The following is a 144,179-nucleotide window of genomic DNA, read 5'->3' on the forward strand; positions in this document are numbered from 1 at the left end:
TTTAAAGAGAATATATATTTTAAGAATCATATATATTCTTAAACTATTAATATAATATAATATAATATAATATAATATAATATAATATAATATAATATAATATAATATAATATAATATAATATAATATAAATTTCAAATATATATTCTCTTCTAAGAGAATATACATTTTAAGAGAATTTAAGAGAATATCTCCTCAAATTTTGTCTCACCCAGACAGCTGCTCTTTTGCTATTTGACAGCAGCATTGGCTCCAAATTCTGCCCCCACTGCCTGGGCCCTGCTCCGAGCCCTCCCTGCAGCCAGGGACACCCAGGGCTGAGGGCCCCTCTCAGTCTCCTCATCTGGTGTCACCCACGCAGCTCTTTGAAACAGAGGACAAAATAAATCATAATTTTCAGAGAGACAAAATAAAAAATGCATGTGCAAACCCTCCAAAACTGAGTTTTCTACCTGGCCCACAATGATTGGAAGGTGCTGCCCCATTCCATGGCTGAAAACCTGCCTTTGAGGCAAGCCAGGAGCATAAAGGTGGCACATTTAAAATCCAGATTCCCTTTGTCAGAGGGCACATCCCCCAGGAACCTGTGTTTGCTCTCGTTCAGGGCAAACAAACTGAGGGTGCCAGGGGAGGGAGGAGAGCAGGTTCCACACTGAATCCTCATGGGATTTGGGAGGATTTGGGAACAATTTCCCAGTTTGTTTCTGAGTTGGCTTTGAATCCTTTCTACACAAAACACAACTATACTGAATCTGGCACTCAGGAGATGACGTTTGGAAGAATCTCCACAACTTCAGCTTATTTTTAATATAATACAAAAGCTGGTTTAAAATGAGCTCAGCACAGTACCTGCAGGGAAAAGGCACCACAAAACAAAGCCAGGAACTGGCACCACTTCAGCTCTGCCTTGGCGCTGCACAGCGAGGGAGCAGCAGGAGCAGCTGCCAGCTCTCAGCAGAGAATAACTGATGAAAAACTCCCAACTCCTCCTCATTACAGGCAGACTTTTGTCACCACAGCAAAGTTCCAAGCTGCAAATCAAGTGTCACAGTGGCAGACACAAAAACCCGGGGACAATAGCTGCTAAAATCTGTGTCATTTGTCCCTCCCTCAGTCAAGATGCTTTTTGGCAAGTGGCTGCTGTTTACTACTGACTCCTGTTTCCTGAAGCAGATGAGCAGCCCAAGGCAGGAATTACAGTTTTAGAAGCCTCAGGGAAGCAGGTGGAATATTTATAGCTTGTACCATCATTTCCAAGTGTCCCTGGCCCCTCTGATGTTAGCAGGGCTGCAGAGCAGGTCACAAAGGCTGGATGCCCTGTTTCCCTGGCATTCAGCTCCTCTGGATGTTCTCCTTTGTAACAGGAATCTTTTCTTCAATTTGCTCCTTAAGACTTAATGCCTAAAGAGGAGTATGAGTGCCTCATGGTACAGGTGTTTTATTAAAACTTCTACCAAAACTCCCATCTGAAGGCAGAACAATTTAATGCCTCTCTTTGTTATTCTGTTTCATCTGACAGAATCCTGGCTGTCACCTGGATGTCACTGCCATGACCCTACACTCACTGCTGCATTTGGGATGGGGTATTTTTGGTATGAGTCCATCATTTGAAAAAACTGACCTTTGGCTTGAGGTGCTGCTTTTGGGAAGGGTCTCCTTTGCTTTTCCTTGCTGTAGGGCTGCAATAAGATGGGGCTGGCACCACTGGTCCCTGCACTGCAGCTCCTGATGTCCCAGTTTGAATGCAGCCATGTTTATCCAGAAAAACCCACTGCAAGGCCACGATCCAGGAATGAGTTGTCCCTGGTGCTGCAGCACTGTCAGCAGCTGCCAGGCCCCGCTGCTCTGCCTGGTGCTGGTTTCTGCCATCAGAGGGGCAGACAGACTGACAGACACGGTGGTGCTGAATGCTCAGCCCCTGTGGGAACCCAGAACATCCCTCTGGCTGTCCAGGATGGCCAGGACCCTGCCAGGGGGCTCAGAAGCCCTGGCACAGAGCCCAAAACACCTGTGGAGCAAATTACCAACCTTAGATGAAGATCAGCAAGCCACAACAGTTTAGGTAGAATAATGGTGAAGTTATCACAGGGTGGAAAAGTCGATTTTGGGGTTTTTGGTATGGGGGTTCAGGAGGCAAGATGGAGGGAACTGGGTGTATCCCGTCTTTCTCCTTCTTCTTCTTCTTCCTCTTCTCCTTGGCCTCCATCTTCTGCTGTGATGTTGGCACTTACAGATTGGTCTAGAGTAGAAGCTCACTGTGTAACATAGGTGATAGGAGCAATCCCTGAGGTATTGGGAAGTTATTGTAAATAATGTATAAGTAGTTTTTAGTATAAACACATAACACTGCCCTGGGGGCAGGCAGAGTGCCTGGAACTGTCCTGCTGGATGGACCTTGGCAGGGCAGGAGAAAATTTTTTATAGATAAGGAACAACAAACAACCTTGAGACTGAGAACTGAAGAGCCCTGACTGCTTCTTCAAGCACCGGGCTGGGAAAAGAGACTTTCCAACACATCTCAGGGTCACTCTGAGCAGCCAGAGACCCCAACAAGAGGTGCCCCCTGTCTGGGCAGCCCTCAGGGCCGTGCCAGCTGGGCAGTCAGCAACAGCTGGGCACATCTGGTGCCTCACCCCCTGGCAGCTGTGAGTCTGCTCCCTGCCTGAGAACCGGCAACTTCCTGCAGGAGGATTCTCCCAGGCAGGCTGGATTCCCCTCCCTCCCAGCACTCCCTGCCTCTGCACTGAGGGGCTGCATTGCAATTCCTCCAGGCCCTTCCCTTCCCACTAAGCTGCCTGGCGTGCAGGAGAGCAGGGCTGTCATTTTTTATGCTCTTGACATTCTCTGATAGGCTGCTATCAAGGCAGGCCATACATTTCTAAAGATACAGAGCTGGTTTGATCTCCTTCCAGTGTTTATCATTAGGAAAGTGAGGTTAGGAAGAAACTTCCACAATTCTGACACATACCAAAAAATTAATCAAAACCAAAGCACACAACAATTACACCCAAAACCAAAACATAGGAAATATAAGACCCCAGAAAACTACGTTGAGGAAATGTCTGGATAAACATCTGCAAATGAGCATGGACAGGATGATGCTTTCATTTGAAACAGCTCAATCAGAATCAATGAAAACATTTCCATTGATTTCAGTGAGAAATTAATTAGAATTCCAGCAGCTTTGGACAGGACTCTACAGCTAACTGAGGCCAAGAAGTTGTGGTTGTGTGCTGACCTGTGTACAATTGTGTGTAACAAATATATAATAATTATTATTGTATGCATGTGAAATACAGATTATTATATATATAATGATATAATTAGTATTGGGGTGCAGACCAGAACATGAAACCTACTTCTACCTCAGAAAATCTGTTTATTCTGTTCTGTTCACTCCTTCACAGTGGACAGGAGAGTGTGTGGCTGTTTCACTTCACAAATCTCAACTGTAAAAACAAATCCCAGGCTCTTGGTTCCAAAGCTCTGCTCTAAGAGCAGGGAGGTAAGAGGCATGGAAGGTTAATAATTTATAAGGAATGCTTCAGTGCATGAGCAGTGTTTGTGCACATTGTACCTGAAGGAAGGAGACACCCAGGATCTTCTCACAGCTCTGGGTTTATGTGACAAGTCCAGACATGGACTTGGAAATGTCATGTTATGGAAATGTCAGTGATTAACTACAATAAAATTAAAATGTGAAGGGACTTTTCTGTCCCAGGCCAGGCTGGGCAGGGCTTGGGGCACCTTGGGGCAGTGGGAGGTGTCCCTGCCATGGCAGGGCTGGCACTGGGTGAGCTTTGGGTCCCTCCCAGCACAAACCAGTCTGGGATTCTGTGACTGAGGGGGCTCCACTCAACAAAACCCAGCTCTTTTAAGGCTCTGCCTGAGCTGTGTGGGCACAGGGGTAGGACAGGAGCAGAGGGACAAAGCTCAGGGATTGGCAGTTCCAATCTTGATTGCTGAGGAATTCCCTCACTGATTCCCAAAATCAGTATGTTCTGTCTGAGAAACACCTTGATTTCTGGTCACCTACCCTCATCACTTTCCTTTCTAGCTCTTTTCACTGACATACTAATGAGAAAACTACATTTTCCTTCATGCATTATAGATGCTTTAATGTTACTAAAATAAAACTCTAAACAAAAAAAAAATGCAAATGGGAAATACCAAATTATGAGTAAGTGTTCACAGAACACTGCAGGGAAAAATAGATCTGGAGTTTCTGGCAGCTCAGAGTAAAGCATCTGATGGCAGACTGTGTTGAGAGGAGTTCCATACACATGAAATAGGAGGCAATTATTCCATGTTTACTTGGTGGAGGAAGGGCCTTGTTTGGACTGCTCCATCTGGGGTTTGGCTGTGGCAGAAATCATCACTGCTTAAACATGCACTGCTTAAAACATGCACTGGGAATCCTAACCAAGGAAAGGGCCTGGGCTGTGCTGGAAGAGCCAAGATCACCAAAGCCAGGTTTTCCAAGCACTTCAGTAAATGCAGTATTGATTGCTCTACATGACAGTTTTGTATCATTCAAGAAAATACAAGGTGGATTCAAGGCCAACCCCTCCCAAACCAGAAATCTCACCTCCCTTCCCCTCCTGTCTATCCATGAGCTGAGCAGAGCCAGGGACCCTTCAAGGTTCCAGGACCTCTGGGACACCCATCAGACCTGCTGCTGCCTGGGAGTGCTCCAGTGAGGGTAACCCACACTCCTTGTCACAGCCTGCAAGAGTGAGCTTAAATAAAGCATCCTAAATAAAGCACCTCTAAAGAGCAGTCTAGCTTTACCTTATCCTCCTCTGCATGGCAAGCAGAGCTAAATGATCATTCATGGTCTCTACAGCCCTAATGTTTATAGAATCACAGAAGCACTAAGGCTGGAAAAGCTCTCTAAGATGATCAACTCCAACCTTTAGCCCAGAACTTCCAGCTCCAGATAGAGTCCAACCTAGATGAACCAAAATTATGATTATGGAACCCCCAGCAGAAATTTGTCATTGATGAAAAGGTAGATAAATGCAAATTAAAGAGGAATACTAATGAAGGTAATATTACATTAATCCTAAATAAGTGGAGAAAATGCCATTCACAGCAGAGCTTGATGTAGCAGCCCTGTGGAGATCAGAGAGTGCTGACACATCCTCTGGTTTAACATCCTGAAGAGGACACAGGTCCTTCCTCCCCTGGCAGGAACAGCCTGCATACAAACAGAGCCCTGATGCCATGAGCACCACCTGGCTGTGCTGCAGCCCCAGCCCTGGAGCTCCCAGCTGAGGGCTCAGGGGCTCACTGGGGCTGCTGGGGATGGGCATTGGCACTCCAGGAGCATCTGCACAGCCTCAACTTTCTCTAACCTTAAAAAAGATTCAATGCACTTATTAGCAGAATAATTCTAAAGTTCAAAGAACAACAAATACCAATTCATCCTACTGGCTTAGTAAATAGCTTGTAATTAAGATTATTTGTTCCTTGCATGCTTACAGAGCAGCTCTGAGCAGGGATATTTCCCCTGAAAGGCTCAGGGCTGGTAGCACAGCACCAGGATGTGCTGGCACAGGGACAGCACAGCCATAATGAGCATTCCTGACAGTGGGACTGGCACTGTGGGCTGGAGTGGCACGCAGGGAAATGTCCCCAGTGCAAATCACCCACCAGGAAGCTGCAGCAAGTTGTCCCCAAGGGCTTGTACCTTTGCCAGCAGAGCAAATCAAAAGAACCCCAAAGCTAAACTGGAGTTCAACACCCTGCAGGTGATTGTGTTTGCAAACCAGGCACTTGTGTCTTGTCTTGCTGAGCCCAGCTGGATGGGGGGCACCAAAGGAGAAATTCCTCTGGATCTCACAAGGCTGAGCCTCCTGAACAAAAGTTCTCTCCAGACATTCAGGTGCTGCCTGTGAATAAATTTGGGTAACACCAGCCCTTCCCTCTTTCCAAGGAGGATCCCAGCTGCCTTCTCTCCATAAGGGGAACAGGACAGGCTCATCAGCTTCCTCTGCATCACTGCCAGAGACTGGGAAGCAATCCCTACATCCACATGGATTCGGCTCTTTGCTTGCTGGGATGGCATTTTGCACCTCCCCAGTTTGCCAATTCAATATACAGATATGCCATGCCTCCTAGACCAGAGGACATGCCCAATATCCCTGCAGCCTCACACTGACCCCAAGAGTATATCTGGAAATGGGATATTTAACTATTTTGTGTCTCAAGGTCACAGCATTTAGTTTGAAACACTTTTCCTCAACTGCTCCAGAATTTCATTTCCTTTTTAAAAATTGTTTTCTCTTCATATTATCATTTCTATGCAGGGCTCTAAACTTATTTTGTGAGATTCCAACCTGGAGGTTTTATCACTGACTTACAATGAGCCAGACTTTTACCCTTCATTTAAGGTTACTTTATCTGTGCCTGAGTATTTACAACATCCATGTGGGAAGCAAATATTTTCTGTCAGGGTCCTTTTCAGCAGCTCTCCCCAGTGCTGGAATTATGTCCAAGGTTAGCAGAGATAACAACTCCTAGTCTAACAATACCAAGGCAGGCTGGAGCTGCTGGCAGTGTCTGCAGGGCACAGCCAGGCTCTGGAGCTCTGTGTTTGCAGCTTGTCCCTGTGCCTGTGCCTGCTCTGTGTGACACAGATTTGTGTGAGGCTGATGGTGTCACACTGTCTGCACACCAGACACCCACACTGCTGCTGGCATTTGTCAGCAGGAGTTCCAAGGGTGGGATTTTGTGTCACATTGGGTCAGAACCAGGTGTCCCACACAGACCCAGGTGTTGGGAAGGATGAAAGTTTGACAAGAAAGTCTCACAGGTATGTGTGCTTAGCAGAAAGATTTTTAAATGTGGAGTCTGATGAAGGAATAGAGATGGAAGCAAGTTTTGATATAGAAGGAAAGAATTGCTGAGCCAGTCTCACTGGATAACCAAGGAGGCAAAGGGTGTGTTAGTTAGAAGGGGTTTTTATGGCTTAGAGCAAAGGATAAACCCACCCCAAACAAGAAGATGTTTTTACCAAGCAGGAAGAGAGCACAGGAAAACAAGGCAGCAAATGTGGCAAGTAGAAAAAAGGTCTCAGAATTTTCCACTGCAAGAAAACTGAAAAACAACTTCTAGCTTAAACTGTAATGTACTGACTGTTAGTGACTGGAGAACAGTGACATGAATATGGTAATTACAGTAGTTATGATGGGCTATAGATAATAGTTAAGGTATAGATTGGTTCTGATGTATGAAGATGCTCAGCAAAGAAAAGTCTATAATGCACTGTAACCAAAACCAAAGGGTCTCCAGGCCTGCCTGCAGCTGGAGCTGACAGCTGTGGGCACAGCTCTGTCACCCACCAGCCTGGGCTGCTGGAACTCTTGGATGGAATAAACTGCATTTTGGATACAATAAACTGCATTTTGGATACAATAAACTGCATTTTGGATACATTAAACTGCATTTTGGATACCATAAACTGCATTTTGGATACAATAAACTGCATTTTGGAGAGCCCCTGGAGTCCCACATCCCTCATTTCAGCTCTTACACCCCGGTACCTGAGCTGGCAGCCAAGCTGAGGGGTTCCCATGGCCCAGCACAGAATCCCCCAGCAGCACAGCCATGGGAGCAGCACTGGTGACACTGACAGGGACAGCAGCTCTCACCTCCCTTCTGGCAGGAGGTTCAGGTGGGACATCAGAAACCAACCCTGAATAATGCAAATTCTGGACAGAATTCTGCATTCCCAGTCAGATTAACCTCCACAAGAATTTTACCAAAGCACAGCTGATGTGGGGTTGTTATCAGCTGGAAACAGATCATTCAAGGTCGTTCTCAGCAGTGAAATCAGAGCCCAACTTCCTCCTCCTCATCACTGTCACCCTGGCTCTGTGGGGAGAGCTGGCACCTCCAGCACCAGCCTGTGCACCCAGCCTGTGGCACAGGCTGGAAATACAGAGATCCTGGGCACCAAACCCTGAACAGCAGAAAGAGTTTACCTGGATCTCCTTAACATACACCAAACTGGGGAAAACCACCAAATACATCCTCAATGAATTTATTGCTAACATTAACCCTACTACACCACACACTGGGGATCCTTTTCAATTCCTTCTCTTCCCTCTGGGCAGACACTTTGTTCTGCAAACAAGGCTGCTGGAATCTGCACATTGCTATTATAACCAATTATTAACTCTAATAATATAATATAAACTCTAATAATATAATATTGCATATAATAATATTATTATAGATAATAAAGTTATTATTATTATTATTATTATTATTATTATTATTATTACTACCATTCCAAGATTTATCTATGTTTTTTTTGTTGTCCCCTCATCCAAATGGGGACAAAGAGTGCAGAGCCAAGGCACCACCACGCCCTGTCCTCCCTGCTGGCTGACTGCAGCAGTGAAGCGCTGCTGGCTCGGAGCTGTTATGCAGGACCTGCCTGCTGGGGTGTCTGGGCTGTGCCCGGGCCTGCAGGGCCCTCCAGGGCTGTGCCTGCCCCCGAGCCCCGGGTGTGAGCAGGGACCCCCTGCCTTTGTCCCTGCTGCAGGAGCAGCCGGGCCGGAGCTCAGGGCAGGGAATCGCCTCTGCCTGCGCTGCAGGGCCCTGGGCTCAGCTCCCATCCCACCTCCACTGCCCAGAATTGATTCCTGCAGAGCCCTGCAGTCAGTGCCAGCCTGAAGAACCTGCCCACCACCCCACAGCCAGGCAATGCCTCTTCTCACTGCTTAAATCATAAAAAAATGCCATTTCAATAAATTATTTTACAGGCAACAGGAGAAAAGCTCCGTTTTCAATGATGACTTCAGTACTAGCTACACACTGAGCTTTGTGTAGCTCTGCTTCTCTCATTATTTAACTATATTGCTTTATTCTTGCCTAATTATAATTGCCTACATTTTTAAAAAATAATAATAACAAAATTTTGTCCTGCTTTTTCCCTGTAGTCCACCAGATAGCAATTTTCTGCTGGATTAAACATCTCAATATTCTTCAGGAATATGTACATATCAACTAATTATTAGAAAAAAAAGATTTGTTGTTTGGGCTTTAAACATAGCAGGAAGCTTTTGAATTATAGACTAAAACTTTACGCAATTAAAAAATTTTTCATGGATTTCCTTCTCTTCCCAAAGCCCTGATCTAGTACATAACAGCAGCATGCTGAAAAGCTTATGCATTTGAGCAGAAAAAACTTTAAATGGAACTAATTAACCAGGCATAATTTTAGATATATATTTAAGTTCTTGGATGAATCAGGCACAACAGTTTTGGTTTCTAAATCTAAATAAATGGGGAAGAAGCCAGCAGAAAGTAAACACATCTACCAGTTTATCCCAGATAAGAAGTTTTGATGCTTAAATGGCTCAATACTTAAATAGCATTGTGAAAAGCTGTCAAACATCAGATTTAGAAACATATTTTCATTTGAAAAGCACAATGCTGCTGCTGCTGCTGCTGCAGTGCACCCAGTGGAATCAGACTCCCACTTCCCAGGGTAATGCGCTGCCCTGGATGGACAGGGACACCTTGTGCCTGTGGTGCAGCAGGATCAGATCAACACCAACTCCCCCGAGCTGCTGCAGGAGCAGGAGCAGCCCCGGGCCCGGGCAGTGCCAGGCTGGGCTGCGGGGGAGGCGCCCCTGGGTGCCAGGGCCGGGCTGGCCCCGGGCAGGGCACTGAAAAACCTCCTGCTCCTGCCGGGGCCGGCTGGGCTCCTCTCTGCACAGCTCACAGGAGCAAAGGGACAGTCTGCTGGCTCCTGGAGGTGTCTTCAAATGCTCAGATGGGCTAGAAAATAAAAATAAAAATTTTAAAAAATTGGGTATTATTATTATCATCATCATCATCATCACCATCATTATTATTATTATGTAGCCAAGCACAGCTCTGGCAGTGCCAGAGCTCCAGTGCTGCTCCTGGAGCTGAACTTTGGCAGTTTCATGTGGAAGTTGGTGTTTTATCTGTAATAATAATAATTTTATTTTATTTTATTTTATTTTAATGTTTGAAAGTGGTTGATTGACCACTGACAGGTCAGGAGTTTCCTCAGTGGCTCTGGCCATATTTCAGCCCTGCAGGTGAATTCTTTGCCATGGGCAGGGCAGAGCTGCTCAGAGCTGTGTCCCTGTGTGACACCCCCCTCTGCCAGCGTTCCCATTTGCACTCCTGCTCCTCGCTGTGATGGTGTCACTGAGCTCTGCTCTAACACAGGTTCTATTTTCAGCCCTGCCTCTGCCCTGCCAGGGGCCTTGGACAAATCATCTCTGTGTGCTGCAACCTTCCCAGAGATGAGATAAGGATAATAATTCTGATTTACATCACACGTGGATTCTCAACAAGAGAGTTCAAAACATTTTACTGTTCTATATCAAGCACTGAAATAGTGCTGTGGGCTCCAAAACAGCCCCTCCTTCCCTCCTTTCTGCTCCACGTGATATTTCATAAAATGTAACTTACAGAATATGCAAATGTTAATGTTTACTTTGTGGGGAGGGCAAATAATAATATAAAACATAGTGAAAAAGGAGGGAGAAAGAACCAGGAGGGATCATGAGTTAAATCTAATTGTTCTTCTTGGGGATACATTTCTGCAAAATTCACCTAATACAGTAGTGCAAGATAAACTGTGTTTCAAGCTTGGTAAACCAAGTGAAAGGATATCAGGAGCAAACAAAACCTGCTTAATGCCTGAGACAAGGTTCCAAGCTCTCTTTGGACACTACTGAAATGAATTCTCATGGTTTCATGTTTAAATTCCCATTAAATTAAAAATGAGAAGCTATTTATGAACTTTGAATAAATGCTTCTGCATTTTTACCAGTGACCAAGATCCAAGGGACAATGCAAATTCCACAGCTGCAGGCAATCAAAGCACCAGCAGCAAACTTGTCTCCTTGCACATGTAAATCCATGTAATGGCACTGAGTCACCAAGTGTACCCACAGATTTACACAGTCACACTAATCAAGATAGGCTGAAAAAAGAAAAAAAAAAACCCAACAAAAACCAAAACCAGACTAAAACTTTATTCAGGAGAATTTGTAGATGAGCAGTTGCAGAGTTGCAGACTCCAGGCTGCAGGCTCTGAGGGAGGGCACCTTTCTCCTTCTCCTTCTCCTTCTCCTTCTCCTTCTCCTTCTCCTTCTCCTTCTCCTTCTCCTCCTTCTCCTTCTCCAAGTCTGCAGCTGCTCTAGAGATGCAGCTCCCCATAAATCCATCCCTGGAAAGCAAGAACAGCTTTCCACAAGGGCTTTGCTACCTTGGGAGGGTAACCCTTGAATTCCTGCTGCAGACCATGGAACCTCAGAGGCCCAGAATGGCTTGGGTTGGAGATGTTGGATTAAGGTATTTTCTGACTCAGAGATGGGGTAACTGAGAGGTTTAAAAAATTTTATTTTATTTTTAGTCTTATCTGAAGAGTGAGGTAATACAGATGTTATAATTCATGCTGTTACAATTAGAAGCTAACTATTCTTTAATTGTAATTCATTATTTTTTGGCTTATTAGTTTTTGCTACACTATGTTGTCAGTGCCTCAAAGTAAATTATTTTAAATCACTTTGTAGGTCTTGCTACAATGTATCTTTCACAGTTCTATTTCTCCAAAGCATCGACTCTGGTTTGTGAGGCCATCTCTTGAGACTTGTTTCTAGCTCCATTTCTCAACAATGTCATAGGAGGAGACCCCAGAGCTCATCCTGGGCACCTTCCCCCAGCCCAGGTGGCTCCAAGCCCTGTCCAGGCTGTGGACAGCAGCAGGGCCTGAGCAAAAAGGAGATTATCTGAGAGTGCAGACAGAAACCAATGGAAAGGCTGCTCAGTTAGGAGCCTGAACAACGGGCTAATCAAGATGATAAATTCCTGTGAATGGATCATTCAGTCACTCCCAAGAGGTACAAGTACACCAATGTATCTGTGGATCTGAAGCATTGAAAGAACAGTGACTTAGCAGTTACCTGCTCTCACAGACAACGTTCCTAACACTCACTGGCACTGCAAGTATTTTAAGTTAGTAGTATTTATTGCCTGAATTCAGCTGCATAATGTGCTGGGGGTTTGAGCAGCTGCAGGTGCTGGGAAAAATATTCACTTTAAATATTTTATTTATCTGCAATGAAACAACCTAAAAAATTAATAACAGACTTAGCACAGCCCTATCTATTCAGGCAGATGGAATGAGAGACATTTATAATGATAAGAGAACTCCTGAAGCACAACTGAACACACAGTACTGGAGACCTGGTGTCTAAGAACTTTATGGTCAGATTCCAGCAGCAAAACAAACTGGCTCACACAAAGACTCACCATTCAACCTGAAAGATGATGCAGAATTTAAGACAACTTCCAATTTTTAAGTTAGATTACTCACAGGAAACCTTCCTCTCCCTCCTTGCTGTTTTCTCCCAGAGCTTTATTCCACACATGCAGGCTCTCATAAAACTGGGAAATGAAGACATAATTCCCTTTGCCAGTCTCACTGTGCTATGCAAACATACTGATGCACTGAAAGTTGTCTCCTACTTCTCTGTGTCTCATTTTCATGCATTGCCCAACACCTTCAGAGCTGTGCTTCTGAGGCTTCTTCTCAGAAGCCCTGAATTTATTTCACTTTCAGAGATTTTTGCCTTCTCATGTACTTTTACCTAAATGAGAATTCTTTAGGAACTTGCTTTAGGAGACTCCTTCTTTCCTCTCTCATCAAAGGTTAGCTCCAGCTATTTCTAAATTTTGGCTTGTTAGTCGTAACTGGAACTATTCCAATCCTCCACAAGCCTAAAAGTCTTCATCTACTGAGCCTAAGAGGCAAAAAGCTTTGCTTTCTCTTGCAGAATTTAATGTGGAAAGATGTGAGCTGTACAACCAGATTATTCATATTTTACAGAATCATAGGACCAGAGAAGAGTTTGGGTTGGAAAGGACCTTTAAAGGTCATCTAATCCAGATTCCTGTCATATAGCTTATAATATAATATAATATTGTATCATGTAATGGCTGTCCAAATCATATGAAGAAACATTTTTGTGAGTGCTCTACCAATTCAAAAATCTCAAAGTTGATATGAATAATTTTAAAAGTGGCAAGAGTGAAAGTTCTGTGGAAGCACAGCAGGTGACACAAGGCACTTCCCATGGGGTTACCAATCACCTGGAGCAGGAGGTGCTGCTGGTGGACACCTGGACACCACAAAGCTCATCCCAGTAAAACACAATTGCCTAATTCCAAGCTCACAGGGTTCCAAGGATGTCTCATTTGGACATTAAGAGCTCGCTTTCTGCTGCTGCCTGCCCTTTCTAGAACCATGGCAGCCTCAAGTCCTGGTTTTACTGCTGACATTGTTTCATTTGACAAGAGGCTTCACCTTGAAGATTGTTTAGCAATAAGAATGGGAAAATAAATATTTAGGGTCCTATTCAACAGTGGGTTCTATATATAAAGTGGTTTATTTTGTTGCTGAAACCAAAGAGATTTTATCCACAATAGCAATCACTAATCATAACAGCAGGATGCTATTTGAAGATAAGCCCACATGCAAAAGCCAGAATGAGCTGTGACACATTTACAATAGCATTCACAAAGGCTTTCTGCTCTGTAATTCTGCCTGCTTTGTTGTAGAGCACACTCAATGACTTTTAAAATGACATTTGACAGATTTCATGAAAATATATGTTCATCCCAGTACACAGTCCAGCTCTGTCAGAATAGCTGCACTTCCACCTCCTGGGCAAATCAACCAAAGCCCAGAGAAAACTTCCTTTAGCAAAATGTTAAAGTCCTCTCTTGGGGTCTGAATGACAAGGTGTAATCATTGAACAAGGCTGCAGAGATATTTGAATACGTCTGGAGGACACAAAGCCATCACTGCTGGGCTGTCAGAGTGTTACTACCTACATGAAGTGCTATTTGCCAGAAAGCCCTGGATTTACAGGGTTGGGAACCAGGTGCTCCTGTATCATTAGATCAGCTCACCTGCTAAGGCAGAGGGAAGAGTGCTGCTGGCAGGTGCACGAGGAGCAATGCCCAGAGGATGAGCATTTGTGTACACAGAGATGCTGAGTTTGGGCAGGAGGCCAGAACCAGGCAGAGCAGAGACCAAAATCCTGCTCATTTTGGAAGGAAAACAGCTCACTCCAAGGGCTTCCTGAAATACCAGGCTGGGGCAAGCACTGATCTCTGCTCTCTGGCCAGGGACAGCACCCAGGGAAGGGCTGGAGCTGTGCCAGGGGAGGCTCAGGCTGGAGATCAGGAAAAATCCTTCCCTTCTTCCCCAGAGGGTGCTGGCAGTGCCCAGGCTGCCCAGGGAATGGGAACAGCCCCGAGGCTGCCAGGGGTGCCCAGGGTGGGATTGTTGGGGGGTCTGTGCAGGGCCAGGGTTGGCCTGGGTGATCCTTGGGGGTCCCTTCAGCTCAGGATATTCTGGGATTCTGTGAATATCATTTTTATCTAACTCACATATCTACAGTTCACCAATATCAAACATTTCACAGCTAAACTCTAAACTGGGGCCTAGGGTAATTTCCAAATGCACAAATAGGCTGCCTTTCCCTGCCCTCCTCTGTTTAGGAGGGAAACTTCACTGTCCAGGGCTTTCTACACCATCTACTCCTGTGATTCACTGCTGGAGCAGGATTCCCCTTGGGAAATAGTACTTTGAAAACACCTGATGTATTTCCACCCTGCTTTTACTGTGTTTCATGGAACAATTGCTTCTCTTATGTCAACCCTACTGCTTGATCAGTCACTGCATTGAAGGTGTATTTACACTTGTACCCAGCTCTCCCAGCCCTGCAGGCTGGGCAGTCACCTGGGTCAAGGACACAAAGCACTTCAGACCTTTCCTAAACAGCAACTGAAAGAGTCAGGATAAAAGGAGAGAATGTTATGAAGCAGAGGGAGTGATTTCTGCCATGACTGCTGAGAATATGAAGCTGGGATTTGCTAAGTCAGAGCATGGAGTGAGCACTAACAGGGACCTGTGACCTTACAACTCAGCACTGCTTTTTAACTTACTCATAATTCTGACATTTTGCACTGTCACTACATCTAAAAATCAGACAGAAGTGTGATCTGTACCTTTGTGCTTTCAGAAGCACATTCAGTAAAGCTGGAATTAAAATGAAATTTCTGTATCATGTTTTATGCCTAAACTACATTCTGCTCTCCCAGCACCCCCAAGACAGCATTGAGCAAATTGTTAATTATTTGATGAAATCATTTGAGAGTGGTAGCAACTGCTGTCTACTTCTTCAATTATCTCAATTCATCAATCTCTTCCTGCTGAAGGAGGTGGAATCTCATACAGAGCCACAAAAAAAAATCACACAGAAATCACATTTTTTGTAGTAGGGGAGGAATATGGAAACTGTAGCAATGGTTGTGATAATCTGTGTAACAGATTCTTAGAGCCCAGCGTGTCAGTGATGCCTGATGAAAACAACATGCCCCGATCTAAGGAGTCAGGCACCAAAAAACCTCAGTAACAGCAACAAAACCCCCACAAAACACTCCAGCTGACCTTTAAACATCTCCAGTAGACCAATATTTCTACAACACTATCAAAATAATCCTTCAGTTCAGCTGCTTATTTGGAATTCACTTTTGGCATTGCAAGGAGGATGTTTAGCCTTCAATGTTTGTGGACTTGCTGAAAATACTTCTTTGTTTGGCAATTTTATTAATTTTCCTTCCATGCAAGAACCAGCTGGCAGAGAGAATGCACCAGCTGGGGTCAGATGCTCAAGACAACAGAGTTCTTTTTTCTTCACAAGAGATCCTTAATTGTGCTAGAATCAAAGGCTATTTATTTCTATTGGCCAGTCTCAACCCAGCATGAAATGAAATATTAATCCAGCAAATGAAGAAACCCCCAAATATACACCAGGACATGGCCACAGCTTCAGATCTAAAAATGACCAGTGAGGCATGGGGAAAGAAAGTTTGGAAAGATAAAAGTGCACAGGAGCAATGACAAAGCACTGAGCCCAAATCAGCTTTATTGGTTGTGTTTGGTGACTTGACCAAACTCTGTGGGGCAGGAGAGCTCAGGAGCTGGGAAAGGCTGGATCACAATACTGAAACTCCAGGATTCTTAATATTCTTCTAAGGAGAGCTTTGACTCAGCTTCCACTAAAGACAGGCTGATTGGCTTTTATAGAAAAAGAAAATGGAAAGCAGCCCCTTCAATTATTTTTACAAAAAAAAATTTAAAAAGCACTTTTGGTGAGTTAGTACTTCAAATAAGCTTAGCCTGTTCAATGGTCTGGTGCCTTCTTAGCAACATTTTGGGAGATGTAGTTCCTTTGTTATCTTTGTACATTTTGAAAAATAATTCTTTCGGTGCCTCTTCTATTCATGACTCACTCATAATAACACAAGTGACTCATGCTGTCAAATTACAAGCTATTACTTTGGAAAATTATTTTTTCACCTTCCTTTTGGATAAAATATGACAATTTTCACTATTTTGCTACTAAGGGCAGCTTCCTACTACTTAAGAGAGTCTCAGAACTTGATTTCCTAAGTAAAGCAAATGCCACAAAGACAAAAGCATCTCCCACCTCTTGTCTCTCTCACAGATGAATACATGTGAAATAGAACAATTATTTAAAACTAGTTCCAGAACTTCCGAGCTTGTTGATCAGTAAACTGAATTTCAATCACCAGATTTTATCTAGACAATCCTGCTTTTGTTTGATTTAAAGATGGTCCCTGTAAGCCATTAGCACATGCTGGCCTAAAATTATTTGCTAGGGCTGCCCTTGGCACAGGGAGCCTCAGGTTCTCCATTGCAGGGATTCTGGTCTGACTCTCCAGGGAAGTTTTGTGGTGCTTTCCCACCCAAAGTGTGAAAAAGGATGTCCTAGGTGGGAATTGGCTTGCTTGGAAATGAAATTAAAAAATGAACAAAAATGTCACAAAAGAGAGCTTGGCACATCCATAAGCACAAACAGCTTGAAATAAATTTATTTATGCAAAATGCAAAAGTAAGGCCTGGGATAAAGCTTTGAACTGAGCAGAATGGGAACAGCACTTTAAAACACAACATGGCAAGTAAGAAGTGAGAAGGGAAGAATGAATGACTGGGTGAATTGCAAACATGTACACAAAGTCTGCTCCATGGAAAACAGCAACTGCAGCTCCCAATCTGTCTGGGGATTATGGCAAAGCACTGAGAGGGAGGCAGCACCCAGAGCACAGCACCACAGGCTGTGCTGAGGGCTGAAGGTGGTGGAAATGGCAGGAAATAATTTATTAATACAGAGCTCTGGAGCAGGGCACCTGCAGAGGTGAACACAGCACCTGGGATAAAAACTGCTCTGGAGATGGAGAGGACAAGAGGTGTGAGAGAAGATGTGGAAAGCAGCCACTGCTGCTACAGCTACAGCTCAGTGCCATGGTGAGAAATGTGAATCAAGGAGAAAAATTAGTTTCCCATCCTTGTTTTAATTTTGCAAGCTTCAGGAGAAGGTCCTGGGAAACTGTGTGCCAAATTTACAGAGAGAAGTTGTCTCATTGAATTTAACAGAGGAAAAGTGAACCCAGCTTTATTCAAACTGAAAATAAAACAGAGGTCTTTGAGTTTTGCCAGTAAAATAAATAAAAATTAAGAGTATTTACTATCACCCAAAGACCTAATGTCAGATAGTCATCACTTGCTGAATGCCTCTTTTCCCAGCTCAGAAATGGATGCATTTCCTATGAGAGCACAGGGGCTGTGCTGTGGAGAACACAGGCTGGAGTTTAAGGCCAGCTATAACCTTAAACCTGAAACTGATACAAGGAAGAAACAGCTGAAAAGGAATGGTTTTAACCAAATCACCAACACTACACAGAGTTAACACAGAATCATAAAGCTCAATACACAAACAGTACCTCTAGTTGCCTTACCAGAGAAAAAACATTTTAAAAAAGAGGAATTAACTGCAGAGCACACACCTTGCCTGTTAACCAAACACCATCTGTCTCCAGGGCTGCTCCAAGGAGAGTTCCTACATTGTGGAGGATTGCTGCAATCCCTGGGACACAACGAGACACAGCTGGGTCTCTAACTGGAGAAACTGGGATGGGGAAAGTCCCCAAGCTGCCTGGGGAGCCCTGTGCTAAGAAATGGTCAGAGATGTTCATGAATGACTGACATGTGCTCATGAATGCCAGAATCAACAACCAAACAGAAAGGTAAGAGTGCCTTTATCTGCAGGGGTGAGCCAAGAGTGCACTGACACCTGGAGAACTTAAATCCTTCATCTAAACTACAAAAAGCAGCTAACGTGCTGCCAGGAAAACCTTCCCTGAAGCAGCACACCATAATCCTGGCTGCCCATCGGGAAGAGCAAAGCTGAAAAGGTGTGTGCAATGTGCAATTCATCATCTGCCTTGCCTTTTGAAGGGGGTACATGGAGAAATAAAGATTAACCTGTGTTTGGGATGTTGTGTTAGGGAGCACATTGGCTTGAAGAGCAATATTGACTTAGTCTTGCTGACCTTAATCTAATTGAGTAATTCCTTGGGACACACCTGTTGATCAGCTGTTGGCAGGCAGGGATTTTCTGGGTAGCCTGGCACAGCTCAGACATTTCAACTCACATAACACCTGGACCTTGGAACAGACACATTCCCAGCAGCCCTTCTCCCTCTCAGGGGAGAAAACAGTCAGGAACAAGCAGTAAGTGAACAGGGGGGGAAATATCAACATTAAATGCTGATTAAATAAAAAAATAATAAATCTTTACATTGGCAGCAACCTGCTCAGAAAAATTTATATCCCCACGTGCCAGGAATGGCCCTGCAGGTCAGGTGAGCTCCTCGAGGCCAAAGCCTGGTCGTTGCTTGCAGGAGGTTGGCTCCTGAGACATTCCAGCTCCCCACTTAATTTTTTTTTTTTCATTGCCAGGAGACAGCAACTACTTGCCTAAAGAAAGGAAATAAACAGCAAGCATTTGCTGAAGTACTCCCACCACTTGGAGCAGTTTGTTTTTCAGAACATTCAGTGCCAGATTGCTGAATGGGAAAGAGAAACAACAGGAGAGCAAAATCTCTCCTTTAATCATTTCTGAAGAGCTTATCACAGTAGCACTGAGACATTCACAGCCCATTGGCTTCTTGCTGAATACAAGTGGAAAAAAGATCACATTTGCCTTTAAAACCCAAATGAGCAAAATGGGAAGTTTGAACAAACCTGGAAAATTGAGAGCTGCTTCTACAGTCATCACTGATTTCAGCAGGAATTGAAGATGCTTAATGAAAACTGGGAGAAATCCCTGACAACAAATACTAGTTGAAAAACTGTCAAAATATTTAAAAACATTACATTGTCAACAGAAGAGAAAATTAAGATCGGAGAATCGTGATTGCAAACACTGAGGGGCTGCAGGAAGTGAAGTTCAAACAACAGCCCAGGGCTAAATTCTAAACAGCCAAACCACAGAAAATTCCATCAAGAGCAAAATAAAGGAATCTTTAAGAGCTTTATTAAATAATAGAGATTTAAATAATATAGTCCAGTGCTAGACTCTGAACAGTCTAGCATGCTGTTCATACTGTACCATACCACAAGAAAATTCAAAACAAAGGAGTCTTAAAAAGCTTTAATACAGATTCAAATGATTATCTACATCCAAACTGACCTTTTTAAGTAGTACTAGCACTTAAGGCACAATTTCTCCAAAACTAGCCAGTAAGTTGAACAAGACTCAGTACAATTACATGTAACAATCCTTTTAACACTGTGAGAAACCAAAACTCTATGCCATGCACTGGGTTTGCATTCCATTCATCTATTTGCCTGCATAGTTCTGCACACAAAGTATTTTGCATGAAGTATTTTGTTATTTCACTTTCCTTATGGTCCTTAGGAAAGTTCAGACAGCCAGAATATTATTCACAGTTAAAACTGGGATGCTTGTTGCATGTAAACAAAACCCTTATCTGATAGCTGCAAAACCCTGCTTACAAATAAAAGTGACTGGGATGTGATTCTATCCTCAAAATAAAGGATTCCTAGCAGAAGAAAGGTGCACTTGGAAGGCACATGCTTTCACACTCCCAGCTCAGAAAAGTGCTTACAGTACCAAGGAATACTGCATTGTACCCAAAGGAACTCACACTAAGTTCTGGGTTTCTTTTTTTTTTTTTCCTTTTCTAATCGTTGCTGTAAAAAAACTTCTAAATTATTCACAGTTGTTCCAGCATTCCTCATGCTAAACCAGCATGCTGTGCTGGTGAATCCCAGTGTAAGGCTAAACATAAGAACATTGTCAGTGCAATACATTTCCGAGTTTTTGGAACGCAAAATAAAAACCAGTTCTTTGAAATATACAATCCTTCCAATTTTTGGCTCATATTTCACTTGTTTTTCTAATTTCCCTTTTCTTAAAAAGTTAATTGGAAAGAAATCTAATTTTTACAAAAAGTAAATAAAAAATTGCTATCACTCTAATTAAGATATAACTTCTAGTTGCTTGAAGAGTGCAAGAAAGCCAGACTAGCATAAACACTGCTTTTTGTGCAGGCAGCAAAAAACAACAGATAAAACAAGGTTTTGAGAATTGAAGCACTGACATAAAAACATAAACTCAAAGAGCCCTAAATAGTAAAAAAAATAAATAAATTAAGGACCTAGTTCTATTCCAGAGCAAACCTGGAACTGAATTACATCCCGACTGCTAAAGCTCGCTAAGGCACTGAGTTGATCATTTCTTTTCTCTGCATGAGGAGGAGCCTCAGGTGCTGCCCCTAGCGAGAGGCGTAGCCCGTGCTCCAGAGCGGTGCCGCGGGGCTGCTCTGCTTGCTGGAGGCCTGGGAGCTGAAGGAATGTGCAGGTGACACGATGGAACCTGAAACACGGGAAGGAGAACGACAATCAGGCTCGGGAATGGTGGGAGAAGGAACCAACAACTGCTCTTGATCATCTGCTGAACACTGGCAATGAACCTGATGGTTCATCCCGAGTGAAATCATCCCTGTAGCTCAGTGCCTCTTGAAAAGGTATCCTGCAAGTATCAAAAGTTTGTGGGTCTTCCTGTTCAGAACTTAAGTCTGAGGGGAGCACAATACATTTCCCCTCAGCAAGTGACACTCACTTGAATTTGCCTTATTTTATCTGAATCACCAGGCAGATTCAGATAAACTTGTAAACTTGTGTTTACAACCAGGCCTGCAGATCACTGTAACTTTAACACATCTCTAAGTATGTGAATTATTCTTCATTGCCACTCCTGATTACAGACCTTCCCACATTCAATTCCAGTGCAATTGCCAGACTAATCAATGAATTCACTTCTAACTGGGTGACAGCTGCTTACTGTTAGGGGTGTGCTGAAGACTTGTCCTTGGGTGGAACACCGGCTGATTGTGCTGCTCATTCGAGAAAAATGCATGGTAGGCTGCAAGACAGTTGAAAAACAAACCAAAATAATTTCACATGGCAATTATTCCTTTTTAACTCACAGTTAACACACTGTAAGAAGCTATGGAAAAAAAAATTCTTGTGCAATCTTTCCTTCTCTTACCTATGATCATAACAGCTGTCCCTGCTAAGAGTGCAAAAAGTGTGAAGATCATCACCTGGTAAGACTCAACAAACTGCTGGAAGAGAGTGGCTTCATCTGCAGAATTGATCAAGAGGAGGCAATATTGAGTTAAAAGGAGCATCTTCTCCAATCTGCTTTAAGAGTTAACCTCATAAACATCAGAGAAGCTAAAGGTTTCTTTGGCATGCAGAGTGCAGAGCTAAACTTACATCTTATGGGTGCAGTGGTTCTGTCAGCCAGGTAGATCACTGTCACTGGGATGGTGAGGGACTGGTCTGTCATGGGACTGGAGACAGTCAGAGTGGTGGACAGGGAGCCCTGGCTGGGAACTCTGGGATCAGCCAGGCTCACAGTGTACACCACATAACTGGGCAGCCCATAGGACTTCTCCTTCTCCAGCACCTTCACTGCTGGGGACTCGCATTTCACCTGCACAGGAACATCCAACCTGGATCAGACTGCTGGGACAGCACAGCACAGCACAGCTCCCTCCTCCAGGCCAGCTGCCAGCAATGGGGGATTCCACAGAAACACTGAGCAATTCACCCCTCCAGAGGAGTCAGGTGCACCCTTACAGTGACACCTGCAGCATTTCCCCCTGCCTATTGCCAGGGGTGCCCCTTCCACAGGCCTGGGCCAAGCCCACACAGCCAAACCCCACAGACCCTCAATGGGCTGTGTGAGCTATGGGCAGTCAGTCACACACATACTTGGGCCAGACTCCCCCTGCACAGGGGTCAAGCAGGTTTTTGCTTCCTGACCCATGAGCTGTCTCTCACGTGCCAGGCTGCAGGCCCAGGTGAGCCTGATACACCTGTACAACCCCAAAAACCAGGGCCAGGCTGGATGGGCCCCTGAGCAACCCAGTGAGTGAGTGGCATCCCACAGCAATGCATTGGAACAGGATGAGCTTTAGGGTCCCTGCCAACCCAAACCATTCTGGGATCCTGGAAAAGTGAAAACTGAGGAAGAATCATCATTCCAAGATGAGCATTCCCAAATCATCTCAGGAACAAATCTTGACACAGCAAAGATGGCAGGGAGCGCCTTGCCTGTGAGAGCTCAGAATGCTTTCAGCTGGGAACACACTCACCTCCAGGCTATCCAGGATCTCACTGGCACCAAAGACTTTGAGCACGGAGCTCATGTCCTGGTTGCTGAGCAGCATCTCAGCCTGGTCAGCGTAGAACCAGCGGCTGAAGGGCAGCTCGGTGCCCAGCTGCTGCCCGGGCCCCGCGCGGCCCCGCAGCGCCGCCGTCACCCGCAGAGAGGCCCTGCCCCTGCTCAGGTGCTTCAGCTGCTTGTCAGTGAGGCTGTGCATCCTGATGGAGCATGTGTAGTGTCCTGCAGGAACAAGACAGCTGGGGCTGCTAGCTGCTCACCTTTGAGGGTTTTTCTCCATGCACAGCGAGATTGCTGGGACATCTTCAGAGAAAAGCCAGGAAAGGTGGTAAAGCTCAACCAGCAGTGATGAGGAGAGCACAGATGGATTGGGACAGTGGGGCTGTGGAGTCCAACATCACAATCCCAGCGCTACAACTACAGAATTGTTCCTTGTCCCAAACTGAACATCATGAAAACAACCACTATGCTATAGTAACTTCCAGTCACATTTTATTCTAATATGTCACTGAGACTCTGTCACAGACATCTTTTATGAAAAATCCTTTCCTTAGGATTTTTCCTCCTGAGAAGCTGAGAGGCCTCAGGAACAAAATGTAACCAATGGTTATCTGCTGCTGTGGAATGCAACAGGTGCATCTGGGATTGGGCTCATGTGGTTGTTTCTAATTAATGGCCAATCACAGTCAGCTGGCTCAGACTCTCTGTCCAAGCCACAAACCTTTGTTTTCATTCCTTCTTTTTCTATTCTTAGCCAGCCTTCTGATGAAATCCTTTCTTCTATTCTTTTAGTATAGTTTTAATATAATATATATCATAAAATAATAAATCAAGCCTTCTGAAACATGGAGTCAGATCCTCGTCTCTTCCCTCATCCTCAGACCCCTGTGAACACTGTCACAAGACTCAGTTCCACTTTGAACATAACACACTAACACTGAAAAGCTTTACTGAAAACAAGATTGAAATTCCTATTCCATATTCTTTTCAACTAGTGTTAAAATTTTAGCCACCTACCATCACCAAGTCTGTGAAGATGTAGTTTATTCATAAAAGCTCCTTTAAAATGTATATATCCACCATGTTTCTAGTCTCACATGGGGCCAATTAATCTGTTATTAGCAGTAAAGGTAGTAAAAACTTCCCAGAGAATGGAAGATAAAAAGCATCAGTAACAAGGAGAACTTGCCAGGTGCATGTTTTCCCCTTATTTTCTTCCCCTAGCTGAGTAACAGAGGCATATGCAGGGCAGAATAGGGGTTTACACAACGGGTGCAGGGATGAATCTAACAGATAATTAATGTTCTTTACTTAAAGCCCATGGTGGTTTGGTGCTCTTCTAAATCAAGTTACACTTTCAAAACATGAACACATTTTGTAGACCTGACAATTTTCTTTCCACCTCCACAGTGTCTGGCAATTTCCCCCCTTTTTAAGACCCAGTTCATGATGTTTTGGGAGTACATTCCACTTTTGGAATACTTGTCACCTGACTGTTCCTTTGCTTCTTCCTACAAAAACTCTGCAAAACATGAAGTGGGCTGCCAGTCACTTCTGGATTTCTCTGAAAACCAACACAAGATTTTGTCATAGGCAGAAACTGAAACAAGAAGTGTCCATGTGAGCAACTCACTGAGGCCTGAGCTCCTACACAGCAAAGCCCAGAGGCTTCAGAAGGAAAGAGAGGAGGTTTATATTGGATGTCAAGAAGAAATCCTTCCCTGGGAGGCTGGGGAGGCCCTGGCACAGGTGCCCAGAGCAGCTGTGGCTGCCCCTGGATCCCTGGCAGTGCCCAAGGCCAGGCTGGACAGGGCTTGGAGCAGCCTGGGACAGTGGGAGGTGTCCCTGCCATGGCAGGGGTGGCACTGGATGGGCTTTGAGGTCCTTCCAACCCAAGCCATGATGCTGGGATTCTGTGGAATCTGCTGGACCAAAGAGTTTGTGTTTGTCTGCAGTGGCATCTTGTCACATCTTACCTGAAACTGCATCAAACCCAGGTTCTGCCCCAAAAATATCCTGTGCTGGGAAGTCAAAGGCATCACTGCTGAAATCGAGATGACAACTGATAATGGACTGGGGTTGTAACTCAGCAATGGCTTCAGTCTGAGCAGGTGAACACTCCCCTAGGAGGAAGGAAACAATTCATCTCTGATTAATTACAAAATAAAATTGTAACTAATTAAGTTGAATTAATTAAAAGCAAAATCATGACTTGCAGCACTGGGTTATTCTGCCACCTTCTGAAATAGTTTCACAAAGTTAAGAGGATCTTAAAATCATTGGAAATCACAGACAGCTGCCCTTGCTCAGGGTTTAATCCCAAAGAGACAGCAATGAAAATTTTATATGTTGTGGGGTTTTCTTGACAAGAATAATTTATTTACAGGAAAGAATTAGCTGCCAAAAATTTTCTGCTCAGATGTCTCTTGAATAATTTATATGATTCTAGCAGCTTTAAGTTAGATTTTAGTATCTGGTGAGATGATTTTTCTGGTAGGCTAAGAATTCACACATGGCAAAATAAAATACTATTGGAAGAAGTGCTAATTGTTAAACTAGAAGCCAAAAGGATCTATAATCACACAAAATACAATACATTAAATAGAGGACACAATATGATGATTAATCCTTGTATTGATTCTAACTGGTGGTAAGTTCTGTATAGATTTAAGGATGGTAACTAAGTAAGAAAATGTAAGAACTCCAAGAAGGCAATTGCAATTAAACATATAAGCAATTAGCTGATTGCCCATTAACTGTTGTTCATATGACCAGAAATGGTACCTCTATTGAAATCTACTGGTTTTGTTAGTTGTGAAATATTAATAGTGCTCCAGAACACCTTCCAAATTCTGTCCCATGGCTCCTAGAGCTCCTGGGACTCCAAAAAGGCATTTGAGGTTCCTGGGGACCTTGTTACCCTTAAACAACAAACAAAACCCCCCTAACATAAACCAAAGCATCATGAATCCATAAACACACAATAAACCATCAGCATAAGTATTTTTTAATCATACCTTTCAAATTTTTGTTTGTTTCCCCAATTAAAACTATGACTTTTGAGGCTGCTGCTCCCTGCAAGCTTGTCTGCATGCCACTGACATGCATTGCTGTGGTCCTCTGAGGTGCATTTATCAAGATCTGAAAAAAGGATGAAGCACATGGTTACCAAAAACTGCTTCAACAAATAAAAATTAAGGCAAAACCAGACTGGATTGGTTGTGAAAGACTCCACCAGGTGATGTTTTTCTTTGAAATCCCACATTTCTCTAATATTAGAAACTGCCTTTCCAAGCAATTTAAACTAGCAAAAACATTTTGTCTTCCTACCCAACCCCCAGAAGTTAATATGCATAAAGCTCTATGTCTAAATTTAATTTAAAAAGAATGTCTAGTGCTTATGCTGGCTGATGTAGTGGATTATGTCAACAGTACGATTGCATAGCAGATAAACAAAATAATTTAATGGAGTACTTCTGATCAGTGATGCATGGCACATCACTTGAGCAAGTTCTTGCTGGCAACTCATCCTGCAGTGAAGCTTCATTCATAACAGCAGCCATACTCAAAAACTGGTTAGCACCTGGAAACAACTTAGCCAACAACGGAATCAAAATGTTCAATATAAGAACAGTAGAGGTGAAAAATCAAAATGGCTATGCTACATTTTCCTCCTTAGCACAGATGTTTTAAAAAAAACATGATGTTTTTGGACACATACCAAATACTTCCCAACCATCTGCATTTCTAAAAGAACATTTCTAAATATTTATAACAAAATAAAATTCCACAGAATACAGTTTGGTGAGGTCCACCCCAAACAAACCAATCTCAGCAGGAACAGAACAGTGCCTCACCTCTCTGTAGGTTTTCAGTAACCCAGGGATCTCATAGTAGACAGTGACCACCCCAGAGTCCCTCGCCAGGGCCACGCCAGTCTTGGGGTCCATGAGAAGAAGAGCACTTGAGGAGGAGCTCCACACACCTGGCAGGCCTGGAAAACACCACAGGGGCACTGCTCACACCCTGCTGCCAACTGCAGCATTTCCTGGGCACTGGTGTCTGAGAGTGCCACTGCCAGGCAGGGCACACCCCTCCCAGTGCCCAGGAACCACTCTGGTGTCTGAGAGTGACAGTGCCCAGCAGTTATTCTGACACAAGCCCAGTAATAGCAACAATCAGAGTGAGTGAAGGCAGGCCTGACTCTGCAGGAGTCCCACAGAACCAAGCCTTTCCAGCCAATGGAATAGAAATGCCTGAAGCGTGATGATGCTCAGGAATTCAAAACAAGAGATGTACTGCACGGTGCAATTAAAATTAGAGGAGTTGATCAAACCTATTTTTATCATTAACAAGAACAGTGACATTTGATTCTGAACAAACATGGTAAATTACGCATGTAGTTTTGCTGAGCCTGGTGTCCCATGGAATGGCTGCTAACCCACAGAGCTGGAGGCCACTCACCTTCCTGGGCTGTCAGCAAGGTCCTGAGGCACAGGACATCCCCCACCACCACGTCTGGGAGCTCTGGGAAGATGGCATGCTGCACAGGCAGTGGGATATAGTCTGCAGTGCCACTGTGCTCTGCATCCCACACCCTGAGCAGGGTCAGCCCCACATTCACAGTCCTGACCACAAAGGTGTTGTTGGCAGCTCCCTTGGTGATCTGCACGAAGTCGTCTCTGCACACAAACACAAGTGCTGCTGCATCAGGGAAGGCTTGGCAATGGCAATGGCACTGTCTCTCCAACAGGAGAGCTATCAAACCCTTCAGCTGCCTGACTTGTTTTCAGGAACAATCATCTGATGAAGTCCAGCAAAGTAAGGAAATTATAAAAATTATTTAGGTGCCACTGAGGCAAATTACAGTTCTCAGTTCACCACGATGCTGAGGAAATACCGAGATCATAATTATGCATGAAAACTACTTCTTAATTGTGAGAATTGTAGAGCTTTAGAATGACATCATCTGTCTCTTTTCCCTTTTCTCAAGGGAGTTAGAAGCCAAGAAATTTGAACACCAATATGCAACTTCCCAGACATAATGCCATTGGACAGCCAGTTCTGGTATTTACCCAAATTCAGCAAGGTGCTCTGCAGAAAACAAACCGTGTTTCAGTACAGCATTACTGGTACTTTACTGAAGACTACAGGAGGCTGCTTCACAACATTTCTTCTGTGAGGCAGAGACCAAAGGCCTTTTGAGGCTTGTCCCTGCTGTGGGAAGGCTGCACAAGCCTATCTGAGGAGACAGCCCCTGACCCAGAACGTTCCTCACCTTACATAAGCCCTCAGTGAGTCAGTGGAACACAGCACTGGGAGAGGCAGATGCTGATGGATCAGTTGTTTCTCTGGGCCACTGCTGCATGCAGGGGGATGATTCAGAGTCACTCAGAGCAGAGCACAGCTCCTGCAGGCCCCACTGGGACCATGCTTATGATCTGGGCAGCTTTCCATGGCTAGGGAATATCGATTGCTAACTGCAACTCTCCTTCCTGCCACTGCCTCTGAAGGCTGCAAAGACACAACCCTTGCTTTGCTAATCCCAGCCCAAGCTGCATGTTCACTTGGTATCTCTGGAACCATCCTTGTTCTATGTGTGTCTTTCTTTGCTCTCTGTAATTACCCTCCATGACAGACACCCACCTGTTGGTGGCAAAGTTGAGCACAGCATTGTGTGCATGGAAAGTATCTCCAGAGTTATCATGGAAATGGACTGTAAATGTCAGTGTCACACCCAGGGGCAGGGCCTGCAGTGCTTCTCTGTTCTGGGTCAGCAGAATGGGCCTCATGGAGATCCTGAGGTAGGAGATGGGGCAGACCTGGAAAAACATCAGCAGTGAGAAGGAAAGTTAAATTGCTTTTTATGATTCCCCTATAAAAATAATCTAAAAGAGTTCTTTTTATGTAAATATCCAGAGCTGCCTTTATGAGCTATTTGTATTTAGCCACATGCCAGGACTGACATGTGCAGCTGTTGTTATCAGCATCTCCATTTCACAGCTGAAAGGGGCCTCAGACTCTGTCTAGTCCAGCCCCCCACTCCAGCTGGGTTACCCAGGGCCAGGACCATGTGCAGACTGAGACTCCACAGCCTCCAGCACTCTGTGCTCAACAGCCACCCCAGTAAAAAGTGCTGCCCCATCTTCAGACTGTGTTTCCTGTGTGTTCCCCTTGCCCTGTCATGGCTGAGAAAAGCCTGGCTCTCTCTGCTTTGTACCCTCACAGCTGGTATTTCTTAGCCCTTTTTTTCTAGTACCACTGGGAACTGAAACAAGCAATAATCATGTAGAAACATACATCACACACACACTTCAGAGAACAATTACTATTCTATCAATTCAAACTGTTAAGAAGTGGCCCCATGTCCTCTCTCCTAATAACTCCTGAAATAAAAGGTGCAATTCATTTCCCAGGTATTAGAAGGGCAACTCACAATGTATGAATGAGGGGATGGAATAGTCACTGTTGCCCAGCTCCCCTGCAGCAGGTGAGAAAGCCAAGCTGTTCCAGGCAGAGCTGGCAGCTGGCAAACCCTGGGGGCTCAGCAGGCTGAGCTGCTTCCTCAGTGCCTCTCCTCAGCCAAGACACAAGTTGGGAACTGCTCTGAACTCCTCAGGAGAGTCTGCTCCATTAACCATATGTGCACACCCCCACATTTCTGCAGTAACACTCCAGTCAAAAAAGGCTTTCTGAAGACAAAGACTTGACAACCTAGTATTTTGGCTTTTAAATAGCATATTACTACTCTTGATTAACTTACCTAGGTTAACGAGCAAAATTACCCAACAAAAGTAATTATATCTGCTCTTTTTGTTACAGTTGTTGGAAAATAAAGAATAGAAGGGCAGAGGAAGCAAAATCCCTCAAATATATTGAAAAAACTATTTTAAAAGAAGGCCTCAAGCTTATCTTGTAGAAAAATCCCTTTATTTTCCTGACCTAAGAGGCTCAGCTAAAACGTAAAACTCTGCAATCTGAAAATGTACATGTCAGAACTTAAAAAGGAAAGGACAAATTTGGCCTCAAGCAAAATACATCTTTGGTGAATCCAAAAAAGAAAAAAAAAGAAAAAAAAAGGGGCTATAACATCAGCATATCCCTCTGTCTGCTCCACGGGCTGGTTTCATCAGTTAAAATCTCTGTGCACACAGATCTCTGTCCAACAAGCTGTGGTTACAAGCCAACAAAACCCCATTTCCCTGACAGATTATCAAGCTTGCTTTACTTTAAAATCTCAGCAACTATCCCACAAGGGACAGCTGCTAAATTTAATATTGATGAAAACAGCCTTTTACTGTTAAAGCATCTCAGGTTTTGATGTATTTTTTTTTAATTCAAGAAAAAATAAAATAAAATAAAATAAAAATGAGTGCAGCAGGTCCAGGCAAGTGCTGAGCTTGGTCCCAGGCTAAGCTCACTATCACTCCTTCTTCCCCCACTCTCCCTGGCTTATGTAAGAGCCCTTCTTTGAGCCAAGTTCAAGGGCTCAGTGTTAAGTGATGCTGCTGCAGCAGTTTGGTTTTTAATTGTGTACACTTGTACACAGACAACACCAGATCTTATGAAAGAAGGACAAAGTGAAGGAGAGAGCTTTGCCTTAGAATGACACAACAGATTCAAGCTCATCTTCAGCTCTGTCACAAGTTCTCTGACACGACCTTTGGCAAAACCTCTCAAGCTCTCTCAGCTCTTCAGCCATAAAATGAACTGTGTTACCTCACGAGGTCAAAAATATCATTTCCATAAAGGCACTACAGTTGCAGTAAGTACAGGAAAAATAAGCTGTTCAAGGTGCTGAACTGAGATGGGTTCTACTACAGAGAGCTCTGTACCACCATCCTGTGTACAGGACAAACTCACACAGGGGGATCTGACTTCAGTCCCACTGGGTGCTGACTAAATGGCATTTGAGCCACCCCAAACTCATCAGACATCTTTCACTTGCCAAAGGGAAGAAACAGGGTCACCAGTAACAGAGCTGGAGAATTCAATGCCACCACCTCACAGCAGGGGTGGCTTTAGTGACACTGGGCCCCCATTTCTTGTTTCATTCCCCACCCAGGAGGAAGATCCACGCCCTGTCCTACAGGCAAAGCTGAACACCATGGGAAATACCAAAATTCAAAATAAAAAAATCCACCAAGCCCCTTCACAGTGATTACAGGAGTTAAACTTAGAAATAACTTAAAGCACTCAATTGGACATTTTTCTCCTTTAGCTGGGACAGAGGGAAGATGCTGACAGTAAAAAGGGATAGGAGGAAGGGGAGCAGTGGGTACCACAAGGCTCATGCTGCTAGATGCAGGAAGTTCTTGGCTCAAGGATTTTTTGAACAGAGATGATGGGCTTACATTCCCTGGTGTCCCACGGTTCAAAGCTCAGAACTGTTAATTCCTACACTGCTCATTTTTCAGAAGTAACGTTCAGGAAGTGCAGCCAACAATCCCTGTTGCAGTAGTGAAGAGGTACTAGAGGAAACTGCAAAGGAAGGGAGCTGACAGTACCTTAACAGCAGCTATGATGGTCTGGTTGATGCCAAACAACTCTTGTGAAACCACTTCAATGGTTGAGGATCCGATGGCAGGGCCAGAGACAAGGAATCCTCTCTCATCAATTTTCACTACAGGGACTTTGTCTGGCCCATCCAGGACACGGTAACTCAGGGAGGCCACTCGGTCCCTGAAGCAAAACACAAAGTAAGGAACCCCTTAAATGTGTAAAACCATATTTAGGGTCTCTTCCAATACAAACCATTCTGTGATTCCATGAAACTATGGGTTCCCTCTCCCTAAAATGTAAATGTCTCTAAAGCTTTGCCCTCAGTGTGTGTCCTGCTGTCTCTATCTGACCATTATTATGCTGGGAAAACTACATTTTAAGCCTGGTATGAGTCGAAAATGTCAGTCTTTGAAAACAGATTATGTAAAAAGAATTTCTCATTTGGAAATGACATTTTAATCTGAAAATCCAGCCATAACCTCTGTGTGCAAAACACACAGAATTATATTCCACAAAGCCTCAATCTCCCATCAAAACCTCTACAGGAAGCAGGCAGCGGGATACTGCTTTAACTGGCTCAGCTGCTTTTAAAAAAAGGATCTGAAAGTTCCCAATATTGAATGAATTTTCCAGCTACAATCTAATACAAGATTTGACAAAGCCCAAGAGAACAGTAAGATACCATGAGCCAGCAGGGAAGTTGTGCATTAAATGGATGAACAGTGTTACTGAGAGACAGAAACAGCTCCCTTAAACCCAACTGCCCTCCAGTTTGGATAAAGGGATGACACAAGCCACAGTATGGAAAGTGAGCACTGACCTGTTGGTCAGAAGTTTTATAAAGGAATTTGGCGACATGAGGATCTGCTCTGCTTCTGCCTCTGGAGTGATTAGCTGAAGTTTTTCAAACACCTGGAAAATAAGAGGCATTTTGGCCCACTGTTGTGTGCAGACAGTAATTTACTTTATTTATTTAATCTTCAAAACAAAAAAACAAACACGAACAGAGCTGTAACATTCTTTCTTCTCTTGTATAATATAGATGGTAAAACAAGACAACTGAACATGAATATTTGAGAATAGGAGAGACAGTATCTTTTACAAGTTATTCTGAGAGTATTTATTTCCAGGGCTATGGCTAAACTGGACTGTAGTAAGTTCAGGAGTTTTCTTAGGATGAAAACAGAAGATTTCTCAAGGGAAAAGGTGTTGGGAACCCCATATTCACCTGAGTTACTTCAGACTCCCCTGCCCCCATGAACTGAATGAGCCCCAATGAGGAACATTATACAAACAAGAGTAAGGACTCATAAAGATAAACTAAAGCTGGAGCTACTCCTGCATTTCAAATTCCTGATTTCAAAGACAGATACTTCAGTCCAGCTCTGAAGGAGATACTTCAACATGAACCATGTAGAAAATCATCCTACCTGAATCTGGATTTCATCAGACAGTTCTCTTGCCATGTTGTGGAACTGGTTGGCTGCAGCATCGAGGACCTTCACTACAACTTTCAGGCCCGTTCTTCCCTTTACTCTGCCATAAACATCCACTGCAAAGTTGCAGTTTGCAGGAAGCTGAAAAGCAGCCTTGGACAGGAGAAAGGGATTCAAGTTGGACTCATGGAAAGCCCAGACATTGGCACCGAGGTGCTGACAACTGATCTGGGTTTTGAGGCAGTGGAGGCAGCAATATTCCCTGCATTGCCCTGATGTGGCCGTTTCCTTTGCCCAAGCTGCACACACATGCACTGCACACACACCCACACTTTACCTCACTGTGCCTTGTCCTGACATCCAGAGTGTCCCTCTTGGTGACAGACCAGTGGAACGTTAACCCTGGCACAGCATTGCCAAAGGAGAAAGGAGTCTGAGTGCTGGTGATGCCCATGACATAAACTGGCATCTGGAAAGAGAGAAACCAGCCTGCTTAGGTAGTGCCAGCATGCAAACCAAACACCTGCCCACAGCAGAGAGAATTAAAACTTAAAATTCACTGATCAAGGGATGGGGTCTCTCATGAAGAACATGGCTCCTCCCAGAGCTGCAGTGCTGTCAGCAGACAATGTGACAGCAAGGAGCACAAGCTGCAGTTCCAACACATGAAGGGACAAAAGCCAATCCCAAACCAGCTCACCTGAGTCCCAGCTTTCATTCGTGTGATGGGTGCCCGAATTCTCACAGCTGTCAGCTGCACCACCTCAACTTCCACCTTGTCCTGGGAAGGAGGAAGGGAAGACACTGTAAACACTTGTCAAACAGAAACCAGATTTCACTTTCAGGCTCTATAGCCACTATTTTGCCATTATCGAATCACTGTTGCCGTGTGATTATCATGACTTGTCAGAGGAAATACAGATGAACAAATTCAGTAGGACTGTAAAAAACTAAAAAGGATTAAATTTTGATTGAAAAGCATTTAAAAATGCCCCCTATATTGAAAAAGAAATCTGCTCAAAATTACTGATGACATGAATGAGGGAGCTGAGAGGTGAGAGACAGCAGCAGACAAGATCACAGGGAGAGGAAGAAGAAGAGGGATGAAGAAACCCAGGGGTAAAGGAAGACATGGAGAGGAGTTAGAATGAAATGAGGATTGTAGAGGACTAAATGGGACAACTGAGAATAAAAGAATGATGTTTGACTCTGATATCTCCTCTTCATATAACCAGGCATTCCTTATAGATTTTATTCCTGCTATATACTGGGGAGGAAAGGTCAGACCTGGACCTCACTGGGCAGCAGATTGACCTTTCAAGTTCACTTTGCCTCCTGTCACACCATTAAGGCAGACTGCTGTTCAGACACTAAAAAGCGGAGATTTCTTGATACTTTATTTTTTAAAAAACTCACTTTGTGTCTTCCTGGACTGTGCTGACACCTTTCAAGCAGCAGAGCTTTGTGGTTCACAGCAGCTGTGCTGCCCTGAGCTCAAAGGAAGAAGTCATAAGATCTGGCCCAAGTTCTGTTGCTCTGAGTCTCATGTGAGTCCCAGGGACTTGTGCTCCCTTGCAGGCCTGCCCACCTCCCACACTCAGCTGCAGGAAAATCTAAGGACACAGATTCTGAGGGAATATCAGGGATTCACTGCTTGCACCTCACAGATGGGTTCAGACCACAACAAGGGGTGACAGTGTTCTATACAGGCTGCTGCAGCTTAGGAGACAATGTGTGTTTTTTACAGTAACAGCTGCCTTCTGGATCCTCCTGATCTAAGAGGGAACATGCAGACAAGGACAACCTTCTGTTGTGCTGGAAAGGCTTCTCTAGATGGGCTTTTCTAGATGCACCAATCCTGAAGATACCAGACTGGTCAAAAAGCCCCCCAGGTAACCTGTGAGACTCTGGTTTAAGGGACAGCAAGATTTACCTACCTGTTCAAAGTACCACTGTGCCAATACCTGTGTAGTTCACAGGCCACGGAGAAGGAATTCGGAGTATTCATCTTCAGGAAACCAGAGAAGTGCATGAGGTAGCACTGCTAATGCAGAAACATTGGCTCTGTGCCCCCTTGCAGAGCCAAAGCCACAAGTCAGAGAGCCCCTGTCAGCCCCCTGCCAAGAGCACCACCACCATTACCTGGGACACGGCCACAAGCTTCTCTGTCTCTGCATCAACAGCCTGCAGCACTCCTGTCACCACCCCAGTGCCAATGGCCACTGCTCTGACCAGCCCAGAGCTGTTCACTGCTGCAATGTGCTCGCTGTCAATGGAGAAAATGATGTTGGAGAGAGGCTGGGGGCCTCCCTCAGCAGTGATCTGTCAGAAGAGCACACAGAACAGCACATGAACCCTTCAGATAGTTCTTCTGGTCGCCACTACAGGGCCCACCCTCCCTGCTCAGCACCACAGTGACTTCAGTGCTGCCTGCACCTTCCCAGGACAGCTCCAGGACTACTCCCCCTGGTCCCAGCAGGATGTCAGCCTGGGAAATGTGTGAGCTGAGCACACAGGTGAACCCTGTGCCTCACAGAGTGTCACAGGCTGATGCCACCTCCCCTCCAGACAGTGTCAGTAAGCTTTACCTCCCCTTCTCCTCAGCACCCTGGTGCAGAGCTCTGCTCTGTGTTTCAGTGTGTACAACAATCCCACAATGCCTAACTTCATGGAGCTGGCAGATTTACTCATGCTGTGCTGGTATTTAACACCAGAAAAGCTGACACTCAATTGACAAAAGCAAATACAAATCCTTTGATCCAGCAATAGAGCAAAACAGAAGCTGGCTCAAGAATGACACTGTTCTTGTTCAGTGGAGCATTCATCACAGAAACACAATGGGTTGGGTTGGGAGGGACCTCAAAATTCATCTTGTTCCATGGGCAGGGACACCTCCCACTGTCCCAGGCTGCTCCCAGCCCTGTCCAGCCTGGCCTTGGGCACTGCCAGGGATCCAGGGGCAGCCACAGCTGCTCTGGGCACCTGTGCCAGGGCCTGCCCACCCTCACAGACATCAATGGCTTCCCAATATCCCATGTGACCCTGCCCTGCATAGGGGTTGAAGCTACTCCCTGTGTCTTGTCACTCCAGGCCCTTCCCAAAGTCCCTCTCCACCAATCCTGTCATTTTACAACAGAAAATGAATCTTCATAACCAGGTATGAAGATTTGTTTTACAACAGAAATTACAAAGTAAAGAAAATATGTAAGAAGATGCCTCACCTGAATCATAGCCCCAATAATTAGGGTCACTTTCCTTGGCAGTAGTCTAAATGGGGCAAAGACCTAAAAACAGAAAGATGAATGAATACCTGTGTTCAGGATCCTTCAGTCAGATAAATTATGCCACAAAACAGTACAAGTGTACAAGTGTACAACTGAGTCTTTAGTTGCTTAATCAAGGTAAATTGAGCATGCAGAAATTTAACTCATCATCTGCAGTTAAACAACACTGAAATCTGACTGGCATTAGGTCAGCTTCCAGACAGAATGGATTTTATGGCAAATTGATTACCATACTGTAACCACAATTTATGCATTCCTCTTCCATTGTAGCACAGACTTTCTTTATGCATGTATCTTATCTGAAATGATTTACTTCAATCTGCTGTGGAGCAGAGTTGATTCTCTGGCCTCTTCTGTCAGCCACAGCTGCCATCAGGCTCGTCTGCCCAATGGTCATCCCACGCACCAGGAAAGCAGCAGTGTGCTCATCCAGAGCCTCCCTCAGGGGGCTGCAAAGAAATCCAGTAAAGACATAATAAATTACTGAGTAAATTACAAATAGCAAAGCAAAGGACTCATTTAGTGCCCAGCAGTTCTACCACAAGGCTAAGTGACTCTGTCTGAAGCAAAGTTAAGGAAATTATCCCATTTCTACACATTTGCAACCTGTGCTTTATTGTAACATTAAATACCTGAAATGAAAATGAAACAAGTAACAGAAACAGTGAGTTTGATAACATCAGATGTGCCTGTGACACAGCACTCTTCCCTTCACCTGACACAATTTGCCAAGTCACTGCTTCCAAGATGCACAAAGCTTCATCAGTCATCACACTGGAGGAATGCAGTCTCTATCATCAGCCAGCAACATTCAGGCTGTTAGTTCAGGCAACTTCCCCCAAAAATAATAATCTTTAACCTTTTCCCAGGCAATTAAGACTTCACAAATACAACATAAATAGAATCTCAGTCATTGGGTATTACTGTGTCTTTAACCTAATACCTTTATTCATTTTTTGCCAATTCTTATTTGCAGATTAATTTAAAAAATCCATTAACTTACACAAGTGAGACAAGCTGAGATGCTGCTCTGAGACTGAGATCCATGACTGGGAAGTATTTTGCTGGAAAAGGTTTCTTTGAATCATCCAGAACTCTGACATAAGCCTTAACTGTTTTTCCAATCTCCACCTGAAACAGACACATCCAGTCATTCTGCATTCAAACCACTCTTATTTATTAGCATAAACAGTTTCATTTTATTTTGTATTACACACATAGTAGGGTAGTGGAGATAGAGCCCCAAGGTTAGACTAGCACTAATTTTAAAGACTAATCCCTGCCAGCTAGAGTTAGTGTCAGATGAAATGAATGAACTCAGGTCCTTCAGCTGGCAAGGGCATAATTAAAACATCCAGAAATATCAACACTTCTTTTCTTTAAGGCACACCCAAACTGGCAAGAGCAATGAGCTGGACTTTTTCCTGTTCAGTTTTAAAACCTGACATATGGAAAATGACCTTGGGGCAAAACCTACTCCTAAAAGAATTGCTCACATGCACTTTAAACAGGAGGAAATGTAAATGAGCATGTCCATATAAATTATGGAATAATATTGCTGTGTAAATGCAAAAGTTGAGATTGCTGCCACAAAGAACATGAACAGGTACCTGATACTGTGAGACACTTATAACCTAAAGGGATAAATTTGGGATGGAGGAACAGAGACACAGGGAGGTTGTAGTTGTTTCTCTGTGCTAGCATCTTGTCCATGTCTGATCTCTGTGTTCAGGACCAGCCCAGGGAGTCAGGGCAGGCTGGATCAGCTCCTAATGCTGTTGCCAAGGCACTGACCTTGTCAACAACTCGCACGTACAATTCCTGGATATCAGATACATGAATTTCAGCTTCAGCTGGGGCAGGGAAAGCCAGACACAGGTCATGAATCATTACAGTCACTGATCCCGGGAGCAGAGGCTGCACCTGCAATGCCAAAAGAAAACTGCATTATAGCACTTCTTTTCTGTTGTTCAGAGGATAAAATTTGTCTCACTTTCAGGGCAGAAGCAGCTGAATGCAGAAATCTCCAAGCTTAGACACAGAGAATTCTTCCACCAAAATAAAAATCAAGCTGTAAAACGGATGTAAAAAGTATCATGGTACTGAGCTAGTGCAAACAGCCCCCAGTCACCAAGTGAATTAACAGCTCTTTATCTGGAACAGTCTGGCATCCTGTTACTCTCCTGCCATCAGGAGAAAAAACACACGAATCATTTAGAACAACAAAACTTTTCTTAGTAGAGTGAAAACCAAAGTGATATGGGAAAAAAAAATCGAGGACAATTACGGCCTGTAAAGCATTGGCATTGCTTCCTGTACTCTACTGTCACTGCTTTTTATCTGAGCAGCCCAAACCTGGTGGTAGATCCTGGTAAGTAAGAGGACAACTGACAGATGAGATGTTTCTTTAATAAAACATTATTCCATTAGTTTTAAAGAAAGAGAATGTTACACTTCTTAGGAGATAAAAAGAGTAAAACAATGAAGAAAGAGACCTCTGGTCACAAACACAAACCCTCAGAACTAAGCACCCATCCTAAAGTCCCCTCTCCCAAGGCCATGCACCCACACCTTGCTCACATCAGCTCTGCAGTTCTCCTGCAACTCCCTGACCTTGTCACACACCTCAGAACAATCCCAGCTGTTCTCCTCCCTTTGGCCAGGGACAGCAGTGAGGTTGGGTGTCCTGTTGTGTGCTCTGAACAAGGGGAGATGGCCAGACCCCCCCAGTGCAAAGGAGTTCAGTGAACTCTCAGCACTGCCCAGCAGCACCACAGGAGTCAGCAGCAGAGCAGTGGGGAAAGCTGACATTTTGTTCTGTGAGGGCACTACTCCTGTTCCTGCTTCAAAATAAAAAGGGATGTGAAGTTTTAATAAAGGTCAGCTTCCAGAACAGCAGCAGTTCCCAGAGAGGATGGCTGACACAGGGGCTGGGCAGCAGGGCAGGGGATGTGGAGCTGGAATGGAGCTCAGCTGGGCTGGGAGACCAGAGAAAGCAAACAGGGAAAAGGGCAAGCAGGGCTACTGCAACTTTTAAAATGCTTCCTGTCTCAGCCACCTCTGCTGCTCTCCTCTCCCATTAGGTGTCCAGTGGCTCCCAGTATCCAGGGATATTGCACTGGTGACCACTCTTCACTCCTCCCCTGCTACCACCCACCCATGCCCAGAGAAGCTGTTGTGTCAAAACCAGAGGGAGAGGAACAGAATTCCTCCTTGGCAGCCCCACCGAAAAGTCTGGCAATCACTGCTCCAGATCACTTGAATTTAGTTTCTCAGAAGAGTTTACTGCCAACTCATCCTCTGCCAACTTGGCTGCACTGGTACCTGCCATGGCAGCAGCCTGACAGAGCCTGCTGATTTCCCAGGCCATTCTGCTGCCTCCATGGAAAACCAGGGCTGGTACTGGGATTTAACCCAAGCACAGCACACAGGGCTAACAAACCTGCCAAACCTGTGTGGGGCTGCATTTTTTTAAAAATGTGTTTAAAGTGGACTTTTGTCTCCTTTAATCTGACAGGCAGTTAAATATCTTTGTACACTTCACAAAGCCTATCTTGCTGTCACTCCTCCACTCCTGGATTCCAGACAAGAGCACTGAACCTATCTCATGTACATCAGTTAAACTCATCAGGGAGACCTGACTAAAAAACTATTAAGAGTTTGAACAATGTACTATGTACAAAAAACTCCTCATATCTTCTGATTTTTTCTCACCTCTGTGCCTAGTTGGAAAAAATATTCCCACCTCACTCTTATAACAGTTAGAGACAATCAAAATGTTTCACAAATTCTTCTGATATTCTCATTTACACCTTAGTTACCATTATTTCACTAACTTTATCAGCATTACTTCTTAAAAGGCAAATCTGTAAATTATACATTTATAAAAACCACTCTTTAGAGCAACTTGCTTTGTTTCAAGTTCTTGCCTAATGAAAGCAGCAATGCAAACACACAGCTTTACTGGTGTTCACTGCAGAATGCATTTCATATCCTGGGCTTGATGAAGTCAAGCACACCTGCACTTCAGTGGCATCTTCTAGTGGAAAAGTGCATTAGAAACTTCACATGGAGATGAGAATAAACTCTTGAATAGATATTCATTCACAAAATCAGGATGGAATACTGTGATTAAAAAATACCCTGAAAGAGCACTACAGGATTAAAGAATTTGAAACTTTCAGAAGAACTGGCCCACAGCAAATACTCCAGTATTACTTTGGAAACCAATTCATGTGTAGCTTCTGAATAATTCTGTCATGTTATTCTCCGTGGTGTGTTTGAGAAATCAGGAACATTTTACTGCAAAGTTGTAATGGGTGAAGTACTTGGAACTGGCTTTTATCTTATACAGAGAACACAAGTGCATCACAGCTGTAATGAAACAATTTCCTGTACCTGAGACTATACCTGAAGAAAGTGCCAGTGCAAAGATCCCCCTGCCCAACTGTGACAGGCAAACATATCCAAAATGCAGCTGCTGCCTCTCTATCCACACCTGCTGCAAAATGCCCAGGAGTGCTGAAGCTGCAGAACAATAACCTGGTTGCCAAAAAGGTGTAAAACCCCAAAACACTGCACTCACCAAAGCAATGCCTTGAGTCTCCTCATGGGTCACTCTTACAATATTTGGCACACTGGTATTAATGAAAAAATACCCAGAACCTTGTTGGATGTGAAGTTCTGCCTGCAAAACCAGAAAAGCATCCAGAATTAAGATTGTATCTTTCTAGTAAAGCTGTCTCCTCCCACACCTTCTGTAATGTGTGATGTCTTCCTCCCTGCAGGTGGAAAGCAGCAGAGAACTCCTCACCTGGACGTCAGGGTGGTTGTAGATGGAGAGCCCAGTGGGGCTCACCTTCACATCTTCCACGAGCATCAGTTCAATGGTGGCAGGCCCTGGGAGCACAGCTTCGTGCTGCAAGAACAATGGCAGCAGTTACAGCAGAGGCACAGCCCTGCCAGAGTCCAGTGTGTGCAGGCAGGAGGTTTAAAGCAGGCAGCCAAAGCTCAGAGCACAGGCTGAGGGATGAGATGCCCACAAGATCCAGAGGGCTCAGTCAGTGATCCTGCACAGGGAAGGGCATCCTCAGGGCTGGTCTGATCTGCACCCCTGGCCAAAGCAGAGGACGAGGGCCCAGGACTGCAGGATCAGTAAGGCATGTCTGACAAGCACAGACAGGATTTTAACTCTGAGCCATGGCCTAAGCTCATACAGAATGATAAGGCAAACACACAAAGTTTTCTAGCTCTAAACTCATCGTTTCATGATTCTTCTTAGCAGGCCACCAAGAGAAATTCCTCCTTAAATGTAAGTACATGAACACTGGACCAAATGTAGGTTTAATCACTCACTCATAACAACATTAGCTCAGAAAAGGAAAAAGGTTTCTAGAGGAAGTCACTACTCTGTACCCATTTCACCTCATTAGTAGAATTATTTCCTTGATGTAGAAAGGATGTCATCTTTCCCTAATGACATAATAGGGTGTTCCACTTAAACATGGAACAACAGTCAAGACATCTTAATATCCCATCTACTAGATTTTTGGTTTTGGCTGCAAGAAAGGAGAATGGGCAGGTTTGAAAGCAGAACAGAGCAGCCCATTGCTGATGGACTTGAAAAACACAGCCAGGTCACCTCACTTAAATAAAACAACTCATGAGACCCCAAAGTGCAGCAGGACTGGCACTGACAGCTACCAGAGTCCTCCCAAATTTAAACACAGAGAATAGAACTTAAGAGAACTCCAGTGTTCTCTGAATTCAAGGCAAAGTTTAGAGCATTCACTTTACTAATTATTTCTAAAAGTAAGAAAGAATATGTAATATTGGTTTAACAAGGCAGAGCACAGTGAACTACAAAATGATTGTAGAACATCAAGTATCCATATTACAGCTCAATTTTTAAGAGGAAAAAAAGAAACACAACTAAATATCTCAAATAACTTCAGCAGCACAGTAACTGTGTCTCTGCAGTAATTCTCACTGAGCTGTAGTCAAATTCTTCAGGGGAAATGCATCTACACCATGCTTCCCAACAGGAGAAGAGTGGAAACCTCACAGAAAAGTCAAGAACCAAGTGGCAAAAAAGATCACCTCTCAAAGAATTTACTAAGCAGATGCCACACCTGGGCCATGCTGAGAAGAACCTGGCTCACAGGGTATTACACATTACTGGTGCCCATCTGCTACCTGCTTTGAGTTAAACCCTGTAACCTCTCATTGCATATTTTACTTTTTGCCTCAAGCCTGTTTTCAAGGTACTGCATATAGTTCAAACCCACTTAAATCTTGTTTAACAAGATTAAATAAAAATTCCAGTTAGGAAGCAGAATATTTTAAGAGAAATTATTGCACATGTCAGGTTATTCCACAAGCTGAAACCTGCCCTTATATTCAGCTTACAAAAATGATATTACCAGAAAATTGCCATCTGTTTACACCTGCCCTCTCTGTTCATCATCACTATCTTTTGCTGTTTTTCTTCCCTAGGTTGAGTACCTACACACAAAGTATTTCAGGGAGTGGCTAATGACTTGTAAAATGAGAGCTTGGGCTTATGGCTGGCATTGTACAACAGAGGAGTCTCTCAGGAAAAAGAAAAAAAGAGCATTAGTCAGAGCCCAGACTAACATATGGTCCATATGAGGAATCAGTCAGCTTTTGCTTTGCTCATGCAGAACTTTCCCACCCAGCTTTGCAGGGGCAAAAATCCATTTGCTTTCCCCAGTGACAGCTGCACAAAGCACATGGCTGCTTTAGTGAAGGACAAGCAGCAAAGATTCACCAATTCATTAAAAAACCCTAAACTGAAACAAAACCAACTGAAGCACTTCTCACTAATGCCCTTGCTCACATGGTTAAAAAATTCCCAAGGACTTGGACAGATTTGATGTGGATAGCAGCACCTAGTGCAGAGGAAAGCAGGAAAACCATGAACCAGTATCAAACCTCTGCAGAATGAACCAGACTCCACCAGGGAGCTGCCTCATTTGTACAGGGCTGTGTGTGGAGGAAATAAAGCCACCAGAACACTGGGCATTGACCACAGGGAAATGGCAAACCCCCCAGGGGCTGTTACCGGCGTTTTGGCTCTGGCTGCCTTCAGGTGGGGCTGCTGGAACCCAGTGGCAGTGGCAGAGATGGCAGCAGTTCCAAACTCACGGTCAACTACCACAGTTTGCAAGCCTAGAATGCAACAAAGATGAAAAATACACTCAGTTCCTCTAGGATCGTTGTCATCAGACAAGAACTTTCTCTCTCAAGACAGGTTCTAGGCATTGGACTTGGCTCCTTTTTTTCCTCTCTTTAAGAGCACACACTAAAAATGCACATTGATGTTAAGCTGAAGTATGACTGCAGATTACAGTAACTTCTTTAATCAAGATGAGACATTGCCAAACAGATTTAATCCTAACCTTCAAACAATGAAATGCTCACTTCAACCCACTCATACCATGCATTTTCTTCTGACCATTGTCCTCTTCCTTCAGAGTCAGCTCCATTGGCAGCTCCAGCTCAATACGAGCAATGGCCTTATTTGTGGATTCCCACACAACACTAAGAGAGCTGAAGTTATCAAATTTCCTGCCTTGCTGGTCATAGGCAGCCAAATCCAGTATTGGATTACGGTAATTGGAAACAGGGACCTGAAAAAGAAGGAATATTTTGAACTGAACAGATACAACACGATTCTTTAATCATTAAAGGAAACGTATGCTGAGTTCCATGAGGTTTGTTACAACATCAATACATGAGGAATGTTCATTAAAAGGAGCCATCAGTGCAAGGCATTAAGCTGTGCTCCAACAGCCCTGAGATTATCTCAGCTGGTCAGAGCAGGGTGCTGCTAACCCCAGGTGGGTTCAAGTCCTCTATGGGCCATTGAGAGTTGGACTCCATGACCCTTGTGGGTCCCTTCCAACTCAGAGCATTCTGTGAATCTCTGAACTCTAAGGGGGTTTTACTGGAGCATGGGTTTGGGGTTTTTTTAGCCAATGAATTACCTTAAAACAAACAAACAAAAACCCCAAAACAACAACAAAATTGAACCACAGCTCAACAAAATTGTTTTTAGACTTCAAACAAATTACGACAAACACTGCTGTTTGTTAAAGCTCAAAATTCTGGTGTTGCTCTGGTGAAATGCATTAGCAACAGCAGTGCACCAAGGTAGGCTGACACATAATGGAGCCAGAAAAGCAGGTGAGCTCTGAGGTGGCTAACAATACACAAAAGTCTCCTTCTCCCCTTGTTATTACATAGAAGCTCTTTAAAATTATTCGTTTTAGGGAACGAGGATGACTTTTACATTTGCCTGGGAATATTAACATGACAAAACGTGGTTTACTCAGCAGCCAACATGTGACAACACCAGTTAGGAAGAAAAACAGAACAGCAAAGTTCTTTATGCCTGATAATCTACACATATCCATTGTCCATTTACTGCAGGACCCCCCCAGCCTGCCCTGTGCAGGAGCTCCCAAGGGCATCAGTGTGGCCACAGCTCCAGTTACTGCTCCTCTTGCAGCAGCTCAGATGCTTTATTTCACACATGGAGCTCCAAACACTGATTTTTTCAGCTGTAAGATCACCTCCTTCTCCTGCCACTTCCCAGGCTTACCACTTGCTTGTTCTGCTGGAGCAAAGGGCAGGAGAGATCCAGCTGAGGGCTGCCATAAACAGGAATCAAAGTCAGCCGGGAAGGGACAGCACAGACAAACTTCACCACAGCAGGGTCAACCACTGGGAAAGGGTTGGTGACTGTGGGCCTGTTCCCAACTGTTAAGGTAATAACCTGAAAATAGCAAATGAGGAAAGAGTTGAGTTCGGGCATGCTGTATTTCTGCAGGTCTCAGTTACACTGTGATACCAGAATGAAAAGCAAAAATAAAATTCTTGGGGATTTACAGCACTATTAAGACAAAGGAAGATGTAAAAGGGGCAGCATATTTCAAGAACAGGTCTTTATGAAAATACTGTTCCTGGGAACTCTTCCTAGGTATTCGTGTTCATTACTATCAAATTTGATTCAAACAACAAATCTCTTGTAACTGAAAAAGGAAACAGCAGGTGCTCTTGCAGAGTGAGAACAGAACAGCCCAAAGGCAACATTTATAGTCACTTCAGTGTGTTTAAAAACACCTCATCTTTTATTTTCCACTCCTTTCTTAGCCTTCAGCAAAGTGAAAGTGGATGCAAAACCAGAGAAGGCTGAGGCAGCTCTGGGCACTTGCCCCATCCCCCCAGGCACTGGCAGAGTCACACAGGTGTGACATGCTGGGGACAACCAGCCTTGCACAGACCTGCACACCAACACCAAGGCCTGTTCCTTGTGAATCTGCACTTACAGAAACAGCTCCACTTGGCTAAGTGTCCACTGAGGAAATCAATGAACCTGGCAGCCCAACCAAAATGCTTAGGCCTTGCAGAATTGCAGGAGGAAAACATTACATTGAAGCTAAAAGCTTCATGGGCTGAGGAGGGTGAGTACAGCAGGAGAAATCACTTCTGTATGTTGGTGAGTTGGACACCAGTTGGACAATGAGCATGGCCACGCTCACCAAGGCTGCACAGAGAGCACAGCAGTCAATTCTGTGGCTGCCATTTGCTAGAATAAGCAGAATTACACTGGGAGGTAACACAGTTAAGAGGAGCATGTCAGACAGAGGAGTCAGCCTGCTCAGTAACCTTCTGCTCTGATCCTGCTCATGCAAACTGAACCTGCATTCATCAGGATGTTTAATGCATCCTACAACATAAGGCTTCCACAACTTGGGTTTATACTGCAATAAACCCATCATAAACCACTTTTTAACATAATGTTGTGAAATGCTTGCTCTAAAATCTGCATCATAATGCATAAACAGTGTACTTACCCAAGTTCTTTACTGGTTCATTATAAAAGCATCTAGCTACCTAACAGACATATGGCACCATAAAGCTGTCTGGAGCCAGTTCTCAGTGCCTGATGGAGGGCAACAGCGAGCCCTTCTGGCACTCACCTGCTCTCCCAGGCTCCTGCACAGCACCCTAAGCCAGTGCTGGTTGTTGTTTCGAGGTGTGGGAGGTTCAAGTAAAGACAGGGCAATGCTTTCTGCATCCTCAGCAGCAACATTCCTGAAGAACTTGGAAGGCTCTTGGACCCACGGCCTCGGTCCTCCTTCAAACAACATATCCTTAGAGGAACCCAGAGTCACTAAAGTGACAGATGGTGGATCGATAGCCTGTAATCAATTAATTAATTAATTAAAAATCAATCATCTATTTACACCGTTTGGTTGGGCTCTGCAAAATAAACCTCCTTCTGAATGGAACAGCTGTACTTGGATAAGGCTGTGATTTCTCCCATGCAGTGGTTTGTCAGCACACTTAGTGAAAAACAGAGCTGCACCAAAATCCACAAGGATTCTGTCCAGCTGGATTAGATTCAAAGGAAGCCACGGATCCAAAGACAAGTTTTAGCTGCATTCTAATCACATCTCTCTCGTGGAGAATTACAGCAAAAGGGAGACCCTTAATATATTCTTCTGAGCACAGAGAGATAGTATTCTGCTACACTTTTAAATAAGTATTTAAAATGAATGAAATTATGTCAAATTGTACTTTCACTTGACAGTGCTCTCTCCAGAACAATTCTGTGTATGTAGCTATTCTCCTACACAAGTTTTACTTCAAACCTATCTAACAAATTCTGCACTGATGTGTATCCCTGGGACAGCCTGGGCTGCTCACCACCACAGCAATTAATCTGACATTTAGTACACAAAAACCATTTCCAGTTTGTGTTTCACAACATCATATTACATCATTATAACCACAAATCTGAAGGATTTGCACTAACATTTTTTCCATATTGAGGGAAAGCTATGGTGCAATACTCAGACTTCAGCCTGCAGTCAGTGCTAGGCCTCTGCAGATGAGGTAACAAAGCAGCCTCTTCTGTATTTCCATCTATTGACCCCAGACTCAGCTTCTTTCATATTTTCTTCACTGAACCAGCCAGTGGTGGAATGTAAACCCACCCACCTCAGTTTTTCAAACCTATTCCTTACACAACCAGTTCCCTGCCATGCAAAGGTGTTCCCGTGCTGGACCCTGGATCTCTCCAGGAGCAGAGGAAGCAGACTCACTCTCAGTGGGAGATAGGCGGCGATGGTGATGCTGGCACTGAGGCGCACGTGCCCGTGGGTGTACACAACCACCAGCCTGGTGTACCCCTGAAATTCAGCCTTCACCCTCACTCCACTGCAAAAATCAGCAGTTGGCTTAAGTCTTCCTGTCAGATAAATTAAAAATATACAAGAGCTTATTTGGAAAGAAATGCCCAGGCATGTTCATCAAATTCAACATGGCTGTTTGAAGGAAGCCTACTAGAAAGATGGAGAGAACTTTTTACAAGGACACGTAGGGACAGGACAAGGGAGAATGGCATCAAGCTGAAATATAGAAGGTCTAGATGGGATACTGGGAAAGAATTCTCGGCTGAAAGGGTGGTAGGGCTCTGGCACAGGGTGCCCAGAGAAACTGTGGCTGCCCCTGGATCCCTGGAAGTGCCCAAGGCCAGGCTGGACAGGGCTTGGAGCAGCCTGGGACAGGTGAAAGGTGTCCTTGCCCATTGCAGGGGGTGGGACTGGATGAGCTTTTTAAGCCCTCTCCAACTCAAACCATTCTGCATAAAAAAGCATAAAAAAGCAAACACATCTTCAAAATAAAACTACTTGGACCCCCTCCCCTCTGAGGTTTGGCACTTCTGTGGGGATACTGTACAGAGCTATGAATCAGTGAACAAAGGGAGAAGTGTGACTTGGTGACTTGGGAGAGGTGTGACCTGACACCAGTTTAGCTTCCATCCCAGGGAGGGAGTTAAAGCACCTTCCAGTGGGCTGAACACGCTGGGGTTCTCCAGCTCCACCAGCAGCTCCAGCTGTGAGCAGTCGCTCAGGGGGAGCAGCTCCCCCCTGTCCACGCTGGTCCGGCCACTGATCCTCAGGGGCAGCTCCAGCACCTGCCCCACGTGTGCCTCCACGGGGCAGGGAGTGAACTCCATGGCGCTGGGCTCGCTCACGTACACCTGCAAGGACAGGGCTGGGTCAGTGCTCTGCTCCCACAGCAGCCTGGGGAGCCTCCCCTCTACTGCTGCTCCTGAAACTCTTCTGCTTTACAGACTTTGTAGTGTGGACTAAGCTGTGTGCTATCTCCAGGAGGTTCCATCACCAGCTGGGAGAGGTTTAGCATCCATTAAAGAATCCACAGATTTCACAGCAATCACTGTGATCAAAGCTTTTATTTGCAGTATCTTTAACTACTTAATCTTCTGCAACTGGCTTCAGGATACCAAACCATATGGGACAGAGTTAAAGCTGTAATCTGTGTGGATTAACTACTCCTAAAACTACTACTACTAAAAACTTGTTCACTGAGGTCAGTAAACAGAACTCTGAAGAGCTGTTCCACAAAGCAAGCAGCTCCTAACACAGGAAAAAAGGCATTCAAAAATAACCTATTCAGATTGTGCAATACACTGCTCTGAAAGCTCACATGGACAGAAGGTTTCTTTCTATCTTCAGGCTTTGACTTATGTTTGAGGATAAGAAGTTTTAGCTGAAAAAAAATCATTCCTGTGTGTCCAGCTGGTAACTGCTGCACTGGTAAAAAGCAGCATCCTGGGTTGTTCAGAGAATTATTTCAGAGCAAGTGTGTAAGCTAAGTTCTGAACAGATTTTAATTAATGTCACACCCTTCTCTTTGAGGCCACCATATGTACTGTTCCTGCATTCTCCTCACTCCACACCACTCACTGACCATCATGACCTAAGAACAGGGGATGGTCTGCAGAAACACCACAATATTCCTCTTGGGAGCTATATTTTTCATTGCCATTTTCTCCTAATTTTTGTAAAATATTGTTTTCTCTTGGTCAGCTCAGGTATCTGCAGTCAGTCTGCAGCACTGTGCTCACTTCAATTACTTCTCGAGACAGAAATTTCCTTGCACATCCTGATAACAACTGTCACCCTTTGGTATCAAGGGAGAACACCCACCTATCACCCTACAGAATGAATTTTTAGTCTGGCTTGTCTGCTTAGATGGCCAGGCCTGGAGTCAATTACCATTTCCTTCTTGCACTTAAAACTTCCAACAGGGAAAAAGACTTGCCAAGGAAATAAGGAAGAGGCAAAAATGGCAGTAAAGTTAATGCACTGGACAGTGCTGGATTCCCTGAAGCACAAACTGAAATTAACCCCTCAACCTGCCACAGGGCAGGAAGTAGAAGGGGAATGCCTATGGCATTCTCAGTGCCTTTGCTGTTCCCAAAAGCCATATTCAAAACCAGTCACTGAACAATGAATCTCTTACCTTCATTTCTCCATAATGCAGTGGATTCCGCACGTCAAGTGCCTGAATAATGCTGAGCCCAGGCTCACTCCCCGTGGTCATCACTCCTTTGACTGTCACTGTGCCTACTGCAGGGTTAGAAGAGGACCAGCTGAAGTTGCCACTTCCACCCTGAGCCTGAAATACAGAGGGGAAAATCTTTCAAACATTTAATCAAGTACCTGGCTCTCAGATTCCACAGCTTTGGATATTTTGCATGAAAACCAGGAATGCACTGAGAACAGGACATACAAATAAAAAAAAAACATCTCAGAACTTAATAAGCAAGAGATACGTAAGATTTGTACCCTTCATTCCTTTTCATTTCAGCTTTTCACATGCCAAAACAAATGTCAAAAGTTCCATCAGAGTAAAACACAGGTGAACACTGGAGCTATTTTTTAATGTATATTGTTTTAATTTCTTTAACTTCCTTTAACCTATTTCATAATTAAAATTTAACAAGGTGATAAATCTCGTCTAGAGGGACAGTGTGGAAAACAAACAAATCTCAATTATGCAGGAACTTAGCTAGTAATTTTTACCAGGGAAAGAGAACAAAAAGAAAATTAAGAGGAGGGTAATTTCCCCTCTTCCTTCCTCTGAGCACGTGCACAACCTGATTACAGAAGGACACAGACAAATTAATAAATAGGTAGTGGTGGGTTACAGGAGATGCATGGGATGTGGTGAGAAAAGCTCAAAGAATCCAAGAGCTCAGCATATTTGTAAAGGTATTTTAGTTGAAACAGGGAGATGAGCAGAAAACATAAAACAGAAATACCCAATTCTTAATAACTGTATGAAGCTTCATGAGGGTCCCTGCCATAAACCCCAGACACCTCACTACATTTTCTCTCTCTGGCAGTCAGTCTGCACTGAGGAGAGGAAGGGTAAAGCTGCTTCCCCTGCAGCCTCATCATTACCCAGAGCCTGGCAGGAGCTCCACAGTGCTACTGAGAGCAATGCCCTCCCCAGGAACCTCCATGTGCTCAGCCTCACACAGCTGGCACTGCACCTCTCGTGCGTGCACCGAAGGAAGGCAACAGAAACCACCTCATTAGCACAAATATGAACAAAGCAACCCCCAACAAAGCAGACAGCTGCCAAAGGAAAGCCTGCCAGGCATTCTGATACCATCTGGAGGGAGTTACTTCAGCTATAAACAGAATTTGGCTAGAATCAAAAATCCCTTTCCATTTATTTTCAGAAAAACTTTATTCACCCATTTGAAATAGCCTGACTGAAGCTATGGAGTGGGAGGCAAACTCTGATGGAGAGGCAGGAACAGCTGAGCTTGTGAATGTTGTTGACCAGTGGTGTTGTGGGATGGAGAGACCAGAAGAAAGGTCGCAGTTTCAGCAAAATTTCAATCTTGGGAGAAAAAAGTTTCTATGTTTTTACAGAAAAAGATCAGAGTAAAGTAAGAACAGTGACACAATTATTGCAGTACCATGAAGGAATGTTCTCTAGTGAAACACTTCATTATATATGCAAGATAAGGTGAGAATAGAACTGTGAGAGAGGTAGGAAACAAAACCACATTACCTTTCCCTTACTGGGAAAACTCCAGTGGAATTATGAAGTACTGAAAATGCAGATTTAGTACTAAGCATTTTTACCACACTCTGCTGGTGTGGTCAGGAATAGCATGAAGTAAAGCAAACTAATCCCACAGAACACACAAGTAGAAATGCAGGGCTTAACTCAGTGGAGCTGGCTTTAGATTTCCACTGGAGAATGCAGTTTAGTCCTGTGAGACTGATTCTCTCCATGGAGTCACTGCATCAGTAAGGCTGGAAAAGACCTCTGAGATTATCAAATCCACCACTGAACCACATCCTCAGGTGCCACAGCCCACGATTTTTGAGCCCTTCCAAGGATGGTGACTCCACCACAGCCCTGGGCAGCCTGTGTCAGTGTTAGACAGCTTTTCCTGTGAAAAATTTTGTCTAACATCCAATCTAAACATGAGGCTGTTTCCTCTCATCTTGTCCCTTGTTACCTGGGAGAAGAGCCTGGCACCAAGTGTTCTGCTGCCTATTTGGATATGGTTTACTTAACACAGATCCAAAACTGAGCACCACCTTATGCTAAAAGGGAGAGGAAGGAGTTGTGCATTCAACACCTGAGTGCAGGGTCTGGGTATCACTGGCTTGGGATAAGAGGCTGGGCTGAGAAAGCACAACTTTCTTTTCCCTACTTAGACTGGAGATACTGGATACTGCAACAAAAACCATTTGTTTCATGAAGCATAAGGAATAACTGACAGCTTGGGAGCACAGACACACCTAGTAAACATGGAAATCATCCCTTCTGTACATGAGCTGTGGCCTTTGCCTCCCTGGAACTTTGTATTAGGAGCACGAGGTATGTGGCCAGTGAGGAATACTGATGTCCAAAGCTGGCAGAGTGCTGCTAATTAATCTTGCCATGCCCTTTTTGCAGTCACTTCACACTCCCATTCATATTTCCCATCCTTGCCAACAAAGGGCAGCCTCTAATGATTGCTGTGGATCTTTGGATATAGGATGCTCCTGGAATTCCAAACCATTCCAGGCATATGTGTGTGGTGCATGCATGAGGGAGAGAGAAAGGGAAGACAAGATGTGGAAGTCAGTGGAGTTTTTTATGTTTGTTGGTTTCTTGGTGCTTTTTCTGAACTGAATATTAATTCCTAGGGTATTCACATTTTTTAAACATGATTCTTTTGCTTGGAGGTTCTTTCTTGAAAAACTGAAAGGCAGCAAGAGGCTTCAGAGAAAAGAAAAACAATCCTTATTTTATTTGTTTCTTCCTGTGTTCATGTAGAATGTGCTTAGAGATTGCTTACTCCAGGTGATTGCTTGATTAAACTCCAGTGTGAGTTGTTTTAACTCATTGGCCAATCAGGGCCAAGCTGTGTCAGGACTCTAGAAAGAGTCACAAGTTTTCATTATTATCTTTTTAACATTCAATAAGTATCTTTTCTGTATTCTTTAGTATAGCATAGTATTCTTTAATATAATATAATACAGTAAAGTAATAAATTAACTTTCTAGTAAGATAGAGTCCTCCTCATCATTCCTTCTTTCATCGGTAGCCCTGTACTTACAATAAATTCCTGTAACCAATGTCCCATGAAGTTCCTCCAAGTTACATTTTGGATGCCACCATGCCTAAAGTATCCAAAGTCGACCCTGGCTCAGTGGTGTCATGCCCCAGTGTGCCTGCCTGAGACACACTCCCTGTAGCTGGGTGCTTCTTTGGCATACCTGGATGGTGTACTGGTAGACTCCTGCTTTTGGCTGCCAAGGAAACATCAGAATGCTGGGGACAAGAGATATTGGAACATAGATCTCCACATCCTGCTGGTTTTGCACTGGAACTGGTAAGGTATGAACACCTCCATCCTGCAAAGTGCAAAAGCACAGTGTTATAAATGGCACCACAGAGCTTCCCAGAGTTAATGTTTAGTCCTTAGGTACAGACAAGTCCTTGAAAACACCTCAGAGAGGAAGGAAAACTATTTAGGACCACTTATGAACAGGAGTTCCTAGTGAGCAAACAGCTCCTGGCAGCAAGGTGTGCCACTGCATTAAATGAGTACTATTGCTATAAAGATCCAGGTGCCCACATTAATTTAAAAGGCAAGAAGAAATACACTCTTTCACAGCTCCTATTTTGAGACCTCATTTGGAGAGAGCCAATCTGGAGGCTCAGTATTTCCTCTTTGCTCATCCCACTGTGTACAAAATTCAGCCTGAAAGTGCCATTGCTCAGCCCCCCAAACACTGGCCTTCACAGCTCTGCTGTCACTGCAGTGCCACAACCCTCTGGCACAACACACTGTTACTGCAGCTCTGAGGCAAAAACAGCTCTCAGGGGATGCCTTTCCACTGAAGAGAACATCTCTGACACAGAAAATGACCGTGGCTTATCACACTGAAGGAGCTACTAAATCCTGCTCAAGGAATCACTAAAATGATTTCACAGCAAATGGGTTGAAGTGTTGAATTTTCAAGCAAAAGCAAGTCACTTCCACACCACGTGCCCTAGTTAGCCATACATTCAGCAGCCTGCCCAACCAGCAGAAAGTTAATGAATATTAATTTGGAGAAATGTGCAGGCTGATACATTTGGCAGATTGTCATTCCAGAGTTTAAGGTCACTTACCAATTGATAGCAAACTTCCCCAATGTAACTGACTGCAGAACAGGGCCAGGGTATGAGTGATGATCCTACCACAATAAAGTGTAAAATTCCCTCAGCCTGTGAGAGGCCCCTTGCCCAGCACAAGGATCTGCCACGAGAAAAGAAATCAGTGCTGTGCACCACTGCCTTAACAGGAGTTTGCCACATGCTCGGGAGCAAAATCCCACAGTCTTTAATTTAAGCAAATCCTCTGTTGACTCAATTGACAGTTTCCATGAAGAAAGGATTTTAGAATTTGGTTCTTAATCTGTTCAAACAAAGACAGCTCAGCCCCATGTAATTCTTAGGTTTCCTTTTGCTAGGAAGTCACTACTGCACAGCTCAATTATTTTTAGGCCTACCAGTGAAGCAGAGTTTTCACAAAGACACACCTGATCAACTACTGATGTCAGTGCAGCATCAATCGTGGTCTGCCCTGCCTTCACAGCCATCACATAATGATAGGACCCATTCAGGGAGGACTGCAGCACCTCAAAGTGTTCTTTGGACAGCTCTGTAGTAATTCGGATATTCTAAAACCAAAACATGAAACAGAAATTGCCACAGGTAACTGACATCAACGGAGGACAGAAAACCCTGAACACACAACAGGTCAGTGAGCAAACCACTGTTTAATAACACAGTTCAAGACATGCTGCTGGAACTGATCAGAACTCTCCCTAGGGAAGTTTCAGTCTTTCAATAAGATTTTACCTTTAGACATAACATTAACTCTACAGAAAGTTTTTTCTTAAACTATCAGCAACACGTAATTTAACATGAAAGTACCCATATTTATACCACTAAATAATTCATATTTTACAGTATTCTTCTAATTTTTTCCTTCTTCAACACAAAAGAACACATTCATTTATTGCCTCAACAGTACACTGCTGAGCTCTAACTCAAACTCAGATCTGTATCCAAAAAAGCAATTGTGGCAAATAAAATAATATTCTCCTAGTTTCAATACTCTGAAAAGCAACAATTTAATAATTTTTTTCTTGTCTCAACTGAACTATTTAAATTTCATTACTTTTGCAGTTTTTTAAGAACTGTGTATACTTGCTACCTGGTATATAGAATTTAGGAAGTAGCTCTTCCCTATGAGGGTGGGCAGGCCCTGGCACAGGTGCCCAGAGCAGCTGTGGCTGCCCCTGGATCCCTGGCAGTGCCCAAGGCCAGGCTGGACAGGGCTTGGAGCAGCCTGGGACAGTGGGAGGTGTCCCTGCCATGGCAGGGGTGGCACTGGATGATTTAAGGTTGCTCCAAGCCCCATCCAACCTGAAAGACTTTGTCCAACTTCCATTTTTTTTCTGTATCACTTAAGACTCCAATAATTTCACATTAATCACCCAGAGTGCTTTATTCTTAAAAAGTAACAACAACAAAACAAATTGAAAAATAGAAAAGGCAAGGAACAACAAGCTTTGCACTGTCCTGTCTTGATGCAAATAAGAAACCACTCAAATAATTTCAAAGCAAGTTGGGATTTAGGAGACAGTCACTGAAAAGTATCTAAACATTTCAACTTACATCAGATAAATACACCTTATTGCTTGATTTATCATACACGTCAACAGTAATTTCATAAAGTCTGCCTGTTTCCAGGACCCATCTGTCACCTGGATGAACTGTAAATCCTGCAAAAGAGGAAATATTGAACAGCACAAACCAACAGCCTCTTTATCTAATGGAGAAAAGCATTTTGCTTCTGGTGCCCACACACTGCAGATGAACATTCATTATTTTAAACTGCTGACTACAGAGATAAAAGAAAGTACATAAAACCTATTTCACATTGAGCTACTTTTATGAATAAAATTACTTTTCTGTGAAAACTAACACTGAACGGAAGCGTGGAGCTACAGCAAGAAAATCAGCAACAAGGCCAGAAACTGCATTAAGCAATCAGGAAGAGTGCAGCAATACCAACCCAAATATGCAGGAGGCACCACGTAGACAGTGCTGTTGGGCAGCCTGGACACGCCCTGCATGCGGATACCTGAGGCTCAGTCAAGGAACACACAGCCTCTGCACAGGACCAGCATCCTCCTGGGACTCCTCGTGCCTCTCTGGCTATTGTACAGCTGAGTGTACACTAAAAATAAACATTATCCCTGCTCCACTGCAAGGCAGTGAGCTCTTTGGAGAGATCTCACTAGAGAATATAATGATTGAAATATAAAAATTAAATAAAGCCCCAGACATTTCTACAGTGACTGAGGGGAACAGACACGATTTAAGTGATCTTTTGCCAACCTAATTTGTTAAAACATTCCAAGGCATCAGACAGCTCTGCTGAGACTGAATTCACAGCAGTGCTGCTTTCCATGGCTCCTGATTTCCAGACTCTCGATACAAATGAGGATAACTTGATCTTCCTGTGTTGCCAAGGATGGAAAGCTTGTGTCCTGCCACAGAGTGGTGGCTGGAGAAGCATTCCCAAGGAAGGATACTCTTGTGCACCAGGATGATGTTGGTTTGGCCCTGCTGCAACGCAGTCACAGTGGATGTTGCCTGGTCCAGCTTGGCAACTGGCCAGGAGGGATCTCCCTTGGGATGGAGGATGTTGTTCTGGAGCTGCAGCTCGTACTGCTCTGATGGCATTGCTATTTCTGGAGGTGAAACAAAACATAGGAAACAATAAAAGTAGGTGTGGCAGTGTTTAGCTGCTGCTAATTATTGATGATTATTTTTTATTGATGCCTAATGCACATACTAAATCAATATTTTCAGTGTCTTGTAAAAATAGCACTTCTGTCATCACATCAACACACACACAAAAAATGAGCTTCTTGGCAAATTTAATATCTGTGAAACTGCAATTCTCAGCTAATATCATCTCACTATTTAGACCTAACATTTAACTGATTTTCAGCTTCAAAAGAAAAAAAAAAGACAAGGGAAAAAAGGAGAGAGGAGAGAAAACTCAAGGCACTGTATTTTGAAATGGGCATAAAGCCAGCTAACCCACATTTACAAAGGCTTCACTTTGTGGAGCAAATCCATTTGCCAATAAAATATTTCCTGTTAGAAAAGTTACTAATCTAAATTTGATTTAAGTAAGAAAGTCAGTCAGTTCCTTAGTGACTGTCAACATCTAAAATGACAGTGTTAGTTCCTATTTTAAGTTAACCTTGTCTCTACATCCTTGAAAAATCTGCAAGAGTATATTCTTAACAGTCACAATTTTTTTTTGACTGAAAGAACTAAGCAGCTGTATCACTGTGTGCCTTAGGAAAACAGTATTAAACATTAACAAAGAAGTTTAAACACAATTAAAAATTTCTCAGCAGTTAAAAATTCACACAAAGCATTAAAAAATAAAAATATATGAGAACAGAACAAACCTGTGATCTTCCCTTGCCTCAGTTTCTGCACCCTGTACTGAATTGATGTTCCTACCAGAAGATAAATGTCATATGCTGGATTTAAAAGGATATTTTCCAAAATAAGCAATCTGACTTCTGCAGGCTGCACATCCTGTTGATGGAGGGGGAAAGAAAAGTAACCACATTAAAAGCAGCTCATTTGTTTGAAGCAGACCATGCAGCAGGAACTTAGAATCTGGAAGTGAAAAACATTATTTGCTGCAATTGGCTCTTTAGTTTTATCTCGACTTTTGTCACAACAGGACAATGCACAGGACAGTGACTGGTACAGAGATCTGCTCTGTGCACACAGTGCAAGAATCAAGAAAAAAATCATGTCTCTATGAAGATCATTTTGGAGAATACAGAAAAACTTGAGACAGATGCTCATTCAGACATTCAGAAATCCATCTTCCCTCCTGACATTCAGAAATCTTACCTTATAGATGCTTTCCTGAAGTCTTGCCTTTAATTTAGAACTCCCTGTTTTCATTCCAGACACCAGAATGGTATCTCCTTGCTTGGCAACTTTTTCCATTTCCAATATATAGGAAGGTGGGATGTAAGTGGATTCTAAGAACTTGAGTATACTGAAAGGTGAATAACAAAGTGAACAGAAAATTGTTAAACAACCTTTGTAAACCCACAGAGAAACACCACCAGCATCTACTCACAGTCAATTTTAAGCCAATTTAAGATGTTTGCCTGGGACCAGATATCCAAATTTTACTCATTCTTTGAGGTATCTGCAGCTAATTTCTGTGACAGATAAGTTTGTCTGAAGCTTGCTTGTGAGCTATCAGAAGACTGCATATGTTGTCTACAATGACCCCTCCAGTTTGTTCAGTAGGTGAGACTGCAAAAACTCTCTATGTTGTAGAAGAATTGATGTGCAAGACCCAAAGCTCATGTTTATAAAAGCAAACCCAGAACATAACTCTGACCTCCCTCAAGAAGCCAGGATGTATTTAATAAATGAATATGAAAATCATCTACAAGCAGAAAACTTGTAGTAACTGTTAGAAATTTCAGTGAAAAGGGACAGAAGAGAGGGAAGGAATTTGCCATGAATGGGCAAATGAGAGGAAATTTTGGAAAAAGGAGCATGTTTTACAAGGTGTCACCTTCTGTATGCACATGATCTGCTTGGCTTCATGTGCATTTTCAGAGTAAAACCAGTAGAGCCATATGGAGAACAGCTATGGATATTAACATTTTCATGACAATTTATGATTTATTTTGCAAAGCTCCACCACCTGTAGAACATTTTAATGCTATCATAATTATGCTAACAGTAGAGCATGTATCAATATTAATTTGGTTAAAATCGCATCAGCAAATTCTTATACTGAAAGAAAAAGCTCCATATGTACCAGGACTTGGGATATCCAGTCCCACTAAGCAATTCATTCTGGCTCTCACTTGCAGCTTCAGGTGTATTATGGGCTTAGCAGGCTTTCCCCAGCCAATGCTGCTTCTCTAAGGCTGCAAAATCAGTTTGTGTTTGCCCAGGGGCAAAGTCTTGCTGGCTCCCCCCCACTCCATCTGCAGTGTATTTGGAGACTGAGGATGGAAATTGGCTGTTAACCATTGTGCTCTGTAGGAGAACTGGTTTCCCCCAAGGAATCCTATTTCAACACCAGAACTAAGTGTCCACTGACACCTGAAACTCTTAACATTTGGAGAGCTCCTTTCTGAAATGGAAGGGGATTTTTATTCCTTAAAAAGCTAAAAATAAAACTCTGCTGAAATCCTGAGATAACAATCTTACTGATAAATCTTCCTTTTGCATGAGATGTTCCAGCAAGATCAACAACCGCATCTGTTTATTTCTAACCATTGCATCAGAGCTACCAGAGCTGCTCACCAACACTATCAGGTAAACTGAACAGAGAACAAAGTGCCCAGGCTGTTAAGTTAAAAAACTCAACCTGAAACAACTGACCCTTAACATTATAATTTTAGGCATCAGTTCAATAAACTGCCTAGATGTTGGGAAGTATTTTTTACACATCAGACTGAACAAACCTTTGAGACCAAAGGAAATTACTTTACCGCAGAGCGTTGTGGGAGTCTGAGAAGCCATCGGCCTCTGGGTCCTTCACCACTGTCCAGTCAAACACCAACCCTGCCAGAGTGCTGAAAGTGTTTCCTACAAATCAAACAACCAGATTAAAACAAAAACAGAGGATAAGCATAGAGTCTTCCTGGAACATAAACCATGACTTATTTCCCTGGGAAATTTCTCTATTTTATCCCTACAAGAAGAACCATGAAGCACCCTCGAGTTTGCACAACACCAAGCCACAAATCCAGCACTACACATAGGATAAAAACAAATTTACTTTTCATTATTAACGTATCACCATATTTCACCGGGCATTCATAGTTTACAAACACAGGTGGGATGGTCACAGTAACCAAAACAATTAATTCCACCTTTTATAGCAGCTTGACACATTATTTCCCTTCAGTAGTTGTCCTAAAAATCCCTTGCTTGGAGTCCTATGTGTGCACAAAACTTGATTGTCAAAAGCATGCAATTCTTAACAGACCATGGCTCTTTTTCTGATGCTACAGACTACAAAAAGCAGAAGTTTTCTGCTCCTATTAAATAACAATGCATTCACAAATGCACTGACTCTTACGAGCCTAAATGGTGTGTCCCAAAAGTAACTGTTTGTGTAGTAATTAAACAGATTGAGCGATAGGTGATTGTTCTCAAACATCACCTCTGAACCTCCTGTCAGATACCTGACTGTTCACAAAAACATCCTTTTGCAAAATTCTTTAGACTACCTCAGTTCAAAAGAATAAAAAGAAAAAAGGACAATTTCACAATGTATTATCCAGAGAAACTCCTTAAAATTCTCCACTTGGCTTCAAACAATCAACAATGTGAGAAATAGAGCTAGTGCATCTATCAGACAGCTAGAAGTTTTAATATATATTTAATTTCCTACAAGCAGATCTCTTACCTTCTGAATCCAAAGCATGAATTTTGAGCTCCAGTGGTGAATCCTCAAGGTAGAGCTCTCTTGTTGTGGACACAACTTGAATGCCATGAATTAAATCAATGATGGCATCACAGCGAATCACTTGTCCAGTCACTTGAAGAGACATCAGAAAGAGCACAAGAAAGCACAACACTGCATGTGCTCATCAAGAACAACAAGAAGTCAAGATGCACCTCAAATTTAGCCAGTGACACAAGACACTGACACTGAAGGAACTGAAACTTGGTCATGACCTCCATGAAGAAACTCGTGGTCAAACGGTGGCTCAGAAAGCAAGAGAAACAGTTCCCTTCCTCACTGGACTGCAGAAACTCTGATTTCCATCTACACTGACAGGTACAGTGGGAGTTGTCTGGGAGTGCTTATGCAGACTTGCTACAGTGCTCTCATGTCCCACAGAAATTAAAGGCTCTTACCCACAGCCAATAAACACCCACAGACTCCTCCAGTTAGTGACTGCACAGCATTGAACTGGCCATCTGGTTGTGCCTCTCTCTCACTATAAAAGCTAACCAGGTATATTGCATGACAGACACAAAAGCAACTTCCACCTCTTTCAAACGTGAAGTATCGAAATTTGTGTTAGTCATTTTTATTAAAAACTTTTTTATATTTCAGTCACCCCCTCGATTTGTGGATATGGGGGGTCAGGGGTTTTAAGAATTACCTTTTTCCTGGGTGCATCATTAAAATCATTACCACTTCTCTGAGGCAAGCAGAAGTTAAAACCCACGCCCACGGGAAGTCAAAAATGACTGTGCATAGGAACTGAAACGTGCCTGTGCACCCCTAGATGTCACCTTTGTTCCCTGCGGACGGCGGGATGCCCGAGAGGCAGCGGTTGCTCAGACTCACGTGTGTCCTCGGCAGAGATGATGGTGGTGAGGCGCGTGGGCTGCGAGGAGCGCGCCTGGACCAGCGCTCTCTGCGAGCAGCGGACGCCGGCCGGCCCCAGCGGCTCGATGCTCGCCACCTCCGGCCGCGTGGAGGACCTGCGGGGGGGGACTGTCAGCACTCCAGCACGGCTCTGCCCTCCGCCCGCCCCAGCAATTCACCTGGACGCGCTGCGTGCTCAGCAGCCGCCTTTGGGAAGAGCTGGATGGCAGCAGCTCCTCGAGGACCCCCGCCACGGCAAGCACAGGCAGCTGAGCACAGGGAAAGCCCAGGCCAGAGGCAGGGCAGGCAAGCTCAGCATTCTCTCCACCAAGCACAGAATCAACCAACCTTCCCCTAAGCCCATGGAGCAGGCCAGGGCATTACTTAGTGGAGCCCAGCTCTCCCTTCCAGTGTGCCAAAACCGTCAAGATAAAACAACAACAAGAGTTGGAAAGTTATTAAAAACCAAGCCTCTTCAAAGAAAATCTGAGCAGGCAGCAATACACATCTGAGGGGTAACTGCAGTGAAAAGTTCCAGCAGCCAAAGCCCTTGCAAATCCCTCCGGACCTTCAGCCCTGTGCCCGGGCAGGGAGGGAACAGCCCCCGCTGTGTGCCCGGGATCCGCTCACAAGGGCCCTTTGAAGGATTAAAACAATGAAAGCAAGCACTGATGGGTGACAAAGCTGCTCGGGAATTGCTTCTCCGGATGATGACAGCAGCTCTGATGAAAACGCTATCTGGTAAATGCAATCTAAAGTGGGCACTGGATCCCTCCAGTAAAGATGGGGAAGCTGGATGGGTTTGGAGTTTTTTTCTATAAGATGTACAAAAATGCCTGCCTGGGATGTGTGGGGAAAATTCTCTAACCAACAAGGAGCAGGATGGGAGCTCCAAACAAACAGCAATGTCATGTATGCCCAAATCCCCACATATAGATTTCACCTCCTTCTCTTGCCAGCACAACCAACAAATCCACACCAGCAAAAAACTGAATTTCTCCTTAACTAAAATCCTATCTATTGAAAACAACACATCACACCACACTCAATTATCTGAGAGTTAACAGCTGCAGCCCAGGTGAGCACGGACCTCTGCTGTAGTCACTGCAATAAAACTGCAAATCCTGTTTCAACTCTTAAGCTCCCAACAGTATTTTGCTTGCATAAGGAGTAGTTTTAGAGGATTTTGAAACGACAATACCAACTGCTGACCCAGAATTTCAAAGTACTTTATCTGATCAAGGAAAAAACAGCCCACAGCAGTATGCAATGGGCAATTTAAACACCAATTAAAAGCTTAAACCTGAAAATTGTTTGTTTATATCTAGTCTATATACCTAAACAATGGACCCAAATATGTGCATATTTTTTATAGTAGGTTTTACACTGTTCCTAAAATAGCACGATTTTCTGTATTAGTAGCACACAGCTTTATTCTAAAAAATTAAAATACATTTTAGAGTTTAAAAGTGAGCAATTAGTTATTTTCCTGTTCTGTTGTTCTCAGGCAACCATGAAAGAGTTTTCCAACACTGACAAGTTTCTTTAAACAATATTAGCATTCACAAGCAGTAAGGCTTTTCCTGTACTTGCCTGGTTGGCTTTTGAAGCTGAGCATGTGCATTTGACTTAGTCTGCATGCAGGTATTTTTAATTAAGTATTATATGTAGGAAATTGACTTTTATTTAGCTCTTTACACTGCTTAATACTTTCTACCATTAGATTTTTTGTTATTAATTTGAGGATTGTGCATTCTTGCAGTCTAGTATTGATTGTGTTTACAACACAACAGGGGTTTCACTGTGGTTTGTATTTGTTCTTTTAATATCTGGCTATGAATTGTAATACAAAACCACTGCAGTTTGCACTAATAGCAGTGTTGTAAAACGGAATCTAATTACAGGATACTTTTCAGACTAGAAAAAGGGAGGAACAAAGATCAACAAAAATTAAATTTTAACTGTAAACATACATGCACTCCCCAGTTTTAAAGGAACTTTCAAGCTTTTACAGCTAAAAGCCAGTCACTGCAGTAGAGAAACAGATTAGACACTATTTGGCTTCTAGCAGTAGTTTAAGAGGCAGAATATTAGCTGAATGTCTTTTTTCTAATACAAATTTTACTCAAGTGGGCCTTTCTGAAGCTTGGTTTCGTATTGATTCATATTTAAAAACAATCTGCACAAGTAATATTTTCTCCAGCAGGACATAGGAAGTATCTGATGATCCCTCTATCATTCAGCAATATCAGAAGCACATTCTGTTTACAGCTACCTGGATGCAGGGCCAAGAACAGAGAGGCAAAGGCATTAATCAGCCAGGCTGGGGATTACAGCAGCACTACACTGGGATCACTACTGGGTCCTAGATGGGCAAGAAAAAGAAACTTCAGCTTTAAGTGACAAAAAATGCAATTTATATCCCCTGCCAACTACAGCAGCTCTTCAGCAGCGTGTCAGTGTGTGACATTGAGAGCTGGGCTTGTCAGAAGGCAAAATTAGATCCTGAGAAGCCAGCAATGGGAAGCATTTCTGGCACTTGCTCTGGATCCCATGCCAGCGCCTGTAAGAAACAGCAAGGCAGGGAGGAAGCACTTGAAAGAAGAGTGAGGAGGGAAGGGAAAAAAAGCTCACAAAAGTCCCCAATTTGTATTTCCCTCAGAGTAAAATCCTACTTGCTGAGGAATGAATGGCACCGGCAAAGAGGCTGCCAGTCCTCGTGCCAATTTCTGCTTCGTTCACCATTTCCATCCCCCTCCAGGGCCCCAGACACAGAGCCAAGATTGTATCCACACATCTACCCAAGCCCATGCCTGTGTTCTTCATTGACTGGTCTGTAACACCACATGTCAATACCTCAGCAGATTATACTTCATTTATTTATCAGTTGGTTCAAAGATCAGGCACCTATTCCTGTTCCTCTCCCTGGCAAGTCTCTGTTGATTCTCAAGGCCCCAGTGTTTTATACTGTTGTGCCAGCTCTTCAGACCAAACTCAGCTGACTGAGTCAGCAAAAATCCACCTCTGTGGAGCTGCACCACGACTGTCAGTTGATCTGATCATTTAGAATTTTATCAGGCATTTGGGCCAGTATGCAGTCAGAGGGAAACTGGGTAATAAAAGTTTCCAAGAGTTTGGGAAGATTGGACTGATCAATACACCAGGGACATTATATAGTCACTCTTGGGACTAAAAAATGACCAGAAGTCTAAACCATTTATTTCATGGGTGTTCAGCAATGAAATGTTGGCCAAAATGAGTAAGTCCCTAATCCTTCTGTCTGCCTTAACAGACAGGTGATGCTCAGTCTGAGAAAAAGCTTTTTCCAACAGTAAATTTGCACTGATATTCACACATCAGCTAAGGGAAAACAACATTATTTCTTGTGCCTCCTGGGCTCTGTCAGAACACTTCTACTACAGACTCACACCCCCTGCTCTGGTTCTGAGCCAACACTCTCAGGTAACACACACACCTGAGCCACAGCAGCACAGCCCCTCTCACTTTACCACCGAGCACACCTCAAACCAACTCTGAGCTCCTGCTGGCACTTCCAAGAGCCTGAAGCCCTGCTGGGAAAGCACAGCCAGGTGACTCAGGGAGAGGGAGAACATCCTGCAAGGCCTTACAAGAGGGAAATGCAGAGTAGGTGAGAAATAACAAACGCTTAAGATGTCACTTCACAGTATGGAAGTTAACAGTATCTCAGTGAGATACTGTTAACACAAAGCATTTTTCAGTGAGAGTCAGTCAGGTTTTTTTAGACCCGTGGTAAAACAGGTGATCCAGGAAACAACACAACTCCCAGATAGCCAGGGATGAGACTACTGGTCTTAGAGCAAAGCAACAGATCTCAGTGAACAACATTACTGATACAGGGCTTTAAAAGCACACAAGCCAGCACATGGACAGTAAGATCAATTTACAACAAAAACATGACAAGTTAAGGAGCTAGAAAATGAGCTTTGCCAGCCAACTACTGCAGCAGCACACTGTGCAGTGGGTTTGGGCTCTCTGGGATACCTGTGCATCCCACAGCTCCAACACCACTCGGCCACAGCATCTCTCCCTTCACCACTGTGCCACCAGCTCCTCTCCCATGGCAATTACCTCAACACAAACCCCTCAGTGAGGGCTTCAGGAGCACACACAAACCTTTCATTAAGGTGGCAATAAACTCCTCTTCAACTCCACCAGCCCTCACCATGTATCTCAATTCTACACTCCATGGAATAATGAAATATGTAAACATATTTGTACACTGCAGATAATTTCTGCTACAAACACCCAGCCATGGAGAGTATCTCGGGGGGAAATGGTTTTTTTGTGGATGTGTTCCCCTCCTCCTCTTGACAATGTTATTATGGTTTGACAGGTTTCAAGGAGAAAATTCTGCTTCTGAATTTCAGGCGTAATTTATGGATTAAGGTAGTTAAAAGACAAATACAGATGCAATATAAATGCTAAATATATCTGCACAGACTGTATTTTATGCCTGAAAATAAGACCATGTACAATATTTACAGATGGAAATACCGTGTGCTTTGAAAACAAAGCTTTTCCCAAAAAATAATTTTAACATAAAGGCAACCCAAACTCCAGAAGGCATGAGCATCTTGAAAATCAGAAAATACTTTAGAGCCATGCTTGTAACTTTACCACTCCTCCCAGTCTGCTGGGATGATGATAGAATTTGACCTTTTCCCTCTCAATCAGTGGAATTCTCAGACACCACTACAATCACTTTGAAAATATCCTACTTTCAGAGGTAAACTTGAAGGCTGAAAGGGAAACTGGGGAAAAAAAAGGTCACAGCATGCTATAGACTGATCTTTCAGGAAATTGGACACTTGCCTTTGAATTCTGAACGCTTGAGATGAGTAATGCAGACCTTCAAAAGGTGTCACTTGCTATCAGATGCTGCTGAACAACCAGAACAGCCCTCATAGGCCACCTCTAACCCCACAATCTCCCATATTACAAACCCCCAGTCCCCCCTCCAGACACAGAGGGTCTGAATCTGACCACTTCCATTCAAATCCTTGCTTTCATGCACACAAACACACCCATCATTTCTCAAATGTGAGGAAGAGTCACTCCTTCCCAAGCCATTGCATTTGGTACTTCTTAAATTGCTCAGTTCAACAGCCCCTGTCCAGTAGCAGCTCCTTGAGACAGGAAGCACAGGAACCCTGCCAGCAAGGGGCTGTGCTGCTGCTCCTCCAGACACATTTCTTCCTAACCCCCCCAGTTCCAGGCCTGTGGGAAAGGATGCAGAGGGAGAGAGCCCCAGATGCAACTGCAGCCTCTGCTCAGGCACACACACACAGCTCCTGCTTCCTCCAGAGGGTTTGCTGAGCACACCTCGAGTTTCACAACCCACATCCTGCCAGGCCTTGCAAAGCAGAAGTGAATAAATGCCCATTTACAAGCCACAGAAAATAACAGCACACACAAGGTGAACCAGGTGTAATTTCCTTAATTCTCAACCAAAATTCTTCTCTGAAGGGCAGAGGGAGAGGATGGAAAAGGATGTTGAGGTTTGTCTGCATGAGGGATATGAGTCATTGCTGCAAACAGCACCAATAGCACATGCTCTGAAGTGCACAAAAATCACCTCCATTAGAGATACGAATGTGAGTCAAATCTGGCATTTCTCTGGAGAACAATCTTACATCTTTTCATCTGCAGACTTCAGTGAGATTAGCAAAGATCTCCATGCTTCTGACAGCAGGATAGCACCTGGCATGTGCAGGAATGGCTGCAGCCAACCCAGCATTACCTCACAGCTCACTGGCAAACAGGAAAGGGCATCTGTACTTCCAGATTTTACTAGTGCTTTGATGAGTTTTGGGGTTTAGCTTTATACAATGTACTTTACCTCACAAACCAAACCCTTTTAAGGCTCAACAACCTTCAAAAATTCGAGTAAGAGAAAAAACCCGCAGTTGTGAGATTTTCACTAAAGCAGTCCATTAAAAATTAAATTACATGACCACAGGCAGCTCATCTAGTAACTTTCATTTTGTTGACTTCTGGATAGAATTAATTACTGCTCTTCGGCATAAGCACCCTCAAATACATAAATTGTAACAGACCAAAGGTTTGTACCCAGCCCAGAGACAAGAAGTATACAACAACCAAGCAAAGAAATGAAGAGAATAAAAATACAGCCCTTTAAGATGCATTTCAGCAATTGCCAAACACAAAACTGAAAACTGCTACACGCATCCATCTGGCACACATGGAAGTATCATCCTAAACATACCTCGACTGCTGCTTCTTTTTCAGGTGGGTACCTCCTGCTCATTACTGATTAAGTTGCTATTCTGGAGCTCGACAGAAAGGACAAGGAGTTGGCAACATTCGTTTAACATGAAGACTACTGTGAGCTTTCTAAATTTGCACATGCTGAGGGACTTGCCTTCAGCCTCTGTGCTCAACCCTGCCCAGTCCTGCCCCCTGTGCGAGGCAGGAAGGGGGATCCCAGCCAGAAGTTCCTGGAGTACATCCCACGTGCTCAACACTGAGAAAACCGGAAAAGCTTTCACTTTGAAAACTCGACTTCACTGTCCCAGGTGAAGTCTTTAGGGTGCTGTTACCCACACTTAGAGCAGCACTGAGAGGCTCCCGACTTAGCTACGACTCATTTATGTGCACACCCTGAGCTCAAGGCTGCCAGGACCTTCATTACCGACTACAGCAAAAGAAAGGGCATTTCCACACCAGAGGCAGAGTTCTGGGTGCTGTCCCCGCACACGTGGGACTGTGGCCATGTGGGCAGGATGGCACTGTGGCCGTGTGTGTCTGTGTGTCTGTGTGTGTGGGGTGGCACTGAGGCCATGTGTGTGTGTGGAGTAGCACTGTGGCCATGTGTGTGTGTGGAGTAGCACTGTAGCCATGTGTGTGTGGGGTGGCACTGTGGCCATGTGTGTGTGTGGAGTAGCACTGTAGCCATGTGTGTGTGGGGTGGCACTGTGGCCATGTGTGTGTGTGTAGTGGCACTGAGGCCGTGTGTGTGTGGAGTAGCACTGTAGCCATGTGTGTGTGTGTAGTGGCACTGTGGCCATGTGTGTGTGTGTGGAGTAGCACTGTAGCCATGTGTGTGTGTGGAGTAGCACTGTAGCCATGTGTGTGTGGGGTGGCACTGTAGCCATGTGTGTGTGGGGTGGCACTGTAGCCATGTGTGTGTGTGGGGTGGCACTGTGGCCGTGTGTGTGTGTGTGTGGAGTGGCACTGCAGGAGTGCAGAGCAGCAGGGTGAGCACATGGGGAGTGTGGAAGCAGAGTGGGCACGGTACGTGGAGAAGCAGCTGGAGTGTTTGGGGGGTGTGGGGTACAAGGAGAAGCAGGTGGACACGTGTGGGGTGTGTGTGTGGGTGCACACGGGGTGTGAGGCACATGTCAGGCACGGAGCCATGGCGGGAAGCTTCCTTTACAAGCAGGGACCTTCTGCTCAGGGCCCAGCCTGCAGACACTGCCCCCCTCCAGCGGGTTTAACCCCCACTGCACAAAATAAACAACCTTTCCCCTCAGGGATTATCTCCATGTCTGCTCCCGCACTGCTGGGCCGCCCAAACCCACCCGCAGCGAGGTAAAAGCGGTGAGAGAGGGCCCGGCTGCCCCGGGAGCCGTCAGGCCCCGCCGCGGGCGGAGGAGCCGCCGCAGGTGCCGGCGGGGGGAGAAGCGGACAAAGGGCGGCGGCACCTGCACTCACCATCGGTAGCAACCCTCGCTGGCCTCTAGCGTGAAGTTGACGCGGGTGCCGCGGGTGAAAGGGAGCAGCACCTTGGGGGTGTTGAGCTTGGAGGAGGCGGCGAGGTGCAGCAGGAGGAGCAGAGGCAGCGCCCCGGGCGCGGGGAGAGCCATGCTGCGCGCCGGCGGGACCGTGCGGGGCGCGAAAGTGCGGCGGGAGCGGCGCGGCGGGGCCGGGCCGGGCAGGGCAGGGCAGGGCGGCCCGGGGGCAGGGCCTCCCCCCGCCCTCCGCCCCCCGGGGCCGCACCGCCCTCCCTCGGGGGAACTCCAGCGGCGCCAACAGCGAGGCGCTGGTGGTTTGAAAAACCTCCTTTCCTCCGGGCCTAACCCCAAGTATCTCGTAGGAGTCGTGCTCCAGACTCTTCCCCGGACAGGCTCCAGCACCTCAATGTCTGTTATGTCGTGGGGTACCAAAGCTGAATGCAGGATTCGAAGCGTGGCTTCACCCGAGCCCAGCGCAGGGGGACGGTCGCGGCCCTGGTCCTGCTGCCACACCAGTGCTGGAGCAAGCCAGGTGCCATTGGCCTCCTTGGCCCCGTTCATGCTCCCCAGGCACACTGGTGCTAACAGCTATGCTAAGCTACAGTTCATTCCTTGTCGTAGCATCTCAGAATGGTTTGGGTTGGAAGGGACCTTAAATCACCGACTCCCACCCCTGCCATGGGCAGGAACACCTCCCACTGTCCCAGGTTGCTCCAAGTGTCCATCCTGGCCTTGGGCATTGCCAGGCATCCAGGGGCAGCCTCAGCTGCTCTGGGGCACCCTGTGCCAGGGCCTGCCCACCCTCACAGCAAGGAATTTCTTCTTAACATCTAAGTTCAAAACATCTCTCTTTCAGTTTGAAGGCATTCACCCTTTTCCTGTCACTCCAGGTCCTTGCAAATAGCCTCCCTCTATCTTTTTTGTCAGTCCCTTAAGGTACTCGAAGGCCACAGTTAAGTCACCCCAAAGCTTCTCCAGGCTAAACAAACCCAATTGTCCCAGCCTTTCCTTGTATGAGTGATGCTCCACGTGTGGAGGATCTGCCTGTCCTTACCTATGAGAGAGGGATGGTACATGTATGCATCAGGAAAATGGATTTCAGGAAGAGCGTAAGCTTCTTGGAGTAAAGATCATGAAATCCTGCCCAGAAGATCAGCCTGCTGCCCAGGGACACCAGCTAAGAGTTTACCCAGCTCTAATTTAGGTGGTATTACCGAAGTTAACCAGTTCTCATTTATTCTAAGCAAGTAAACTTTTCAGGATGTTCTCTTTACATATGAGCACTTTTTGCACTATTTATTCAGCTTGTGTTTTATTTATCAGTACCTCAGCAATGCTGTTCCACTTTCTATCCCAGAGGAATGTGTACTCCTGGACGGTTCACTTCTCCCTGCAGCTTCTGTGTGTGTATTACTCATTTTCTGATTGCACATCATGATATTGTGTGGTCTGATTTAGAGAAGAGCTGAACTTTGCAGCTGCAATTTAAGTCAATAGGAGCTGGGCCTAGAAGATGTGCGATGTTAAAGGTGTCGGCAAATCAAGCCCTTGCACTTTAAATTGCTCCCCAGCTAACATACTGAGGGTTATTTATTTTCTTTACTTTTTCTCTCAATGAAGTTGGAACCTTTCTTTGTAGGCATGTTAGGAAGATAAGTTCAGTAAAGACTGGGATATTAGGGAGGAATGTGATAAAATCGCCCATGACTAAACAGTACAATGTGTTTACAGTTAGTACAATTACAACTGAGTAAATAAGAGGTAGATAGTGAGTACCTTGCATCCTGTGTTGTGAATGAGGTGAGGAAATGTCTGTATCCCAGTACTTCCTAGCTTAAAAAGCAGGGTGTGCAGTCTCAGAACTTATTTCCTTTCTCTCATCAGCAGTGGTGGTGATGAGTGTTCAATGTAAGAACAATAATTTTCCAGTAACAAATACTTCTTAGAGTTATTTTCATAAGGACCAGCAAGGTGCAGTTAGGACCTTAAAGCTTATTGATGAATCATGACAGTGAAGTACTGCAAGTAAACATCCAACACATCTTTCAGAGCATACCAAGCAATTTTAAGAGCCGAGTAAGGCCGGAGACATTGATGAGCAAATCTGCAGTTTCCATTATATGGTAAAATTACCAAGTGAATTTTGTGCTCACTTGAATTGGAAGTCATGCATTGCAGCACTGTGTTAGCATTTCTTTTGGCCAGAGGAGGGTGAGCTGGGAGGCAGCTAGTGCAGTGTCTACTCTGTGAGGAGTCCCTGCCTCAGGGGCAGGAGTCACTAAAACACCAGGGACTGACTTAGCAGCGTTGGTGCACTGCTCTGCTTTCCCTTTCCACGCTGCTGTGGGACGCACAGGAGTCAGCACATCCCTCCTGCCAGGACAAACACCTCCTCTCAGGGTTACCTGGTGTGCTGCAGACTGGGAACAGGATACACACGCCAGGAATCTGAGGTAATTTTACAGACATACCAATGTACACCCGAGTAAGTCTGATAAAGAACACAAATGGAAATGTCTTGGCCACAAAGAATGCGATTACAGAGCGATAAGAGGGAGTGTTTTAATGAGCTGCTGAAGGAGGGAGATAGGCAAACAATAAATGGTTGTTCCTGAAGAAGCTGAGCCTCTTGTGGAAGAATTTCAAGAGATTTTAGAGGCAATCAAAATACATGCAATAAATAACAAAGCACCAGGTGCTGACCATGTTTCTACTGGAATATGAAACTAAAAGGGAGAGAATTACTGGAAGATTTTACATACTTGATTGGTTGGTCTGATGATCTGAAAACACTGCCAAGGAACCAGAGAGACTGTATTCTGATCAAATCTTTTAAATCTATCAATTTCTGAGGAAAATATATTTTTCATAAAGCTAGAAAAAATGTGTATCAATATATTATTAGGTGATCTGTTGGCAGTGAAACACTTTTAAATCCTTGTTCAAGAAAAGGAAGTATCTGAATGGCACAGTGATAAAGCACCATCTGGACAAGAAACACCTGGCTTAATTTTCAGGCATTTCATATTTTTAAATATCTGAGTAATTTAAAATATTTTAAACACTCATCTTCAAAACAAAAGAACCCCCCCAAGAGAACCTAAACCCAAACCACAAAACCAACTCTGAATAAATGCAACTTAAAAGGTGAAACTTCTGCAAAATGGTAAGGCAATGAGGTGTGCAGGGTTATTTTAAAGTGTACTGGGTGAGGCTGACTCAAACCAGCTCCAATCCTAACCCCTGCAGGTATGTCTGTACTTGTGTGTTCACAGTGTAGGGCCAGCTCTGTGAAGCTTCAGCAGCTGAATGCATTAGGTACAATTTACTTATAAGAGCAGTTTCATTAAGCTGAAAGAATCAGGGCTCACCCAGCAGAATGATGAAAAACATTCTCCATTATCACGATCCTGAACCTCTTAAATAAAATCATATTTGATTTAAAGGCTGAAGAATGACTGACAAGCACTAGTAATACATTTAATGAAATGCCTGTTCCTGTAGGGATGCAGCTCTGGTTGGGAAGAGAATGGGGAGTTGCCTACACCATGCTGAGGAGGAGATGAAAAGGGCAGGTCAATAGACTTGACAAAGAAGATGTTCTGGGAATAGTAACTTTAGAGCAGAATAACAGTGATGGGCCTCTTTTTTTGATTGATGCTGTCTGTGTTTACACTGCAGAGCTGAACAGTATCCTGCAAAAATCACGGCGAAGGATGGTCAGCTTCCTTCCTCCCTGGCAGGCTGCTGCTCCCCTTGTCTGCCTTACCCATCACTGAGTTCCAAGTATTTCCCGACTGACCAGCTCAATGGCTGTCACTGCTGGGCTTTTTTCTGCTTAAGTCGCTTCCTGGTTCCACCCCCATAGCTGCAGAGCCTTGAAAAGTATCTCCACCAAAGGAACTTCAGTCAAAGTAGTAAGTAAAGCATCCAATATATTAAAAGGTACCTAAAAACCAACACCAGAGGAACAGCACTTCAGCTGGTGCCCCTTAGCGCTAGCAGAAGACTCAGGGAATCCCCAAATGGTTTGGACTGGGAGGGACCTTCAAGCCCATCCCATCCCACCCCGCCATGGGCTGGGACACCTCCCTCTATCCCAGGCTGCCCCAAGCCCCATCCAGCCCAGTGTGGATCCAGGTCTCGGCTCAGCTGCTCCTGCTGCCTGCAGAAATTGAGCTGTAAGAGGAGGCAGGACCCTGCATTACCTGTAATGGGTATTGGAGACTTAGAGAGTACACAAAGTGTCCTTTTCCAGGTGTTTCTTTGTAGCTGTCTCCACCAGTAATCATGTTCAATTTACTGTATTAGACTTTTGTATCTTCATAATCCTTCATACGGAAGGTTTTATGAGAACATCCTCTCAGCCTTACTGCTGCTTTCTACAGGGATAAGACTGACAGCAATATAAAACTGAACATTTTGGTTATCCTGCCAGAATTTTCCTTCCTTCCAAGGTGTTAGGCCAAAGGAAGGCATAAATTCAGAAACTGTCCAAAATTAAGGCAAGCAGTTACTGATGTCAAGGAAGGAATATTTAAAATTGATCGAGGTTGAGTTAGTTCAGGTTATTGAGACAAGAGCGCTTGTGTTTAGAAAATGGGTAAAATAAGAGCCAAGCCTGCCTTTCTTTGCACAGCCTCATCTGCCAGGGATGCTGCTGAGAGTTTTCCAATGTGTACCAGGTACAACTGAGTCCCCACAGAGAAATGCAGCTCTTTAGATCCCTGTTCCTTTCCAATAAATCCATTCGATATGCAAGACTTTCCCAGATGGTATAAAACCCCAAGACCTCACTAATTTATGCAGGATGAGTCTGATAACATTGAGATTATGAAATAGCAGCATCAGATAAAAATAAACAGTTTTCACTTCAGAGTTTATCTACCTTTCTAATGTAAATTTATGGTTATTAAAGGAGGTTATTTATAGGTGTCTTTTCAAGCTGTTACATAACAGTGCTTCTGCCCTGTGCCTTTGTACACAGATAGAAATCACATTAATGAGCTATTCACCCAACAACTCAATGAATGCAGGAGTGAGGAGAATTCACAAGATGAGACAAGTAACAAACAAAAACCCCAACCTTTGTTTGTGCTTTAAATACATCAGGGAAATTTAGCAGGACACAGAAGTCTTAAATCTTGAAAACAATGAATACAATTTATGAGCGGGCATGTGAATATGTTTAATGACTTAGTTAATAGTACTAACAAAAGTGAATTTGGTTTTTTCAAGGTTACTTGGTTGCAAATTATGCTATGTACACCTCACAAATCTTAAGTAGGCACTCCAGTACAATAATTCTAAATCTGTTTTAAACATTAACACTCTTCTTGGTTTGCTATTTTTTATGCATTAAACATCAACATGGGACAATATATAAAATCCCATCATCTTTTCTATTTTTCCCATTCTCTTCATGTAGAAGTTTTCTGACCTCATTTATCTCAGCACGGGCAGTGATCTGGAGGGTTCTGATCCTGAATAAGGATCTCAGACTTCTCCATTTACAGAGACACTAGAAAGTGTGCATTTCAACTGTAAAATTCCATTTCTTTGAATAATTTTTTTTTCATTCTAATATATACATAAGTACTCAAAATTCAACTCCTTCTGCCAGCCTTGAAGAAACCTAAATTCTGTTACATGCACAGTGAGTCCTTCAAAGGAGGCATCACTTCCTGTAGTAGAATGTCAGTGGAAAAGCAGGAGGTGCTGCAATACACCACAGAATATAACAGACCATGTGCACATTGCACTCAGGTGCCCAGTTTTCTATTTTGTCTCCTAAAATCCTTTCAGGGTCACTTTTTCAGGTAAGCCACCTACCAATCAAGTTACTGTGGGGAATGAAATGTTCAACATTGAAAAATTGGATTAATTTATGGAGCAAAAAAGTTGTCTTTGATGTGAATTTGCAACTGCAGATTTGTAACAAATAAAAAGGTTAAATAGAATGTCCCTGAGACAAATTCATTGCAGATAGTGAGGCACAGGACAGTGATTTTAGAGGTCAGGCATTTTGTAAGCTCTTCTAACCTGAGTAAAGGAATCTGCTTTGATAGAACTTATTGAAACCTTTGATAAAACATGGCAAATTTCCCAAAGAACTTTATGGTTTCCCATGGAAAGGCCTATTAGTTTAGTAACACAGGTTTCATTTAATACATTTTTAATTAAATGCATTATTACACCTGCACACTTTCTGTGAAGTAGCACACTTCTAAGAAAAACTGGTTCCTCAAAATGTTCATGCATGAAGGAGGTTCGCTTCAAAAGCATGTGAATATTCATTAACATTTTTTGCATTCTTCTACCTCTTCTTTGGGACAAAATTCAAACAAGACCATTTGTACTTAGAAGACACTAATTAGAGTTTTTAAAGCTGCTGTATAAATTACATACTTTTTAGATGCTGAAGTATTGTAGTTCCAGGAATAACTCTAGACTTTCTGCTGAAGTTTATAACACATCTAAGTTTTAATATATTAATTTTTATAACAGTAGCAGAACACTAAGAAACTGCCCTTTTTTACGTGGCTTGGTGATGTTTGTTCCAAATATATTTTTTGCTCTCAGAAATATCCAATACAGATACTATACAAAAGTGTCAGAGAAATGCAGGAATTTTTCTGATATCCAGAAAAATCTAAATGACTTTGACAAGGCAGCATGTCCTGCCAGCATGATTAAAGCTACAGTAGTCATCAGTTTGGTTCATCTTGTTCATCTTTGACTTCAGGCTTGATTAGCTATAAATGCTTACCTTGTACCTTGTCCCTTCTGGATCAAATACCTAAACAAGCTTTGATGTTCCAAGGATATTCTAGCCAAAGCACTTTTAGCAGTTTCATGGGGGGAAATGCTTAGGGTACTGTTTTATAGTTCAGTGATTCCATAAACAGCAAAGGAAACAGGAATACAGAGGTGGTTTCCCCCCCCTTTTTTAATTAGATTTGGTTTTTCCTCACGGAGCCTGTTTTTTTTTTTCCCAAGACCCATCATTAAATTCAGTGAAAATCTCAGGTACTTGCACTTGCAAATTTTTGGGAGGGGTTTTGGTTTGGTTTTTTCTTCAGCTTAGGAGTAAAACACAAGTCATCCTGATTTTCCCTATGTCAACACTCTTGTTCTCATGCAAAGAGTTTTAATTCATTAGGCTGTCAGTTTTCAATTCAGTAGGAGGTTAATATTAGTATATCCCAAGGAGCTGGACTGTAGTTAGCATTTAATACACTCATTCATTATCCAGAAAGGCAGAAATGAAGTGTAGAACAGAAAAATGAGGTCAGCAGGATTTGCAGATAACAAAATTATTTATCTTCCTAAGAGAAGGCTGTGATGAACTTCATGGGAACAGAAGCAGGCAAATTGGCAGCATAATAGTTGGTGAAACTCAGTCACTGACAAATGCAGGGGAGAGCTCGGGAGATTGGCAAATCTGAACTGCCTGTACCCAGGGCCCTGTTCTAACTTCTCACTAACTGCTAAGGGAGAAAGAACACCCAGCACAATTATAGACTCTTCTCAATGCCCTACAGCACTCCAAAGCTAAATAAGGTGGTGGAATGCAAAAAGAAATAGCCTAGAAAAGACCCAAAATACAGTGGGAAAACATTTGTTCCTGTTTGCCTTTGAACTTCACAATAAGCCGAGGTGATTCCCACTCACCTGGGATCTATCATAGGAGAGGGCCCTGTCTCCAACAGTTCCTAAATCCATTGCCAGGTTCTGTATTCTGTTGCTGAGGCAGGAAACTGGAAGCCCATTGTCAGAATCATGCTGGCTTGTGTGGAACCTGTGAAGGTCGTTTGCCTCCCTTTGCTTTCCATTCTGGAGATCAGTGCATGCAGTGAAATTGGGGTGACTGTTCTCACCCAGAGAAGAGCTGCTCCCCCCACAAGGTGTCATCAGTCTGCTTTTACTCCTGTGTGATCTCCCTGAGCACATCGACATCCATCTGCCTGTTTATTTCTCCTCTCCAGCCAACAGCTTGGCGCCACCAGGTCTTGTGTTATTTAGAAATGTTTCCTCTTGGGATCCTGGGAACATATTTGTGTTCTCCTTTCTCTCCCACGGGCCTTTCTCGTTGGTTGTGGGTCCTTTTGAGTAAGTTGTCACTCTCTTAGATCAGTTCTCTGCATAGCACTGCTAAGGAGGTGATGAAGAGACAGGAGGATCCCCTTAGAAGGTCATGAGCATCCCCCATGCTGCACCTGGAGCCAGGCTCAGTTACACTGGAAGCACAGAAATCCTACAGGACTAAAGATTTTTGTCAGATGAACTCTGCTCCAGCAGAAAACTGCAATTTGAACTTTTCCTCCAGTGGAAGTGCTAAACAGTTCTTTACAGTTCTAATCATGACCCAGCCCCAAAATGGCAGAACAGTGTTTGTCAACAGATTTTCATACAATTGGTAAATTTTTTTCCTCATTTCAGTTTAATTTTAGTTTAGAATGTTAGTTTTTTTTCTCATGTTAGAGGTTTGTGAAAAGCTGTGTGAAACACAGGAAAAAATATAGAAGATTCTCCATATAGCCCAATATTAACTAATTTTACAATCACTGAGTTCTACTTAAAATCTGTAAATCTTTTAATCACCTCAGACTGTAAGAACCCCCAAAGTACCATTCTGATTTATGTAACTACATATCTGATATAATTCATAGAAAGAGGAAAAAGGCTTTAAAGCAACTGCACCATGCAGTTTCTCTCTGTGAATTATTCTCCCCATGTTTTTATGCAATAGTGTAAATTAATTACAAGGATGCCAATTTTAGCTCTGTGTTTATCAAATGAAATTACAAAGAGATTCCCAGGAGTACAGTGTATGAAAGCTTACATTTTTAGAAATATTTAAGTTGATGAGAAATTAATTTTTTCTTTATGAGTTCTCATTTCACAAACAGAATTTTCTTTGTTCCTAACTAGCTGCTATAACAGCTTTGAGTCTTTAATTATTACTAATTATTGACTAAAGATTTGTTATTATTTGAAAGTTGCAGCCTTTTGGCTCTAACTAATGAATAGGATGGGGTGAAGAAAAAAGGTACTGAATTATTCACCAACATTTGGTTTAATTACAGTCAAGTGACCCTTTCTAAATTGGAAAGCATTGGTGAAAAGCAGAAGACAAATGGGATTTTTCTGTATAAATAATGAATAGCCCTGTTTTTTAAATTTAATCACCAAATTAAAAACCAAACAAGCAAGGAAACAAACAAGGAAAAAAACCCATCCTACACTATCCATTCTAGAGCTTTGCAATAAGATGCAGTAGTTTTTTGTGGACTCAGAACACATTCTCACATTCTGTTTGACCTTTCTGGAGTTCTCTTTCAGACCAGATGTTGCACCTGCTTGGCTTTAGGTACTGTAATTCTATTCCACTAAAAAAATTATGCTGAAAACTCCATAAAGAGTTTTTCCTTCCAGCTTATGCCTGATTTTCTTCATGCAGTGAACAAAACAGATGAGTTATACTGCAGGAGTGTGTGCAAGAACAATATTTGCAAGAAACTATATTTGCTTCAGAATTCAAATGTGAAGCAGTATCTCAGTCATTTAACTATGCTCTTTTTTAAATCCTAGCTCTTCTTATAAAGGACATATTTTAAATACCAGTCTGGTGGAGCATAAGATACTCCTTCAGTGCAAAAAGCATCTGTAAGGATCTGAAAATTTTATTAACTTTCTAAATTATTTTCAAAATGCATCTTTCCAATTACAGGTGCTCTGCTCCTCAGTACATTTGTGCATGTCCTTATCCTTGGACACTGCATGCCCTCTAAATCCTCATAGTTAAATTGCATCTTTTGCTGTAAATTCATCCAGATTTGTAAGATGAGTGTATCTGAAGTAAATGCATGGCCTGGCGTTCACATCAGCCTGCCTAAGCTTGCATTTTAAACAGTAAAGGGTTGGCATTTTGCAAATAGTGTCCTGAATGAATCCTGCCTTTGGAGAGGTAAAATCAGTGTGTGTGCTGCCAGGGCCAAACAGTCCCTATCCCTGCATCCCTGCAGTCAGCTCTGCCCAAGCACTCCAGGAAGAGGCAAAGAGCAAGGACAGTGAAACCCAAAGCACTGCCAGGAGACAGCATCAATCCCTGTCAATGTTACCTGCAGCTGCTTTCAAACCCAGCCAGGGTAACTCACAATCCTCCATTTCTGGAGCAAGGTATTTGCTAGGGAGTTTGTTCCTAATGATCTGTAACCTCAGGTATCTGTTAGTTCATCTCAAATCCAAAGCATGCAGGGAGGTTTTGTGGAACTCTCTGGAGGATGCTGGCATCACACCAAATGAATGGAGCGCTTAGAGTGGAATAAAAGTAATCTGTGATGACTGATGTCGTGCCTCTGGCCTTCAGCTGAAATGCACTTGAAACTGTGAAGAAGGTGCCTCCCCAAAGGCTTGGTTGTCTTGGCAATTTAAACAAATTAAGTTTACTGTTCAGATGGGATTATGTGAAGGTGGCTTCCAATTTGGGTTAATTTGGCGCTGTGAAGAGGGAAATACTGGATTTTATCTTCCTATAAATCTGTTCAGAACAAAAAACCCAGAACACTATTTTAATTGTTTTCTTTTTCACCAAATGTGACTGTTCAGTCATGCAAATATTCAAACCAGTAACAGCTTGCCAGAAGATAGGCTGCTAGAAAACACAGTTTGTCTTCTCCTCATTATTCAAGGTTGTGCCCTGAAACATTATCTACTGCATGTAATTCAAACCATGGTCTGTTGAAGAATAATTAACTTCTGTCACATCCACCCATCCAAGACCTCCCACTAGTGAACAGATCTCAACATTTCTGCAAGCCAGAAAAGTTGTAGTGTGATGGTGGACAAAAGACTGACACTGAAGATGGCAGCAAGCATCAGCATTTATTATCCCACAGTACAACTTTTTATACTTTTTCTCTATATCGCACACATAACACACGCGTGTTTTTGCATTATAACTGGCTAACAAACGACATGCACGCGCCTTCTACTCTTTTGTAATTGGTCATAAATTTCTGTTTCTTGGTGTAAATGTCAACACACTTTGGCATTCCATGCTTCTTCTCCCTCAAAGCTGTTTACGTCTTGTTCAAGGACACAGCTGTAACTCATCAAGGCCAAGGCTGCCTACAGCCCTATTCCTGTTCCCCTACAGTTCCCCTTTTTTGCTTTTCAACCACAAATGCTGTTTACCATCTTCTGCAGGGCCCTCTGCAGACAAGAGAGCAAACAGTACAAGCATCTCCTATATAGTTTCCATTAATTCCTGAATGTGTTTGTGACTCGATTTTGATTCATCTTTTCAATTCATACAGCACATACCATCAAAATCTTCGCACATGCCCGTGGGGTAATAACAAAAATCAATAGCTGCATGGTTTCATGAAGCCATGTGGCAAATGCTATCTACATTAGTGGCCAGTACAGAGACAAGCTGGCAGCTATGTGTTCCTTTACATTCCATAAATGTCATGGTGACAATCTACTGATGGTGTGTTCAGTGCTGTCTGCAATCTGTGCTGTGCAGTGTGGTTTATAATGCGTGGTGTATTGGGTGTTACCACACCTAACCAATGGTGCAAGGTCCCCCTACTGTCCTACTGGGGATTCCTGGCCATGCACGGTCTCTACAAAGCAAAATCAGATCCTTATGCAGTGCTCTGAATTTTGCCAAGCCATATGCTGGCTTGCTTTGATCTCTACCTAACTGCTGACACCAAGCAGTGTGATTTTGATAAATTGAACTGCCGGGTATAATATTTCAGCCAGGTGCAATATTTCAGTTTCTGATGCTGCTTTGTTTGGTTTAGTGCGTGCAATGGGGTCACCCAAACATTCTCGCTATTCCAGGAAGCCAGGTGAGCCACAGCAATGTCTGTGGCTCTGAGGGGTGTTATCCAACACAGGTCAAACACAAGGAGCAGGCATTCACCAAACTCCTGGAATTTCTGGAGACACAAGAATATCCACATCCCCAGGTAACAAGATCCCATGGGCCTTCCCAGGCTCGTGTTTGCAAGTTGCAAACGCAGACTGGAGCAGGGCCAGGGGTACTGGTGACTGTAACAACAAAAAATGCATTAGAATAACAGGTATTGTACATGAGGGAGGAATAGTAAGATGGTTCAGTGTAAACACAGCTTTCCAAACTCTTGCCTGCAGGGTTTCACCCTGGGTAGTGGTCATAGTTGTAGGAGTAATGATGTTAATACTACTAAATGCACCAGGAGACAATGGAGCCGATTTTAGAACTCAGTGAGGAGGGAAAGTAATGCTATTCAAACCATCCCCTTTCAACAGTGGAGGAAAAATTACTAAGATTATGCACTCCCTGCTCTGCCTGCAGCCTCTGGCAACAAAACTGCTGGTTGTGCTCAGGGAAGACACCACTTTCCCCCCTTACCCCCTGCATCAGCTCACAGTGAAAACACAAGGGAATGTACAGTTCTAACTTCTAACTAATGGTCCCATTTTCCTCAGCACTCTGCTGCCATTGGTGAGCATCCTCCTGGTAACTGTGATCAGGTACAGGAACCAGGAGAGAGATCTGAGCCACTTGACCAAAAAGCAGAGATGGGCAGAGATTGTCTGTCCTTCCTCAGCTCTGCCTCAGAGACTCACAGCAGGCCTGGGGCTGACTTTAATGATTAGAGAGAGAAACATTTCAGCAATGGCAATAGCACTCTCCAATTCTAAACAGTACTCCCTCCGTTTCTGAGGGTTTTTTTCCCAGCAGTGCCTTATTGAGAGGTGACATCTCCTGCCCCCTCAGGGATCAATCCCCTCCCTCGACAGAAATAACACAACTTGCCCAGAATTTCAAGCATTTATATTTAAAGATGGAGTTTCCTCTTCATCCTTAACTCTCACGGACACCAATTGCTGATCACAGCTGAGCCTTTGAAATGACTCCTCATTCCCGTTTGCCACGCTCCAAGTCTGATAGATTAAAAAAACCCGAAAGTACACAGTAGGACACTTCAGTGTTTCCCCGTCCTGTACTAGAACATTTTAATGAGAAATGAGAAGTAAGAAGGAGGTAGGGGAAGGCTCTGTACAGCCCCCACTGTTCGGCCCTGGCCGAGCTGCTGCCCCGGGCCGCCTCCCCTCAGCGGCTCTTACGGCGCTGCCCCGAGCACCGGCGATTTACAAGACAACTGTTCTAGGACAGAACACACACTCGTGCCGAAGCACATCAGAGATAAAGCCTGGACTTAGTTAGAAACCGCAGCGGTGATTGTTCCACGAGTTGAGGCGAAACAGCGCAGATCAGAGGGAACAGCTCCGCGTCCGCCCCGAGCAGCGGCTGTGCCGAGGCAGAGGCTCGTGGCGGGGTTCGCTTCCAGCTGCTGAGGGAAAAACTTCTTGCGAGGGCGTTCTCTGTGCTTTGCAGCTCCCAAGGGGAAGCCTCTGCCCTGAGCAGATCCCGCAGTGTCCAACACGAGCACTTCCAGGAGCCCAGGATCTGCCGCGGAGCCCTCCGGGCCGGGGGTTCAGGGATGGCCAAGCCCGGGCTGTGAGGACAGCCCAGGGCGTTGGCTCAGTGATTTCACTCCTCACTGCTTGGGTTTGCTTGTTTTATTTTGTAAAGCAAAAACCTCTCGTCCCTGTACTAGCACGAGGTGTCGAACCTGCTGTTGCTGGTACACACCAAATCTCCTGCGGGATAGGAAAGGACCGGGGCTTGGGCCTGAGCTGGCACTGCTTAGTTACCTGAAAAATTCAGACATTTCAACTCACATAACACCTGGACCTTAGAACAGACACATTCCCAGCAGCCCTTCTCCCTCTCGGGGGAGAAAACAGTCAGGAACAAGCAGTAAGTGAACATGGGGAAAATTCAATATTAAATGCAAAATCCCCAAATCTCTTCTCAATCAATTAAGAAAAGGACCTTTACATTGGCAGAAACATGCTCAGAAAAATTTATATCTCCAAGACCCCTGCCCCCATGAGCCCATGAACTGAATGAGCCCCAATGGGGAACATTATGCAAACAAGAGTAAGGACTCATAAAGATAAACTAAAGCTGAAGTTACTCTTGCATTTCAAATTCCTGATTTCAAAGACAGATACTTCAGTCCAGCTCTGAAGGAGATACTTCAACATCAACCGTGTAGAAAATCATCCTACCTGAATCTGGATTTCATCAGACAGTTCTCTTGCCATGTTGTGGAACTGGTTGGCTGCAGAATCGAGGACCTTCACTACAACTTTCAGGCCCGTTCTTCCCTTTACTCTGCCATAAACATCCACTGCAAAGTTGTAGTTTGCAGGAAGCTGAAAAGCAGCCTTGGACAGGAGAAAGGGATTCAAGTTGGACTCATGGAAAGCCCAGACATTGGCACCGAGGTGCTGACAACTGATCTGGGTTTTGAGGCAGTGGAGGCAGCAATATTCCCTGCATTGCCCTGATGTGGCCGTTTCCTTTGCCCAAGCTGCACACACATGCACTGCACACACACCCACACTTTACCTCACTGTGCCTTGTCCTGACATCCAGAGTGTCCCTCTTGGTGACAGACCAGTGGAACGTTAACCCTGGCACAGCATTGCCAAAGGAGAAAGGAGTCTGAGTGCTGGTGATGCCCATGACATAAACTGGCATCTGGAAAGAGAGAAACCAGCCTGCTTAGGTAGTGCCAGCATGCAAACCAAACACCTGCCCACAGCAGAGAGAATTAAAATTTAAGTTCACTGATCAAGGGATGGGGTCTCTTATGAAGAAAATGGTTTGGCTGCTGCTTATGCATCACACAGAAGAGTCAACCCCCAACTTGTCAAAAGTCAATTTTGATTCCTTCTGACTCGATACATGCTCTACAAACACCCAACACAAGGATTTTCATGGTTTTATTTTTAATCTTCAAAGCAATTCATTCACCTGGGATCAATGAGCTGGAATCCCTGCCCCCTCCAACAGCTCACAGTGAAAACATGAGGGAATGTACAGTTCTAACTGATCCCATTTTCCTCAGCACTCTGTCTGCTGCCATTGGTGAGCATCCTCCTGGCAACTGTGATCAGGCACAGGAATCAGGAGAGAAATCTGAGCCACTTGACTAAAAAGCAGAGATGGGCAGAGATTGTCCTTCCATAGTTCTGCCCCAGAGACTCACAGCCGGCCTGGGGCTGACTTTAATGATTAGAGACATTTCAGCAATGGCAATATTTGTTGTTCTGGATAGAACAGACATGCTGGAGATTGTCAACATACAAAGGACTGAAGCCTCCACTGCAAACAGAATGAAGATGAGAGAACCCTTCTCCAGACTGAAGGATGCTGCTTCAGCAGGCTTGAATTTCCAGAAATCTGGTACAGATGGTAAACTCGTTTGGATTCTGATTTAGTATCAGAGAATCACAAAAGGATTGGATTGGAAGGACCTTAAAGTTCACCTCCTTTTCCCTCCCTGTCTTTGAGGCATTCATCCTGCCCCAGTGGCTCCATGCTCACAACCTCTGGCTGTGAGGAGGACCTGTGGGGTTGTTGGGTCGTGTCAGCAGGATTGCTGTTACTGCTGCACAGAAATCAAAAGTCTGCCTTAAAAACCACCCAAACAATTTCTGTGGGACATGGATTTAGAGAGGGGACAGTGACTGACCCATGGCCTGCCCCAAAACGGCAGAGTGACCCCTGGCCTGCTCCAAACTGGCAGACTGACTCCACTTGGCTTCAAACAATCAACTGTGTTGCAAATAAAGCCAGTGCACACATTGGACAATTAGACAATTGGGCATATTTAATCTTCTACTAGTACATCTCTTATCTTCAGAGTACAAAGCATCAATCTTGAGCTCCAGTGGTGAATCCTCATGATAGAGGTCTCTCCTTCTGGTGATACTGAAAGTGACCAGGTAGAACCTTTCCAACACAGTCTGAGTGTTAGAAAGTAGGCACTGTTTATTGCAGTGCTGGTTACTCTGAGGACTCCCCCTCTAATTAAGTGCCCTGAGCATTGGTAAAGAGTTTTTATCACACACAGAATTCACAGAATCACAAGGTTGGAAGACACCTTCAAGATCATCAAGTCCAACCCATGCCCCAACACATCAACTAAACCCTGGCACCAAGTGCCATATATATCCAGTCTGTTTTTAAAAACATCCACCACCTTCCTGGGCAGGCCATTCCAAAACTTTATCACTCTTTCAGTGAAAAACTTTTTCCTAATATCCAACCTATATTTCCCTTGGCACAGCTTGAGACTGTGTCGTCTGGTTCTGTCAGTTGCTGCCTGGAGAAAGAGACCAACCCCACCTGACTACAACCACCTTTGAGGGAGTTGTAGAAGTGACAAGATCACCTCTGAGTTGTCTTTTCTCCAGGCCAACAACCCCAGCTCCCACACACAGATTACATATTCATTAGCTCTGCCTGCTTATTATTTTTATTATATTATTATTAATTATATTATATTATATTATTTATTTATTTATAATATTTATTATTATTATAATGTATATGCATTACTTTATTTTACATAGTCATACCTTTTATTGGAAGTTCTCTTGTGGTTCTTTGGGGTCTGTCTTCAACATCCTTTTTAGGGGGCTGTTCCTCGACTCCCACTTTTGAAAAACACAGGATCATTGTTTTGCACATACTTCTGTTTGGTCAGCCTTGCAGAGCTGAGCTGGCATCCTGCTTGTGTTTTGCATGACTTCTGTTTGACTCAGTTACACCTTCATCTGTTTCTCCAAAGCTACGCTGTTCTGTTCTACTGTCCTTTTCAGAGTGAAATGCTGTTCTGTCCTGCTGTCCTTATCAGTGGATACCATTTGGATGCCATGAATTAAATCAACGATGGCATCACAGTGAATCACTTGTCCAGTCACTTGAAGAGACATCAGAAAGAGCACAAGAAAGCACAACACTGCATGTGCTCATCAAGAACAACAAGAAGTCAAGATGCACCTCAAATTTAGCCAGTGACACAAGACACTGACACTGAAGGAACTGAAACTTGGTCATGACCTCCATGAAGAAACTCGTGGTCAAACGGTGGCTCAGAAAGCAAGAGAAACAGTTCCCTTCCTCACTGGACTGCAGAAACTCTGATTTCCATCTACACTGACAGGTACAGTGGGAGTTGTCTGGGAGTGCTTATGCAGACTTGCTACAGTGTTCTCATGTCCCACAGAAATTAAAGGCTCTTACCCACAGCCAATAAACACCCACAGACTCCTTCAGTTAGTGACTGCACAGCATTGAACTGGCCATCTGGTTGTGCCTCTCTCTCACTATAAAAGCTAACCAGGTATATTGCATGACAGACACTGTCATACAAAAAGGCACTTTCCAGCTTTTGCAATGCAAAGCATTGGAATTTGCTTTCATATTTTTCAGTCCACACTTTTTATATTTCAGTCACCCCCTCTATTTTTACTTTCAATTACTTTTATTTTTATTAAGAATTACCCTTTCCCTGAATGTATCATTGTCATGGTTTAAAGCCAGGTAGAATTTAAGCCACATAGAGCTGCTCCTATTTCCCCAAGCCATCAAGAGAGAATGAATCAAACAACCTCCCCTTAAACCCATGGAGCAGGCTGGGGCATTACAGTGTGGATTTTATAGAGGTGAATAATTCTAACTGGAGCAGCAAAAAAGACCAGGCTGTCACAGCAGAACTTAACTCACTTTGACATTAATATCTTCATAGGGAAAAAATGATAAATAAACTCAAGACAGCAACAAATACTCTCCTGAATTTTACTGATTAGAACGAAAGCCTGATTGGAGAAGCAGAAATGGAAGCCTGGAACACTCAGCAGGTGAGCAGGCAGGGAGATGAATTGATTTCACCTGTTATTTTGGTGATTTCTTTGGTACGAAGTAAGAAAAGTCTCTACTCCCTGCTGCTGCTCTAAACCACCTCACACCCCGAATCAAGATGGTATAAACTACCCTTAATGCAGCACTAACACAAGAAGGTGTTAGAAGGTGTAATCAGGGTTCCTAAATGAGAAGGATGCTAATTGCTGGTCATTGGCATCCTTCACCTGATGAGCAGCCTCCTAGCCTGAGAAATGAGAGAGCTTTAGTACTGCTGTGTGATCAGAACCTCTTTGTCAAAATATCTGCCTGTGGAATAAAAACAACAAATGAGCTGCTCCTTACACATTAAGAGGAGTTTTCCTGAGATGCTCAAAAAACATGTTTTTATTTTGTTTTGATTGAATTTATTAGTCATATGGAAGATGGTGAGGAAAACAGGGATCAGCTTCATCTGAAATTTATGAAGGATTCCTGGCTGTCAAGCTTTCTAAAAAGCAAGTATTTCTTGATACCACCTCTACTATTTTTATATATGAATATATGCATATTTCTATCTCTCTCAGGGTTTTTCACCAGTAGGAATTTTTATTGCAATACAACTATGAAATGTTATCTTGTTCTCAGGAAAATAAACACAAATCACATGTGGGAGTGTGATGCAGCAATACATGTCACAACCAGATTGTGGGTGGATTCTGACAGCTCCTCTGGCCACGCACCAGAACAGCCCAGAGTCTTGCTGTAGCTACTCAGAGCTGCGGGCTCCTTGGCACTTCCTTTTCTTGCTGCCTTTTCTTTCTATACACCTTCACTTCATAGGTCCCTGGCTTCCTCAAGAGTGTCCTGGGCACAAAGCAGGGCAAGCACTGTGGCAGAATCCTGTCTCTTCCCTCTAATTTCTGTGACCATTACATCCAGTTCTGGATCAGTAGTAATAAAGTCAATAAATTAAGCCAGTTATCTGATAATTTGTGCCTGAATTGTACTGTGATAGTTGACAACAAGTAAAATGTCCCATCTGGTTATCACAAGACATCCCTATCTAAACCTGAGAACACCTCATGGCTGGTGAGGAATTTTAGCTGAAAGCCTTTGAAGGAGTTTCTAAATAGTTTTGAGCTTAGGAAACTCCAAAGCTTGGAATAACTCCAGGTTCTTTAGAACTGGTTCACATTGCTTTCTCAGCTGTGCTCAGGTGAACACCAAGACTGAAATTCCTCCAGGACATCTCTGGAGGCATCGTTAGAGTGCAATTTATGAATCTAAAACTAGCACAGAAATAAGAAACTAGTGAAAGGCAGTAATGGATTTGGAAACGTGTTGAGCATGTTTTGTGTCATGTTGGTTCTTCCCACAGGCCACACCTCATTTCCTGAGCCCTGGGCCTCTCTTGGGGCAGCAGAGGTGTTCCAAGTCATTCCAAGTGAGGACTGTGCTGCTGGTAGCAGAGAATCCCTGCTCATGATTATAAGTGGTCAATACCAGGCTGGATGAGGCCCTGAGCAAGCTGATTTAGTGACTGACATCCCAGTCCATGGCAGGGAATTAGAATGAGGTGATCTTTAAGGTCCCTTCCAACCCAAACCAGTCTGGGATTCTGTGATATCTTTAGAATGTAAATCTGCTTTTCGTTCCCCAGCCCCACTTCCATCAAGTCCAATACCTGTACATCATGTACAATACCTGTGTAGCAATGGTAAATGGGAAAGGTGCAGGAGGCCATCAGAAACAAAAAATGTCCTGAAGTCTGAGATTTAATGTTTTCCTGGTAGTCTAAGTAGTATAATAGTGAACTTTTAAACATTTTCCCAGTGTTTATTTCACTTTTCCCATCAGCTGAGTCAATGTGTTTATTTTGAATATATTTGGAAAAGGTGGGGCAGAAATGTGCATTGCACTTCACTACTTGCATATTATAAACAGACTAAGTATCACTCAGATTATCACAGCACTTAAAGATCAGAACAGGTCAGATATGTCAAAGAATAGATGTTTACAGAGTTTGAGAGTAAATCAAGTCTCATGTCTTCCTCCATGGCCATCTGCTCAAGGCACTGAGCCGAGTCCCTCCAGTGAATCTGAAATGGACATTTACAGACTATTTTGGAAAAACCCTTGCTGGGGTTTGTATCATCTGAATTCTGTTGCAATAGCCCATGTCTCTCATCTTGAAAATTGCACAGCACTGAAGGCACAGAGCAATGGTTTGTGGATTATGCCAAATCGTTAAGAAGTGAGGATTTCAGTTAGGTGTAATTCAGAGAGGGAGACGGCCTTAGGCTAATTAGAGTGAAGATAACACTGTAAGGAAAAGAATCTTATCTTTAAGGAATATTCAGGCCTTGCATTTCCAGTGGCTCTGAGCAAGGGAAGAAAGCTGTATCAGTTTCTGAGCTATAAAAAGCACAGACCTTTTTCTGCTCTGCTGGATTACAGGAATCAGTAATTTCACATTTTCAACACATCACCAAAGAAAATGCCTGATCTCAGTCGTGTCACCCCATGGCAGATCAAAGGCCCCAGGATCAAAGAGATTAAAGTAGCATGGTCTCTTAAAATATTATTTCCTGTTTGAAAAACATCAATTATATTACTGTAGAAATTCATGTAATGAGTTACTATTCAAAATTTTTTACAGGAAAATCAAGTTCCAGTGTAAATTTTAAAAATCCCCTTTCTATATGTTTCTTTACAAGTGTTTAATTCCTGATTTTATCAACAGATTTCTTGATGTTACTTATTTCAAAAGCCTCAACTCGAAGATGTTTGAAAGCAAACTATTAGTGACACAGCTTTTATGTCAGTCTTGAAGGTGCCTTGCCCTTTAATGACGTGTAATTAGCATCTCACAGCCGAACCACAAGGAGCTGATTCATACACGACTTTTTTGCCTCTACGGAGGACAGGCTGTCGTGACAAGAGAGGAGAGAGCTACTTTGGAAGTAGCTCAGCTGCCTCCGTGCAGTGGAGGAGGAGAGCTGCACATGTCAGGCCTGATCAGATCCACCAGGGTTATCCCAACTCCAGCGGGATTCCAGCTCCAGGCACTAAGTGGGAATTTTCAAGGAAGTAATACTGGGAGTTTGCATCAGCTCTTAATTTGGCATCACACTGCTGCATCTGGATGAGGTAACTCAGAGGTTATGTCAGTATTCCAGAGTCCCAACTTTCTTTGTGGCATGAATTTGCTACCACTGGCTTTAGCCCATAATTTCACTGTTTCTTGATAGGGAAAATCCCTTATTCTATTTCACCATTCATCATGTTCAAGGGATTTAACCATCAGAGAACTTCACAACTTCTTGCAGTGGGCTCTCAGGACAAGAAAGACCTCTGGAGCATGTCCAGAGAAGGGAATGGAGCTGTGGAAGAGTTTAGGAGCCCCAGGAGTGGCTGAGGGAGTTGGGAAAGGGGCTCAGCCTGGAGCAGAGGAGGCTCAGGAGGGACCTTCTGGCTCTGCACAACTCCTGACAGGAGAGGGGGGGGGTGTGTCAGGCTTTGCTCCCAGGGAACAGGGACAGGAGGAGAGGGAACAGCCTCAGGCTGTGCAGGGGAAAGTCCAGGATGGGTATTAGGAAGAATTTCCTCATGGAAGGGGTCATCAAGCACTGGGCTGCCCAGGCCAGTGGTGGAGTCCCCATCCCTGGAAGTGTTCCAAAAAAATTTATGACATCCAAGAAACATGGAAATTAGTCTGTCAGTGGATTTTTAATTTAAGTAATAATATAAATGAAAATGAAGTAAGGACATGGTAGAAATTTAGCCCCGTGAAGGGCTTAAAACATTAACAAGCTATGTTTGCAGATTGTTAACCAAACACTCAAACTCTAATTAAGTCCCAAGTACTAAGAAGTCAGGATCAAGGAAGAAAAGGTAAATGTGCTGGAGGAATACTGAGGTGAGCACACAAAGGACCAGAACAAAATAAATGTTAATTAAAAGATAATGTCAAGGCGATGGAATGTTTTCATGGTGTAACAGTCTTCTGCTGGTAAATAAATACCAACGTGAAGCCCAGGCATCCATCAAAAGTGAATGCCAAGCCAAAGCCAGCATATTTTAAGAAAAAAGACATTTATCAGAGACTCTCACAAAGAGACATTACTCCTCCAGCAAAAACAGTGCTTCTGGGCATTTATCCCAGGATTCATAGATACTGCTCCTATTGATGGACCATTTTTCATTATATTATTGATTTAGCTGTACAACTGTGTAAGAAATGCTTGTTGTAAATATTCAAGCAGGATTAATTAACAATGCTTAGAAATGGGGGTTTGACTTGAACCTCTTTTCTTGTGTGCCTGAATTCAGTGATGTTGTCCCTGGGGTGAATCCTGACCAGTCAAAAGCACCAACAGTTCCGCTGCTGTTAGACAGGATCGCTATTTCACCTTTGCTTTCCTCATTTTGCTGTAGACCCACTAGGACTTATTGGTACGAACTGTTAATTTTATTGTACAGCGAGGATCCTGTCTTCCCATCCAAAGACACCGTTAGTATGGAATCGCCTTGAGGCCCTTGACGCTGCGTTTATGTAACCCCCCAACATCAGACCAGCGTTTTGTCCTGCGACCTCCCAGTTCCCTTGACAAGGGCTCTCTGGGGCTGTATTACACCGCCCATGGCGCACAGCCCGTCCATCCCAGGTACAAGCCGGTGTCAGCGCACTTCGGCACGGCCGGGCCCGCGGGCCCGCTACCGGCCCCGCCCGCGCTGCCGTGCGCCCGCCCCGCGCCGGGCGGAGCCGGGGCCGGCCCTTCCCTGCGCGGCCCGGCGGAGGCGGGGATGTGAGTACGGGCACGGGGGACGGCAGCGGGGCACGGGGACCGGGACGGGGGACAGCGGCGGGAGGGCCCGGCCTGCACTATCCGGCCTGGGGGCCGCGGAGCCGCAGGGCCGGGCTGGGACTGCGACAGCGCCCGGAGCCCCCGCGGGCCCGGCCTGACACGGCCCGGCCCAGCCCCGCCCCGCCCCGGCGGGAGGAGTCCCGCTGGGAACGAGGTGTCCTTTCCTTCTGGGAATGGGGAGCCTTGCTGGGAACGGGGTGTTCCTCCGCCAGCACGCCGGGCTCCGCAGAAATGCCCCTGTTCGCAGCCCCCACGGGGCCGAGGCTCCAGGCCCCGCTGTCGGAGCCGGGGCTGTCCCAGCCCGCCTCGTACCGCGGGGAGGCCGAGGGAAGGGCTGGGCAGCCCTGGCTCCCAGCGTGGGCGGTGTGTAGGCACCGGGCTGCGGGTTCTGGGGAGAAGCCTCCATTGTCCTCGTGTTTCCTTTGGTTTGCTTCTCTCAGGGTTTTGAAAGGGTATTTTTGAGCATGTTCAGGCTGGAAATAAGGGTGTTTCTGTTTGTATTGTTCACCTGACAAAAGACCCTTGTGTCTTGCACAGTATGTTGCATAGCCTTTTCCAGACTTTACATTTCGGGGAGCAGGAGAGGTCTCGGCATGACTCAGTGAGGTGGCGTTTGGGGCACAGAAGGCAACCAGCAGGTGGTGGAATAGGCTAAGTGTGAACACAGAATCCCATCTCAGCCTTGGTTTGACCTGCTGACCCACGTGTGCACACAGGCGTCCACAAACAATTGGTGTGTGTCTTTGTAAACACAGAGCATTTAATAAACGTTGCTGGGTTTGTGAGTGGCTTGTGAAGGAGGGCTGTGAGCTGGCTCTGCTGTGTTTCCTGATGATGGGAAAATACAATGATTTGGAGGGGGAGGCTAAGGCAAGTATTGGTTAAGGGTTACAGGTGTGACATCTGGAGTTAAGAGCATGTCCCTGGTTCTTTGCTCTGCAAATAAAAACCTAAGGCTTACTAGTTTGCTCAGATGGTCACAAAATAGTCTGTTGCTTTCTAGGAAAGGAGCATAGAAATCTTTCCAAGCTTCTGTTGTTAGAAGTGTCATGGTTTGTGTTTTGATACAGAATTTAAAATAGGAGTCTAGTCATGCAGGTAATGAAGGTTGTGTTGTCTGCAAACTGGGTGCACCTTTGAAGGTAGAGGTGCTGATCGACACGCCTGGAAAGACAAGGGGAGAGAACCAAATGTTTCAATTTTTCTGTTGGAAGTAACCATGTTTAAGAATTGTAAAGTTGGTATTAGGACTAATTTGTAATTTGGGCCTCCAGTGTAAAAGTGGTCAGTGTGTTTTGAAGTGGTGACTGGTGTGTGTTTGCTTGCCAAGGCCTCACAGGACAGAGCTGTACGAGGACCCCCCTCTGGGATGCTGGCCCATTGTGTACTCCCCCGACTACAACATCACCTTCATGGGACTGGAGAAGCTGCACCCCTTTGATGCAGGGAAATGGGGGAAAATCATCAATTTCTTGAAAGGTAAAAACATAGCAGAAGGTGTCTCTTAAACCAACATTTGCATAAAACCTAAAGAAAATTACATGGTTAGTACAGGCTTGTGTTGGGCTTACCAGACCTGAATTGCAGTGTGCAAGGCTTCCTATAGCCTTGTGCTTCCCTGCCTTTACACCTGGTGCAGCAGGAGCTGGGGCATTCCTGTGGCTGGTGAAACACAAAGTGGTAATGATGGTTTGCTGTAGTTACTCAGCCTGGACTGCACACAGGGCTCCTCAGGCTGAGGGAGAAGTGCAGCTGTAGCACTTTAGTCCATTCTTTAGCCGCCTCATCCTATTGCTCTGATGATGTTTGGAAAGAGCTTTGAGGCCCCTCTAGTACAGGCAGAGCTTCTTATGATGCTTGTAATTATTGCTGTTTAAACCATTTGTGGGATACAGGTAGAAATGCTTTAAGGGGATGCAAATGTAAGAACCAGGGGCAGGATCAGGGCCTGTGAAATCTTGACATTTCTTCATTTAAAGTACAAACTTGCTCATCAGGAGTAAAAACCAAAAACAACAACAACAACAAAAAAAAGGCTTTTTCTCTTGCCAACTCAAAGGCTGTTGGCTGTCCCAAAGCTAGGCCTCTTCTCTTTATGTGGTCCTAATGACTCCTTCAGCTGATGATCCTTGGCAGTTCAGGATTGTCCTTCCCACTGCAGGCTGACTTGTATCCTTTTAACTGAAGTCAAACAATTTTAACACTCTAATAAACTTACTAGATGAGTTTTGGCTTTTTTCTCTACCAACCTTAAATAATTTAGTGTTGAGTTCCACAAGAGTTCTCTTAGTTAATCAGAACTTCTGCCTTTCTGTTTCTTCTGTGTAAAGCCTTTTCCTCCAGCTCTTTTTCTGTGACATGCCTATTCTCAAATGTCCCAGGCTTTCACAGAAAATTAGTTTTCCCAATTGTTTTACTGTCTGTTGAAAGGAGGAAGAAGGCCCAGGATGCCCCAGAGCCCTTGGTTTGCTGTAGCTGTGTAGCAATTCCTGGCAACAGCTGACCACCTCCCCTGTGCCTTATCACTGAGCAGATCAGCAGTGAGCATCTTTCCTGAGCCCCTTCCTCCTGGAGGAGGAAGCTGGCAGCAGTTTGGCTCCGTTTGACACCAGTGCATGAATGAATTGTTCCTCCAGCCTCAGTCAGGAGAAACAGAAGCTTGCCAAAACAAATGTTGTCGCAGGTGCTGTTCTTGTATAACACTTCAGAGCAAAATCTCTCGCTTTTTGGAGTTGTTTTTTTCTCCTCCAAGTATAAAATTAAAGAAGAGGTACAGTCTTGGGAGGCTACAGCTGTGCAGCAATTAAATATCAAAATTTGCCTGGGAAGATCGGCAGGATTCCTTATAATTGTTGTTTGTAGTGATCATATGCACTCATTCTGAATTCTTGGAGTAACTTGCTCTTATAAAACAAAGTTTTAAAATAATCTTTTGGTCTCTAAGGGAAAGAATATCTGCTCTTTGTTTTTTCTTGAAATTAGATTGAGGGGGGGTGATATAAATATCCTAATTAAGCTTGTTTGCTTTCATGAACATCCAAGCCATTACTTTGTTTTGAATTTTGATTTATTACTTTATTCTTCTGTGATTTTGGGGATTAAATCCTAGTATAAACTGTGGGATTTCTTAAAGCATGTTAAAATAATGGTGGCTATTTGATGGTACCAGGATCAAGATTCCCCCAGTACACCAAGCCCTAAACTGTGAGGAGTTGTGTGATTCCAGTGTGTGTTCGTCCTCTGTCATTACCTGTCTGTCCTTTCTGTTCAACTCCCCATGATCTTAGCACACTCTGAAAACTTCCTGTACACAATATTTCTCAAAAACACACTACCTGAACAGCTTGCATGTGACAGAGGGGGTGTATTTGGAAAACTTGCAAACTCTGAGCAACCTAAAGTCATTCCAGCAATAAACAGAGGAAGTTACCACACCAAGGTCAGAGCAGAGTGTTTGGAGGGGGTCATGGGGAGCTAAGCAGTGCTGTACAATGCCAATTTTTATTTCTCTCCTGTTGCAGAAGAAAAACTAATTGCAGATGACTTGATTGTGCAGGCACGGGAGGCGACTGATGAAGATCTCTTGGTTGTTCACACCAGGCGCTACCTTAATAAATTAAAGGTGCTGTACCTGCTCATGTTTTTCCAGCAAACTGTCCAGAGTGAGTGTCAAAGGCAGGGAATGTCTTGTACAGTTGTTTTAAATCAGCCTTACAGGTATAGAATGGTATCTGTGAGTCACCATGATTACATTGTTACTGAGATTACTGAAGGAAAACCACAGAAATATTGGGCAGTTCACACTACAGAGGCGTAAGTGAGGGGAAGGAGGGTCTACCATATGAAATAGGTGATCTGGAAAGATATTTCAGGGAAATTAAACATAGGCACAATTAGAATGTCTGAGATGTCAGTAATATTCTCGTCAGTTCCAGGGTTTTAGTGTTGAGCAGTGTAAGTTTTGTTGTACTCTGATAAAATACGGTTCTGCAATTGAAAATACAATAGAAAGCACTAACATGAGGGTACTTTGTTGGATGTTTTCTAATGCAGGGATTGCTTTATGGGGTTTGGGGTTATGTAATCTTGACAGAGCCTGTGTGTAGGGGTTCTGTGGTCAGTCTTTTGGGGGGAAGAACTCATTTCATAGTCAGACACTGCGTGTATCAGTGGAATATGGAGAGAGCTGAAAGATCAAGGTAAGGGCATAACCAAGCACATTATCTGTTGTGAAGGTTTCCAGAGCCAGCTCACACAGGACCACAGGGGGGATAAAGAACATTCCCTGTATATTTCTAAAGGAAACATGAGTTTGTTTAACTTCAGTGTAACTCTAAAGCATAAACATGTGAGATTTCTGGTTCTGAATCTTCCCAGTCATCTGTGGGTGGAATTGGGTAATAGATAAGTGCAGGTGACATTACTTTTACTTGGCAACTCTGCTTGGAGGGCAGAAAAGGGATTTGTAAGAAAAAAGAAATCTTCCATTTCATAATTCAGAAGAAGTTATTTTGAGTCACCCATGCCCTTCCACAGTGGAAGAGTCCTCAGATTGCTATTTCTGGAATGTTTTATTTTTCTGTATAAATGATCTGTTATTTGTGTGAACTTTTTCACTCTTAATGCTTTCCTGAGTTCTCTTATGCTTCTTCATTCTGTGCTATGAAGTTACATGCAATTTCATGCATCATTAGATTTGATATTATTGCAGTTATTCTGGATATTGAACTTTTAATTCCATAGAACCACCCACCTCTTTTTCCTGAATCACTTCTTTGAAGCAGGGTTTAATGTGCATAGCTCAGATTGGAATGCCATAATAATATTTTTAGTACCTATGGGATGGTTTCACTTGTAGAACTTGGGTCTTGTGGCCAAGACCAGCACTGTTGTGTGTGTCCAGATGGGATTAACTGGGTGTCTCCTCTCCCCCTATTCTTGAGAGAATATTTCCTGCAAGTGTAGGAACTGGAAGGTGTTGTAGTGGTTGCACCAGCAGATTCCTGCCAAGTAGCAAAGATAAAAGTGCTTAGTTGCAAAAGCAAAATAATGTCCTAGACATGAAAAAGCCCTGTGAAAGCTCTTTATTGCCTCATCCAAAGTCTACTGTGCTATTTTTCTTTTAAATCCAGACAAATAGGTATAAATGGTATAGTTTTACATTAAATTAGCTGGAAAGACCACAAAGTTGCTTGTCTTTTTCAGAATGCCCAGGTCTCCTAAAATAATGGATCACTTGAGTGTTCATTTAAAATCTGAACATGAATTTGCTAGGAAATTGCCTACACTTGCAAGAATAGGTGATGATTGGTGTCTTAGCAGCAGCTGAAAGGCCAGCTGAGCATTGGCAGAAGAGAACCAAAAAGGAAATTAGGTCTGTGTTAGCAGGAAGGGTCTCCCTGTTTCCCTGCTGAGTCCTCACAACAAAGTCTGGCCTTTTGAATTGAGGCAATTCCCCCTCAGTTATTCCTCTGAAGAATTTAGATCTCCAAGGTAATGACTGGACTGTGGGGAGTTGCTTGCAGTACTTTTCCACTTGCTGTCTTCTTCTAGTGTTATGTAAAATAATGAATTTCTTGCATGTCAGCATTCTGACCTTTGGGAAGGAGGTAGGCAATGAGGTTAGAGCCAGTTTCTGACTGTGCTTTTCCCTTTTTTTCATGAGAAGTTCTATGGTAACAAACGTGAGCAAACACTGAAATGCAAATGCTGAGGATAAAGCTGGTCTGGGAATTTGTTGTGGTGAATGCTGGAAAACAAAACCAGCACACTGAAGAAAAAAGCATAAAACATTCCACAGATTTTCAGTTACTAAGTGGAGAAGCATTTTCCTTCACCTGTAGCTGCCTTCTTGAACCCCCAGACTTTGCTCCCAGTTGGTGACTGCCCCCCTGTGCTGGGAATTACGAATCCCAGTTCAGGCCCAGGTGTGGGCACTGAGTGGCAGCAGGAATGGCCCCAGCTGTGAGCAGCGAGCCTGGGAGCCAAAACTCCCACCACACCTGGACTTCTCACCTCCACCTAAAAACCTGCAGCTGCATAATTGCTGGTTTGAGTCATGGTTGCTCCCACTTCTCTCTGTTGACATTAATCTTACTTTAAACTTTGTTAAAACTTTCTGTGTGATTATCGTTCACATTTGAGGTACAATTTATTTTTTATCCAAATGTGACCTTTTCATTTCCATTTTAGAACAACAGGATTGAGTATAGTTTTTAATAATGTGTTTGTTCAAAAGCTAAAATGTCTTGCAAAGGGGCTTTATCAAGATTGACTGTACTAAAAAATAATTAAAGCACCTTGTGATGGACAGCTGATAAGATGGTAACAGAATAATGTCTTGCAAATACAAAAGTAGAGAGATTTTGAAATTAGCTGTTGGTAAAATATAGTTAGGACTTAGGCACTGCATGAACAATGCCACCCCTTCACCCACCCAGTAGTACCTGGTAATTGAAATGTTGCTAACTGGCAAGTTATTTTGAGCATCAGAGGACCCTGAGATGGGGATGTGATTGCCTTTGGTTCAGATTGCCCACCTGTGCATGCTGCCAGCTGTGAGGAGCTCAGGAATGGGGCAGCCAGTGCCCTCAGTCTCCTTACAGTTCCTAATGCTGCAGAAAATAGGATCTGTTCAGACTCTTTGTACATGGTGGCAAGTCCTAATCCTCAGTCCCTCAGTGTGTCAGTACTGGTTGGACAGGTATATTCTTGCTTGTGACTTAGGCTTTGAAATATATTTAGCAGTGTTATCACTAGTAGCAGTGTTAGTGGAAGTTCTTTGAAGTAATCAATGTGTTTGCAAAAAAAAAAGCATTTGCATATTGCAAATATTTTGTGTTCTAACCTTGAAGACTTTTGAACAAATTGTTTCCTTGAAACATTTTCCAGAAGTGTTTAATATGCTAAATAAATTTTAATCAGTTCTCTATGCTAAAGTTTGTACTGTGTGTTCACTTAAGTGTTTGAACTTCTTAGTTCAGTTGTCTGTTTGTTTGTGTTTGCTTTCTCCTTGGTATATCCTTTTGATTCCACACAGGAATGGATATTTTAGGTTTGAACAATATATCAAGTGTAGCCGAAGGGCATTTTACAATTCTTCCTCCTAATTTGAAGGATATTATATTTTCTGAAATACTGCCTTCCTGAAAAATTGCTGATTTGATACATTTTGATACTAAAATCTGGAAAGTGATGATTCTCATAGTTAAAAACTTGAGGATGAACCTATTTAGAGGTCACTAATAAGAACTTGTGTGGTCACTTCCATCTAAAAATAGTAAAACTTTTCCTAAGGACCTGTGAGCACCTTTTCAATAAATAACAACTAATGAGAGAGCTGGGTGTCATCATCCAACCACAATACATTAATTGGAACTCTCTTTTTCCCCTTTGCAGTGGTCATTTGTTGTGGCTACAATCACAGAAATTCCACCAGTTGCCTTTCTTCCCAATTTCATTGTTCAGAGAAAAGTTCTGAAACCTCTACGAACCCAGACAGGAGGAACAATAATGGTAAGGAGCTCTTGATGCACTTTTATCATGTTTAAATTTGTTCATCAAACACTGTAAACGTGGGAGTTGTGGTGATTCTGTAACTGAGATTGTCAGCCTTGGACAGTGCTGCTGTGCCAGATACAGGAACAGGGTTTATTGCAGCTCCCAGAGGTCCAAGGTGAGTTAGGCTGGGAAATACAAAAGTTAAACCAACTTTTTTATAGGACTATTTAAGGATTTGAATTCTGAAAGAACCTGCTGGGCTCTGGATAAATCTTCTGATGTATTGGATTATGGTTATAGGCCAGGTAACAAAAGTGCTGCCTCCTCCAGAAGGCATGAACTGGCAAAAGCAGAGATGGGGAGGAGGAGGGAGAAAGAATTCCATGTAGTTCAAGGTGCTTAAAAATATTTGGTTGTCACTCAGAGCAGGTCCTGCTGAGCAGGGACCTGCAGAGTTTCCTGTCATTACAGCCATGCTGTCACTGCAAGATTGTCACAGGAATGAAGGCAGTGGTCTGAGAGAGGAACTTGGGAGGAGTTTAGAGCTTCCTGATGCTTTGCCTTGGATATTCTTGACAAGAGCTCAGTGTGTGTGAAGCCTCTTTTTGCTTGGTTCCAGCTAGGCAGTACTTTGCTCTGCTTTGCTTATGTTTTTCACTGTGCTTGTGCTATCTTTAACTCCCAGGTGTGTGTTCACCAGTTAGAAAAGTGCTCAGGTAGAGGAGGCACCTACCAGTGGTCTGGTTTTTCTCATGGCTTCTGAAACACAGATTCCACTCCTGGGCACTTTGGGATTCATCTTGAGGCCATGTGCTGTTATTTTTACCTTTTTTCTTTTTTTTTTTTTTTCATTATGGGGAAATAGGAATGTACTTTAAATGCAATTTTTATTCATCAGACAATAAAATTTGTACGGTACAAGTCAGAAGTGCAATTTTCTGCTATTCCTGATAGGCCTGTTTATTACAAAAATTCCTGTTGAGTTTCTCTACTTTTTAATGATATTTTAGCAATATGGGAAGATTGGGTTTTGGTGAGGAATCCCTAGGAAGTGTGATAAATTGCAGATAATGTGTTCTCCCTGGGACTTAATGGGTTTTATAGTTCAGAAACTGCAATCTTCCCCCAAGATCTAATTTGTGTAAGTTGACATGATCATAGCAGGATCATGTTTACCATGCCAGTAGTTGTCCTAGTACTGAATTAAAACCGCTCAAATGTAAATATTGGTTATAAAGATTTCATAACTGTCCAAACTTCATTTTGGATATGATGTGTAATTTTTTCTTTCCATGATTACAGACAAAAAATAATCAATTTTTAAATGTTTTCTCTCCCTGTTTTTTCTTTTGCTTGTAACTAGGAATATCTTAAAGTAATATTACTTTTAACAGACCAGTTAAGCAATGCTGCACTTAAATGCTTGTATGGCTTTTCCTGGCCAAACTAATCAGGATTTTCAGTTAAAATTCCATCATTTAAGCCTTGTGTATCTCTTTTCTGTCAATACTCTCCCCTCCCTGAATGTCACTTGAGTTCAAAGGAGAGATACAGGCATGGTTTTCTTGTACTGGATGGGAAAAGAGCAATAAGAATCTATACCCTGCATGTTCTGTCCTATAAGAAGTAGAAGTAGTACCAGGACACTTCACACTGGAGCACTTGTCTGCTCCCATCCCCAGCTGGAACTATGGTTTTCTATGTCTGTGTTCCAGGATTTTGAGCTTACATTCCTCTATCACTGCATGAACAGGAAGAACATCAGGAGCTTCTTTGTCATATTTTACTTTTCCCAGCACTGCACTTTCCCTTTTCCAGTTGCCAGAGGAGGAAACACAGATGAATAGCAAATACTCTTTCAGCTCCTGATGCTGAGGGTATTTTTGTTAAGGGTTGTACTCGGGGATCTGGTTTAGTGGCAAAAGATCTGAAAATTCCAAGGGCCTGTTGGAATGCCAGGAGTGATTTGGGGTGGAAGCAGAAATTAACTGTTGCCTCATTTGTTTATGGAATTCCAACTGTATTTTTTTTTTAAGGCAGGAAAGCTTGCTGTGGATAGAGGCTGGGCCATCAACGTGGGTGAGTACAAATTCGGTGATACCCTGAAGAGTGTATTAAGAGCATCTGAATGTTTTCATTTACATCTCTTTGCAAAGCTCATCGATGTTTTTAGTATCTGGCTTTTGTTTAGTTTGTAGCTTTTCATCCCTTCAACTTTTCTGTTCAGGGGGTGGTTTCCATCACTGCTCCAGTGACAAAGGGGGAGGATTTTGTGCATATGCTGACATCACGCTGGCCATCAAGGTAAGAACTGCTCTTAAACCACTGCCTTGTGCTGTTTCTGCAAATGGAGGAGAAATCCTTGTGAATTCCTAAGAACTAATTTACATCTTAATAGGAGAAAATGAAGCTATTTCCAGATGGGCAGAAATGGGGATATGGAGAGTTGCAAAGTGGAAGGGAAGAGTTTCAGGGGTCAGAATTATCAATGTAAATAGGCATCACTGTAATTGCATTGATAATGTTGTCTTGCAAAAACCACTCCAAATCAAACCAGATGGATTTCTAATATCCTCAGTGATAATTCTCCTGGCCTTGCAGGTGAACCTGAGCATTCCACATTGATTTCAGTGGTGACGGTCAAGACAAATGCAGAGACAAAAATCCCCTTTCTGAATCACACTGCACTGTACGGGGCTCAGACTGGTTCAGATTCATGAATAAAAATGTGAATGACTCCAAAATAGTCACCAAATGGGAATGAATGCATTTGGTATTTAGCTGTTGAATGACTGAAGTAAGAGCCTTCTGCAATTAGGGCTTATTTTTATCAAATGAGCTATGGTATATTTGTATACTAGAATATTTATAAAGTATCAGTAATAATCAAACACTAAAGAGCTCTAATGATTGCAGCACCCCATGTGACATAACATCCTAATTTCTGTACATGGCAATTTGCAGAAAAGTCATCCATAGTGGTTTTTTTTCACCTACCATTAAAACACAGATTGAGAAATTATAGTGGGTGACAGTTTGTACAAAATCTTTGGGTTTTACTATGTCTATATTAAAGATGGTAACTTAGCAGCAAAGTTAAGACTCAAAGAAGTAAAAGCCATTTTTTTCTTCCCAGACAGAATAAGAAATTAATTCTGTCACTAAAAGTGGCTCTAAGGCACACAGTCCTTACAGCAGCTTTTCCTAAACACTGAATTTTAGGCTGTTGCAGTTGGATGCTGTCACCATCAGCTCTGTGATCCCTCAGTGGGCCTGGCCTCCTCCTTTTATCTGGTGGAAATGTATAGGGTTTTCATTTTAACAAAAATTACCTTTTAAGTCTAATAATGAGATGTTCACATTAAATGTGTGAGAATCATGCCTCAATTTATTTGGTGACTGAAACAAATAGATGTGCCCAACATTCAAATTCCAACAGTCATGCACTGTGCAATCTTAGAGCTTCCAGTTCAATCTGTCGCCTAACTTCATAAATTTTTCCATGTTTTTTTCTTGCTTATATATCCAGTTCTTATTTGAGAGAGTACAAGGAGTGTCTAGAGCCACAATTATTGATCTGGATGCCCATCAGGTGAGTAGTTTACCTGTATTCGGTGCTGTGGATGTTTTGCTTAAAATAAAAGTGTGTGATAAATACATTTTTTTAATACAAACATAAAATCACAGAATACAAAGTTAATCAGAGATAATGAAAAACTGTGAAGAGTTGATTCTTCAGTTATTTTATGCCCCAAAAGGCTCTTATGCCATTTTAATAAAATTAACCTGAGTTGCAGCTCCATCATGTGGCTGCATGAAAAACCTTGCTGCGTTGCACTCCTGTGAGAAACAAGGATCTCTCCAGACACAATCCCAGCTGGTTCCCAATGCCTGGTCACTGCAGCAGCCTCTGCAGGGGAGGGATTTGACCTTCAGTGGTTTAATTTTAAGCCTAGCTTCAAGCTAATGAAGTAAAGGATCCGTCCCTCTTCACCTGGTGGAGTGATTTACTGTGGTACTGAGATCAAATCTCAGCTTTGGTGGGATTTGCAAAATAAATCCCAAGGGGCCAGAGATGGTATTTTTAGAAAGGCAGTTAATGCACCAAAGTGATGTCCAACCTGAGGCATTTCAGGTGATTTATTATGTCTAAAGAAACCATTTTTACACAGTTCTGTGGCACTGAGGAAGCCTAATGGCTGCAAGTTTTTAATCTTGTCTCATTTCTCTTATGTGTCCTAAAATCGCCATGATAACAGGACACAGATGGTGCAGCAGAAAGATGTTTGGTGTTCATGGTTCTCTTCAGCCTCTCTGCCAGGCTGTGGATTTGTTTTGTGCTATGTGGGGGTGGTTTGGTTTTGAAAAACTCTTGAAATATATTTTGGTTTTCAGATGTGCTGGTAGTCTCAGTGTGCACATTAAAACACCTGTTGTTTCCTTTCTTTGGGGAATGAGAGGTATCTGAAGTAGCTCAGCAGATCCTGTTTAAGGATGCAGATACTCTCATCTTGTGACTGTTCCAATTCTTAGTGCAGTGCTGAGTTTCACCTCTCATAAGGAAATGGTTCCCCCATATTCCTAGACTTTCATATTCCTAGGCTTGTGTGCATGAACTGTTCATTTGTGGACCAAAGATGCTGAAGAAATAAATAGAGTTGCCATTTGTCAGCATGAGAACTGAATTACAGCAGCTGTATCTATGGAAATGTCTGTTTCTGTACTTTAAGTGAAATTCTAGGGAGAGGGGCTGTGGTCCTTTATAATACACTGATTTAAATAAAATTATCTTAGGGATTGCTGTGGTAAAATGATTTATATATTAATGAAAATAAGTGAGAGCCAAAAGAATAGTATTTAAATTCAGAAATGGGGAGGGGGGACTATTCCAAACCTGAGTTTTCTCTCGAGCATCCCTCTTCACACACAGTACAGTACTGTTGGGTTGTTATTGTTTGTAATTTTTCCAGGGAATGCTTACCTCACCAAGGCTTGAGTTATCAGGAGAGCTGTAGTCTGCTTTATTTATTCATTAATTCTTACATAAGAATACTCAGTATTCCTGCAGCAGTTGAAAGTGACTTTTTCTTGCACATTTGGAAGATGAGAGATCTGTTTGGTGGTCACAGTTGCTTTTGTTATGCTCTTGAGGACAATTAGCTTCTGATTTTTGCTTATTTTTCTTACATGTGTAATGAGATCCATGCAAATTACCTTCAGAGAGACAAGGATTTTATTTGTGGTAATACCTGCAGTCTTCAGACTGATCCCATCAAGCCCTCCAAAACTGCACACCTCAAAATAATCTCCAGGACTATAAATAAGAGAATGACACAGGAGTTATGAATATTAGAACCTCTGTAGTGTTAATAACTCTAGAATTCACAGTGTATTTAATTCTGTGTTGCCATGCTAGGAATAGCTAACTGTAAATTTCCTGCAGGGAAATGGCCATGAGAGAGACTTTATGGATGATCCTCGGGTTTATATTATGGATGCATACAATAGATATATTTACCCAGGGGATGGTTTTGCTAAACGTGAGTATAACTGAAATTCATCTTCCCAAATGTTCCAGACCTACTGTGTTGTTACCTAACTTCTTTATTTACTGCGAAGCTTCCTTGCAACACTGTTACCTAGATTTCTTTTTTTATTATTATTATTTTTAATTTCACATCATTTTCACTGCTCACTGTGATGTATCATAATAGTGTTCTGCTGTAGTGTTTTCCCTCACTTCAGGAATGACATTTTGGAGTGCAGGGTGTGGGGAGGTGTCAGTGGATGTTACTAGCAATCCATTCCAGAGCTTGGAGCAGCAAGCTGAATAATCCTTTCATTTGAAGAGAGTTGTTAGAACTTCATCTTTCTCTTATATTACATTTATGAGAGGATTAGCTGATAGTGAGTAAAAAGGTTTCATGTTCTTTTGAGAGTGAAGTTATAACATATTCAGGTGTTGCCTTGCCAGTAGAATTTGTTAGATAAGCACGAAGGAAACAATCTGCATCTGAACATAGCACAAGGTGGGAAGCAAAGCAAGTCCTGGAACAGAACCATAGAATTTAAAGCTGGAAAGTTCTTTTGAGGTTGAGTCTAACCATGCCTCCAGCACTGCCACCCGTGACCAGTGTCCCTAAATGCCACATCCATGCTGTTAATATGGGGACTTCCCCCTTCCCTGTCATCCCCACGTTAAGAGCTGGTGCTTGATTTGGTTTAGTTGTGGTTTGTTTATCCCTGCTGTGTTGTGTCTGTTGTGTCTTGTGGCCTGCCACAATTAATTACTGGGGCTTTGATAATGGTTAAATTGGAATGCAAAAGCCCCATGTTTATTTGGTCTTTGATTCTGTTACACTGTCATTTACTACAAGCTCAATTTGTTCACTGAGTCAGGGGTTGCTGGGGGAGTTGTTCTGCTGTTGGATTCCTTCAGTGATGCTGTTGTTCTGAAAAACCTACTTCATTTGGATTCTTGACAAGAGTTAGGTGCAGTGCATTTCACTGTGTCTTTTGACTAGTAAAGATACTAAGAATTGTACTACTTCAAGGTTTTAAACTAAAACGTTACCATTTAAAGCACACCATGTCTGGAGGCAGACAAATGGCAAGCAAATATGGGGGGGTTTTCCCCCAAGAAAAGCATCCTTTTATTCATGTATCACATTGCAGCATTTGAACAGATGGATTAAGACCAAAACAGAGTCAGTCCTTGTTAGCAAGTCAGAAGCACTGAGCTGCAGTACCACACTGAATTCCAGCATTCCTTTTCTGCAGATGAAGGATGAGGTGCACAGGGCTGGGCCAGAGCCAGTGAATATGTAGCTCCTTACACTTTGCATAAGAATGTCTAAATAGGATTTTTGTGGCCAGGTCCCTTAAACCCTTTCCAATAGGTGACCAGGCAGAGATGGGATCACAGAGGGAATCTCCTTGCAGAGGGGCAGAGGCTTGAACACGAGATTTTGAATCCTTAGGGTAAACTCCAGTTGATCACGGTCTCCTTGCACTTCCTGCCTGTTTCTTCCAGGTTTTATTGCAGGAACCTCTTCAACACATTTTTTGCCCCATGGGCTTCAGTAGGGAGGGGAGAAAAGGGAGCAGCTCAGCTTGCCAATGTTAAGGCACAAGCATATTGAGTCCCTGGCAAAGCACTGTGGAATTACACAGGCTTAGGAGGAGAAGGAGGGATGAGGAATAGCACTGGTTCACTGAAGAGTAAGCAGGAAAGGCTGAAACTCTGAGAAACCATAAAGAAGCAAAAATCTTTGAAACTAATGTTGATGCAATATAAAATAAGAGGATGAAAAAGAAAAGCTTCACTGATGCTGAACAAAAACGAAAAGCAGAACAAAAGGCAGCAATCACAAGAGGAGTTGTCATTCTGTGTTGAGGACATTCTTGCACACTTGGTGGGGGCTGAATCCATATTTAAGATGTAAGACTCCACATCATTTAGTGTGAGGAAGAAGTCATGCCTTGGAACAGCTCTGGCATGGCTTTGATTAATTCAGTCACACATCCCTCCATAAAAACACCCAAAATTCAGCTGCATAACCTTGGGTTTCTTTCCTTTACCTTCTCAGCCTTCATTTTCTACTTCTATTGCTTTATTAGAAGCATTAGAAATAATTTGATTTGAATTAAGAATTGACATTTGCTCTTCTGGTAGGATTACAGGGTAAGAACATTAAATTGAAAATGCTTGGGGCAAAGCTGAATCTTGTTATACATTCATAAAGCAGTTCACATAAATTCATGATCCCTTGCTGTGAAGTTTTGAGTGTTGTGATAAAAATAAAACATCTTCATAATTTCTCAGTGATATTTATCTTGTTTTTCCCCCAGCTGTTTCCTCTGCAATAGCAGTTCAGTGTTTTCTTTGCCTTACGCCTTATTTAAGTTACTTTTAAGTTAATAATTTTCTTTATGATTTCTCTGCTGATTGGTAACTGGACTTGCAGATCAGCTGGTTTTCAATAACATTTTCCATTTGCATCTCAGATTATATTTTTTTGTCCTGCATCTAATTTTCTCTCTTCAATGGAATTTTTTCAAGGTCATTGTGCTTTACATTTGCTGAGAAAACAAGCAGTTGAATAGTTTTCTTTAATTCATGTTTCTGTGAAAATGCAATGTATTGAGAGAGCTTCCAGAAATGTAATTTTTTTTGGCCTGCTTACCTAAATTGTGCATTTTCTTTCAAAGCAATGCTTTGTTTATTGAGCAGTGCTTGCTTTGCTGTCCCTCAGGTGCCATAAAACGCAAGGTGGAACTGGAGTGGGGCACAGAGGACACTGAGTACCTGCAGAAGGTGCAGACCCACGTGGAGGGAGCCCTGAATGAATTCAAGCCTGACATCATTGTTTACAATGCTGGCACTGACATTCTGGATGGGGATCCCCTGGGAGGCCTGGCCATTTCCCCCCAGGTGTGTGAGCCTGCAGCAGCACTGCCCTGTCACAGACACACATCCCCCTTGCCCTTCACCCTTCTCTTCCTTCTTCCCTCTCCTCACTCTGTATATTTTTGTTCTTCTGGTGCCTGTTCCAGTGCCATTCATCTTCTCTCTAAAATACACTGATTGCCAACACCCAAACAGTAACCAGAGAGATACATATATTTTCACACTTCACCTGACTTCTATTTTCCCTGCTTGGTTTGTTCTTTCTTTGGTTCTTTTTTCCCCTTACATGACCCATTTTGCAATGTATTTCTTTTGTCACCTGCCCCCAGTGTGTATCTTACACCTAATTTCTTTTGTAGCACTCCCAGCTGTTTTAACCTATCCTCATGGTTATAACAATTTTGTGCAGCCTGGCTGTGTATTCATAGCAAATGAAGTTACTTTCCTTTTCTTGGTTTTTTTCTTCAGATACCATCTTTTTCTTTAGATACCATTTACTTTCCCCAGTTTGCTACCAGACTCAAATTTTGGTTTATTCTGTAAAGTTTCATAGAAGTCTTCACCTTTCTGCTTTTCTTAAAATAAGCAAAAATTTACAGTCCTCTGATTTCCTTCATGGGTTTTTGTGATTCCTTCTCTTGACAGTTCCTCTGTGCTCTCTCTCTCCTGTTTCACATTTAGGTCTCTTTAATGACCACCAGATCAATACAGAAAAGTGCCTGTTTGATCTGTGAGCTCTCAGATTCCCCTCTTTGAGCCACCACTTGGTCTGTTCAGTTTTAATTCTGTTCCGTTCTCTTGCACGAAGGAAGAGCTGAGGGGCTTGGACTTGGCTGGGGCCTTGGAGAGGAGATGGCCTGAGGTGTGAGGTGGGGTTTGGTGAAGCAGAGCCCTCTGGAGAGCAGTGGCAACCAAGGGAAGTGACAGCTTGGTCACAGGGAGATACTTTGGATTTGCCTCTTAAAAAACCCTCAAATTTCTGCACTTTGATTAGGAGCAGTGTTCACTGCCAAGAAAAAGGAGTTGCTGTAGCTTCCTGGGTTCTGTGCAGACACAGGATGTGAGGCTGGGGGAAGAAAGGTGAAGCAGCTTCCCTGGCCACGAGGAGGGGTGAAAGGAATTCTCTGCACACTGGAGGGAGCTCAAGCCTTTACTGTCTGCTCTGAGGGCAGAGTTCTTGTCTCTGGTGTGCAGACTTGAAATCCCAGTGCTGGAAAGGCACCATGCCTGCACAGTCCCTCTCTTCAAAGGTCCTTAGTGCAGGCTCCACTTCTGCTCCTGAAGATGTCATTTGTATTTTAAGTTTCTGCTGCAGTGTTAGTTGTGCCCAGAATGGGGCTCTCAGAGTGCTCTGAGTGATGGTTTCCTGGTTCATGAGGCTGTAAAAAAGGCTGTGGTGCATCAGCTGAGTGCTCTTCCCTTTGTTTGGAAGTGGGAGCTGTGCCAGGCTGTTGTTCTCCACAGAAATGTGGGAATAAGCCCATGTTTTCCCCTCAGCTCCTGCAGACTCCCTGGAGCTGCTGGAGCAGTGAGGCTCCTGAGAGCAGGGGTTGCTTCCAGTTCTGGTGTGGGATAATAGTGATGCATCCTCTGCTGGGTCCCCAGGGCCCTGCAGCTCCTTCTGTAATTCTGTTGCTTCCTTTAAGGATCTGTTTCTAATAGAATTCTTCAGTTTCCTTTGTCTTACTGTTCATTTGTTATTCCTGGTTCTTTCCCAGGGCTGTGTCAGACCGTGCAGTGAACAATATTCTTGGATGGTTTTACAAGATACTTTTTTTTTTTTGCTACATTTGTGTTTTATTCTTTCCCTTTACCATCTGTTTGTGGTCTAATTAATGGCAGGGTGCTATTTCCTGATGTTCTTCCATTCTTCCTGTAACCAGCCTGGGCAGTGCATGTTCATTTTGAAACACTTCTGCTGCTGCTTCTTGGATTTTTGCATTTGATTGCATTGTGATGCCTTTTCCCTTCACCAGCTTTGCAGTTATTTAAGTTTCGAGCTGTCCATTGTAAGCTGTTGTCAGATGTGTTGCTTTTTTTTTTTTTTTTTGAGGAGTTCTAATGAATTGCATGTATCTGGAACTCTGCTTTTACAAAAGTAGATTTTTAATTCTGTTCTCACTCATTCCTGAAGTATTTTTGACTCTCATGTGCTTATTTGAAACCCAGAAGACTCACACTCTGCTCTTGCCTGGGTTCAATGACAGTCCACCACCTCTTGGTCAGCAATCTTTGCTATTTTTCAATTCCATACCCTTCTCTTAGTAAGAATACAAAGAATTTTTTTCTTTTTATGGACTTACCATTGCTTACATTCTGCAACTTCCCCTTCAGCCATAGATTCTTGTAGCATTAACCACAGGCTCTAATTGCAAACATTGGGACTTAAGATTCAGCCAGTGATTGTGAATGTGTAAAACTTGATTTGAATTTTGGGCTTTTCTGTAAGATTGTGATATTTTGATCAAGTTACTAAACTTTTGACAGATGGTGCTGTGCAAGTTGAGCACAAACTAAAGCATTGTGAATTCAGAGAGTGTTTCCTAGTCTCAATTCCTCACCTGGGAAATAGATGTAAAATTTGCAATCAGTTTAGGCTTTATGGCCTTTGAGTCGGAATTCTTGTAGGAATTTGTACTAAAAAATTTTATCTGCTGTGTCCTCTAAAACAAGCCAAGGATATTTGATTTGCTGGGGGTTTTGGGGGGATGTGATTGTTTATTTTTACTGATTAGGCATGCAAACCAGCTAACAGGACTGAATTTTTAATTGTTACTGTGAACTGTAAGGCTTAAACACTTAGCAAGCATCCAATACTCTAAATCCATAAACCACAGGTTAGAACTGAAGCAGCTCGTTGCTCTCACTTATTTTTCCCTGTGGTGACCTTGCAGGGCATTGTGAAGAGGGACGAGGTGGTGTTCAGGGCTGCCAGGAGCCGCGGGGTGCCCGTGCTGATGGTGACATCCGGCGGGTACCAGAAGAGGACGGCGCGCATCATCGCCGACTCCATCCTCAACCTGCACAGCCTGGGGCTCCTGGGCAGGCAGCAGCCAGCCTGTGCTCTTGGCAGTCCCAGCCTGGATCAGATGGTCAGAGACTCTGCCAAGGACTTCAGCAACTTGTCACTGCAGTGACAGGTCACTGAATGTTGGTCACAAAACCCAGAGGCAATACAGAGTAACTCTGTCTAACTGCTGAATTTATCTTGAGCTAAGGCAACACATCCTTTTAAACTAATGGAGATATGCACTCAAGGGTACTGTCTTTGTGTCTAATGTTGCTGTAGAAAGCTTAATTTGCTTCTCTGATTAAAGAAGTGTGGGTGTGGGGTGGGGGGGTGGGTCTGTTATGTTGGATGAACTATGCAGTTGGTTTCCAAAGACTGTCCCAGACCTGTTTCAGATGGTGCAGCATGGTCTGAGGTGGGAGGAATATGGACTAAAGCTACTGTTTTGTGGGGTTTTTTAAATAGTGCGTTTTATTTATTGCTTTTTAAATTTAAATACTGTTATAAAACGAGTTCTGTGCAGACTTCAGCTGTCAGTTTAACACTAGAGGGAAGTGCAATACTGTAAAAGCCAGGGCAGTTTGTTTATGGCTTTGAAGCCATAGACCGTTAGAAGGAATGTTTGTAAATTCACTTTATTCCTGTTGTTGATAGTGACTTAAATCTTGCTCATAAACACCTTGTGAAATAGAATATGAAACACCTTTGGCTCCATGTGCAAATGAGCCATAAGGGCTCACCATTACCAGTCTGGTGTTCCAGATGAGCTCTGCATGTGACAGGCAGTAGTTCCCATGCACTGTAACTTACAGACAGAGAAACTACAGTCCAGTGAAAGCTGATCTAACAGTTCTCAGCAACTCTGCAAAAAAACTATGTAGAAATATAGGCTGTCTTATTATTGCCAGCTTGCCATGTATAAAACAGTGAGGAGTAGATTTAAATTATCTTTGCCCAACTAGCGCTGGGTTTTTCGCTTGCTCAGAGATCAATGGTACTTCTAGTTGCAGTCATAGTTGGTAAGCAAATCCTTCATTTTTCTTGTTCATTGAGGAATGCAGTGACATTCCTACATTGAGATAATGTGCTAACTTCATATGGAGCTTTTAGGAGGATTTGGGAACAAAATAATGTATTCAAAGCAAATTCAGGTGCACTACCTGGGAAGTTTGGCTTTGATCAGGTTGGTATATTTTGCATTAGGTACTGTTTGTACCAGTGGATTGTAAATGTACTACTAAACTGTATATTTTGCAAGAGCTTTTATAACTTTCACTGATTTGTACTACAGGTTTTATGTTGTGTTTAGGTTGGAGCTGTCCTGTGAGGGAGCACCAGGATTTTCCTTGTAGTACAGTTGTTGTGTAAGCTATTTAAGGAATGTTTAATTCTAATTCTAATACTTACCTCATTTAGTGTTTATGTTTAGATCATGGGGTTTGTCCATTGTAGGAATTGCACAACTGCTATAAATACCTGCTTTAAACCAGATCTGACCTATTGCACTAAGCTTGAGTTGCTACACTGGGATTAAAGAGCACTTTTAAAATTCTTACTAGAAGGACCATCAGAGTATGACTAATGTTGAGATTTATTTTTTCTATACTGTCTGACATTACTGAAAGATGTTGTTATTCTTTCATATAATTTTTATAAAATTCTAGATTACATTTCTATGAACTAAACCCCCATCATAGCACCATATGGTCTTTCCCCAAACATTTGCTGTCTGTGTTAACATGTTTCTATAATTTCCCCTCAGTGGAGATTAAAATTACGTTGAACAATGCTGACTGACTTCTTGTCACTTCACATGGATCTTAGCTGTCAAAAAGTTGGACTGGAGTAGTTTATTGAAAAGACAAGAAGATGTATTTTTCATATTTAAAATGTGTCTGAAACTACAGTGAGTCTCAAGGGTGAGAAGTACAAGGTTTGTCAACAGCTTCTCTGAGAGTTCAGTGGTGACTCCTTGAAGAGTGGTTGCAAGTTTTGTGTCCAAATACTTTTAAGATGTCATTATAAGGGATTAAAGTCACTTTCTAACTCCCAAGTTCTATTTCATTACCTACCTTGTAAGCCCTAATCCAAGTATTTCAGTATTAGAGGTGTTAACTGGTAACTGAGCTTCTGATAAGGCTGCAGTATCTTTTAGAGGCTTTTTATAAATCAGTGTCTTTTCAGAGAGTTTGCAGTAGAGCCTGCTGGCTCTCAGGCTCACCTGTGAAATTTCTGATAAGCAGCATTGACTGCATTTCAGTGTTCATTGTAAAGTTACAATTGGAAAACACACCACTCCTTCATATTTTCATAAATTTGGTGCCTTAATACAGAAAAGGAAGAACACTGTGCATGGAATTTTATCTTTAAAAGTTCCTGTATTTTGCCAGATATATATAGATATAGATATGTGGCATTCTGTGCTTTAATTGGGTTCCTCTGCTGCAGTCATCTGTTAGATGAATAAATCAGTGCACAATGCTTTCAAAAGATGCAATTATTAATCATGAGCTGTTTGTAAATGGACTGTAAATATGGCTGGTCATGTAGACTATCACAAAAATTACACAGGAGCTAGAGACATGTCAGGGGCTGAGGAGCTGGAGTCTGACAGCTGGAGAGTGAGTGAACTACCAATAAATAACTCATGGAGGGAGAGAGAGGCCGCAAATCCTAGAATTTTTTTTTTTTTGCAAGAGGTTTCCAAAGGAAAATTGGTTTGACCTATGTAAAAAGATACACATTTCACCAAACCATTTCAGTGTTAAAAGCCATTTCATCTGTTTACATTTGCTTTTAGTATTTTCTCATGAAGTGCAGAGCTGTGCTGCAGTTCACCAAGATGCACAATCTCTCAGTATTTCTTTACAAACACAAGCAGAAGCAGTGAAACTCTGGGTTCGACTATGTGGGAGTTAAAGAGGAAGCTACCATTGTTGTTGGTATCTGTATGTGTAAATCTCTTTATTCTGTGATGGTTTAACAGGTTTCTCCTGCCACCAAGGATTGGATTAACTCCTTCTCCTTGCAGAGAGAGGTTGGTGAGGAAACTTCTTGAGCTTTTTGCCACCAAAAATCCAGAACCCAGCATTCTCAGGCCAGTTTACTGCTGGAAGTACCTAATGTGCAAGCACAGCACCCAATTTAGAGGGGAATACAGGCTCGTTCCTTCTTCAGGTGTCATGAGCTCGCCTTGTTTTTTGCCAGTTCAAGGCAAACAATAGCCTTCATTGTCCTGAAGATAAAATCTGGGAGAGGAATGAGGCTCCTAATGAAGCATGTGATGGTTGAGTTGTCAGCTAATTATCTTTTCCATCTGTTACCTAATAGAATTCTGCAACGCTGGGATTTAAGGTTTGTCAAGTTTTGCTGTCTTTCACTCTAAACCTGGATGTGTCTGCCAAGGCCAACAGTGAAATGAGCATATTGAGATAATAAATCTCCAGTGAGCAGCCTGAGTTATTTATATTGGATAAACAAGGCTGCAAGTAGAATTGGGGTGTCTTTTGGGTTGCTGGAGATGGAAGTGCTTTAAGAGTTGAATACTTTCATATTCAGCTTTAGCTGTGGGAATGTTTGAGCCTGAGACATGAAAGAATGCAGATCTTTAAAAATATGGTATGTGAGAAAAATGTATGATTTAGTGTTTCCATTTCCATAGAGGAAATAGCAATGCTCTGCTTGAATCAAATGATAAATTTCCTTTAAACTTAGTCATATGATGATCAGGGAAACAAATTCCCTCTCAACCCCTGTCAAAGAAACTGAGGGCAAAGTTGGGTGTCTTAAAGCCACCTGCTACCTACAGGACATGGTTCCATTAGTCACTAAGAGGAGGATTGCACTTCTCCTCTTCAGAAAGGCTTTTTTAAACAGGCCTAGAATAAGAGATAGAAGTGTTTGGGAAATTCATAAAAAAATTATCAGACTCCGAATTGTGGTCGCTGCACTGTCAGACCAATTGTAAGGATGACTCAGTCTTGGACAAACCCACACCTTTTCCTTCAACAGAGAAGTGAGGGGCAGTATTAACAGTGTTTCTGCTTTTGAGCTGTTTGACACTGTTTGAAATTGCAGAATCCCAGAAGGGTTGGGGTTGGAAGGACCTCAAAGCTCAGTGCCACTCCCTGCCATGGGCTGGGACACCTTCCACTGTCCCGTGGTGCTCCAGGCCCTGCCCAGCCTGGCCTTGAAGTGCATGAGGTTCAGCATGTAATAAATACATCTTTCCAACCTCACATCACACAGAAATGTGTCAGGAAAAGGCCATTTTGGTTCTTCTGTTACCATGAAATGCATCTTGAGCTCTCCGTGTTGCACTAAACATGGAAATATCTGGGAAGAGCCTTTGATAGGACAAGGAGAATAGTGCAGAATCATCCCTGGGTGCAATCAGGCTTGGAATAAATACAGCCAAAGCAATAATTATCACTATTGCCTTTATATCTCTTAAGTCTGAGGCAAGAAAGATCTTTGGGTGCTGCTTGGAGTGTTAAAAGTGTGAGGGAGATGCAAAGGGAATTTGTGGCCAGCGAGCTGCTCCGTGTTGGAGCCTGTGGAGCAGTCAGTGGCTCTGCTCAGGATCACCATGTGCAGCACTGCAAACAGCTGGAGCCCACAGGGAAGAGGGCTGCTGCCAGTGACTGCCAGGAGTCAGCAGGACTGGTTTCAGACAGGTTTCTTTCTGGTTTGTCCAGTTTGATTTTGAATTAGGGAGACTCAGTTATATCGTGTTGAAGCAGATGTTCAATTTCCAGTGACCCACTTAAAACCTGTTCCCACCAAAGTGTTCCCTATTCCTCAACTCTGTGGGGTGATCTGTGTGCTGAGAGTCAGAAATGTCCTTCTGTGGGCTACGACAGGAGCAGGCAGAAGTTTCTAAGGATCATCCTGTTAGGAATGTGCAGTCCTGGATCAGCATCACCTCATAACAGAGTGCGGGTTTATTGAACAGGTACAGTAATGTTGTGAGAGATGTGGTATTAAAATGAAGTTGTTTAAAATTGTATTGCATTTACAACAGATTAAGTGCTCTGCAATGAACAACCCACAAGTGCTTAGTTTAACAAGCAGTGAGCTACTGTGTAAATCCTTCCGTGAGCCCTTTCTTGGTCCATTTCATTATGAAACATAATTGTGTGGCCAGGCTTGTTTCCAGGAAATCTCCTCTCTGGTCCTGTGGCAATCTCACCATCATCAGGCTCTCCCTGCAGGGAAGAGTGAAAAAACATGGCAGTGGGAAAGATGACCAGGGTTTACAAGCAGCTGATGGGAATTCCAGCTGCTTTGGTGGGGTTGCATAACCTCGGAGTGGGAAATGCAGTGCCCTGAGCCTCTCCATGGGAATGCTGTCAGATGAAGTGCTGACATTGTGTGCGTGGTCACATTTAAACCCCCCAGTCTGTCCTTGCTGAGTTCCTTGCTTATGCAGAAGGGCCTAGTGGGTTTATACTGTAATTGGAGTAAATATCTCTTGAATTCATGTTGAATTTGGAAGTCTGATGTGGCTCAATTAAAATGTGATTAGGTTTTCTGTCTCCACTGTAGAGGCTGTAAGTGCTCTGGAGAACCATTTAATGTTGAAGGCTGGCCTGCTGCTTTTGGCTGAAATGCAGCTCCAAATAGGCAATGCTCTGAGAAATTCCAGGACTCCCACTAGGTCAAAAAATTTTCTCTCAACCCTAGCATTTAATCAAGTTTCCTAGTAACACGTCTCCATGTATCACAATCCTTATTGCTTGGAAAGCCACCAATTTTGCAATGAGCTGAGAGTTTTTGTTATGTGTATTGGATTACATTCTCTAGGTAGAGAGGTCTGATTAAAACAATTTCCAGCCCTTCTGATTTCAGACAGCATTTGTGTTAGATGCTTCTGTTTTACTGTGTGTTACGTGCTTTGGGTGAGATTAATTTAGTTACACTGAGTATTTATCTAGTTTAATTCTATTAATTACAGTATTTTTAATCAACTTTATCTGGGATAGTATGTCCAGGATCCAGTCACTTAAATCTGGGCTGAAGCAAAAATGAGCTGTACTTTCAGAAGTGTACTTGGCATAAATCAAAACATTGTGGACAGGACAGGAGATCCCAAAAATCTCTGAGCTAGTCATGTTGTGGTGACCATGCTGACTGGGACTCAATCATGTCCCAGTTCAGTACAGCAAACCTTTGGGAGAATTGTGTCCAGCTGGTCTTATGGACTGTCACTTTCCTGGGGAAAATACAGGAAAATACAGGTTCACTTTACCCAAGGTAAGACCTGCAGGGCCCCTGTGCTCTGGTCTGAAACTGGCTGACAGCAGGGCTGAAGTCTCACCCAGACCTTTCTTGGCTTTGGCACTTTTGATTAAGTTGTTCAGAGATAGTCCAATAAATTGTTCAATGCCTCATTTTCAGCTGAAAGAATGGTGTGATTTGCATATGGAACCAAAAAACTCTTCCTTTGTTTACCTACCGAAAGACATTGATAATACAGTAGTTTTATAGTAAAAAAGGGCACTAATGTTCCACAGAGTACCAGTGTACTCAGTATTTATGATGATTAGGGAAACAAAATCCCTCTCAACCCCTGTCAAAGAAGCTGAGAGCAAAGTTTATGATGTGCTGGATCCCCTAGACCCCACTTATTCTAGATGTGTTCAATTTGAGCTGATTTCAGCAGTCTTCACAGTGAGTGGAGACTTCTTTTATTTCAAGAGAATCCTGGGGGGCAGAGTTAGAATATTCCATATTCTGGGCCTCTCAGTAGCTTGTCCATGTGGTGAGGACTTGTCCATGCCTGTTCCCACAGCAGCACTGTGTTGGCATTGGGAGCTGTCTCTGTGTCCTCGTGGCTTCTTAAAGAAAGAAAAGGTCCTGACCTTGCAAGTGGGACATCAGAATGTGCTGACTGGGACCCAAATTTCTGAAAATATTTGGGCACTCTAGGCTTATTTTAGTGCATTTAAGCACCTCGGTGGCTTCCTGGAGCACACCTGCCCTGAGTGGCCCAGGGCTGTGCAGGAGGTGCCTGGGGGGCTGCTCACTCCATGCCCAGAGCTGTAACCACTGCAGGACAGTGCCTCGTTATTGCTGGAGCAATGAATCACTGCAAGTGTGAAATGCAAATGATGGGGGTTGCCTTAACTGCATCTTGGATAAGATGGATATTTGTATTTTGCCCTGTCACTGTGACAGTGCTGCCATATGCTCAGGTTCTGCTTTGAGCTGAATTGGTGCCCAAAGGCAGCTGTGCTGCCCTGCCCCAGGTAACAGTGAGCACCTGAGCTCCTTGTTCAGTGCCTCAAGGGCAACAGAGCACCCCTGGGAGACCCTGCAAAATTGAGAGCTGAGCGTCAGCTGGTGGAGGGTCTGGATGGGAAACCACACAAGGAACAGCTGAGGGCACTTGGTTTGCTCAGCTGGAGAAGGGAAGATTGAGGTCAGAGCTCTGGGGGCTGCAGCTCCAACCTCTGCTCCCTGGGACTGGGACAGCACCCAGGGAACAGCTGGAGCTGGGCCAGGGGAGGTCAGGTTCCAGAGAGTTTTAACTCTAATGATTAAATTTCAGGTTAAGATGAGTAAATGCATTGGGATCCTTTAGCAATAAATCAGAGTGGCATTGTTTGGATGCTGAAAAGATAAACCAAAAATCACTAATTTAGTAATATTTTAAAAATTATTTTAGGTGTCTGCCTTTTAATATCTTTTGGTGTATACTTTTTAAGTGATTTATCCATGCATTTATAAATTTCTCTTTTGCTTTAAATGAAGCAGAACTACGTATTTGATATTTGGAATCCTCATAATTGTTCTTGGAATTTTTATTTGGATGAGGATTTTGGCATGGATGATACTTTATGAAACAGTCCCAGGTCTGGATCTCATTCATCACAGATCTTGAAAAGAAATGTCCCTTGGCTTTCAGATACGGCCATGGAATTTCTCAAAGGAGGAACTGGATCTATCAAGTGTATGTACCTTTAAATACAGGGGTTTTTTAATCTGCAGAGCTTCCATAAAGATCAGGTTTGTGCACATTGCCTTAATTGTAAATTTAAAATCTATTACAGGCAATGCATTATAGATTAACAGAATCTCAGAATGGTTTGGGTTTGGAAGGGACCTTAAAGCCCATCCAGTCCCACCCCTTCCACCTTCCACTGTCCCAGGCTGCTCCAAGCCCCATCCAGCCTGGTCTTGGACACTTCCAGGGATCCAGGGGCAGCCATGGCTGCTCTGGGCAACCTGTGCAAGGGCCTCACCTTTATATTATGCTGGTTTTAAATATGCCAGAATTTGCCAAATAAACTGGTTTCCTTGAATTAATTATGTTGTGATCAGACATGAATTGAAACCAAAGTTATTCCTGTATGTTTATTTTTTGTAGCTGGCAGATGTTTGTCCTTGCAGAGGATGCAGTGGGGTACTCACCACAAACCTCCCCCATCTGGGGCTGGGGCTGGGGCTGGCCCTGAGCTGGGCTTTGGGTGAGGGGGGAGCAGACAGGCTCCTGGGCTGCCCGGTGTGAGAGTTTTTGTGTGTGTCTGATCTCGATGACTCCAGTCCTGAGAAGGTGTTTATGAGCTGTGCTCTGTCCTGCTGCACCTCAGAGCTACTCCTGGTGAGCAGAGTGAAGCTCAGCCATACATCTTGTCATGTTCAGGGCTTGTCACTGGGCTGGAGCATGGTTACTGCAGCCAGAGTTTGCCTTAGACGTGGTGCTGGGATTATAAAGCACACTATTGGGTTGTATTAAAGTAACTGAGCTCATATTAGCAAAGCCTGACAGTTCTGACATGGAGCCTTTAGATTTACACCATCTTTTGCCTTGGGCCTGACCTAAATCCCAGGCATTTAGGGACAAGAAATGAATTGAGTCTTGTCTCTGTTCAGACCAAATTCCTGGTCTGTGCTGAGTGCACCATTAATGGAGCCAGCAGTGGTCGTGTCTTTGCCTGAGACTGTAATAAATTGCATTTATTAATGGCAGATTATATAAACTTCAGCCAAGTCTTTATCAGCACTTAGGCCAGACACCAGATAAACAGCTGGCTGCAAGTCTTTGCTCTAATAAAATTGCACATGAACCTTGAACTCACTGTTGTGGTTTAAACACTTTAAGAAATGAGCTGGCTGCTCAGCAGTGTAAACTGGACATTCCTTGAAGCCCAAGCAAGGCTGCTGCGCCACATCTGCTGAGGATCCCACTCCTGGCTCTCTGTGGGACTGTCCTGGCTGGTGTCCCTGCAGGATTAGGACAAGCAGAGCTGGGGCTGCCCCACGTCCTTGGCTGTGCCTCATGCTTTATTCCTTGGGATGAGTTTCCCTTCACATCTGGCCTGCCACTCCCACTCAGAAGAGCTGGCCCTTTGCTGCCAGTTGCACTCCAGGAAATTCCCTGCTGCTGGGAAGAGATTCCCTGCTCAGGACATGCAAGAGCTCCCAGGGACTGTGCTCCCAAATTAAAGCAAAGTGACAACACATGTTTACTAGGGGGGGGCTGGAGCAGCTCTGGTAAAGTCAGAGAGAGCAGTGCAGTTTCCCTAAGGTTTTTTTTTTACCAAGTCTTTGAAATGCTTTTTGACATCTGCTCTTTATTACACAACAATATAACTGTCCTTTCAGGAAAGGAGATGATTTTCTTTATTCATTTCTAAGTTAACAGACACATTTTCAAGTGCCTACAATAACTGTGAAAGCTTTGCTTTCAGGTGATTTGGCCATACAGCTGAATTGAACTCCAACACTATTTTCTGTTCCATGTCTGCATTTACCTTGGTCACAACTGAAACTAGGTTTTTATCAGAGAGCCAGGGTTTGGTTTTATTAAAGAAATAGTGTGACTCTGTCTGAATGAGGAACATGAAACTCTGGGAGGAAATCTGAATGTTGCAGCCACTCACATTCCACAATCATCAGCAGAAGCATCTTGTTTGTTCTTTGTAGGGACAACATCGTGGCTTTTCCCCTTCCCAGCCCAGGGATCACACTGAGTTTTCTTCTTTTACATCCAAGTAAAAAAAAAAAAAGAAAACTTTGAGGGTTTTAAATTAAAAGTAATATGTAAGGATGTAAAGGCAGAGGGATGGAGCACTGAAAAGCTGACATTTGTTTCCCCTTTCATGCCAGGTTGCATTCGCTGTAGTGTTTCTGGAACAGCAGCGCTGGGCTGGGGCTGCTCTCTGTGAAAAGGATGCTGTGAAGGGGCAGTGGGCACCTCTCCTGCCCTGAGTCTCACATAATGCTGCAACACCATCTGTATTTGCACACCAGAGAAAATTATCCATGCACCTATTTTTGTTTTTTGCTGTTCTTGACTCCAAATGACATCTGCATCCACCTGATTTTAAGGACTGTAGCACATCTGCAGTTTCACGGGATAGCAAAGCCAGTGCTGCACTCTGAGAAATAAGTCCACAGTAGGAGGTCTTGATGTCATTGAACTAATTTGCAGCTCAGTCTAATTTTCAGCTCATTGTCTTGATGAGGATGATGATGATGATGATGATATCATAGAACATTTCCCTTTTTTTCTCCCCCAAATCAAATGGTGCCCTTAAGCTTCTGGAGAAAAGAACTGTCAAAGGTGCTATTTGGCAGTCATCTAGGGAGAGGTGTGGGGGAGAAAGCAATGCCCTGGAAGGATGCTCTGGTGGGCTCCAGCATTTCAACAAGTTCTTTGATACATAGACTGGGCCATTTTCAAGACTGAATGGCTGCATGAAGTGGTTTTCCAGGCCCTATGCTGGCCAGAAAGCTTTGAAAGCCCATGGCAGTTTAGCCTCCATGAGAAAGGCAGCGTCAGTTTGTGTGCCAGGTGAAACATAGCGTTCAAAAGCTCAAGCTGTGTTTAGAGAAGCCAGCAGGCTAATGTAAGCAAGGCCAGAAAGCCTCTCCAGTCCTGCTGAGCGCGTGTGGCAGAGCTGCTGTGTTTTACCGCAGCTCCAGGGCAGCGCAGCAGCTGCAGGAGAGGGCTCAGGACAGGCTTGGGGCGCAGCGGGGCAGCAGGAAGCTGAGAGAAGCCTCTGCTCTAGAACCGAGGCAGTTCTTGAAGAAGCAAACAAAGATGGGGACTTGAAGAGATTCCTGCTGTGCTCAAAGTTTGTCTCTGAAGGCTGAGAGGTGAGCTTGTCAGAAATCCCAGGAAATATCAGGGAAAAGGTTTTACGTTAGTTTTTGTGGCTAGGTACAAATCTGCAGTGGGAAAAGAGCCTCTCCAGTATACTAGCTGTCTTGGGTTGCCTTAGTTCTTCCTAGAATAAAGATTACCAATGAAATGCAATTCTGTTTTTTATTCTAGAAGTGTAAAATGTTCTAAGTTTTCCTGAATTCTACAACTACTTTGAAAACTCTTAAACTACTCTGGAAAAAAGGGAGAACTTCTTGGGATTTCTTTCTAAATAAAATATAATTCTAAATATTCCTAAATATTTCATATTTCTTGTTAAAAACGCCAATCACTTGTTTTTAAAGTTTTTAAAAGGTTAATAGTTATAAAATGGTTATAAAAACTGTAATACAAGTAGAGTCACAATATTTTGGACAAACTGAATTAGGACAATATGAGACAATAAATACAAAGTGTTACGGACATCCAGGTACGTTTTTCTGGGCAGCACAAGCCCGAAAAAGGACAACCGTTAACAAAGGATTAACCCTTTAAAACAATAGCCTGTTGCATATTCACACGCTTCATACATGATGCATAAATTCCATGAAAACACAGGATTCTGTCTGGTGATGTCAACTTCTTCCTCCAAATCCTAACAGCGCCTTCAAGGCAGGAAGAAATTCATTTCTTCTGATAAGAGGGCCATAAATTCTTCTTCTCTGAAAGATTTAGGTGTCCTGTGGCTGCTATCTCGCTGCCAGTCCTTTCTTTTTAAAAAAGTATCCTACATAGCATCGTTTCTATTTTAACAATTTTTATAACCGAAAACTGTATTTAACACAGTACTTAAGAGAATTAATACAGCATTACTTTCTAACACAACACATATAATATTCATTTTAATATTTGCAAAAAGCCAATCATAAAATACATGCATTTTTCACAATCCCCAATCTTATTCTTTGTAAATCATTTGGATTGAGCAATATTTCTTATCTACTTGCATCTTCTGGACTATGCTGGCAAAATAAAACAGGGGATTACACAAGGAAGAGAAATAAAAACAGTTGTAACACTTAAAATGAAAGATCTTAATTTCTTCTAATACATTACCCCACCAGCTAGGTTTTAACATTGTCTTCTAATTATTTTGGACCGTTACCTGGGTTATTATATGCATATATTTTTTTTTTTTCTTCTTTGATTTCTTTCCCTTTTGCTAGAATGTCTTTTCTGTGGTCATCAATCTTCGACAATCTGATATAATAAATTTTCCACAAACACCCCCTTCTTTTGCCAATAAATAGTCCAAAGCCAACCTATTCTGATACACTACAGGTTTTGTTTGGCTTAGCTGACTTGATATTAACTCTAATGCCTTTATTTGCGGCTTTATTTGCTATCACTTCTATAACTGCTTGGAGTCTTGTAATACAACTCAATAGATAATTTGGGGTCAATACAGAGTTAAATTGCTGTGCTGGTTTTACCTTTTCATTTGCTATTTGTTTTTTTACCAAATCTTGAACTGTCTCTTCAAGATTAAATGTAAAACAAATCCATCTCTCTCCTTTTGGACATTCAGTTCCAAATCTATTACCTTTTTTTTCTAAGTTTCTTGTAATCCAATAATTTTCTCCTTTTTGCCTACAGGTTCTTAATTTGGATGGGTTATAACAGTGGCAGTTGACATAGCTGTGTGTAATAAAAGAGGAACTTTGGTTTCTTTCCATGCTTTCTGTAGCATTTGTGACACAGTCTTGTTGGTATCCCGAAAGGGAAAAGACAACAAATGAGTGCCAGAAACAGGAATAACAGAGCTCCAGTATGGCTTATACTCCCACCTCCCATGCCCGTGAGGTTGCAACCCACAGCAGGTGTATTTGATCTTCTCGGTGGTGAAATACAGAGGCCAATCTGGTCTTGCCCTCTCTTTCCTTGTCACTTTCTCTTAACTAGTTTCCAGGCAAGTTGTTTTTGACACCCTTTCACTGTGGTCTCTTACCGTTCCTCAGGTATCTCTCATTCAACAAGCACTAATAATTCCCATCCACAAAACAAAGTTATTACTTTAACACTTTTTGCAATAAGAGCATAAATTTTGTGAACCACAATACTAATTATTCCCACAATTCAAGCATTTACTTATAACCCAGCTAGCATATCCAGTATTGGAATGAATCAAATAAAGTTTACTAATGGAGATGGTAATTCCCCTTCTCCCCTGTACAATTCACAGGCTAAGGTCAGAATACAAAAACAGTCTCGATCTTTCTATCTGAAGTATTCCTCCCCAAAGGAGATGTTTTACTCAGGCAGTGCTTGAAACCAGTGACATAAGCATTGTCTTACTTCTTACTTCAGTGTTATTCTTTGTACATTTCTTGGATCATTTGGGTTTTTCTAAACTATTACCACTCAGTCCCCATTGGAAAGTCAGTTCAGTATCACCTGGTTTAAATGTGATAGTCTGTTCTTCAGGTTTCTTCACAAGTCTTTTGATTCTGCTGGCATTAATTCACCCTCTTTCTGTGATTCTGATTGTTGCTTCAACAGTACCTGGAAAGGACTTCTTAATAGCATAGTAATAAAAGAAAGACAATACTGCATTAACTTCTACCATTCGCTTTTCTTCCAATCTTTCTGGGTTTAGCTAAAAGCTTTCTCCACAGCAGCCTCTTCTTCTTCTATCTAGCTGTGCTAATAGCTGCAGAGGCAAGTTCTTCTTTCTGTGAGTTACAGTTAGTTAAATAAGAAAAGCCTGACCAATTTCAACACGAGATGTATCACATCTATTGCTTTTTACTTTTTGGGCAGCATTTAATTGTATTAGCCTTACAAACCCATTCTTCAGGAAAAAAAAAAACAAAACAACAAACTTCTTTTTAACAGCAAACAAAACACACAAAAGAAAAAAACCCCAAAAAAACCTTCTTACATAAGAAAAACAACCCACTTTGTGAGGTTTGGAGAGTCATCAATCTCTGCTTTGATTTTATCTTTTAGTGCTAGCCCCCTCTCCCTCTCTTCACGGCCTTGCTGTCAATGCTGTTCTTCGCCCTTCCCCTGGTGCTGCCACTTCGCTGCAGGGCCGGAGCAGGGAGAGCAGCCACGGGCATGGGGACCCTGGGGGCAGCCTTGGGTCTCTCTTGCCCCCTCTCTGTCTCTCTTCTTCTCTCTCTTTCTCTTTCCTTCTCTCTCTCTCTAGTCCCACTTACCGGGGCCGACGCTGCCATCCTGGGCTCGGGACCCCGGCAGTCTGGGAGCCCCCCGGCAGTTCCACCACGGAGCCAGCCCGCTCCTGCCCGGCAAACCCGTGTGTCCCCTGCTGCCAGCCCCGCCGCCGGGCCGCCTCCATGGATCGGTGCCTGCCGCAGCCCCCGAGACCCCGCCGATCGCAGGGAGCGGGCAGACACCTCCCAGCCCTGACAACCCCAAACTTGGCGTCCCCAGGGGCTCCTGACATTCTTTTCCTTTCTCTAGTCAACTTATCCTCTTTTCTCCTCAAGGAGGGCCCGTTCTGCTAAACCCTTTCTGGACCCCGGTTCAGCATTGAATAACCTCCTAACAACCATGTGTTAAGACACTTCCCTGCCTTTCATGCAAAAAACCCGCATTCACACTCCTGCTCTCTTCTAGCACCAAGATGTCATCCCTTCACATTCTAACATCTCAGAGTTTGCTAACCACCTCCCTACTTCAGCTTCTCTCTTTCTTTCCTTCTTACCTGTTTTTTTTGGGTTTTTGTTTTTTTTTTTTTTGATTCAACACACCTCAGACGGTATGAGGCGAACTTTACTAATTTACTTCTAAAAGTAAGCTTAGAACTTTCTTTTACTAGGATTGCAGTAGCTGTTATAACTTAAATACCTACTGGCTAGCTGTGGCTTACTGGGTCTAACATCTTTTGATATATAAGCTACTAGATATTTTTTTACTCTTCCTCACTCCTGAATTAAGATTTTATGAGCTACTCCATTTTCTGTATTTATGTATAAATGATAAAGGATGTTTCAAACAAGGGTAAGCTTAAAGCTAGTACTTAGGCTATTTTTAACCTAACTCTTTTAATTTAACAATATCTTCCTTGGTCCGTTTTATATCATCTCCTTCTGTCAATTTTTTCATACACAAATTTTGCTACCTGTGTGTACCCCTCAATCTATAATCTATAATATTTCAATAATCTAGGTAATTTTCTGATCTCCCTCTTTGAAGAGGGAGGGAGAAGGAATAAAATTCTTGCAATTTTCTCATGGTTGGGTTTCCAGCTACTTTTATTTATTGTCTAAGATATTTTACCACTGGGTAGTGAGTCTGAGTTCTTTTATTAATCTCCCTTAAATCTTGTCTGATGTCTATAACTCCCATCAGACTTTACTGGGGGAATAGGGATATAATGAGGAGACATACAAGGTTCTAATGCCCCATCCTTTATTAGTCCTTCTATTACTGGCTTCAAACCTTCCTGTTCTTCTAAAGATACAGGATACTGACGTACACGTATGGGACAATCTTCTCTCTCAATTGTAACCCTTATGGGGTTGATATTTAATCCTCTCCTATTTCCTTCTCCAGCCCAAACTTCTTTGTTGATTTTTTTTTCTTCATCTTCTTGGCCTAATTTTAAAACTCTAGCTGTCATTTTCCCATTTTCTGATATAACTCCTATTCTTAATTGCACTTGTAAGATTCTTCTTAATAAATTGCTACCTGCCCCTGGGACCAATAAGACATCTCCCATCCAAATTCTAGTTTCTTCTCTCCTTTACCACATCTTTAATGACCAGAAATGTAAAACTTTCTCTTTTTGCCTCTGTTACTTCCACTGCATGTTTGCTCACACTATAACTTTTTGGAACGTATAACAGGCAGGTTCTCTCTGCCCCTGTGTCTATTACAAATTCTAATTCTTCTTCTTGGGGATCCACTTTTAAAGTTATCACAGGCTCCAGATGGTATTTGTCCCTCAAAAAAAAAATTAGAGCTTATGACCTCCCTATTCCTCCTATGTGCCCATCTCTTTAAATGTTTTCGGATCTTCCGCTTACTTAGGACCATTTTCTTATTTCTTTTAAGTTTGTTTATCTATTTTGTTGGTGTTTCTTCTTTCTCCTCTAAAAGCTGTCCCTCAAAAACCTTTTGTTTTTGCATTTCGCCTTTGATATGCTGTCTCATTTATTCCCTTGGTTATGTAATTACGATAATTATTCATGTGTTTACTCCCCTCCTCAATATTTTAACTTTATTTAGGAGGTACAATTGGCATTTTGTCTTCTCTGGGGGTCCCCGTGGATTATCTTTTTCCTAAGCTTTTATTTCAGTTGCTCTGATTAATTACCTTTCTTCTTGAGAAAAATATTATTTTCATTACAGACCGCATCTCTTCTCAAGTATAGATGTTTGGACCTAAAATTTGGTCTAATTGTTCATCTATGCCTATGGAATCCTCTAAATATCTCTTTTATTTATTTCTTAAAATTTTAGACCTCAGACGAAGTCAAAGGAGCGTTTACAAACTCTGATCCGTCCCTTCCTATGGGAACCTCTCTTAATGGAAATAGACTAATCCCTTTATCTCATTCTTTTTGGATGTTTATCTTCTATAGCCTTTCTCCCATATTTTTAGGAAGAATCAGGAGAGGGCTTACTTTTAACTGAACTTTTAGGGTTTCGATAAGGTGATTGCTTTAGAGAGTTCCCCTGAGCAGCCGGAGCTGTGCTTACCAAGGGAACGGAGCTCAGGGCAGGACGGGCGGCACTCGGCACAGCTCCGGGTCTGGGTGCTCCAAAGGCGGGGTCTGCAGCCGGGATCGCCCGAGGGCATCGGCACAGCTCCGGGTGCGGGTGCTCCAAAGGCGGGGTCTGCAGGGGGAATCACCCGAGGGGATCGGCCCAGCTCCGGGTCTGGGTGCTCCAAAGGCGGGGTCTGCAGCCGGGATCGCCCGAGGGGATCGGCCCAGCTCCGGGTGCGGGTGCTCCAAAGGCGGGGTCTGCAGCCGGGATCGCCCGAGGGCATCGGCACAGCTCCGGGTGCGGGTGCTCCAAAGGCGGGGTCTGCAGGGGGAATCACCCGAGGGCATCGGCACAGCTCCGGGTGCGGGTGCTCCAAAGGCGGGGTCTGCAGGGGGAATCACCCGAGGGCATCGGCACAGCTCCGGGTGCGGGTGCTCCAAAGGCGGGGTCTGCAGCCGGGATCGCCCGAGGGGCTGTTTCGGTGCAGACCGAGCTGGAGCGTGGATCGCCCCCACATGGCTGATCCGGCAGAGACAAAGCCGGCGACTGATCCCGGCTGCAGCGGCGGGAGCCGAGCAGAGTCAGGGCAGCCGGGGATGGGACAGACGGGACAGACGGGACCCCCCCTCGGTGCGGTCAGCGCGGTGACCACGGTGCACACGGCAGGACAGACCCCCACCCCCCGGCACGGCCAGCGGAGCGGCCGAGGGCCAGGCGGCCGGACTGGGACAGACGGACTGGGAGAGACGGACTGGGACAGACGGACTGGGGCAGACGGACTGGGAGAGACGGACTGGGACAGACGGACTGGGACAGACGGACTGGGGCAGACGGACTGGGAGAGACGGACTGGGACAGGCGGACTGGGACAGACGGACTGTGCCGGAGCCGGCACAGGGGCTGGGGGGGGTGGTGCAGCTGCGAACGAGTGGGGGAACAGACGGGAATGGATGAGGTAATACTTTGTTCCCAGCTTTATACTTTCCCTGTTTTTCCTTTTTTGCTTTTCAAAAATGGTACTTTCTTACAACCTCCCCCCTCCCCAGCATGTGGTATACTCTTTTTCTTCTGGATTAAACGGTTTTTACAAATAAATCCAGAGTTTAACAAATCTAAACTTCTGCTTGGTTACTTTGAAATGGTCGACGAGCTAACTTACGACCTTCTCATGTTGTTCTTCTCATCACTTTTTTATTTATCTTTTGGCAAATTATACATCTTTCAGTTACTTGCTTTTCTACTCCAAAAATCTCAATGCCCGGCTGCTGCCTGCCCCGCTCTGGCTGTGCCCAGATACTCGGATCAGCCAGTGCTGGTGCTACCACCCAGAGACCAGAGCCAAAGCCCAGAGGTGTTGCTCAAGCCCTTCCATGGCAGGAGGGGCCCACCTTCGGTCCTGGCCGGACACCAGGGCCAGCACTTTAGGGGACAGAGGCTCCTGCTCTGGGTGGTGGCTGAACATCCACAGCAAGTGGTGGCAAACACGTGTAGCAATGGCTTGGGACAGGCTGATGACAGGTCCATTTCCTCTTGGCAGACTTATTTGGCTCATCTTGTGAGGCTGCAGAGGCGCTCCTGTGAAGAGAGGAGGTGGCTGAGGCCCCAGCTGCCAGTGGCACACAGGGAGCCTCGTGCACAGCAGGGCCCAGAGCTGGCAAGGCTCCCCAGCACGGCTGGAGCTGCTGGCACAGCTTGGCCCAGCTGCACAGCTGTCCCTCAAGGCCCCGGCCAGCAGGGGACGGCTCTGGGCAGGCTCCCTGGCCAGGAGCGGGCCCCAGAGCGCCTCTGCCTTTCAAGGGCAATCTCGTCCCTGCTCTTTCTCCTCCCCAACTTGCTTTGCCTCTGCCCTGTGCCCCTGGGGCTGCTCTGGGCCAGGCAGCCTCAGTGGGCGCCAGCACTGGCTGCAGCCCCAGCGGGCCCCCCAGGACAAGGCCCAGCAATTAAGAGGCCAATGAAAGCTCTGGGCAGCAGCAGAACCCTCAGCAGAGTTCTTTGGACAATCATGGACTGGCCACAACTCCACTGCAGCCTCACTGGCAATGTTTCCTGTCTACATTAGGCTTTCAAAAGAAGCTCTTTTAGGGAAAAATGATAAAAACACTCACTGTTTTCTCTTCCAGTAACACCAGATTCCAACACAGCATAAGATGAAGATAAGCTCCAAACAAAGCAGGCCTGCCAGTAACCCTAGCCAGAAGCCTGTTGCCTTACAGAAACCCCTTCCAGGGCCCTTCTGGGAATCAGGAACACGTGTGGTGGGGCTGGCTGCACCTGTGGGAGCAAAGGGGAGGGTGAGCCTGTGCTGTGCTGCACTGCTGAGCTGGCAGCACGGTGCATGCAGGCAGGACGTTCTCCCTTTCCCCCAGAGCTGGGGCCTGCAGGCACCTTGCCGCCCCTTGGCACAGGCTGTGCCACCCAACAAAGCCCAGCAGGCCGGGAGGAGAGCCCGGGGCCAGCGCAGCTGCTTGGGCAGTCACTGCTTGGAGAGACACGGGCCAAACCCATCCCTGAACAGCCAGTGGCAGCCCTGGCCCTCCCTGCCCCGTGACAGCTCCCCCAGCCCCAGGGCACAGAGTCAGGCCCTGTCAGGGACCCAGTGCAGCCCCTGCCCAGTCGGGAGCCAAGGCTGGCTCTGGCCCTGGGCTCGCGGCAGGGCTCCCGCTCGGGGCTGCTCCTGTGCCTTGGGCCTCTGGGCACTCAGGGCCGGCTCCAGAGCAGCTGCAGCAGGAGGGACGTTGGTGCACGAGTCCCCTTTCCCCGGGGCTGTGAACAAGCTCCAGACGCCTCCAAGCCTCCAGAGGCACCTCCAGCTTTGGCTGCTGCTGGGCCGTGCAAGGGCAGGCCCTGGGGGAAGAGCTGCTGCCACAGAGCCCTGCCAAGGGATGAACCCGGCACAGCAATTACCTCCTGTGCCTGTGCCCGTGTCTGGCTTGGCCTTCCTTCCTGCAGCAGGGGCTGCCAATCGGCCTCTGCTTTGTCCAGGGCCGGCATCCTCCTGCACAGACGGTTGGTCCATCACTTGAGAAAGGAAGAGGCACAGCTGGATCAGATGGAACCATCCACTGTTCATGGAGGTAGCATCTTCAGATGCCAATGCTTTTCAAAGTAATGGATAAGTGGCACTGTAGGAGATCCTCAGGCTGCAGGCAAGGCTCAGCCCTGGGGCACAGCCCTGGCCCCGGTCCCTTCCCTCTCTGCTCTTCTCCGTGGCTGCACACGGAGGGACACACTGGCATTGCACACCGGAGGAGGATGGACAGCTAAATGCTCCTTCCTCCCACTGACAGCGATCCTGTGGGATCCCTCAGGGCTCCAGAAGGGAGCAGGGCAAATTCTCCTGAATCCATCAACCTTGAGATGGTCTTAAGGGATAGGGCACATGGATGATCTCTTGCCACCTGGTCTCTGCAAATGTTGTCAGGAAAGGTACATTGAGAACTTGCCTCCAGCATTTCCCAAGGTCTTCAAACTGTCATGTGCCAGGCCTCCCAGATAAACCATGTCACGGCCCCAGTCTAGAGAAAGCAGAGATCAGAATCATTTCTATGGCCTGCTGGGGTCTCCCTCTGCCTTACGGAAATGGGCTCTGCAAGGGGCTCGGGTAATGCCGTTGGGGCCAAATGTAAATGGACACGGCCAAAGCTGCACAGGGGCCTGGGGAGCTCTGGGTTGGCTCCTGGTCCCTCTCCATGCACTCTGCAGGCCCCTGTGACACATCCCTGGAGAGGTGGCTGGACCTGCCTGGGGCCCATGGTTATTCTCATGCTCCCACAGAGGAAACCCTCCCTAAATCCCTGGGGTAATCTGCAGCAGGCAGTGCCACAACTATCCCTTCTTGCCTCTCTCTGCTAGGGCAGCTCAGACAGGTCAAGGAAAAGTCAGAACCTCTCACACAGGTCAGGCCCTGGGGGAAGAGCTTCTGCCACATAGCCTCACTGAGGGTTGAGCCCAGCACAGCAATTACCTCCTGTGGCTGAGCCCATGCCTGGGATTGCCTCCCTTCCTTCAGGAAATGCAGCCTTCCACAGAGCCTCTCTGTCTATCCCTTCAGAAAGGAAGAGGCACAACTGGATCAGATGGAATCATTGCACATCCAGGAGGTGGCCTCTTCAGGAGGCAATACTTGTCCAAGACATGGATCAGGATAAGGCCCGGGCTATTGGGGTTGTGACAGGTGGTTTCTCTTGTCCAAACCACCACCCGTCCTGATCCACCTCGAGACCAGGAAATCCCAGGGGATCTCAGGCCCGTGGTGCAGTTTGGGCTGCCTGTCAGCTGATGCCCAATGCCTTCCTGCAGAGGCTGGGGAGAAGCTGCAGCCAGGCCAGGCTGGGAAACAGCCCCGCAGGGCGTGCAAGCAGCAGCGGGGCAGCCAGGCTGCCATGGATCCCTTCCCGCTGTGCCGGGCACGGCGTGTCCAGATGTGCAGCCAAAGCCCCCGGCTGCTGAGCCCCAGGACAAGGCTGAGGGAATGCACCCACCTTGTCCTGCCTGCAGCATTTCCTTTAGCATTTGTCTCATGTCTTCAGATTGGTCCTGGGCTTTCTTGTGTCCTGCACCTTTGTTCTTTCCCGTTGGAGGACCTTAGAGCAACGTGGTTCCATTTCCCATGAATGGATGCCACAAAAGCAGGGCTCAGCCTGTGGGGCCAGCAGGGACACACTACTCACCCCTGCGATGGGAGCTGGGCTTGTGTGCAACATCCACCAAAGGGCCTGGGAAAGTCCTCCCTGCAGACACCCCTGTAACTCAACAGCCACAGAAGCTTCTGCCATCTCTGCTCAGCTGCACAGGCACCACTGAGCCGCAGGAGCAGTGAGGGGATCGCGCAGGGCGAGGGCACACACGTGCATGGCTCTGTCCTGGCACCTGCAGCGATGCCCCCCTGGCCGAGCTTTGGGCTCTGAGCTGGCAGCTCTCCCAGGGGGAAAGGCCTTGACCTACCCTCACCATCTCCAAGAGGCTCAATCCTGAACGTGGGTTGGGAAGCCAGATCACCTTCAGCAACAGGTTCAGCTGCAAAGAAAGGCAGGACAGAACAGCTCCTGTGACACTGCAGAAGATTCTCCTTCAGGCCCGAGTGGCAGTGAGTGCACCTGGGTGATTGGTTCCCTCCAAGGCACTCCCTCAGCTCTGCCTTCCACTCAGGAGCAGGCCAGGGGGGCCTCGTACCTGCAGTGGTCCCACACTGGGATGGAAGGAGCCCCTTGTGGGGCAGTCGGGGCAGAAAGGACTCCCTGGAGCTGCCTCAGCTGCAAACCCAGCCCCAGGCAGGGCCAGGGCTTGGCAATGGCAGCAGGAGCAGCTCAGGCTCCCTGGGGCCGGCAAAGGAGCTGAGAAAGGCTCAGCCCCGGGGCACAGTCCTGGGCCCGGCCCCTTTCCTCTCTGCTCTTCTCCGTGGCTGCACAGAGCACAGGGAAGGACACACTGCCATTGCACACGGGAGGAGGATGGACAGCTAAATGCTCCTTCCTCCCACTGACAGCGATCCTGTGGGATCCCTCAGACCTCCAGAAGGGAGCAGGGCAAGGCTTGTAGAATTCAACAACCTTTGTACTATTAATGAAAGTGGGACATGCATGAGCTTTTGCCTCACTGACACTGATTATCCTCTAATTAAAAAGGGGCTTTGAGAACTTGGCTCCAGCATGCACCAGGGTCTTCAAACTGTCATCCAGAAGGACAAGCAGGGAATCCATGTCACAATCCCAGTCTAGAAGGGAGCAGAAAACAGAACTGTTTCCGTGAGGTGCTGGGATCTCCTTTTGGCTTTGGAACCTGGGTACTGCAAGAGGTTCGGGTAAGGCTGTGGGAGCCAGATGTCAATGGACATGGCCAAAGCTGCAGAGGAGCCTGGGAAGCTCTGGGCTGGCTCCTGGTCATGCTCCACAATCTTTACAGGCCCTGTGTAACATCCCTGGAGGGGCAGCTGGAGTAGCCCAGTGGCCCTGGGACTCTCTCCCTGCCACAGAGGGAAACTTCCCTAAAGCCTTGGGGAAAACTGCAGCATGTAGTGCCACAACTATTCCTACCTCCTTCCCTCCTGCCCCCACTCTCTCCCTGTCTCTGTTGGGATGCCTCGCCCAACCCTAGGACACATGGCCAGACCCTCTCAGGACCCACTGGAGCCTTGCTCTCCCCCTCTGCCCTTTCCCCACCGTGGGCACCCCGTGCAGCCGCTCCCAGGTTTCGGGACGTGTCTCCCACGGAGGGAGCCCAGCAGGACAGCTCTGTACCCGAGTGCCCTGAGCCTGCTCAGGATAATTCCTCTGGGCTGTGCCCGTCTTGTCCGGGCTGTGCCAAGCAGCAGAGAGGGCAGCTCAAGCCTCAGCAGGGCTCAGGCCCAGAGGCACAGCAATTACCTCCTGGGACTGGGCCTGGCATCGCCTCCCTTCCTGCAGCAGAGGCTGTCAATAAGTCACTGCTTCCTCCAGGAAATGCTTCCTTCTGCCCAGCCTCTCCATCTGCTTCTGGAGAAAGGATGAGGTACAGCTGGAACAGGTGCGGCTGTTCCCCACTGGGAAGGTGGCCTCTTCAGCAGCCAATGCTTGTCAATGACATGGTTAAGAATCAGGAAATCCCTATCAACTTTTTGGGTAGCCCAGGGCCCTCTGTTCCCCAAACTGCTGCCCCTTCAAATTTGCCTGGAGATGGGAAATTGCAGGGCATGTCATGCCCGTGGTGCAGTTTGTTCTGCCTGTCAGCTGATGCCCAATGCCTTCCTGCAGAGGCTGGGGAGAAGCTGCAACCAGGCCAGGCTGGGAAACAGCCCTGCAGGGCGTGGAAGCAGCAGTGGGGCAGCCAGGCTGCCATGGATCCCTTCCTGCTGTGCCGGGCATGGCGTGTCCAGATGTGCAGCCAAAGCCCCCGGCTGCTGAGCCCCAGGACAAGGCTGAGGGAATGCACCCACTTTGTCCTGCCTGCTGCATTTCCTTCAGCATTTGTCTCCTGTGTTCAGATTGGTCCTGGGCTTTCTTGTGTCCTGCACCTTTGTTCTTTCCCGTTGGAGGACCTTAGAGCAACGTGGTTCCATTTCCCATGAATGGATGCCACAAAAGCAGGGCTCAGCCTGTGGGGTCAGCAGGGACTCACTGCTCACCCCTGCGATGGGAGCCGGGCTTGTGTGCAGGAACCAGCAAAGGAGCTGGAGAAGTCCTCCCTGCAGCCACCCCTGTAACTTAACAGCCACAGAAGCTTCTGCCATCTCTGCTCAGCTGCACGGGCACCACTGAGCCGCAGGAGCGGTGAGGGGATGGCGCAGGGCGAGGGCACACACGTGCATGGCTCTGTCCTGGCACCTGCAGCCATGCCCCCCTGGCCGAGCTTTGGGCTCTGAGCTGGCAGCTCTCCCAGGGGAAAGGCCTTGACCTACCCTCACCATCTCCCAGAGGCTCAGTCATGGATGTGGGTTGGGAAGCCAGATCACCTTCAGCAACAGGTTCAGCTGCAAAGAAAGGCAGGACAGAACAGCTCCTGTGGCACTGGAGGAGATCCTCAGGCTGCAGGCAAGGCTCAGCCCCAGGGCACAGCCCTGGGCCCGGCCTCTTCCCTTCTCTGCTGCACAGAGCACACAGAAGGACACACTGCCATTGCACACAGGAGGAGGATGGATAGCTAAATGCTCCTTCCTCCCACTGACAGTGATCCTGTGGGATCACTCAGGAAGGAGCACGTCAAGAATTCCAGATTCCTTCAACCATGAGATTATGTTAAGGGAAATGGCTCATGAGTGAGCTCTTGCCACATAGACACATAGGATTATTCTCTAAGGAAATGCACACGGAGAACTTACCTCCAGCATCCTCCAATATTTTCAAGCTGTCATCCAATAGGGCATCTAGATAATGCAGTTTGCGATACCAGTCTGGAGGGAAACAGAGATCAGAACCATTTCCGTGGTGTGCTGGGATCTCCTTGTGCCTCTGGGAACTGGGCACTGCAAGAGGGTTGGGTAAGGCTGTGGGAGCCAGGTGTGAATGGACAAGGCCAAACTGCACAGGGGCCTGGGGAGCTCTGGGCTGGCTCCTGGCCACTCTCCACCCTCTTTGCAGGCCCTGTGACACATCCCTGGAGAGGAAACAGGGGCTGCCCAGGGCCCATGGAGGCTCTCTCCCTCCCCCAGAGGAAACCCTCCCTAAAGGCCTGGGGAAAACCATCCCCAGTGCTTCCCGGGGAGCAGGGAGCGCTGTCCCGGCAAAGGGGAGCCAGGCTGCCGGCTCACCTGCTCGCCGCGCTTGCAGCGGAGCAGCCTGGGCAGCCCTGGCAGGCAGGGCCACGGCCAGGAGGAGCAGGAGGAAGAGGCGCAGAGCAAGGGCCATGGTGCCTTGCCCTCTGCCAGTCATGCAGCTCTTGCTGCCACCGCTGTCCTGCCACCGCTGTCCCAATGCCAGCACCACTGCTGCCACCGCCGCTGCTGCCGCAACAGTTGTGCTCAAGGACTGACTGCTCGCTCCTCGTGCTGCTGTGCAACCACTGGGTCTGGGACCTCTGTGACCTCAGAGCCTGCTGTGACCTCAGCCTGCTGTGACCCCTGAGCCTGCTGTGACCTCATGGCCTCAGCTGTACCCCTCGAGTGTGCCCCCATCTGTACAAGTGGCCTGCCCTGTTTGTAAATATTTTGCTTCATCAAAGGGCCATTGCTCAGCAAAGCCTTTGTTTGCCTGATGACATTACTGGTCAGGCTGTGTCCCTGGCATGCTCAGAATTTACAGAATTCACAGAATTCACAGAATGACCAAGTTTGATTAGGCCTTGAAGATCATCCAGTCCACCCCATGTCCCAACACCTTAACTAAACAATTGCACCCAGTGTCACATCCAGTCTTTTTTTTAACATATCCAGGGATGGTGACTCCACCACCTCCCCGGCCAGGCCATTTCTGGACCTTATCACTCTTTCCATGAAAAACTTTTTCCTAATACCAACCTATATTTCCCTTGGCATGGCTTGAGACTTTGTCCTCTCATTCTGCCAGCTGCTGCCTGGAGAAAGACACCAACCCCGCCTGACTATAGGTGGAGTGGACCTGGGGGGCTCCATCTTTCAGGGAGTTGTAGAAGAAGCTCACCTCTGAGCCTCCTTTTCTCCAGGCTAAATACCCCCAGCTCCCTCAGTGGTTCCTCACAGGGTTTGTCTTCCAAGCCCCTCACCAGCCTCGTTGCCTCCTCTGGATGTGCTCAGCGTCTCAACGTCCTTCCCAAACTGAGGGGCCAGAAGTGGACACAGCACTCGAGGTGAGGCCTCACCAGTGCCAAATACAGGGGAAGAGTGACCTCCCTGCTCCTGCTGGCCACACTATTCCTGATCCAGGCCAGAATGCCCTTGGCCTTCTTGGCCAGCAGGGCACACTGCTGGCTCACGTTCAGCTTGCTGTCGAGCAGCACCCCCAGGTCCCTTTCTGCCTGGGCACTGTCCAGCCACACCGTCCCCAGCCTAGAACGCTGCAGGGGGTTATTGTGGCCAAAATGCAGGACTGGGCACTTGGACTTACTAAACTTCATCCTATTGGACTCTGCCCATGCCTCCAACCATTCCAGGTCTCCCTGCAGAACCCTCCTACCTTCCAACAGATGGACACAGCTCCCAGCTCAGTGTCATCTGCAGATTTATAATGAAAGACTCAATCCCCTCATCCATGTTGTCAATAAAAATATTGAACAGAGCTGGCCCCAGCACAGAGCCCTGAGGGACACCACTGGTGACTGGCTGCCAGCTGGATGCAGCACCATTCACCACCACTCTCTGGGCCATCCAGTTCCTAACCCAGCAAAGTGTTCTCCTGTTCAAGCTGTGGGCTGCAGCTTTTCCGGGAGTGTACTGTGGGACACTCCACAGTGCCAAAGGCCTTGCTGGAGTCCAAATAGACGCATCCACAGCCTTTCCTGCATCCACCAGGAGGGTCACCTGGTCATAAAAGGAGATCAGGTTGGTCAGGCACAACCTATGCCTGCTAAACCCCTGTTGGCTGGCTCTGATACCCTGGCCATCCTCTAAGTTCTCTGTGATGACACTCCGTATAAACTATTCCATCACCTCACCGGGTGCTGAGGTCGGGCTAACTGGTCTGTAATTACCAGGATCCTCCTTTCCACCCTTTGGTGGATGGGTGTCACATTGGCCAGCTTCCAGTCATCTGGAACCTCAGCAGTGAGCCAGGGCTGCTGGTAAATAATGGAGAGCAGCTCGGCAAGTTCATCTGCCAGTTCCCTCATCACCCTGGGGTGAATCCCATCTGGCCCCATAGATTATGAGCATCCAAGTGCTCAGCAGTTCTTTGACTACCTCCTCTTGGATAACAGGGGGCCCATTCTGCTCCCTGACACCATGTGGTGGTTTGACAGGAAATGTGTTTTTTGGGATGCTGTGTTTTGGGCCAATGGATATTCAGGCTTTAATATTGGCATTTAACCTGGCCATTTAGGACATGGATCCGCCTCTGAGAGCACGGGGTTAAAAGCAGAGCTCTCCCCTGGGAGGGTCCTTTTGGATTTCCAGCGGGAAGGAGTTTGGGTCTCTCCCCCGGCCCGGCTGCTGGCTGGGCAGGGGGAGGGGAAAAGCCATGTGGCTGGGAGAGGTAGGCCTGAGCCCGGGGGTGGAAGGGTGGAAGAGAGAGAGACACCGGGAGCCATCGGGCAGCCCCCCCAGAGACACAGAGAGAGAGAGAAAGCGAGCCGGTGCCTGGGACTGTAACCTTGAAACTGGATAAACATGGGCCTGTGCCAGCAGCACGGCTGCGATGGAGAAGAAGGGGGGAGTTCAACCGGCTGCTTGTAGGAGCTTTTAACCCCTTTTTGGAGAATGAGAACTTTACAGATCATTGACCTCTCCTAGAAGATAGAGTGGAAGATGAAGAAGGAAATGTGCAAGTGTGAGAGAGGTCTGGGTGAGTGAGAAATAGTGGAAGAGTGGAGAAGAATGCTAGTGGGAAGAGATGATGGAGTGGCTTTTGCTGGACTCTTTTTGTACAGCCATGGACAGAAGCATGTTCCTTGTGATACAGAGACTGCATCCAGGGGGAGGCAATGCCTCAGAACCAAGAGGGTTCAGTGTTGGTGCCCCTCGGCCCCAGGGGGTGAAAACATATGGGGGGGACAGGTGTCCCAAAGGAGAGATTGTGGGGACAGGTGTCCCAAAGGAGAGACTGTGCCTTTTTTGGATTGGGACAGAGCATCCTTAAAAAAAGACAACCCTAGAAGCAGCTCTGGTCTGTGTTCAGTGGTGAGAGCACTGGACATGAAAGGAAGAGGTCACGACGCAGATGTACTCTGGGCAGTGCCACGAGTGACACGGAAACACACGAGGCTTCAGCTGTGTTTCCAGGGGAAGCCCATGGTACAAGAAGGACTCCTCTCCTCTTGATGAACTGAGGATTGATTGTTTGAAGAGTGGTGCTGGACTGAGAGTTGGTGATTTGAGGAATAGATGTATTGTGTTGGGAATTTGGTGGGGGGAGGAGGAAATGTATTTGTAAGGTCTTCATTTTCCCTGTGTGTGTTCCTTTTATCTATAGTTGTAGAGTAGTTAATAAAGTTCTGTTTTCTTTTCTTTCCTAAGTAGGAGCCTGCTTTGCCTATTCCTGGTCACATCTCACAGCAGCTACCAGGGAGAAGGTATCTTCATGGGAGCACTGGCATTGTGCCAGCGTCAAACCATGACACACCATCTACCAACTCAGGAGGACAGTTGTCCTGAGGACAAGTTGTCTTCCCACTAAAGACTGAGGCAAAGAAGGCATTAAGCGCCTCTGCCTTCTCCTCATCTGCAGTTACTAAGTTCCCTGCCACATCTACCAAAGAACAAAGGTGTGTCTTACCCTTCCTTTTACCACTGATATATTTGTAAAAACATTACCATTTTTTATTATCCTTTACAGAAGTCACCATTTCAAGTTCAAACTCAGCTTTGGCCTCCCTAATTTTTTCCTACATGCTGCTGCCGAGTGGGCTTTGCTGGTGCTACCACCCGGACACTGGGGTGACGGCACCTTCTCTTTATTGCAACAGAAAAGCTGGGCCAAGCCCTGCCCACCTTCAGTAGGGGCCAGAGGGCAGGGCCAGTGCCTTCAGCGGGAGAGGACCTTGTTTGGGCGGTGGCAGCATCTGCACAGCAACAAGCTGGTAAAGCAGCTGTGACAGGGACATGGGGCATGGGCAGGGAGATGTGCAATCAAAGATCCAGTTCTCCCTTAGGTGTTTGGCAGGACATATGAAGGGGGAAAGATATGACTGTGGAAAGAGGCCATGGCAAGTGACACAGTAAAGAGTGCCAGTCCTGCAAGCAGAAAATCCTAAGGATTCATCAAAGTGGATTTAGACCACGTATTCCTGTCTTGTTTTGAGCCTCTACAGAATCTGTGGGGAGCATGAGCCCGTGCTGAGCTGCACTGCTGAGCGGGCAGCACGGTGGATCCGGGCAGGACGTTCTCCGATTCCCCCAGAGCTGGGGCCTGCAGGCACCTTGCCGCCCCTTGGCACAGGCTGTGCCACCCAACAAAGCCCAGCAGGCCGGGAGGAGAGCCCGGGGGCAGCGCAGCTGCTTGGGCAGTCGCTGCTTGGAGGGACACGGGCCAAACCCATCCCTGAGCAGCCAGTGCCAGCCCTGGCCCTCCCTGCCCCGTGACAGCTCCCCCAGGCCCAGGGCACATGGCCAAGCCTTCTCAGGCCACACAGAGCCTTGCTCTCCCCCTCTGCCCTTTCCCCACCGTGGGCACCCCGTGCAGCCGCTCCCAGGTTTTCGGGACGTGTGTCCCACGGAGGGAGCCCAGCAGGACAGCTCAGTACCCGAGTGCCCTGAGCCTGCTCAGGACAATGCCTCTGGGCTGTGCCCATCTTGTCCGGGCTGTGCAAGAATAAACATGAAGAATTAAAAGCAATTTTATTTTTTATTGCCAAAGCGTCAGAAGTTTCTAGGTTTCTGTAACTGTAAAACACTTTGACAAATAGAGAACTGTTGGAGTAAAGGGAAACAAACATCTGGGGTTGGTATTGTATGAAAAACTTTTCTAAATGCTACAAATGAAAAACATATCAAAATGTTTCAAATGAAAAACAAAGATAACATGAGGGTGCTGTTGATCTCACGAGCCCCATGCCTGGCTGCTGCCTGCCCAGCCCTGGCTGTGCCCAGACAAGCAGCTCTGCCTGTGCTGGCGGTAGCACAGAAACACCTGAGCTGGAGCTGGACTCAAGCCTGTGATAGATGAGTAATGTGACAGTTGACTCTCACAATTAAAAGACAAATATAATGTATATATGTTAAGAGAAGTTTTATAGACTTATAGTTATGTTTTACCTCCCCTTGCATTGTTAGAATGGGGTGACCTGAGATCAGAACATTAGGAGGGTCACCTTGTTATGACAGCAGCACCTGACCTCCAATCGAGATGTAAGGAATTAAACTGCACCACTGGACAGCAAATAATAGGTCGATGGACAGAACTTGAAGAAGGGCAAAAGAGTTAAAAAGTGAAACCTCCCTTCTGTAGATGAGCATATGGTGGGAAAATCCTCTACTCCTGCTGCTATAATAATTTCCTATTCAGTCTCCTGTGATATTTTAAATAAATTTTTAATAAACCTCTTAAATTTTTAGAAGGAAGTATCATTTTCCTCAAAAGCCATTCCCTGGCTTGCAGGGCTGCACCTCTTGCCCTGACAGGAGATCACGGCCAGTCCCTTCAGGGACAGAGGGTGCTGTTCTGCGTAGTGGTTGCAGGATGTTTCCAACAATAAGCTGGTAATGCACCTGTGGAAGGGACAATGGACACGGGCACGGAGATGCAAGATGACAGGTCCAGTTCTCCCACACTGAAGTCCCCGGCTGGTCTTGTGAAGCTTCAGAGGCGCTCCTGTGAAGAGAGGGGGTGGCTGAGGCCCCAGCTGGCAGTGGCACACAGGGAGCCTCGTGCACAGCAGGGCCCAGAGCTGGCAAGGCTCCCCAGCACGGCTGGAGCTGCTGGCGCAGCTTGGCCCAGCTGCACAGCTGTCCCTCAAGGCCCCGGCCAGCAGGGGACGGCTCTGGGCAGGCTCCCTGGCCAGGAGCGGGCCCCAGAGCGCCTCTGCCTTTCAAGGGCAATCTCGTCCCTGCTCTTTCTCCTCCCCACCTTGCTTTGCCTCTGCCCTGTGCCCCTGGGGCTGCTCTGGGCCAGGCAGCCTCAGTGGGAGCCAGCACTGGCTGCAGCCCCAGCGGGCCCCCAGGACAAGGCCCAGCAATTAAGAGGCCAATGAAAGCTCTGGGCAGCAGCAGAACCCTCAGCAGAGTTCTTTGGACAATCATGGACTGGCCACAACTCCACTGCAGCCTCAGTGGGATTATTTCCTGTTCGCAGTAGGCTTTCAAAAGAAGTTCTTTGAGGGAAAGATGAACAAAACACTCACCTTATTCTCTTCCAGTAATTCCAAATTTGGAAACAGCATAAAATAAAGATAAGCTCCACAAGAAGCAGGCCTGCCATTAACCCTAGCCAGCAGCCTGTTCCCTCACAGAAACCCCTTCCAAGGCCCATCTGGGAATCAGGAACACGTGTGGTGGGGCTGGCTGCACCTTTGCGAGCAAAGGGGAGTGTGAGCCTGTGCTGTGCTGCACTGCTGAGCTGGCAGCACGGTGCATGCGGGCAGGACCTTCTCTGTTTCCCCCAGAGCTGGGGCCTGCAGGCACCTTGCCGCCCCTTGGCACAGGCTGTGCCACCCAACAAAGCCCAGCAGGCCGGGAGGAGAGCCCGGGGGCAGCACCGCTGCTTGGGCAGTCGCTGCTTGGAGGGACACGGACCAAACCCATCCCTGAGCAGCCAGTGCCAGCCCTGGCCCTCCCTGCCCCGTGACAGCTCCCCCAGCCCCAGGGCACAGAGTCAGGCCCTGTCAGGACCCAGTGCAGCCCCTGCCCAGTCGGGAGCCAAGGCTGGCTCTGGCCCTGGGCTCATGGCAGGGCTCCCGCTCGGGGCTGCTCCTGTGCCTTGGGCCTCTGGGTACTCCGGGCCGGCTCTGTAGCAGCCGCAGTGGGAGGGACGTTGGTGCAGGAGTCCCCTTTCCCTGGGGCTGTGAATGATCTCTAGAGGCCTCCAAGCCTCCAGAGCGCCTCTAGCTTTGGCTGCTGCTGGGCGTGCAAGGGCAGGCCCTGGGGGAAGAGCTGCTGCCACAGACCCCTGCCGAGGGCTGAGCCCGGCACTGCAATTACCTCTGGTGCCAGTGTATGGCATTGCCTTCCTTCCTGCAACAGAAGCTGCCAGGGTGCCATTCCTTCCTCTAGGAAAGCTGCAGCGGGGAAGTGAGGCTGCCGTGGATCCCTCTCCACCGTGTGGGCACGGCCTGTCCAGGTGTCAATGAAAGTGCGGGGAAAACAAAAGCCCTCCATCAGCATTTTGGTGTCAGAGAATCAAGGCATTTATTCTGGCCACGGTGTTGTTCTGGCCAGGATGTGCAACAGAAAGAATTTCATTCACACCTAGCTTGGGGCAGGTTTCTCCGGATACATAACAGTGACAGTGTAGGCCCAATCCCTAAAGCTCTCACAGAGCTGTACTTGACTTCAAATGATATCTGCATCCACCTGATTTTAGGGACTGTAGCACGTCTTCAGTTTCACGGGATAGCAAAGCCAGTGCTGCACTGTGAGAAATAAGTCCACAGTAGGAGGTGTTGATGTCATTTCACTAATTTGCAGCTCAGTCTAATTTTCAGCTCATTGTCTTGATGAGCATGATGAGGATGATGATGATGATATCATAGAACATTTCCCTTTTTTTCTCCCCCAAATCAAATGGTGCCTCTAAGCTTCTGGAGAAAAGAACTGTCAAAGGTGCTGTTTGGCAGTCATCTAGGGAGAGGTGTGGGGGAGAAAGCTATGCCCTGGAAGGATGCTCTAGTGGGCTCCAGCATTTCAACAAGTTCTTTGATACATAGACTGGGCCATTTTCAAGACTGAATAGCTGCATGAAGTGGTTTTCCAGGCCCTATGCTGGCCAGAAAGCTTTGAAAGCCCATGGCAGTTTAGCCTCCACGAGAAAGGCAGCATCAGTTTGTGTGTGCCAGGTGAAACATAGCATTCAAAAGCTCAAGCTGTGTTTAGAGAAGCCAGCAGGCTAATGTAAGCAAGGCCAGAAAGCCTCTCCAGTCCTGCTGAGCGCGTGTGGCAGAGCTGCTGTGTTTTACCGCAGCTCCAGGGCAGCGCAGCAGCTGCAGGAGAGGGCTCAGGACAGGCTTGGGGCGCAGCGGGGCGGCAGGAAGCTGAGAGAAGCCTCTGCTCTAGAACCGAGGCAGTTCTTGAAGAAGCAAACAAAGATGGGGACTTGAAGAGATTCCTGCTGTGCTCAAAGTTTGCCTCTGAAGGCTGAGAGGTGAGCTTGTCAGAAATCCCAGGAAATATCAGGGAAAAGGTTTTACGTTAGTTTTTGTGGCTAGGTACAAATCTGCAGTGGGAAAAGAGCCTCTCCAGTATACTAGCTGTCTTGGGTTGCCTTAGTTCTTCCTAGAATAAAGATTACCAATGAAATGCAATTCTGTTTTTTATTCTAGAAGTGTAAAATGTTCTAAGTTTTCCTGAATTCTACAACTACTTTGAAAACTCTTAAACTACTCTGGAAAAAGTGGAGAATTTTGGTGGGATTTCTTTCTAAAAAAAACCAAATATAAATAGTCCTAAAAATTTCTGATTTCTGAAATTGAAAAACAAAGTCAAAACGTGGTTCCCCATGAGCCTTATGCCCAGCTGTTGTTTTGTGTCTATATAATTTGGAGTGTTCTGTTCCCCCCTAGCATGTAATGCTTCTACCCTGGTTGTCTTCTCCCTCCCTTGTGCTGCCAGTTATCCCAACTCCTCCCCAGTTGCCTTGGAGACTAATGTATCCTTTCTCAAATCCCTCCCCAGTGCCCTGTCCGTCACTCGGCGCTCCCACCCTTCTCTCCAGAAACTTCCAGCTAGAGTGTCGAGTGATTGGTTCAGGGGCCGGGGCCCCACCCTCAAGATATCCCCATTGGGATTTTCCCTAAGTCCACTCCCCTCTGGAACTCTTTTCGTCTAAGGACTGCCTCCTCCCATTTCCCTCCCTCCTTTTCAGCTGTTGCAATCTTCCCCAGGACCTGGGGGAAGAGCTTCTGCCACACAGCCCCACTGAGGGATGAGCCTGGCGCAGCAATTACCTCCTGTGCCTGTGCCTGTGCCTGTGTCTGGCTTGGCCTTCCGTCCTGCAGCAGGGGCTGCCAATTGGCCTCTGCTTCCTTGGAGAAACACCTCCTTCTGTCCTGCCTTTTGGTCCATCACTTAAGAAACAAAAAAGCACACCTTAGCAGATGGAACAATTCCTGATTGCTTTGGTGGCATCTTCAAGGCATCGTGCTTATCAAAAATGGGCATAAGATTCACAAAAC

General features: G+C 44.8%; 2 protein-coding genes across 3 annotated transcripts; one reads left to right on the forward strand and one right to left on the reverse strand.

Annotated features, from left to right (window-relative positions):
- Positions 1 to 19,449: 19,449 nt before the first annotated feature.
- Positions 19,450 to 68,993, reverse strand: NUP210 (nucleoporin 210). The gene is made up of 40 exons (XM_066557860.1): positions 68,413 to 68,993; positions 60,676 to 60,812; positions 59,782 to 59,913; positions 58,859 to 58,955; positions 57,243 to 57,393; positions 56,783 to 56,915; positions 55,889 to 56,047; positions 55,366 to 55,434; positions 54,966 to 55,072; positions 53,822 to 53,962; positions 52,511 to 52,648; positions 49,239 to 49,394; positions 47,754 to 47,952; positions 47,012 to 47,157; positions 45,884 to 46,105; positions 44,503 to 44,676; positions 43,336 to 43,528; positions 42,961 to 43,067; positions 40,690 to 40,794; positions 40,462 to 40,563; positions 37,671 to 37,799; positions 36,880 to 37,007; positions 36,190 to 36,325; positions 35,814 to 35,876; positions 34,735 to 34,914; positions 33,293 to 33,373; positions 32,930 to 33,061; positions 32,587 to 32,745; positions 31,977 to 32,068; positions 31,162 to 31,336; positions 28,301 to 28,476; positions 27,119 to 27,336; positions 26,512 to 26,648; positions 25,672 to 25,795; positions 24,631 to 24,777; positions 22,626 to 22,876; positions 21,742 to 21,961; positions 21,512 to 21,607; positions 21,305 to 21,385; positions 19,450 to 20,836 (listed from the first exon to the last, which is right to left on the reverse strand). The coding sequence occupies exons 1-40, from the start codon at positions 68,991 to 68,993 to the stop codon at positions 20,736 to 20,738; spliced, it is 6,075 nt and encodes a 2,024-aa protein (XP_066413957.1). The 3' UTR covers positions 19,450 to 20,735.
- Positions 68,994 to 90,943: 21,950 nt separating this feature from the next.
- Positions 90,944 to 111,776, forward strand: HDAC11 (histone deacetylase 11). 2 transcript variants are annotated; one of them, XM_066558268.1, is made up of 10 exons: positions 90,944 to 91,007; positions 92,398 to 92,546; positions 94,589 to 94,689; positions 98,466 to 98,582; positions 100,604 to 100,646; positions 100,795 to 100,871; positions 102,097 to 102,159; positions 104,011 to 104,107; positions 106,823 to 107,001; positions 109,872 to 111,776. In XM_066558268.1, coding segments are annotated over exons 1-10 (1,071 nt in total). In that variant the 5' UTR covers positions 90,944 to 91,005; the 3' UTR covers positions 110,115 to 111,776. The 2 variants fall into 2 exon arrangements, with proteins under 2 accessions (XP_066414365.1, XP_066414366.1); XM_066558269.1 differs by lacking the exon at positions 90,944 to 91,007 and adding an exon at positions 91,388 to 91,800.
- The last annotated feature ends 32,403 nt before the right edge of the window (positions 111,777 to 144,179 follow it).

This window comes from Molothrus aeneus, chromosome 12, assembly GCF_037042795.1.
Source record: "Molothrus aeneus isolate 106 chromosome 12, BPBGC_Maene_1.0, whole genome shotgun sequence".
NCBI lineage: Eukaryota > Metazoa > Chordata > Aves > Passeriformes > Icteridae > Molothrus > Molothrus aeneus.

Coding starts and splice junctions, on each gene's coding strand:
- NUP210 (XM_066557860.1), bottom strand. CDS start 68,993: ATGAACGGGGCCAAGGAGGCCAATGGCACCTGGCTTGCTCCAGCACTG. Junction 59,914..60,675: donor CATCTCTGCCGAGGACACAC/GTGAGTCTGAGC, acceptor TGTCTCTTCAAG/TGACTGGACAAGTGATTCGC. Junction 21,386..21,511: donor GACAGCTGTTATGATCATAG/GTAAGAGAAGGA, acceptor ACTGTCTTGCAG/CCTACCATGCATTTTTCTCG.
- HDAC11 (XM_066558268.1), top strand. Junction 94,690..98,465: donor GCTACCTTAATAAATTAAAG/GTGCTGTACCTG, acceptor TCCCCTTTGCAG/TGGTCATTTGTTGTGGCTAC. Junction 107,002..109,871: donor GCCTGGCCATTTCCCCCCAG/GTGTGTGAGCCT, acceptor GTGACCTTGCAG/GGCATTGTGAAGAGGGACGA.